At 43.2% G+C, this 121896-nt stretch overlaps 6 protein-coding genes, 2 long non-coding RNA genes and 1 pseudogene across 16 annotated transcripts; 5 read left to right on the forward strand and 4 right to left on the reverse strand.

Annotated features, from left to right (window-relative positions):
- Positions 1-316: 316 nt before the first annotated feature.
- Positions 317-28936, reverse strand: LOC112221907 (PDZ domain-containing protein 4-like). The gene is made up of 8 exons (XM_024384336.2): positions 25742-28936; positions 13131-13184; positions 11987-12303; positions 11761-11851; positions 11527-11625; positions 11377-11439; positions 11186-11287; positions 317-3234 (listed from the first exon to the last, which is right to left on the reverse strand). Exons 1-8 carry the CDS (start codon positions 25799-25801, stop codon positions 1240-1242), a joined length of 2781 nt encoding a protein of 926 aa, XP_024240104.1. The 5' UTR covers positions 25802-28936; the 3' UTR covers positions 317-1239.
- Positions 28937-49790: 20854 nt separating this feature from the next.
- On the forward strand, positions 49791-53742 carry LOC112247167 (zinc finger protein 260). Of its 3 annotated transcripts, XM_024415871.2 has the most exons (3): positions 50482-50619; positions 51709-51789; positions 52077-53742. In XM_024415871.2, the coding sequence occupies exon 3, from the start codon at positions 52096-52098 to the stop codon at positions 52954-52956; it is 861 nt and encodes a 286-aa protein (XP_024271639.1). In that variant the 5' UTR covers positions 50482-50619; positions 51709-51789; positions 52077-52095; the 3' UTR covers positions 52957-53742. The 3 variants fall into 3 exon arrangements, with proteins under 3 accessions (XP_024271637.1, XP_024271639.1, XP_024271638.1); XM_024415869.2 differs by lacking the exons at positions 50482-50619; positions 51709-51789 and adding an exon at positions 49791-49895; XM_024415870.2 differs by lacking the exon at positions 51709-51789 and having other exon boundaries at positions 50484-50619.
- Positions 53743-54942: 1200 nt separating this feature from the next.
- LOC112221910 (protein-serine O-palmitoleoyltransferase porcupine-like) lies at positions 54943-68441 on the forward strand. 3 transcript variants are annotated; one of them, XM_024384340.2, is made up of 15 exons: positions 54943-55373; positions 56203-56355; positions 56575-56767; positions 56906-56949; positions 59979-60160; positions 60336-60466; positions 64752-64772; positions 65041-65055; positions 65175-65300; positions 65435-65535; positions 65730-65806; positions 66945-67008; positions 67265-67350; positions 67553-67666; positions 67814-68441. In XM_024384340.2, the coding sequence occupies exons 2-15, from the start codon at positions 56220-56222 to the stop codon at positions 67913-67915; spliced, it is 1392 nt and encodes a 463-aa protein (XP_024240108.1). In that variant the 5' UTR covers positions 54943-55373; positions 56203-56219; the 3' UTR covers positions 67916-68441. The 3 variants fall into 3 exon arrangements, with proteins under 3 accessions (XP_024240108.1, XP_024240109.1, XP_042159763.1); XM_024384341.2 differs by lacking the exon at positions 65041-65055; XM_042303829.1 differs by lacking the exons at positions 64752-64772; positions 65041-65055.
- A 1217-nt stretch (positions 68442-69658) lies between these two features.
- On the reverse strand, positions 69659-71046 carry LOC112247162. Its single transcript, XR_002953026.1, has 4 exons — positions 70968-71046; positions 70533-70564; positions 70365-70434; positions 69659-70140 (listed from the first exon to the last, which is right to left on the reverse strand). It is a non-coding gene; the product is annotated as an uncharacterized LOC112247162 (long non-coding RNA).
- A 1970-nt stretch (positions 71047-73016) lies between these two features.
- LOC112247151 (WD repeat-containing protein 13-like) lies at positions 73017-79385 on the forward strand. Its single transcript, XM_024415848.2, has 10 exons — positions 73017-73464; positions 75512-75606; positions 75986-76217; positions 76466-76575; positions 76734-76864; positions 77162-77469; positions 77587-77767; positions 77918-78059; positions 78271-78389; positions 78645-79385. The coding sequence occupies exons 1-10, from the start codon at positions 73426-73428 to the stop codon at positions 78827-78829; spliced, it is 1542 nt and encodes a 513-aa protein (XP_024271616.1). The 5' UTR covers positions 73017-73425; the 3' UTR covers positions 78830-79385.
- An 806-nt stretch (positions 79386-80191) lies between these two features.
- On the forward strand, positions 80192-84790 carry LOC112221528 (annotated as a pseudogene).
- A 926-nt stretch (positions 84791-85716) lies between these two features.
- Positions 85717-92046, reverse strand: LOC112221912 (probable G-protein coupled receptor 173). The gene is made up of 2 exons (XM_024384343.2): positions 91767-92046; positions 85717-89495 (listed from the first exon to the last, which is right to left on the reverse strand). The coding sequence occupies exon 2, from the start codon at positions 89294-89296 to the stop codon at positions 88094-88096; it is 1203 nt and encodes a 400-aa protein (XP_024240111.1). The 5' UTR covers positions 89297-89495; positions 91767-92046; the 3' UTR covers positions 85717-88093.
- A 6431-nt stretch (positions 92047-98477) lies between these two features.
- On the reverse strand, positions 98478-100942 carry LOC112221428. Of its 3 annotated transcripts, none has more exons than XR_002949024.2 (4): positions 100597-100942; positions 100275-100318; positions 99938-100023; positions 98478-99489 (listed from the first exon to the last, which is right to left on the reverse strand). It is a non-coding gene; the product is annotated as an uncharacterized LOC112221428 (long non-coding RNA). The 3 variants fall into 3 exon arrangements; XR_002949022.2 differs by having other exon boundaries at positions 100464-100942; XR_002949023.2 differs by having other exon boundaries at positions 98478-99523; positions 100464-100942.
- Positions 100943-106550: 5608 nt separating this feature from the next.
- On the forward strand, positions 106551-118240 carry LOC112247142 (protein SET). 3 transcript variants are annotated; one of them, XR_006079630.1, is made up of 7 exons: positions 106551-107901; positions 108082-108159; positions 108261-108372; positions 113631-113785; positions 114075-114151; positions 115265-115645; positions 116189-116327. XR_006079630.1 is itself a non-coding variant. In XM_024415829.2 (7 exons), exons 1-7 carry the CDS (start codon positions 107017-107019, stop codon positions 116335-116337), a joined length of 1632 nt encoding a protein of 543 aa, XP_024271597.1. In that variant the 5' UTR covers positions 106554-107016; the 3' UTR covers positions 116338-118240. The 3 variants fall into 3 exon arrangements, 2 of the variants coding, with proteins under 2 accessions (XP_024271597.1, XP_024271598.1); XM_024415829.2 differs by having other exon boundaries at positions 106554-107901; positions 115265-115440; positions 116189-118240; XM_024415830.2 differs by lacking the exon at positions 108082-108159 and having other exon boundaries at positions 106561-106800; positions 115265-115440; positions 116189-118240.
- The last annotated feature ends 3656 nt before the right edge of the window (positions 118241-121896 follow it).

Raw genomic sequence — 121896 nt, forward strand, 5'->3', positions numbered from 1 at the left:
AATAATAATTATTATTGGTATTGATATTGCAGGCACACAGTTGTCGTGCATTTGTGTATAAACTTTTCATTTCAATGTTGCCTTTTTGTTTCTTTTCACTCTTGTTAGAAAATAAAAGTTTAGAATTGTTTTAGGAATCTTTTGACTCCTGTCCTTTTTTCCATCTGAATTTCTTTAAGTGGTTTGACAGAATAGTGAAGTTTGTGGTGCTGAATCGATCAGTACACTCCTTGTGTTGTGAACGTAAACCACAGGTGTAGTTGTTCCTGAGCTTCAGCAACTCCCTTGGGACAGTTTTGAGCATGGTGGTGTATGACAGAAAATATGGGAACAATTCAAAGGACGAAATCACTTCAACAAATGATATAGAAAAGGCTTTTATTGTAAAACGTTTATGGACCAGACATCACGGTATACTGAACAAACAGCCACATTGTTTTCTAGTCTAAGAATTCAACAAATTAAGAACATGTCACATCCACAATTTCACACCAACTTTTTGTCACGGTTTTTTTGAAGTATATGTTACTTTTTAACATTTATAGTCAACATGCAAGTAATCAAATGTCAAAGAACCACTTTCAACTCCTCAGATTGTGCTGTCATACTTTATAAGTAACTCCACCGCAGAATACGATCGTACCAGCCATCAGAAGACACGTTCAAGAAGATTTCCTCAACTCTCAACCACCAGAGATATAGTTGTCATGTTTCCTTTGCTGTGGGATTTGGTGTGGCTTTTTTTCCCCCTCACTGTGCTTCTCAATGTATTCATATTAAAACGTGCTCGTCAGATCTTACCACAATGTCCACGTTTCAGTCATGTTGTCCTTTACTTTATTCTTGTTGGCCAATGTGCTTTGTATACTCTGTTATATGCCATACACAAGCTTATTAGTGGGTGTTTGAGGCACTGTCCTTATAAGAATGGTATAGCAAAGAAACGCTGGTCAATAGCTACAGATTGGTTTATTTCACCAGCACTTTCTTTTCACTTCTGTTGTCTTGCCTACCTGCTTATGTTTATAATTCTTTCAGGCAGAAATGAGGGCTGTACAGACTCTTATCACCCAATCTCTCTCCAATATGCAATGGCAGATCAGTCGACAGTTGGTTTCTTTCCCTCTCCAAAGTAACCCACTTCCTCTGGACCATTTATTTCAATCACTCCTACACTTCCTCTCGATCTCACTTTGTTGGTCACCCTCTCTTTTCTTTCTCGGTCTTCCACCCTCTCCATTAGACAGTGGTGACTGACAGCAGAGGGTTGTAGACCTTCTTGCCGTCAGGGGACCTGGTTCCGTGGGCCAGTAGTTCCTGGATGGTGATCCAGTTGTCCAGGATCCTACGGCTCCGTTTCTTCTGGCTCCTCCTGTGGCTCAGCTCCAAGATGGTAGTGGGCTCCTGTCCCTGCGGAGCCCCCTGTTGTCCACCGCCACTAGACTCCCTATCCCTCTCCCTCAGGCAGTCCAGCCTGCTCTGCATCATAAACTCCCTGCGTCTGCGCTGTTCCCGGGCCCTGAGAAGCTGCTGCTTCCTTTCCTCCTTGGACCAATAGCGGCCCATCTTCATCTCGCTGACGGCATCGTCATCCGTGGTCATGCCGCTGCGCTCCTCCCGGATCTTAATGGCCCGGGCCTTCAGGAGGCGGTCCCTAACGGGCCGCTTGGCAACATAGCGAGATCCGTCGCTGCGTACTTTGACCTTCCACTCCATACGCGGCGAGGCCGGCGGAGGCAGGGGAGGGGGGATGGGTAAGGATGGCATGGACACAGGGCCCTGGGGGATGTCCTTGCATGTGCTCCCCAGGCTCATGGGACTCTCGCTGCCATCCCTGGGTCTCTCCAGGCCCTCGGATGTGGAGGGGGACCTCAGCTGCATGCAGCTCTGGTAGCGCAGGGGGATTCTGGAGCCAGAGTGGCGGCGGGACAGATAAGGACTGTTCTCAGCGCTACGCCCTTCCCTCCCCTCCACTGTCCCATTGGTTTTGGGGCATCTCACCCCTCCGTCTGACCCCCTCCTTGCCCCCCCGTCGCGGGACAAGGATCTGAACTTGGCCCCTCTCGGGCTAGAGGTCTTGACGTCCGCTCCCCTCCTGTGTGAGCTAGGGGAGTAGGGCTGGTTCAGGTTAGCCTGCCCCCTCTCACTCCTGCCTCCCCTCTCCCTGTGCCGGGTGGGGGTCCGCGACGGCAAAGAGGTAGAGTCTCCCCCCTCCAAGCTGCTGTGGCCATGTGCAGAGGGGGAGGGGTACTGTTCGCTGACCAGAGGGGTGCTCCTGCAGCTCTCCCCTCCTGTGTTGTAGGCGCTGGTGCTGTCCTTGTCGGAGCGTTCCCTCTCAGGGAGCTCATTAATGTCTGACAGCTCATGGTGACAGGACTCCTCGCTAACCAAAGGAGCCACCCATCCAGCCCCGGCCCCACTCTCCTCCTCCAGGGGCCATGCCTTCAGACAGCGCTCCCGGAGCTGCTGCATCTTCTGGGCCCTCAGGATGTTACGACACTTGAACTCCAGGTGGCGTAGCTCCTCTTCCACGAGGGCCATCTCATGCTGCATCAGGCTCTCATTCCTGTTCACATCCAGAGGAACCCCCCCATCGCCCCCCTGTCCCCCATGACCCCCATGCTCCCCCAGCAGCAGAAGAGCATTGCTGTTCTTCTCATAATAACACTTGATCTCCAATAGCTCCCTGTACCTCTCACACTCTTCTTCTGTCAGACCTGGCATCATCATCATCACTGGGTCAGCTGCGTAGACCCTCTCCCCTGCCAGGTCACCACCTCCTCCCCCACCCAGACAGTCCAGACCCAGTAGAGAGTCCGTGCTGAAGTGGAACTCTGTGGAGTGGCCATGTAGAAGGGGTGGGGTGTCCCTGTCCCCCTGGCCAGAGTGGAACCTGCGCATGCTGCCGGGGGTGTTGGTGGCGTTGGTGGTGGGGGCACTGGTCTGGTCGTCTCCTAGTAGGTCGTGTTCTGAGGACTCCTCATTGCGGGTACTCTCGTCTGTACGACCCACCCCGCTGTCCAGCTCCTGGCTGTTACTCAGCAACGTGTGGAGCAGGCCTGGAGAGTCACGGTGACCTCGCCCGCGGACCACCACCACACCACCCCCACCCACGACCCCTGGTCCTTCGCCCAGCATGGAGGCCCTGTTCCTCAGCTGATGGGGGCTGGGCAGGTGGACAGCGTTATCCAGAACCTCCAGGTCCAGTTCATCTGGGTCGAGCTGGTTGTCATTCTAAGTTGGAGAATGTGTTTCACGGATTGTGTTTATTTTGTTTGATTGCCGTTGTGGTTTCGTTATTGAGTTGAAGGTGTCATTGAGGCGGGAAAAGGGCAAAGGAGAAAGGAAAAGAAAGATTGAAATGATATGTTAGATTGAACAGTTTCTTGTACTCTTGGGAACCTCATACAACATGTTACAGAGGTATGTCTGTTAGCGTTTATCTCAGTCACTAGATGGCAGTAGGAGCCAAGGTAATGTGATTTCATTACCATTTTAAAGGCATTTTTACTGAGGGGTATTTTCCACTGAGCTGTCGGGATGAAAAGAAGGAAAATTGGACCCAAAGTTAAATGTATGCACATGCACACCCACCCACCCAACTATATGCACGCACGCACACACATGCACTTACAAGCGCGCACAAAAACACACACCACCACCACTCTGTGTGGTGTTTTTACCACCAGTGAATAGTACAGGAGAATTACAAATTGCTCGTTTTAATTTACTCCCTTTATCCAGATCCCCCTGAGATATTGATTAAATGTGTATGCTTTAATTCAGTAAACAAATCACCACTCAGAGTGGAGTTGATTACATTTAACCCTTAGAAACCTGGACCCAGTTTCCTTGCATAAACTAAATTGAAAGAAGTGTGAACAGGAGTGAAAGGAGACTCCAAATAACGTATTTCTGGAAAATAAATATAAAAACTGTTGGTATGCAAAGAATCTATGCAAATGTGTGGTTTGCATCACTTAATACCCTATTTTTCATATATATAAAACAAACTTTCAAGTGACTGAATATTTTTGCTCACAGTGTCATATTACAAAGATTGGCCACCAGATGGTGCCAAAAGTGTTTATTGCGATCACTTCAAGTTACTCTTTTTTATGTACTGATCGCGTGCAGACACTTTACCAGGTGTTTAAAGACAATGTTACATATATGTAACATTGGGTTTTAAAGGGTTAATTGATTTGGTTTACACTTGAATTGTTTAACTGTATTCAGGTTAAGAGATATTATTATTCAAAAAACCCTTAATTTCCTTATTTCTCTGTCGCTCTTTCCCGACCGTTGAATAAATCCTTAATATCTGCTCATATATACAGTCCTTGGATGATCCCCATCTCTTCTCCTCTCTTCACTCTGCGTTTTCAATGTGAGACTATACTTTATCGACAAATCTTATTATCATAGTTTTATTTTTTGTAAGATTACATTTGTTGCCCTTTTTTTAAACAATACTAAACATAGACAAACCATCAACAACATACAGACGCACACAAACATTCATAACATCACCCCTGCTCACACCCCTATCTCTCCCTGCCACATGGCCTCAAACTGCACTATTTTGTTTCTCTCTGTCTCCCACACAGTTTCAACATTTAGATAATAAAGCATTAGGCCTTTCCATTGTGTTAACGATAGAGGATTGGTTGATTTCCATTTTTGAAGTATATGTTGTTTCAAGATGATCGACTAGAAAAGTATCTTCCACTGAAGCCTCAAATGCCATGTCTTGGAATAGGTAGACAGACAGAGTAAAAATGCATTTACATTGTAATACTTCTGACAGACAACTCCACCCACAACTCATGGGCTTCATTTGTGAATTGTGTCCCTTGTGTAATTCATTTGAAACATTGGTTTATTCTGGATTAAGCACACATGTTTGTTACCTGTAATTTCGTTAGTTACAATATGTTCCAACATTCCCTCCATCTTGTGTCAATATCAGTTCCTTTTCATTCTTGGTTCCAATAGTTTATATTTCTTTCTAGGAGATTGTCAGGTAGACAGGTAAGATAAACAAAACCTTGCAGAAGGCCGATCATATGAACAGCATTTCCTGACTCAAATAGGATCGCTCTGACACCCAAACGACTTAAAATAGAAATATCTTGATAGGAAACATTTAAGTTGTGTGTATTTGAAAATATCTACATTTTGTCAGTCCAAAATAGCTTTTCAATGATTTAATGGAAATGCATTGATCTCCTTTTACCAAGCCATTTATGGTTCTATGCCTTTAGTTTTCCATGTGGACCAATTTATCTGTGAATTCTGAAAAGCTGTCCAATGATTGTTCCATAGGGTTGTGTTTTCAGGGAGTGATACTGGTTCTTGTAGAATACATTTCATTTTCTTCCATATTCGTATGGTGTTCCTAACCATGAAATTGTATTGTTATTCTAGCTGCAGTTTTAGTCTACCCTGCGTGTCACGTCTCTCTGCAGATTCGAGGGTGCCAGATGAATAAGGGGAATTTGAGGGTACTTGCAGTCGTGCCTTTGTCTGGGTAGCAGCCTACATTTAATGGCCCTCTCTTAAATCTGCCCTCTAGCTCATTCTGGGCTGAATGTGGACTGCATTCTGATGTCAACACTCTGAGTGTGTCTCAGAGCACACACACATTTGTTTTGCATGGCTGTGTGTGAGAAGGTATATTGGTGTGTGTCTATGCCTCGTGCATCACTCTCAGCATAAAAATGGTAAACTATGCCGTTCCATCTGGAGGTGTGTGTGGTCAGTGACTACCCATTTGCTGGGTGTGTGTATATACATTATGGGATGTCCTGGGACTGTGTCCTTATGTCTGTTGAGCTGTGACCTTGAGGGAAACAAAGCAATGCCACATTGGCACGTACTGAAAACAACCAGGCTCTCCCTCTCCTCGCTAGCTATCGCTCCCGTCCAGCTCCATTTCTCCCTGTCTCCCTGTCTCCCACGTCTCCTGTCTCCTTACATGGGTTAACAGGGTAGGTGGAGATTCATACCTCCAGTCTTATTTATTTTTTACACAAATGGTGTGTCTCTAGTGTAGAGGTTTCTATATGTCATTTTTTTATTTTATTTATTTATTTTACCTTTATTTAAACAGGTAGGCAAGTTGAGAACAAGTTCTCATTTACAATTGCGACCTGGCCAAGATAAAGCAAAGCAGTTCGACAGATACAACGACACAGAGTTACACATGGAGTAAAACAAACATACAGTCAATAATACAGTATAAACAAGTCTATATACAATGTGAGCAAATGAGGTGAGAAGGGAGGTAAAGGCAAAAAAGGCCATGGTGGCAAAGTAAATACAATATAGCAAGTAAAACACTAGAATGGTAGTTTTGCAATGGAAGAATGTGCAAAGTAGAAATAAAAATAATGGGGTGCAAAAGAGCAAAATAAATAAATAAATAAAAATTAAATACAGTTTGGAAAGAGGTAGTTGTTTGGGCTAAATTATAGGTGGGCTATGTACAGGTGCAGTAATCTGGAGCTGCTCTGACAGTTGGTGCTTAAAGCTAGTGAGGGAGATAAGTGTTTCCAGTTTCAGAGATTTTTGTAGTTTGTTCCAGTCATTGGCAGCAGAGAACTGGAAGGAGAGGCGGCCAAAGAAAGAATTGGTTTTGGGGGTGACTAGAGAGATATACCTGCTGGAGCGTGTGCTACAGGTGGGAGATGCTATGGTGACCAGCGAGCTGAGATAAGGGGGACTTTACCTAGCAGGGTCTTGTAGATGACATGGAGCCAGTGGGTTTGGCGACGAGTATGAAGCGAGGGCCAGCCAACGAGAGCGTACAGGTCACAATGGTGGGTAGTATATGGGGCTTTGGTGACAAAACGGATTGCACTGTGATAGACTGCATCCAATTTGTTGAGTAGGGTATTGGAGTCTATTTTGTAAATGACATCGCCAAAGTCGAGGATTGGTAGGATGGTCAGTTTTACAAGGGTATGTTTGGCAGCATGAGTGAAGGATGCTTTGTTGTGAAATAGGAAGCCAATTCTAGATTTAACTTTGGATTGGAGATGTTTGATATGGGTCTGGAAGGAGAGTTTACAGTCTAACCAGACACCTAAGTATTTGTAGTTGTCCACGTATTCTAAGTCAGAGCCGTCCAGAGTAGTGATGTTGGACAGGCGGTTAGGTGCAGGTAGCGATCGGTTGAAGAGCATGCATTTAGTTTTACTTGTATTTAAGAGCAATTGGAGGCCACGGAAGGAGAGTTGTATGGCATTGAAGCTTGCCTGGAGGGTTGTTAACACAGTGTCCAAAGAAGGGACGGAAGTATACAGAATGGTGTCGTCTGCGTAGAGGTGGATCAGAGACTCACCAGAAGCAAGAGCGACCTCATTGATGTATACAGAGAAGAGAGTCGGTCCAAGAATTGAACCCTGTGGCACCCCCATAGAGACTGCCAGAGGTCCGGACAGCAGACCCTCCGATTTGACACACTGAACTCTATCAGAGAAGTAGTTGGTGAACCAGGCGAGGCAATCATTTGAGAAACCAAGGCTGTCGAGTCTGCCGATGAGGATGTGGTGATTGACGGAGTCGAAAGCCTTGGCCAGATCAATGAATACGGCTGCACAGTAATGTTTCTTATCGATGGCGGTTAAGATATCGTTTAGGACCTTGAGCGTGGCTGAGGTGCACCCATGACCAGCTCTGAAACCAGATTGCATAGCAGAGAAGGTATGGTGAGATTCGAAATGGTCGGTAATCTGTTTGTTGACTTGGCTTTCGAAGACCTTAGAAAGGCACGGTAGGATAGATATAGGTCTGTAGCAGTTTGGGTCAAGAGTGTCCCCCTTTGAAAGGGGGATGACCGCAGCTGCTTTCCAATCTTTGGGAATCTCAGACAACACGAAAGAGAGGTTGAACAGGCTAGTAATAGGGGTGGCAACAATTTCGGCAGATAATTTTAGAAAGAAAGGGTCCAGATTGTCTAGCCCGGCTGATTTGTAGGGGTCCAGATTTTGCAGCTCTTTCAGAACATCAGCTGAATGGATTTGGGAGAAGGAGAAATGGGGAAGGCTTGGGTGAGTTGCTGTTGGGGGTGCAGTGCTGTTGACCGGGGTAGGAGTAGTCAGGTGGAAAGCATGGCCAGCCGTAGAAAAATGCTTATTGAAATTCTCAATTATGGTGGATTTATCAGTGGTGACAGTGTTTCCTATCTTCAGTGCAGTGGGCAGCTGGGAGGAGGTGTTCTTATTCTCCATGGACTTTACAGTGTCCCAGAACTTTTTGAGTTAGTGTTGCAGGAAGCAAATTTCTGCTTGAAAAAGCTAGCCTTGGCTTTTCTAACTGCCTGTGTATAATGGTTTCTAGCTTCCCTGAACAGCTGCATATCACGGGGCTGTTCGATGCTAATGCAGAACGCCATAGGATGTTTTTGTGTTGGTTAAGGGCAGTCAGGTCTGGGGAGAACCAAGGGCTATATCTGTTCCTGGTTCTAAATTTCTTGAATGGGGCATGTTTATTTAAGATGGTTAGGAAGGCATTTAAAAAAATATCCAGGCATCCTCTACTGACGGGATGAGATCAATATCCTTCCAGGATACCCCGGCCAGGTCGATTAGAAAGGCCTGCTCTCAGAAGTGTTTCAGGGAGCGTTTTACAGTGATGAGTGGAGGTCGTTTGACCGCTGACCCATTACAGATGCAGGCAATGAGGCAGTGATCGCTGAGATCTTGGTTGAAGACAGCAGAGGTGTATTTAGAGGGGAAGTTGGTTAGGATGATATCTATGAGGGTGCCCGTGTTTAAGGCTTTGGGGAGGTACCTGGTAGGTTCATTGATAATTTGTGTGAGATTGAGGGCATCAAGTTTAGATTGTAGGATGGCTGGGGTGTTAAGCATGTTCCAGTTTAGGTCGCCTAGCAGCACGAACTCTGAAGATAGATGGGGGGCAATCAGTTCACATATGGTGTCCAGAGCACAGCTGGGGGCAGAGGGTGGTCTATAGCAGGCGGCAACGGTGAGAGACTTGTTTTTAGAGAGGTGGATTTTTAAAAGTAGAAGTTCAAATTGTGTACAGACCTGGATAGTAGGACAGAACTCTGCAGGCTATCTTTGCAGTAGATTGCAACACCGCCCCCTTTGGCAGTTCTATCTTGTCTGAAAATGTTGTAGTTTGGAATTAAAATTTCTGAATTTTTGGTGGTCTTCCTAAGCCAGGATTCAGACACAGCTAGAACATCCGGGTTGGCAGAGTGTGCTAAAGCAGTGAATAGAACAAACTTAGGGAGGAGGCTTCTAATGTTAACATGCATGAAACCAAGGCTATTACGGTTACAGAAGTCGTCAAAAGAGAGCGCCTGGGGAATAGGAGTGGAGCTAGGCACTGCAGGGCCTGGATTCACCTCTACATCGCCAGAGGAACATAGGAGGAGTAGAATAAGGGTACGGCTAAAAGCTATGAGAATTGGTCGTCTAGAACGTCTGGAACAGAGAGTAAAAGGAGGTTTCTGGGGGCGGTAAAATAGCATCAAGGTATAATGTACAGACAAAGGTATGGTAGTATGTGAATACAGTGGAGGTAAACCTAGGTATTGAGTGATGAAGAGAGAGATATCTCTAGAAACATCATTGAAACCAGGAGATGTCATTGCATGTGTGGGTGGTGGAACTAATAGGTTGGATAAGGTATAGTGAGCAGGACTAGAGGCTCTACAGTGAAATAAGCCAATAAACACTAACCAGAACAGCAATGGACAAGGCATATTGACATTAAGGAGAGGCATGCTTAGTCGAGTGATCAAAAGGGTCCAGTGAGTAGTGAGGTTGGTTGGGGTCACGGCGATTCAGACAGCTAGCCGGGCCATCGGTAGCAAGCTAGCATAGGATGGAGGTCTGTTGTTAGCCACCTCTTGCGTTCCGTCAGTAGATTAGTGGGGTTCCGTGTGGTAGAGGGGATTAATCCAAATCACACAACAACAACAAAAATAAAAACAATAGATATAGTTATAGAGGCCCAAGAAGAAAACATAATAATAATAAAAATAAATAAATAGTCCGATTGTCTATTCAGATAGCAGCCGGTAAGACAGCTAACGGTTAGCAGGCCGCAGATGGGCGTTCAGGTAACGTCGCGACGGAGGAGCCAGCCGGATCTCCTTCGGGTAGATAACGTCGGCAGGCCAGCCGTGAAGGCCCGGTGGGGCTCCGCGTAGGCAGTAAAACGGGTCCGGATAGGTGACTGCAGCCCAGGAGTGATTGATGGAACTCAGGAGTGATTGACGGAGCTGGCTAGCTCCGGAATAATTGATGTTTGCTCCGGAATCGACGAAAGCCGATAGTCACACGGATAGCAGCTAGCTAGCTGTGAGATCCGGGTATGAATGTCCAGAGAGCAGTCGAAATCCAGGGACATGGAGAGAAAAATTGGTCCGGTATGTTCCGTTCCGAGCCGAGCCGCGCCGTACAAAACTGGCGATAGATTTTCGAGCTAAAGGATAGCTGATGACCACAAACCGTGGTTAGCTGAATACTAACAATTTGCCAGTAAAGAAGCTAACTAGCTTCTGGATTAGCTTCTGGCTAGTTTCAGGCTAGCTTCTTGGAGTTTCTGGCTAGCTTCTTGGAGGATTACAGATTTGAGGTAAATAATACTTTTTTATAAATATAAATTGGTGAGGCGGGTTGCAGGAGAGTGTTTTGAAGATGAGTTGATGGAAAATAAAAATAAAATGTATGTGAAAAAAGTTGTAAATATATATAGTTATATATATATATATATATATATATATATATCGGACACGACAAGACGAGAACAAAAGACTTCTGAACTGCTATGCCACCTTGGAGAGATTTCTTATGTCATTTTGTTAAGAAACTAGTTGACTTGAATTTGAATGAATTTTGGTGTGAAGAATGAAGCAACTTTGATGGTTATATGGTATTTACTGTGGTGTAGTTATCATGGTCTTGGTTAGTTTGTTTATATGGTATTTACTGTAGTGTAGTTATCATGGTCGGTTTGTTTATATGGTATTTACTGTAGTGTAGTTATCATGGTCGGTTTGTTTATATGGTATTTACTGAAGTGTAGTTATCATGGTCTTGGTTGGTTTGTTTATATGGTATTTACTGTAGTGTAGTTATCATGGTCTTGGTTGGTTTGTTTATATGGTATATCAGATAGTAAACCAGTTCAGAGGGTCTCTCACCTCTATTTCAGGCCGGGCCAGGAGCAGGGAGATGTTGGTGCTGTCCTCCTGGGTCAGAATGGCCACCGCCTCCTCTCTGTTCTGGATGTCCACCCCGTTTATCTGAGACACATCAGAAATGTTCTGGTCTGACCCTGCTTTCTGCCATAAAGGATAACCGAACGTTACCGAACGTTGTCTAACAACCCTACCTGTAAGATTCTATCCCCCTCTCGGATACGGCCATCCATAGCAGCTATACTATTGGGGTTGACCTGGAGAGAGAGACAGAGGATTAGGTTAGCTGGCAAACAGGCGATCAGAGCGAGTATAACCCTCATCCTCACTCCCATCCTCCTCACCTCGCCCACATAGATCCCCAGGTCCTCCTCATCGTCTGTCCGGTAGCACACCGTTAACCCCAGTTTGTCCTGCTGACGAGACTTATAGAGCTCCACCTCCTATTGAAATGCCAGACAAAACACACGTGTTAAACACATGAACACGGGTAATGGAGATGCAGAGGGCATGAAGAATGGGATTGCTGTTGAATTACACGGTAGGCAATTGGATCTGACAGGAAATTGTAGCCTCACCTCGTACTCCAACTCATCCTGCCTGAGATCCGCCTCATGCTGAGTGATATCAAAGTAGTCATTGGGGTCATAATATTCCGGCTCTAAAAGGCTGAGAAGAAGACAGAGAATATGTCAGTGTATCAAAATTTAAGCAGAGCCACAAACGGCAGAGCTTTCAAACATCTTATGGAATTTGAAAAGTAAATTGAATTATCTCTCTCACACACACGCACACTCCACTCACAGCTCGTTGAGCAGGTTGGGTTCCAGGATGGGTGGCAGTGGAGGGGAGGGGGGCGGGTGAGGGGGTGGGGCTCCACCTGGGTGGTGGGCGGTCCTTCCCAGAGTCAACATGTGTTGGAAGCTGATGTCAGTCTGAGTGCCGCTGTCCACACAGTCAGTCAGCCCCCCTGGAACTGCTACTGTCCCGTCCAGCCCCGCTAGTCGCCCTGCCAGTCCCGCCCGCCGCCGGGCCCCCCTCTTCAACACGTGAGACAGCAGGGGGTCTCGCACATCCAGGGTGGGGTCCCGTGAGAGACAGGACAGCTCCTTACCATTCACCTAGAGGAGGGGAGCAAGACCAGAGGTCAGAGTGGAGAAGGTAGTGGAAAAGGAGAAGAAAGGAAGAGTAGGTGAGTGCTGTCTAGAACCCAAAACCGTTCCTCGAATATCCCCATAGTAGAACCCTTTGAAGAACCCTTTTGGGTTCCATGTAAAACCCTTTACAAAGAGGGTTCTAGATGGAACCCAAAAGAGTGCTACCTGGAACCAAAACGGGTTCTACCTGAAACCAAAAATGGTTCTCCTATGGGGACAGCCAAAGAACCCTTTTGGAACCCTTTTTTCTAAGTGTGGTGAAGAATGATTAAACACAAAGGAGTACCAGGGCACCTACAGAGGGAGACGTGGAGAAATTGAGAGAGAGTAACACAAAGATGGAAAATAAACAGTTTATAGAGAGAAAGGGCAATGAGTGGAGAGAGTGTGTGATGACAAAACAGGTGCACCAAACAGGAGTATAGATAGCAGACTTTGAGCCACACTAGCGGATCTCTCGCCAGACATACAGACAGACCAAGGTTAGCTCACTGCGTGTTAGACTGAACCACAACACAAGGACTGAGGAGGAGAATACATGAACGCAACACACACACAGACAGGCCTAAGACACAGAACTAGGGTTAGACAGCAAACAGATAGCCATTGAAGATAAGAGAATAACACAGTACACCTCAACACATAGAGAAATGTGTAGGTTTAGTGTATGTTAATAATACACACATCACATGTAAGGTTACAAAGACACATCACAGTACGTGGTACATTTCTCTCAATTTAAAAGGTTTTGACATCACACAGCGGGGAGAAGAAAAACGTTATACTGAGACCTTCAGTCGACCTTCTCCATCAAAAGGACACAGCGTGTTACTTATTTGACCCTTCTGTTGAGAGAGGGAGAGCAATGGAATCATTAGAGAAGAGAAGGCTTACGTTAATAGGGTAGGCTCTGAGGAAAAGGTGAAAGTGCAATGTTTGTTGTAAGGAAATGGGTTATTACTGGTTGAGAGAAATGCTGCCTGTTGGTAGACTAATCTCTGTATTAGTCCTAAATCCCTCTGCATGTGTCCAACCATGCTGTACACGATCCTCTCTAGCCTCATTTATACCTTGCGCTAACATTTGTCCTTTGTCCTGATCTTGTCCACATTCTGATTGTTTTTTCATTCTCAGAAATATGTCTACACATGGTATTAAAATTGTGACCACATTTCCTGTTCCCTCCCTGTATGCAAATTATTTGACAGCTGTTCTTTCAAAATAATATTTATTTTCCCAATTTTAATACACACTTTGATGCCATAAGTCAATGATGCCACCTGCCAATGATTTTAGAAGCTGGGATAACGATGATTTAAATGGTTTCACTGTCCAGATCCCTCTAGACTTGCTGACATGTGCCTGACTGCCTCCGTAGGTAGTCACAATGCGTCTTTTCTTCATCTACACCTGTCTGGAAATGTGGGCACAATCAGAATGTGGACGAGATCAGGACAAAGGATGCATGTCAGAACCAGGTATAAACTGGGCTTCTGTGAACCAACACAACTCAGTCACATAGAATACATCTAACCAACACAACTCAGTCACATAGAATACCTCTCTGTAAATCAATGTGTGCCAACCCAGCCTAATAGATAAACCCTCTCTAGTTTCCTATATCTACATGTCTGTGAAGCCAGTTTCATAGTGCTCTCGATCTCTCTCTCTGTATCTCCGTATCTCCATATCTATGATGTTTGCCCCCTGCCAGTTGCTACAGAGAGAGGCAGATAGAGGAGGCTTTATGGGTGTAGATCTGCTGGGGTAATCCGATTTAAATAGCTGGGATGTTGATTTGGAGGTGACTGAACTTTCTCCATGAGAGAAGCAGTGATCCTGGTAACATCAAACATTACACCCCAACATTACGTTTGTTAAGAGGTGAAACATCAAACCACCATTTATACCCCTCTGACCAAATGGTAATGTGCTTTTTGGTGTGTATAGAACCTGCTGGTTGAAGTCATGAGCATATTGCACACAGCTGGGTGAATGTGCGTGAGGGTGTGCGTGTGTGTGTCACAAGTGCGCCTCCATATGTTTTAATGGAGACCTGTAGACAGTATCGAGGTGCTCTGAGTGACAGAAGACAGACACCTAGGCATACAGACATTGTGTTAGTGCATTCATGGTCACACACCGACCTTGGCTGTCTGGGGATTTCCACATCTTTATACCCTGCTTCCATGCCTCCATCGTTCCCCTCTCTTTTCTTGTCCCCTTCAAATAATTGCAATTCAAATCGATGTTCTTCTGTGCAGTCAACCACATAAACGTTCTTGCCACATTCGCTCTCTATTCTTTTCCATTTGGTTCTGGCCCCCCATGACTTTCTGCACCTCCTCTCTCCCTCCCCATGCCTTTCTGCACCTCCTCTCTCCCTCTCCATGCCTTTCTGCACCTCCTCTCTTCCTCTCCATGCCTTTCTGCACCTCCTCTCTCCCTCTCCATGACTTTCTGCACCTCCTCTCTCCCTCTCCATGCCTTTCTGCACCTCCTCTCTCCCTCTCCATGCCTTTCTGCACCTCCTCTCTCCCTCTCCATGCCTTTCTGCACCTCCTCTCTCCCTCCCCATGCCTTTCTGCACCTCCTCTCTCCCTCTCCATGCCTTTCTGCACCTCCTCTCTCCCTCTCCATGCCTTTCTGCACCTCCTCTCTCCCTCTCCATGCCTTTCTGTACCTCCTCTCTCCCTCTCCATGCCTTTCTGTACCTCCTCTCTCCCTCTCCATGCCTTTCTGCACCTCCTCTCTCCCTCTCCATGCCTTTCTGCACCTCCTCTCTCCCTCTCCATGCCTTTCTGCACCTCCTCTCTCCCTCTCCATGCCTTTCTGCACCTCCCTCTCTCCCCCTCCATGCCTTTCTGCACTTCCTCTCTCCCTCTCCATGCCTTTCTGCACCTCCTCTCCTCTCTCCATGCCTTTCTGCACCTCCTCTCTCCCTCTCCATGCCTTTCTGCACCTCTCTCCATGCCTTTCTGCACCTCCTCTCTCCTTCTCCATGCCTTTCTGCACCTCCTCTCTCCCTCTCCATGCCTTTCTGCACCTCCTCTCTCCCTCTCCATGCCTTTCTGCACCTCCTCTCTCCCTCCCCATGCCTTTCTGCACCTCCTCTCTCCACTCCCCATGCCTTTCTGCACCTCCTCTCTCCCTCTCCATGGCTTTCTGCACCTCCTCTCTCCCTCTCCATGCCTTTCTGCAACTCCTCTCTCCCTCCCCATGCCTTTCTGCACCTCCTCTCTGCCTCTCCATGCCTTTCTGCACCTCCTCTCTCCCTCTCCATGCCTTTCTGCACCTCCTCTCTCCAGGCCTTTCTGTACCTCCTCTCCATGCCTTTCTGCACCACCTCCCTCCCCATGCCTTTCTGCACCTCCTCTCTCCATGCCTTTCTGCACCTCCTCTCTCCCTCCCCATGCCTTTCTGCACCTCCTCTCTCCATGCCTTTCTGCACTCTCCATGCCTTTCTGTACCTCCTCTCCATGCCTTTCTGCACCTCCTCTCTCCCTCCCCATGCCTTTCTGCACCTCCTCTCCCCATGCCTTTCTGCACCTCCTCTCTCCATGCCTTTCTGCACCTCCTCTATCCATGCCTTTCTGCACCTCCTCTCTGCCTCTCCATGCCTTTCTGCACCTCCTCTCTCCCTCTCCATGCCTTTCTGCACCTCCTCTCTCCCTCTCCATGCCTTTCTGCACCTCCTCTCTCCATGCCTTTCTGTACCTCCTCTCCATGCCTTTCTGCACCTCCTCTCTCCCTCTACATGCCTTTCTGTACCTCCTCTCTCCCTCTACATGCCTTTCTGTACCTCCTCTACATGCCTTTCTGTACCTCCTCTCCATGCCTTTCTGTACCTCCTCTCCATGCCTTTCTGCACCTCCTCTCTCCATGCCTTTCTGTACCTCCTCTCCATGCCTTTCTGTACTTCCTCTCTCCCTCTACATGCCTTTCTGTACCTCCTCTCTCCCTCTACATGCCTTTCTGTACCTCCTCTCCATGCCTTTCTGCACCTCCTCTCTCCATGCCTTTCTGTACCTCCTCTCTCCATGCCTTTCTGTACCTCCTCTCTCCATGCCTTTCTGCACCTCCTCTCTCCATGCCTTTCTGTACCTCCTCTCCATGCCTTTCTGCACCTCCTCTCTCCATGCCTTTCTGCACCTCCTCTCTCCATGCCTTTCTGTACCTCCTCTCCATGCCTTTCTGCACCTCCTCTCTCCATGCCTTTCTGCACCTCCTCTCTCCATGCCTTTCTGTACCTCCTCTCCATGCCTTTCTGCACCTCCTCTCTCCATGCCTTTCTGCACCTCCTCTCTCCATGCCTTTCTGCACCTCCTCTCCATGCCTTTCTGCACCTCCTCTCCATGCCTTTCTGCACCTCCGCTCTCCATGCCTTTCTGTACCTCCTCTCCATGCCTTTCTGCACCTCCTCTCTCCATGCCTTTCTGTACCTCCTCTCCATGCCTTTCTGCACCTCCTCTCTCCCTCTCTGTGTTTTCTTTGCTCACACCTCTTTCCAAACCCCACTCCCCTGCCATTGTCTCCCTCTTCCTCTTTCCCTTCTGTCGCTCTTTGCCTCTCTCACTCTCTCTCTTTACCCCCCCCCCATCTCTCTCTATATCACTCACTCACTCCCTATATCGCTCTCTCCTCATGCTGCCTCAGCACTCTTCTTTCTCCAGCCCCTCCCTAGAGGATACAAAACATGCTCTTATATCTGTGCTGTTTCCTTCCCTTGCCCGTTTGTCCTTCCTATACTAATGACCCTCCATACATCTCTGTCGCTCTCACCCTCTTAATGAGTTCTTTCACTTGAAGACAAACTAAGAAACCTAATTTCTTTGCATGGCATCTTCCGCCACGCCAAATGGAGTTAACAGTGTGAAGCCTGACTGTATTTTTTTATTTGCCAAGTCTAATGAAATTGTCCCTTTACAAAAGCTTGTCCTGCAACTTGCATTTTTTTCCTCTCTCTTCTTTTGTCTACACATGACAGGAACCAAGTGAGATGGAGCATTTGAGACAGTGAGTTGTTTTTCTCCTGTAACACCATCATTAGGACCAATGAGGGATAGGGTATATAGAAGACCAGCTCTTTGGCCATTGCTGACAGTCTGAGAACACAGAGAGAGGATGGAGGGGGACGCCCGTTGCATTCATTATCAATGAGAGGCAGTGAGATTGCTTTGAGGATGGCTTCGTACAGGTTCACGGTTGTTGTGCATTAGATTGGAAGGATAACTCATCTTGACGTGTTGCGCAATGCATTATACATCCACTGGTCCATTATGTCAGCTGATTTCATGACCTAAAACCTCTGACCTTTGCAGAGTCTCATATTATCCAATGACAGTCGAGACGAATTGCCAATGAGAGCGAGCGAGCAGGGTGTGTATTGCTCATTCTTCCACTAAAGTTATATTAAATAACAGGCGTGAATTGAGACCGAGTTCCGTGCCGTTACATATTCCTGTCATTGTCTACGTTATTCGGAGTAGCACAGCAGGGGGGTGGTTGGGAGAGGCTGTCGAACGAGTGGTGGGGGTGAAAGAGAGAGGGCGATGAAAGAGAAGCAGGTAGTTCAAAGGGATGAGAGGAAAAAGCGAGGGAGAGGCGCTGATGGAGAGCAGCACCGGGGGAGGGGGAGGTAAAATGATGACGGGGGGGTGAAAGAGGAGTGAAATACAGCACAAAGAAAGAGGGAAGGAGCTTTCAGGGACTCGTAGATTGTAAGTTTATAATACAAGTTGACTCATTTTGGGTGTGACTGTCTCATGGCTCCATGCTCGTTGGTGAAGTAAATAGTGGAAACACACAGAGGAACCTCCAGGGACATGTAGAGGCTTAATGAGGCTTTATCTCCTAACTTTTAGCTGCAGTTTGATGGAATATCTACAGTACACCAGACTCTGGGAGAGGGAAAGACCGAGAATGGGTGGTGTACTGTACACCCACCCAAACATATGAGCAGTAAAGGAGGATTTGACAAATGTATCGACTCAAACTCTATACTGACTCGTATTCTTCCCTGTGAATAATTTAGCTTATCACTCAAACAATTTGCATAAAAATGAATAATAAACAATCCAAATGGTTTCCCTCCTTCTTTTGTAACGGCTGTGTGCTGACCGTGCCCTGCTGCCCTTCACATATTCAATTCTACTTGTTGGGTAATTGATTTTTCTCATCTCTCATGCTTTGAAGGGTCTAGTCCCCTCTTCACAAAATCAATTATATCTGGAGACATGCTCAGTGCCGTCTGGTTCTAACCCCAGCTGTTTGATATCACAGGGGGACATTTACACAGGCCAGTGGGAAGTGGTTGAGCTCAGACATAGACAAAGATGAGCTGCTATTGACTTGGGGACTACTCAAACATTCAGGGAAATTGGGAAACTAATAAACTAACAAGCATATTTGGGGTTAATAGATTGATTCTCAGAAACGCCATTGTCAATAGAGCTATCAATAACTACAGTCTGAGAAAAAAAGGTTTAAATAGAGGTCTTCGGCTGTCTCGATAGGAGAACCCTTTTTGGTTCCAGGCAGAACCCTTTTGGGTTCCATGTAGAACCCTCTGTAGAAAGAGCTCTACAGAGAATCGAGAGGGTTCTACCTGGAACCAGAAAGTGTTCTTCAAATGGTTCTCAAAAGGGCCGAAGAACCGTAGATAGATAGCGTAGGCTAGAGTGTAAGCAGATTTGTTTTTCTCCTATTTTTTAAAACTCATTTTGGAGCTGTATGTATTTGTTATTGTCTAAGAAAGTGGTCATGTATTTCCACACACACACACACGACCAGAAATACAACCCATAAACCCCCTCTCCTCCCTTTATGACCTCCAACCTAATCACATACACACACACACACACACTTAATCATACAAATACAAATTTACCAGAGAGAGGTGTTCCCAAGGGAAAAGATACAGGCACCATGATAAAGAGGCAGATGAGTTGAATAAAAGAAGCCTGCTTTGAGGTGAGTACCAAGCCAATTAGTGAGAGTCAACAGATATTTCCATTGACAGATAATTCTCTACGGAAGGCCCATAGACCGTGAACCCTCACTGAAAAAGTGTGTGACTGTCTGAATGTGACTGTCTTTTCGCTTAGTTTTTCAGAGCAAGAGAGTGATGGAAGACAGGAGACAGAAGGTGGAAGCGGAATCTCTGTGGGTGTGACTGTGGGGAGCCGTTTAGATATTTGTAGCCAGAGAGGAAGTCAATCAATACACAGATGCTGAGAGGAAGAGAAGAAGAGGAGAAAAGGGGCAGATGGGATTCAATCTAAGACAGGTGAAGGAGACAATGAGAGAGACAGATATTGGTTTGGATACAGAAACATTATGTCTGAGGGCAAAGTCAATCTCAATGTCAGGTTGTCATATCACGGCACTCATCATTGGGATATGTCTATATAATAAAATTGGTGCTTTTATGTGCATTGATATGAGTGAGTGAGTGTGTGTGTGTGTGTGTGTATGTGCGTGTCATCTGTGTATGTTTGTCTGTGTACTCTATACACATGTTAGTAGGTTATCTAGATGACCTGTACTCCACACACAGAGACGCTTACAAAGCTCTCCCTCGCCCTCCATTTGATAAATCTGACCACAACTCGATCCTCCGGATTCCTGCTAACAAGCAAAAATTAAAGCAGGAAGCACCAGTGACTCAGTCTATAAAAAAAGTGGTCAGATGAAGCAAATGCTAAACTACAGGACTGTTTTGCTATCACAGACTGGAACATGTTCCGGGATTCTTCCGATGACATTGAGGAATACACCACATCAGTCACTGGCTTTATCAATAAGTGCATTGAGGACGTCATCCCCACAGTGACTGTACGTACATACACCAACCAGAAGCCATGGATTACAGGCAACATTCGCACTGAGCTAAAGGGTAGAGCTGCCGCTTTCAAGGTGCGGGACTCTAACCCGGAAGCTTACAAGAAATCTATGCCCTGCGACGAACCATCAAACAGGCAAGCGTCAATACAAGACTAAGATCGAATCCTACTACACCGGCTCTGACGCTCGTCGGATGTGGCAAGGCTTGCAAACTATTACAGACTACAAAGGGAAGCACAGCCGCGAGCTGCCCAGTGACACAAGCCTACCAGACGAGCTAAATCACTTCTATGCTCGCTTCGAGGCAAGCAACACTGAGGCATGCATGAGAGCATCAGCTGTTTCGGACGACTGTGTGATCACGTTCTCCGTAGCAGACTTGAGTAAGACCTTTAAACAGGTCAACATACACAAGGCTGCGGGGCCAGACGGATTACCAGGACGTGTGCTCCGGGCCTGTGCTGACCAACTGGCAGGTGTCTTCACTGACTTTTTCAACATGTTCCTGATTGAGTCTGTAATACCAACATGCTTCAAGCAGACCACCATAGTCCCTGTGCCCAAGAACACAAAGGCAACCTACCTAAATGACTACAGACCCGTAGCACTCACGTCCGTAGCCATGAAGTGCTTTGAAAGTTACCTGGACTATTTGCATTGTGTGCTCCCCCCCTCCCAACCCCTCTTTTACACTGCTGCTATGTACATACTACCTAAATTGGCCTGACCAACCAGTGCTCCCGCACATTGGCTAACCGGGCTATCTGCATTGTGTCCCACCACCCGCCAACCCCTCTTTTTATGCTTCTGCTACTCTCTGTTCATCATATATGCATAGTCACTTTAACCATATCTACATGTACATACTACCTCAATCAGCCTGACTAACCGGTGTCTGTATATAGCCTTGATACTCTTTTTTCAAATGTCTTTTTACTGTTGTTTTATGTCTTTACTTACCTACACACACACACATACCTTTTTTTCACACCATTGGTTAGAGCCTGTAAGTAAGCATTTCACTGTAAGGTCTACACCTATTGTATTCGGCGCACGTGACAAATAATCTTTGATTTGATTTATCAATGAGTGGCCATGCGTTTGCACAGTGTGTATGTCAGAACTTTTCAGTACGAAAAAGGCACATTAGGCTTGTTTAATGACTTCAGTTGCCGTGGCAACGGCCTCGCATTGCAACCCATGCTACAGAGAGGGAGAGAGAGACTGGAGGCGGTAGAGACTGAGGGGCGGAGGGGGAGACCGAAGAGGGGTGGGTGGTGCAGCACAAAATGGATACTGTACTCACTGTGTGGTGTAGATACATGAATGTTCTGGTTAGTTTGCTATGCATTACACATAAACTCAACTAATGCTTATTGTAAATACATAGACTCATGTAGGCTGTAGACACTGATATAGGAGGTGACCTTCACCACTTTCACCTGGGGAGTGACAGGAGGCAGAATGTAAAATATGGGTGTGTACATTAATATGTTCCTCTGGGCTTGTAGATTGTATTCAGGCAGACAGAACTAGCCTTTCAGTTGACCGTTATGTTTGCATTATATCAAGAGTCTAAATTTGAACGTGTAATTACACGTTTGTGAACAGCCCAGAACTGAGCACCAAAACCTCAAACATGCAGTGTTTTAGAAAGCAATGCAAATATGCAAATGCAATTGTGCAATGTGATGTTTTTTTTGTCTTCCATGATGACACATTTTAATTGTTGGTATTTTATTTGGCATCGTGGAGTTTTAAAACCAATCAACCTTCTGTCCTGTTAGAAATTCTGTATTTACAACATTGCCTAGAGTTCTTTCAATTCAATAAATGTAATTACATGGAAATACAAAGTGCCTTTGGATGGATAGCATATTTTATGTAACATTCAGAAGCTTCATCTTCTGCAATCAAACCATCAGTGTATTCTGTCTGGAATGCTGATGGTCCGTCAAAATGCCTGCCTGCTTCTCTTGGCACACCCTTTGCCATCTGGCCTTCCCAAGTTGGGAACACCGATCACCCTATATTTCTGCCAATAGAAGGGGTGTCGGTGTCTCAGTTCTGTGTCTCCTATGTCTATCTCTAACCTCTGGTCTTTGTAAGAATTGGGTGCACGCTTAGAAAAATAAAAAGGTGCTATCTAGAACCTAAAAGGGTTCTTCGGCTGTCCCCACTGGAGAACCCGTTTTTGCTTCCCTTTAGAACCTTTTTTTGTTCTAGATAGAGTTCTACCAGGAACCAAAAAGGGTTCTACCTGGAACCAAAAAGGTCTATGGGGACATCCAAAGAACCCTCTTTTATTAGAATGTACAGACTGATTGGACCACAGAGCAAACAGACACGCTCCTTGCTACATCACCCAGATGGGATAGAGAACAGCTCTCTGCTGCTATGGCAGAGGAATCAGTGATAAACCACCAGTCTTACTCCCTACCACTCCCTGTCTGGATCTCACACAGGGGACTCAGTCTGCCAGTCTGTGGATTTTGTTGTCTGTAAAAGCTGAGCACATTTTTGTATTACTTGAGCTCGCTTCCCTGGGCATACCTTTATGCACAGCTTATTACACAATTGTCTGAATGCTTGATCAGTGAAGTGATATAATCTTCCACTTTATCTAAACACTGACCCCACATGTGGTCTCTGTCATCATGGCTGACCTCTGTATTGGGGTCACTGAATTTACTGCCATTCTCCCTTACATGCTCCAGACTACACACACACACACACAGACACAGACAAGAGGGATCAGCAAAGTCACACAAGCCTACCTATTCATCCCAGTTCTGTGAAGCGTTCAAATCAATTACTCCTGTCACCTGAGGGCAATCAACAGAAACAAAGTCCTCTCCTCCCTCCCCCTTTCTTTTTTCCATCTTGTCCTCTCCTTTCTTTGACTCATTACTCTACCACTGGCAGTGCTCATGTTATCCCCCTCCCTCCCTCCCTTGTTCGCTGCTTTGGCTTTGCCTTGGGCCCCAAGTGCAGTTCTGATGACCGGTACAGACTCACATGTCCGGACTATTTGTCAAAAAAACATAAAAATAGAACACATACAGTATATATCACTATTTATTTGACAGATCATGTTGTGATTCTGCTGATACAAGAGAATATGGATATGGAGGCTGATTCCTGGGTATTATATTTTTATGTTTCATTTTTATGGTCTCACAGGCATTACCGCTAATCAAAACCAGCCCTTAAAGTTGATTGACAAGGCTGCACATCACACGGGGACGTCATTTTGAATACTGAACATCTTGCTAGAGACCATTTCTTCAAGTGGCTGCAGCTCATGCTGCATTCAAAGTCTCTGACTTCCAACTCCAGTGCGTTTAAGACAACTGGGAACTTGGGGAAAAACAAGTTCCGACTGGGATTTTTTTTTTTTTAATGGTTGTCCAACTCGGAATTCCAAGTTGGAAACTCGGGCATCTTTCTAGAGCACAGTCTAAGCTCCCCCAGAGTTCTCAGTTGTCTTTAACACACTGAAGTTGGAAGTCGAAGATTTCCGAGTTCCCAGTTGTTTTGAAGCTAGCCAACATCGCCATGACATTGCCTACAAGTGGGATCGGGGATTTTTATTTGAGAAGCAGTTTGTGCCCATCTGCGTACTGTACTGTCTTTGACATGAGTGTCATTTGTTTTGCTTACCGACATCCACACTGTGGATTCAATAAGCTTTTCGGCAGTTGTCTGAAGATAAATGGCACAGTGAGCATAGGGGGTAAAAAAAATGCCATGAATAAAGTGACCAAAAATGGGTAAAATATGTATTTTTTAAATCCTGAGTTTTCTTATCTCTCAGATATAGGACAGACAATTCAAAACCTTATTCCTTATGATTTATTTTTTGACTGTCTGTTTTGCTATGTACAAATGTGTTAATCAATGCGTTTACATGGGCTATTCTAAAGCCAAATATCAAACACATTTTTTTATTTAAAAAATGATACCTACAGGGGTCCTAAAATCAAATGGCTAAACTATACATTTTATTACCATCTTAAAACAATCCAATATGATAGCTTAGTAGATATTGCGATCGAAGGGCTTAGACCTACCAGGGTTAAACCTAAGTAGGCTTTGGAACGCACTCCATTTAATATGATATGTTACAAATGGAATAATGGTGTGGTTACCTAACACAAAAACGAAAGTAGGGAGGATGGGTGGGGGATACCGTGACAGTCTAGCAATCCAAAGGTTGTGTGTTCGAGTCGGTGACAACTGTAGCAATTTAGCTAACCCTTCCCATAACCCTTTTCCTAACCTTAACCTAATTCTCCTAATCTTCTACGTAAATGATCCTAACCTTTCTCGTTGGTTCTCCTAACCTGCAATGTCAATTCTCCTAACTTTTGTCATTGTGACACAACAAGCAGCATGGTCTCAGAGCAAGACGTATAATACTATACGTCTTTGAAGACGTATGAAACCTCCAATTCGTAAAATATTGTACAACCGCTATTCCATTTGTAACATACATAACATATCATACTAAATGGAGGGATACCAATTTACATCCCAAATCCTAAAAATTAAAATGCCCAAGAGGCCAGCTTGGCAAAACCTACATAAGACTGCACACCTAGATGTGCTTGCACATGTACCATCTCAGTTGCTAAATGCTGCTGTTGCTTAGGCTGTAACCATGGCAACCCTTCAGCGCAACCCCTTGACAATAACTATTTTGGCGTTGAGCTAAAACCAAAGCATCTTACACTATTCCCAGTGAAAATCTGGCCCCTCAGTGTCTCCCTCTCAGATGTAATTGGGCTCTACAGGGCTTTTCACAATAATTACAATAATTATAACAGAGTATGATAATAGTTATGATTATTAAAATGACATGATTGCTGCAACTGCGAGAGAGTGGTTGTGGTTGCACAAGTAAAAATTGATTACTGATCTTATTCTATGCGTAGCCTATGCCTTATTTAATCACGTAAACGCCTGTGTTAAATGAATCATGAATCATGAAGTAAATAATATAAGAATGAATATGCCTGCATGATGAATTTTGTCACAATAATAATCATATTCTGTAGATTGATGATCTGTTATTTTTCTCATATGTTTTGTTCCTCCAAAAATCTGTCATCATTATGGCTGTTGTAATGACATTGTTCATAATCATTTCACTGTGAGCCCCTCTGTAAAAGCACTGCTTGTTCATGTGGATGGAGTGTTAAAGTCATCGTTGTGAACATGATCTGTCAGTTGGTCGTGATGGATGATGGACATTAGACCGACATAACGTCAGCATATTGACGCCTGTCTCCGTTTCTACAGTTCTGGTGCTACCAGAACATTTCGACTGACAACGCAAACTGTAACCAGACCTCAGGCAGACAGCCACTAAACCAGAGAGGTGTCAATATGGAGAGGCTGTGTCAGTGTCAAGACAGCAAGAGAGGAGGAGAGAGGAGGAGAGAGGATGAGAGAGGAGGAGAGAGGATGAGAGAAGAGTGTTAATAGAGTTGGTACTACTGTAAGCTAGATGGAAGAGAGAGCGAGAGCGCGAGAGCAAGAGAGAATCACTCACCTGGAACATGACCCTGTACTGTTCCTCAGGCTTCTGAACCACACACATGTTGCACCCCATGGTGACCTGGACTCAGGCCGGGTGGGGCCAAACCAGTCCAGGAGGTCAGTACCTAAAAATACCCCTCTTTCCCTTTGGGTGTGGCAGTCAGAGAGAGCTTCCCACCGACCTACAGGTGTCGACCCCTCTTATACTAGGACACTATGGATTATGAAACCCAGAGGTTCTCTGTCCCCAAAAACAGTCTGTGTCCCTGTCGCTGTGTCCTGTTCCTCTTCTTTTTAGTCAGATTTCAAGTTCTACCATCCTGTAGTGATCCATACATTTACAAAATGGTTTTGAATGTCTTCCCGTCTGTTTCTGTCCCCATCACAGAGTACAACAATCTCTTTTTGTCTTCATAAGCGTGGAGTGGTTAGGTTCAGGTTAGGTTTTGCATGACTCCATCGTGGTCTTTGGATTGGTCAGAAGGAGTAGAAAGGGGAGTGAGGAATGACTAAGGTGACAAGGGAGCTGCTGATGGGTTGGAAAGAACGACTGACAGACGATCTCTGCTATTGTGTTGTAATGTATCTAAGACAGTCTATCATGACTATATAATGATGATTCAATAACCTAATAACCACTTCTCATTTCTGTGGAACAGTCTCACCATGTGAGCTGTCTCTCTGAACTAGCTGAGGTTTTTCCCAATGGAACTCGAAGTAAACTCACCCATGTTTTTCCCCTGGTCCCAGCACTCTATCAAAGAAACACTTTCAAAGTTTCAGATGCAAACAGGCACCGATATCAAAGTACTTTTCACCTTCTTTTTCCCTTCCCACCTTCTTTGCTTTCCAGGTTTAGAAGGATTGCTTCAGTCTTTTCCCAGGTTCCGCTCCTCTTTTGCTCTGGTACTTTCACCTCTTCAGGGTAAATGGACACGTCAGAACCTTTTCATTGGTGCTTATGATCGTTGACATTTCCTGGTTTGCCTCCATTGAAACTGACGAAGAGGAGAGAGAAAGAACCTACCCACTGAACCATCTAGCCTACGGCCTGAAGCTCAAGCCCTGGTCGTCGGGCTAAGATAAGCGGTGTGTATCGGGTGCACGGAACCCAATAACACATCCACTTGCACAAGCATCACAGTGAGGGAACAACACACCAGGAAGTCGCTGTTGTCCAAACTACACCTCTTTGCCTGATGGTCTGTATCTGTCAGAATAACAACTGCTAAGAACCACTTTCAGGATGAAGCTGTTTCAGTGAACACGTCCGCATACAAAATATATGTCATTTAAAAATGTGGAGTATTTGAGGGAAATAGGTTACAGTTGTCGGCTGAAGGGTGTTTGAGACAGACTGGTTGGTTCAGCTAGGTGTTTTGTCAGGTTTCCAGCCAGCACTTTTGACGTTATGGTTCATGTATTAACTAATCGAAAGTGTTTCCAATCCACTGGAATACTGGAGGCTACTGCTCCAGGGTGTCACTGAAGAGAAGATTAGAATTCAATTACAGGCCTGTTAGGCAGAGAACAGGAACCATCCTACCTGGTCATGTTTTAAAATCAATATCACATGCACTACGGGATTCAATTGGATGTTGTGTTTGCAGGACTATTATTGGGAGATTCAGGACTCATTACCATCAAAACCACCAATGATAAGCCATGTGTAAAATACTGTGCTTTTTATTTGAAAGATTGAGGTTTAGCAATCTCTCTTTTCCTTTTCATTGAAATGTGTTAATTGATAGTCTTTCACTTTGTCTCTTCTCCTCTCATGTGTATCTCTCATTCAACCCGTGCTTCCACTGTTAAAGTGGGATAAATCAGTGTATTGACTTCAACCCTGCACTCATTCTTTAATTACCCTCTGTCTTTCTCTCTCCATCTCTAACTTAAACCATGCTCAAGTAGAAAGGTACCCCATTATACTGTACCCTCGTAACCATTTCTTCATGAGTGTGTATATCTCCCGGTCCTCTCCCCTCTCTGTCTGTCTCATCACCTGGGTTAAACCTTTATGTCTTATCTGCACCTCCTCCAGGAGCCCCTGCAGTCTGATCACCGTTCAACACGGTACGTTTTTAAACCTCTGTCCAGCCACCCTTCTGGCAGCAACAAGGCGTTAGCTTCTGTAATCCTTCCTCAAAGCCTTGCTGACTGCACCTGTAATCTCTCCAGACACTCAGTGTAATCCTTCCTCAAAGCCTTGCTGACTGCACCTGTAATCTCTCCAGACACTCAGTGTAATCCTTAACACGGACAATATATAACCAACTCCAATATAAAAGACCCACACACACGGAGAGAGACACGCACACACGCTTGAAAAACCCCTCCCAGTCTGCTAGGCTAGGCAGTAAGCACTAGAGAGATGCCATTAGCCAGTCTAGTTGTAGAACTGTGGCAGACAGTCACAGCAGGTGCTGAAAGCCAAACAGGCGTGTCAAATGTCCCGACGGTTCCTGCTCTCTCTCCATCTCCAGCTCCACATAGAGCCTACCATCGCATGAGGATGTGAATTCTAATCTTACCTGGCTACTACTGTAAAAGCGCCAGTTTGAAAGCCAGAGCCTGCCATGTGAATGATCTGAGTCAACAGGTATGGACTCACACAGGATGCAACAGACTCAGGGAGGATAGAAAGAGAGGATACGCAAATTGTAAGGATGAGGAAGGATACGAGAGTATTCCCTCTTCCAGATTACTGCAATAATCACTTCTGTCCCTCTGTGTCCTCACAGACCAAAACAAAGCTCAAACTAGAGCTCCGGGAAAGAGAAAGTTCATCCATCTTGTGCTGCAGGGAGGAAAGAGCATAAATTCATGAATGTGAGGCAGCAGCTCCGTAGTAATCCACCTTTTGTCTGTTGGTCATTCTTTTAAAAACCCACAATTAGGAACAAAAGCGTAGAGAGGATTCCATCCAGGTGGTGAGTAGTGTCAGAGTGCCTCTCTCAGGTTCAACATAAATCACCATCAGCGGACTCTACAAGATGATAGAAATCACTGACGGCTGATTGGAGGATACTCTTGGCTCCTTCCCTCAGGCGAGACGATAAATGCGCTCCCCCACTGCAGCGGGGAACACAAAGGCGGTTCTGCTGCACCATCAAGCATGCCTGCTGCTGCTACTGCTGCTGAATAAGATTCTACTAGATGCAACACTGTTCTCCCTCCTCTCTCTCTCTCTCTCTCTCTCTCTCTCTCTCTCTCTCTCTGGCCCCCTCCCCTAGTCCCCCATATTTTGCCCACACCTCATTTGCTACCCCTCCTTCCCCTCTTCCTCTTTCTATGTCTCTCTCTGTGGGAAACACAGGGCAGGCTCCAGACAGCCCGATGATCTGTTTGCACAATGCAGGTAGCCTATAACAGGAAGGAAGGAGAGAGAGTAAGCTACCACATTAAATAAATGCACAATCAAGGTGCACTATCAATTCATATTTGACAATATTCATATATCTGTGACATACTGTATGTATCTTGCGTTTCCTTCGGTCCTTGGGAGGATTGCAAGTATCAATTGCTTATATGATAAGGTACCAATAATTATATAGGATATAAACTGTACTAGACAAGCATAAAGGACATTAAAAAAAAGCCTCTGACCGCCTGTGAATTTAAATGAGTTGATGTCATGACTCCCAGAAAAGAGAGGAACACAGAGCAATTGGATAACAGGTGAGTGATGGGATGCATTAAAATAGGGGACACAGCCTAGGGATGTGATGTAAATGACTGTGTGGGGGAGGGGGGGGAGTGCAGAGAGGGGGTGGGGGTGGGGAGAGGGCTTTTGGCAATATAGCTTTCCTAAATGCTAACAATACAAACAATGCAAAAGCAGTTTGTGGATAACACAAAGGTTGAAATGCTGACAGATCTAGATATACACCTGTTTGGTCTGCACAATACTTGTGTATTACCTCAATTGGTATTTCTTCCTTGACCTCCCTTCACCCTCTCTGAATATCAAGCTACATTTTAGTACTGTTCATTGTCTAATTTCAATTTTAAAAACAGCTCTGTTGGCACATTTGCAACAGTCACACTGCCAATTAATTTAGAGCCAAGCTGAGCTATGAGACTAACCAGGGGACAGAGAGGATTAAAGTAGTGAATCACAGCAAACTGTACACTGTAGGAAATAACACGTTTTTAAATTAGAATGATAGCCTACAAACACACACACGGCCACACACAAGCACACACCGCAGTACTCTTCTTATAAAAGTACAGATTTGTCCATAACACCGCAAGACTGCCACAGGCATTGTCCCATACAGACCACGCATGCCGTAAACACACTCATTGACTGGCTATGTGTTTGGTACATGGAGCAATAGGCCCTCTGTCTGTCATAGCCAGTTTGAAACAGGATTTCACACTGTCTGACTGACCCAACAGGCTTACAGACGGTTCAGTTCAGCTCCTGCTCCTACACACAGACCTCAGACCCGGTTATCCTCATGCTTCACCCTCTCCAAAATGTTAGGCTGCTGAAGATCTTTATCTCGTCAGAAAAAAGGTCAAAATTGGCTAAAATATCAAGTGTCTATTCTGCAAGACGGAACAAAATCAGAGGGCATCTATTTTAGCATAGTGTATCCTTAGACTTTGATGGTCCCTCGTCTAGCCTAAATGTCATTTCACCATCCATCCGTCCACCTTCTTCCCTTCTGTTCTGCAGCTTTGTCTGTGGTTAATCTCGGACTCTATTCTGACTATGTATTCATAAGCAGGGTTCTTACTTTTCTGCTCTGGCGATGGTCTACACTCTATTGGTGTCGTTTCCACGTCCGCATTTTGTCAACATTACCTCTGTGTTCTGTATGTCTGTCACTATTCTGTCAACCAGTATGTTATGTTCCAAATGGGGGCACTTTACCAGTCCTCTCTGTGTCTATCTGCATTCTATAGGTCTGAAATTCCACTGTGGTGTATTGACATTGCTGTGTATTGTGCCATACACTCTGAAAATAGGCACTGAAATGGAACCAACTACAATGGAACCATTTATGAATTTGCAGTACTGGTGTACGGTTTTAAAGAGTTTGGTTCCAAAACGCCATATCCACCAATTTTTCACATCTGTGTTTTTTCAGCAGAAATGTGTTTTCATATTTGTGTTAACATGGGTTTTGTTGCAACACACTATATATCCATTGTTCCAAGAAAGCGAAGGTAACCTGCCTAAATGATTACCGCCTTGTAGCACTCACGTCGGTAGCCATGAAGTACTGTGAAAGGCTGGTCATAGCTCACATCAACACCATCCTCCTGGACACTCTAGACCCACTCCAATTCACATACCGCCTCAACAGATCCACAGATGACGCAATCTCAATCACACTCCACACCGCCCTTTCTCACCTGGACAAAAGGAAAACCTGTGAGAATGCTGTTCATTGACTACAGCTCAGCGTTCAACACCATAGTACCCACGAAGCTCATCACTAAGCTAAGGACTCTGGGACTAAACACTTCCCTCTGCAACTGGATCCTGGACTTTCGGACGGGCCGCCCCCAGGTGGTAAGAGTAGGCAACAACACGCCTGACCACGCTGATACTTAACACAGGGGCCCCTCAGGGGTGTGTACTTAGTCCCCTCCTGTATTCCCTATTCACCCACGACTGCGTGGCCAAACACGACTCCAACACCATCATTAAGTTTGCTGACGACACAACAGTGGTAGGCCTGATCACCGACAACGATGAGATGGCCTATAGGGAGGAGGTCAGAGACCTGGCAGTGCGGTGCCTTTGTTTTGCTCACAACATCAATGTGAGCAAGACAAAGGAGCTGATTTTGGACTACAGGAAAAGGCGGGCCGAACAGGCCCCCATTAACATCGATGGGGCTGTAGTGGAACGGGTCGAGAGTTTCAAGTTCCTTGGTGTCCACATCACCAACAAACTATCATGGTCCAAACATACATGGGGTAGCAGGGTAGCCTATTGGTTAGAGTGTTGAACTAGTAACCGAAAGGTTGCAAGTTCAAATCCCCGAGCTGACAAATCCCCAAGCTGTCGTTCTGCCCCTGAACAGGCAGTTAACCCACTGTTCCTAGGCAGTCATTGAAAATAAGAATTTGTTCTTAACTGACTTGCCTAGTTAAATAAAGATAAAAAAATACAGTTGTGAAGAGGGCACGACAAAAGCTTTTCCCTCTCAGGAGATTTGGCATGGGCCCCCAGATCCTCAAAAGGTTCTACAGCTGCACCATTGAGAGCATCCTGACCGGTTGCATCACCGCCTGGTATGGCAACTGCTCTGCTTGATTTGTTTAGCTGGAATGGAATGTTCTTATGCTGTGTATTTTTGACTGACGTGGTTCTCTCACCCAGATCTCTTAAAATGAATGCACTAACTAAGTTGCTCTGGATAAGATAATCTGCTAAATGACACGTAAATAGTTTACATACAAATGTCATATTACTGTATTGATTCATTTAAAAAACCTTTTTTTTTTTACTGATGTCACAAATGTATCATTGGTACAGTTCTTTATTAAAAATGTAGTTATTTGTCACATTTGACTGTGTAAAATCTAGCAGTGCGAATATATAGCGTTTTGCAACAAAACATGATTATTTGTCTCTCAGAAATGAAACCATCAAGTGATAGATTTTAAACAAATACATGTCTGTCATTTACCAACATTCCTGAAAATGGATATATAGTGTTTTGGAATGAAACTCTTCATATACAGACCAAATATAGTGTGTACATATAGACCAAAAGTCTCAATGTTGAATAGGTATGTCACGATGGTCGTAAGGAGCGGACCAAAATGCAGCGTGGTATGTGTTCATGATGATTTTTTAATTAAAGAAAGCACTGAACACTGAATACAAACTATAAACGAATGTGACGCTATAATGAGAACTGTGCCGACACAAGCAACTAACATAGACAATCACCCACAACCCACAATTACAAAACAGGCTACCTAAATATGGCTCCCAATCAGAGACAATGACTAACACCTGCCTCTGATTGAGAACCATATCAGGCCAAACACAGAAACAGAAAAACTAGACATCCAATATAGAATGCCCACTCAGATCACACCCTGACCAAGCAAAACATAGAAACATACAAAGCAAACTATGGTCAGGGCGTGACAAGGTAAGATATAACGCATGCTAATATTGGGAAATGGAAATAGCTGAAGGTTCTTCCAACACTTTTCAAATTTCCACTGACAATATGAGGTGTGTACTGACTAAAAACCAGAATGAGAATTGTTATCATGCCCATTACTGTAATGCATTATTTGAAGAAGCAAGGACTCATAAGCGCTTGACTTGGAAAATGCTAATTGAAATCATTATGTATGCATGAGTGGTAAATGAAAAGCTGAACGAGAACAGTATTCGACAGAGATTCAAACAGAGAAGGTTTCTGTGTTGCCGTGTAGGTCAGGGATAAAAGGTCTGAGGAGCATGATTGAAGGGATGTAGTATGGGCGGAGAGAGGAATATGTTAAGGAGAGATTCCTACCTTTCTAGTAGACGTTGCTTTCGCATTTGTGAGAGGAGCAAAAGAGAGGGTTGGGAGGTAGAGCGATGGAATACCAGCAGAATTTTAACAATGTTCTCATTACTTATTTACTGCTTGGAAGGAAGTGCTGCCAGTAAATAACTGGGAACCATGATGTGTGTGTGTGTGTGTGTGTGTGTGTGTGTGTGTGTGTGTGTGTGTGTGTGTGTGTGTGTGTGTGTGTGTGTGTGTGTAATAATAAAAACAGATTATAGGGACTAAAGGGAATACAAAAAGATAAGTAGAGGTCAGATGTTATTCGGTCTCTAAGGAAGTGATTGTGTCTATGTGCAATTAGAGTCTATGTGTGCCTGTGTGTGTGTGTGCCTGTGTGCCTGTGTGTGTGTGAAGTGACCAGTCATCTGAGATCCCAGTCATAGGGCCTGGTTAAGGGGTGTAAGAGTAGTGAGAGGTGCCTGAGCTTCTGTTCCCTTGAAGCTGGCTTAGTTACATTCTGAGGGAGCTGCTTAAAGAGAGAGACTTCAGAGGAAAGAAGGAGATGAGGGGAAGAGAGCTCTATGACCAGCCAGGAACAGATAGAGAGATAGAGGCAGAGAGATAGAGGCAGAGAGATAGATGGAGAGAGCGAGGCAGAGAGACACAGCCAGACAGACAGCCAGACAGCGACCTGTCAAATGTACGAACATATTAAAGACACATATATCCCCTATATAGATTACACAGAGCCCCAAAGAATTTGAAAACAAATCCAATTTTGATAAACTCCCATATCTATTGGGTGAAATACCACAGTGAGCCATCATAGCAGCAAGATTGGTGACCTGTTGCCACAAGAAGGACAAACACCATTGTAAATACAGCCTATACTTATGTTTATTTATTTTTTGTACTTTAACTATTTGCACATCATTACAACACTGTATATAGACAGAATATCACATTTGAAATGTCTTTATTCTTGTGAGTGTAATGTTTACTGTTAATTTTTTATTGTTTATTTCACTTTTGTTTATTCTCTATTTCACTTGCTTTGGCAGTGTAAAAATATGTTTCCCACACCAATAAAGCCCTTTTTTGTAGGTAAGCATTTCACGGTGAGGTCTACACCTGTTTGTATTTTGGTGTATGTGACAAATACTATTTGATTTGATTTGAGTTGAGTTGATGCAAGACACAAAAACGACAGTCTGTCAAACCTGGAGGATTTATATAAAAAATGTTCAACTTGAGGTAAGTACGAAAAGCATTTTAATATGTCATGTATGTTAGCTGAAACACTGTTTTGTCAAATATGAAGAAATATGTTGATGACATCTTGTTTTAGCACTACCAAATTTGATATTATGCCGACTCTGGTTAGCTAGCTAGCTAACAACTGTCATTAGCTAGCTAGCAAGTAGCTATAACATAGAAACAATGTACTGTAGTTAAATCTTCAAATGCATGTTGTTACTTTTTTTTCAGTTTCCCATGTAGTCCATGGAGGATCGGAAAAGGGGACGGGATCATGTCAAATGTCTCAACCTCGATGCTAGCTCAGCCATCACCACCGATCATCTTAAGATGTCTCAACCTCGATGCTAGCTCAGCCATCACCACCGATCATCTTAAGATGTCTCAACCTCGATGCTAGCTCAGCCATCACCACCGATCATCTTAAGATGTCTCAACCTCGATGCTAGCTCAGCCATCACCACCGATCATCTTAAGATGTCTCAAGGCATAAAGTTGATCTATTCTTGCTAACAAGTGACTGCAATTTTTGTATTTTCTGTGCAGTTTTATTAAAAAGCGAATACATCTAAATGTTACATCACAAATATTCTCAAAATAAATTTGAGATAAATCCGTAATTTCGATGAAGACATTAGTGAGACAGCTAGAATGGACGTAGTCAATATAACCATTTGTTCAGCACTTTTGAAATGTACAGCGACAGAATTCAGAACATGGGCTGTTTTTACAGTGTTCTCCCTGTACACCAAATCAGAACCGTAGGATAAGTAAAGGAGGCATATAAGCAGACAATGAAAGCTCTAACAATAATTATAGGCTACATGTGCACCATCAAGTCAGAACAGTAGGTGAAAATAGACCAAACTATTAGGGTGAGGCACATGGGCTACTAACAGCTTACTACACAACATACACTTAGTATTACTTTCTTAGCTACAGTATACATATCTCCCTGCCATATTACATAATTTATGCAGCAGCATACAATACATTTTTGGACTCACCTTGTTTTGCTGTGCTCACTTGAACAGGAAGGTTGCCTGACGGTCCTTTGTGGGCAAATTTGTCATCAAACTCTGTCATCAAAGTCTGGCATTTATGGTTCTTTCAAGACATCTGGGAACATGATGGTAGAATCATGATGACGTCAGTGATCCTCAGGTCGTAGCTCTAGAAAGAGGCCCGAGTTCCGGATTTAATATTCTGAGTTGGATGAAAGTTCAAAGCGTATTTTCCCAGTCGTAGCTCATTTTTCCCGAGTTCGTAGTAGTCTTGAACACTCATGTGTTGTCTTGGCTGTGTGCTTAGGGTAATTGTCCTGTTTGAAGGTGAACATTCGACCCTAGTCTGAGGTCCTGAATACTCTGGAGCAGGTTTTCATCAAGGATATACTTCCGGCGCCGACAGAGATGGCCGCCTCGATGCTAGGAAACTATGCAGTTTTTTGTTTTTTTACGTGTTATTTCTTACACTAGTACCCCAGGTCATCTTAGGTTTCTTTACATACAGCCGAGAAGAACTACTGAATATAAGATCAGCGTCAACTCTCAGTACGACCAAGAATATGTTTTTCGACGCGGATCCTGTGTTCTGCCTTACAACCAGTGTCAGTGGATCCATGCAGCGACCAAAAAAAACGACTCATCGGTCTTCTGGTCAGACTCCGGAGAGATGTCTCCCTAGCATTCTTCTTGCCAATGTCCAGTCTCTTAAAGTTGATGAAATCAAGGGTAGCATTCCAGAGGGACATCAGAGACTGTAACGTTCTTTGCTTCACGGAAACATGGCTAACTGGAGAGACGACTGCGGTGCAGCCATTTTCTCCACGCATCGCGCCGACAGAAACAAACATCTTTCTGGTAAGAAGACGGGCGGGGGCGTATGTCTTATGGCCAACGTGACATGGTGTGATGAAAGAAACATACAGGAACTCAAATCCTTCTGTTCACCTGATTTAGAATTCCTCACAATCAAATGTAGACCGCATTATCTACCAAGAGAATTCTCTTCGATTATAATCACAGCCGTATATATCCCCCCCAAGCAGACACATCGATGGCTCTGAAAACTTTATTTAACTCTCTGCAAACTGAAACGATTTATCCGGAGGCTGCATTCATTGTAGCTGGGGATTTTAACAAGGCTAATCTGAAAACAAGACTCCCTAAATTTTATCAGCATATCGAGACCAGGGGTGGAAAGACCCTGGATCATTGTTACTCTAACTTGCGACGCATATAAGGCCCTGCCCCGCCCCCTTTCGGAAAAGCTGACCACGACTCCATTTTGTTGATCCCTGCCTACAGACAGAAACTAAAACAAGAAGCTCCCACGCTGAGGTCTGTCCAACGCTGGTCCGACCAAGCTGACTCCACACTCCAAGACTGCTTCCATCACGTGGACTGGGAGATGTTTCGTATTTCAGACAACAACATTGACGAATACGCTGATTGTGCGAGTTCATTAGAACGTGCGTTGAAGATGTCGTTCCCATAGCAACGATTAAAACATTCCCTAACCAGAAACCGTGGATTGATGGCAGCATTCGTGTGAAACTGAAGGCACGAACCACTGCTTTTAATCAGGGCAAGGATAACATGACTGAATACAAACAGTGCAGCTATTCCTCCGCAAGGCTATCAAACAAGCTAAGCGCCAGTACAGAGACAAAGTAGAATCTCAACACGGCTCAGACATTATGTGGCAGGTCTACAGTCAATCACGGACTACAGGAAGAAACCCAGCCCAGTCACGGACCAGGATGTCTTGCTCCCAGGCAGACTAAATAACTTTTTGCCCGCTTTGAGGACAATACAGTGCCACTGACAGCCTGCAACGGAAACATGCGGTCTCTCCTTCACTGCAGGAAGTGAGTAAGACATTTAAACGTGTTAACCCTCGCAAGGCTGCAGGCCCAGACGGCATCCCCAGCCGCGCCCTCAGCATGCGCAGACCAGCTGGCCGGTGTGTTTACGGTCATATTCAATCAATCCCTATACCAGTCTGCTGTTCCCACATGCTTCAAGAGGGCCACCATTGTTCCTGTTCCCAAGAAAGCTAAGGTAACTGAGCTAAACGACTACCGCCCGTAGCACTCACATCCGTCATCATGAAGTGCTTTGAGAGACTAGTCAAGGACCATATCACCTCCACCCTACCTGACACCCTTGACCCATCCAATTTGCTTACCGCCCAAATAGGTCCACAGATGATGCAATCTCAACCACACTGCACACTGCCCTAACCCATCTGGACAAGAGGAATACCTATGTGAGAATGCTGTTCATCGACTACAGCTCGGCATTCAACACCATAGTACCCTCCAAGCTCGTCATCAAGCTCGAGACCCTGGGTCTCGACCCCGCCCTGTGCAACTGGGTACTGGACTTCCTGACGGGCCGCCCCCAGGTGGTGAGGGTAGGCAACAACATCTCCTCCCGCTGATCCTCAACACTGGGGCCCCACAAGGGTGCGTTCTGAGCCCTCTCCTGTACTCCCTGTTCACCCACGACTGCGTGGCCATGCACGCCTCCAACTCAATCATCAAGTTTGCGGACGACACAACAGTGGTAGGCTTGATCACCAACAACGACGAGACGGCCTACAGGGAGGAGGTGAGGGCCCTCGGAGTGTGGTGTCAGGAAAATAACCTCACACTCAACGTCAACAAAACTAAGGAGATGATTGTGGACTTCAGGAAACAGCAGAGGGAACACCCCCCATCCACATCGATGGAACAGTAGTGGAGAGGGTAGCAAGTTAAGTTCCTCGGCATACACATCACAGACAAACTGAATTGGTCCACTCACACAGACAGCATTGTGAGGAAGGCGCAGCAGCGCCTCTTCAACCTCAGGAGGCTGAAGAAATTCGGCTTGTCACCAAAAGCACTCACAAACTTCTACAGATGCACAATCGAGAGCATCCTGGCGGGCTGTATCACCGCCTGGTATGGCAACTGCACCGCCCTCAACCGTAAGGCTCTCCAGAGGGTAGTGAGGTCTGCACAACGCATCACCGGGGGCAAACTACCTGCCCTCCAGGACACCTACACCACCCGATGCTACAGGAAGGCCATAAAGATCATCAAGGACATCAACCACCCGAGCCACTGCCTGTTCACCCCGCTGCCATCCAGAAGGCGAGGTCAGTACAGGTGCATCAAAGCTGGGACCGAGAGACTGAAAAACAGCTTCTATCTCAAGGCCATCAGACTGTTAAACAGCCACCACTAACATTGAGTGGCTACTGCCAACACACTGTCAATGACACTGACTCTACTCCAGCCACTTTAATCATGGGAATTGATGGGAAATGATGTAAATATATCACTAGCCACTTTAAACAATGCTACCTTATATAATGTTACTTACCCTACATTGTTCATCTCATATGCATACGTTGATACTGTACTCTATATCATCGACTGCATCCTTATGTAATACATGTATCACTTGCCACTTTAACTATGCCACTTGGTTTACATACTTATCTCATATGTATATACTGTACTCGATATCATCTACTGTATCTTGCCTATGCTGCTCTGTACCATCACTCATTCATATATCCTTATGTACATATTCTTTATCCCCTTACACTGTGTATGACAGTAGTTTTTTTTGGAATTGTTAGTTAGATTACTTTCGTTATTACTGCATTGTCGGAACTAGAAGCACAAGCATTTCGCTACACTCGCATTAACATCTGCTAACCATGTGTATGTGACAAATAAAATTTGATTTGATTTGATTTGATTTGATCTCTCTGTACTTTGCTCTGTTCATCTTTCCCTCGATCCTGACTAGTCTCCCAGTCCCTGCCGCTGAAAAACATCCACACAGCATGATGCTGCCACCACCATGCTTCACTGTAGGGAGGGTGCCAGGTTTCCTCCCGACATGATGCTTGGCATTCAGGCCAAATAGTTCCATCTTGGTTTCATCAAAGTCTGAGAGTCTTTAGGTGACTTTTGGCAAACTCCAAGCGGGCTGTCGTGTGCCTTTTACTGAGGAGTGGCTTCCGTCTGGCCACTCTACCATAAAGGCCTGATTGGTGGAGTGCTGCAGAAATGGTTGTCCTTCTGGAAGGTTCTCCCATCTCCACAGAGAAACTCTAGAGCTCTGTCAGAGTGACCATCGGGTTATTGGTCACCTCCCTGACCAAGGCCCTTCTCCCTCGATTGTATCAGTTTGGCCTAGCAGCCAGCTCTAGGAAGAGTGTTGGTGGTTTCAAACTATTTCCCTTTAAGAATGATGGAGGCCATGGTGTTCTTGGGGACCTTCAATGCTGCAGAAATGTTTTGGTACCCTTCCCTAGATCTGTGCATCGACACAATCCTGTCTCGATGATCTATGGACAATTCCTTCGACCTCATGACTTGGTTTTTGCTCTGACATGCACTGTCAACTGTGGGACCTTAAACAGACAGGTGTGTGCCTTTCCAAATCATGTCCAATCAATTGAATTTACCACAGGTGGACTCCAATCAAGTTGTAGAAACATATCAAGGATGATCAATGGAAACAGGAAACACCTGAGCTCAATTTCGAGTCTTATAGCAAAGGGTCTGAATTCTTATGTAAGTAACAAATATATATTTATTAAGATTTATATATATATATATATATATATATATATATATATTACATTTGCAAAAATTTCTAACAACCTGTTTTCGCTTTGTTATTATGGGGTATTGTGTGTAGATTGCTGAGATTTAAACAAATATTTAATCAATTTTAGAATAAGGCTGTAACGTAACGAAACATAGAAAAAGTCAAGGGGTCTGAATACTTTCCGAAGGCACTGTACATCACAGAATACTGAAATATAGCAAAACTGTTTGACATAAAAACACCAGATTTTCTGCATTTGTTTGGTTAAATCATGTTTATTAATTATGAAATCATAAACATTTTGAATAGCATTCCACCCATGAGGCCACTAGGTCATTTGGCTGCATGAAAGGCGTACGGTACAGGAAAATAGCATGGTAGAGGGGGTATTGTTATTGATGTTGCTGTTTTTATGATAGGATACCTAATGACATGTTATATTCCTGCAGATTAAGGAAGAGCCGCTCTAAGAACTGAGATCCCCAAACAACGATAACCATCTGGCTGTAAAGACTTGAAGATAGGCATTGTTTGGAGGTCTATACCACCTTTACCAAAAGTTATTTTATTGCATCTGAAATTGTAATTTTGGTTAGTAAATCTTGATTACTTGGATTTGGTATGCATTACAGTTTGTAATATGAATGTGCAATGAGAGTTCTAGAGTGAGTGATTAGGATTTATAACTAATAAAACATGAAAACAACAATAAACTATAAAATGTTGCCAGACGTCTTGAGACGGATGTCTTAAAGGAGTCTTCATTTTCAAAAAAATCTTAAGACTCGGTCTCTACACGTCTCAGGATGTATTCATTTATATGTCTCAAGATGTCTCCATACATGGTGATGGCTGGGTATGATGCTAAAGCAATTCAATCACATTCAGTTCAATGGTTATAGATTTTACATTCATTTCTAAGAGGGCCTAGGAGAGGTCTAAGAACACTTCCCTGATTCCTCTCTAGAGAGAGACAGAGCTCTTCTTTCAGAGTCACATAGTGGTTAGAGAAAAGAGGACAGATGATACCATATTGTAGAGACTGTGTGGGTGCGAGAAAGCAGAGTAAAGTGGCATTAGACAGAGAGAAATTAATTAATTGTTTGGGTCATGCAATTGCTTTTGCACCACTTAATAGCCAAAATAGTCTATTCCCTACTGTCTACCCATCACTATTCTCCATTCCTCATTCATCACTACTCTACCCTATCCCCTATTCCCCTATTCCCATCTCATGTTAATATTTTGTCACAACAGACGTAACATGGTTACAGGACAGGATGGAGGAGGGGGGAGGAGGGGAGAGGAGGAGAGAGGAGGGAGGGGGAGACAGGAGAAATTAGGGATGAGGGATGGAAGAGTATTTTATGATTTTATCAAGAATCTGAGAGAGAGAGAGAGAGAGAGAGAGATTCAATCCCTTTTAGACAATTTCCTGGGTAAAACGTTCCACTGTAATAGTGAAGGTGTAAACTTGGCAGTAGAAAATCTTAACAGTATATTTGACCTCTCAGCTTCCCTATCAAATCTAAAAATCTCAAATAGAAAACCGAAGAAGATTAACAATAATGACAAATGGTTTGATGAAGAATGCAAAAATCTAAGAAAGAAATTGAGAAACCTGTCCAACCAAAAACATAGAGACCCGGAAAACCTGAGACGCCTTCACTATGGTGAATCACTAAAACAATACAGAAATACACTACGGAAAAAGAAGGAACAGCATGTCAGAAATCAGCTCAATGTAATTGAAGAATTCATAGACTCTAACCACTTCTGGGAAAATTGGAAAACACTAAACAAACAACAACACAAAGAATTATCTATCCAAAATGGAGATGTGTGGGTAAACCACTTCTCCAATCTTTTTGGCTCTATAACAAAGAATAAAGAGCAAAAACATATACATGATCAAATACAGATCTTAGAATCAACTATTAAAGACTACCCGAACCCACTGGATTCTCCAATTACATTGAATGAGTTACAGGACAAAATAAAAACCCTCCAACCCAAAAAGGCCTGTGGTGTTGATGGTATCCTCAATGAAATTATCAAATATACAGACAACAAATTCCAATTGGCTATACTAAAACTCTTTAACATCATCCTTAGCTCTGGCATCTTCCCCAATATTTGGAACCAAGGACTGATCAGCCCAATCCACAAAAGTGGAGACAAATTTGACCCCAATAACTACCGTGGAATATGCGTCAACAGTCACCTTGGGAAAATCCTCTGCATTATCATTAACAGCAGACTCGTACATTTCCTCAATGAAAACAATGTACTGAGCAAAAGTCAAATTGGCTTTTTACCAAATTACCGTACAACAGACCATGTATTCACCCTGCACACCCTAATTGACAACCAAACAAACCAAAACAAAGGCAAAGTCTTCTCATGCTTTGTTGATTTCAAAAAAGCCTTTGACTCAATTTGGCATGAGGGTCTGCTATACAAACTGATGGAAAGTGGTGTTGGGGGTAAAACATACGACATTATAAAATCCATGTACACAAACAACAAGTGTGCGGTTAAAATGGGCAAAAAACACACACATTTCTTCACACAGGGTCGTGGGATGAGACAGGGATGCTGCTTAAGCCCCACCCTCTTCAACATATATATCAACGAATTGGCGCGAGCACTAGAAAAGTCTGCAGCACCCGGCCTCACCCTACTAGAATCCGAAGTCAAATGTCTGCTGTTTGCTGATGATCTGGTGCTTCTGTCACCAACTAAGGAGGGCCTACAGCAGCACCTAGATCTTAAGCACAGATTCTGTCAGACCTGGGCCCTAACAGTAAATCTCAGTAAGACCAAAATAATGGTGTTCCAAAAAAGGTCCAGTCACCAGGACCACAAATACAAATTCCATCTAGACACTGTTGCCCTAGAGCACACAAAAAACTATATATACCTTGGCCTAAACATCAGCGCCACAGGGAACTTCCACAAAGCTGTGAATGATCTGAGAGACAAGGCAAGAAGGGCCTTCTATGCCATCAAAAGGAACATAAACGTCAACATACCAATTAGGATCTGGCTAAAAATACTTGAATCAGTCATAGAGCCCATTGCCCTTTATGGTTGTGAGGTCTGGGGTCCGCTCACCAACCAAGACTTCACAAAATGGGACAAACACCAAAATTGAGACTCTGCACGCAGAATTCTGCAAAAATATCCTCCGTGTACAACGTAGAACACCAAATAATGCATGCAGAGCAGAATTAGGCCGATACCCACTAATTATCAAAATCCAGAAAAGAGCCGTTAAATTCTATAACCACTTAAAAGGAAGCGATTCCCAAACCTTCCACAACAAAGCCATCACCTACAGAGAGATGAACCTGGAGAAGAGTCCCTAAGCAAGCTGGTCCTGGGGCTCTGTTCACAAACACAAACACACCCTACAGAGCCCCAGGACAGCAGCACAATTAGACCCAACCAAATCATGAGAAAACAAAAAGATAATTACTTGACACATTGGAAAGAATTAACAAAAAAACAGAGCAAACTAGAATGCTATTTGGCCCTACACAGAGAGTACACAGCGGCAGAATACCTGACCACTGTGACTGACCCAAAATTAAGGAAAGCTTTGACTATGTACAGACTCAGTGAGCATAGCCTTGCTATTGAGAAAGGCCGCCGTAGGCAGACATGGCTCTCAAGAGAAGACAGGCTATGTGCTCACTGCCCACAAAATGAGGTGGAAACTGAGCTGCACTTCCTAACCTCCTGCCCAATGTATGACCATATTAGAGAGACATATTTCCCTCAGATTACACAGATCCACAAAGAATTCGAAAACAAATCCAATTTTGATAAACTCCCATATCTACTGGATGAAATTCCACAGTGTGCCATCACAGCAGCAAGATTTGTGACCTGTTGCCACGAGAAAAGGGCAACCTGTGAAGAACACACACCATTGTAAATACAACACATATTTATGCTTATTTATTTTATCTTGTGTCCTTTACCATTTGTACATTGTTAAAACACTGTATATATATAATATGACATTTGTAATGTCTTTATTGTTTTGAAACTTCTGTATGTGTAATGTTTACTGTTAATTTTTATTGTTTATTTCACTTTATATATTCACTTTATATATTATCTACCTCACTTGCTTTGGCAATGTTAACACATGTTTCCCATGCCAATAAAGCCCTTGAATTGAATTGAATTGAATTGGGAGAGAGAGAAAGAGAGAGAGAGAGAGAGAAAGAAAGAGAGCGAAAGAGAGAGAGAGAGAGAGAGAGAGAACGAGAGAGAGAGAGAGAGAGAGAGAGAGAGAGAGATGGTCTTCAGAGTTTTTATATTATTAATATCCGATATGCCGCTGCACTACATTTGACTACATTTCCTTAAATTAGAACCCAGCTGTGAACACTGCTAGTGGCATCTTGGCACCGGGGGTGAACGAGAGTGGAAAGGAAAGAGAGGAAGAAGAAGTGGGAGAAGACATGAGCGAGGGAAATTGAGAGGGTGGAGAGGGATACCATGAGAGAAGGGAAGAGAGGTGGGTAACCGGGAGCTGGGAGAGATTGAAATAGCGGGGTGAGAGAATGTGGAGGGCAAAGACTGCACAGCATGAGAAACAAAGAGATGAGAGAGGAAAGTAAGAAAGTAGGGGGGTGGCAGCTGTAGAGTTGTCCCTCCAGTGGGGATAGAGATTACTAGTAGCAGGCAGGAGGATAAAGGCTTAGAGCGGATTGACTAATTCATTCAAGTGCTAAGAGAGGGACCACAACATGGTGATTCTTACAATATTAATTTGGTCGGTGCTTATATTTGTTGTGTCTCACACATTTACAAGCGTGTATTATACGCCTATGTGAAATAGTAACTTTTTGTTGTTGTTGTCATATCCCAACTCGCCAGGGTCACAGCCAGGGTTGGCCATCACCAACAGCGACCCTGGAGCTCAAGGGCACATCGACAGATATTTTACCTTGTCGGCTCGGGAATTTGAACTAGTGACGCTCTAACCACTCGGCTACCTGTCTTCTGTTTCTTTTTCTTTTACTGGGCAAGTCAGTTAACAAATTCTTATTTACAATGACAGCCTAGGGACAGTGGGTTAACTGCCTTTGCTCAGGGGCAGAACAACAGATTTTTATCTTGTCAGCTCGGTGATTCGATCCAGCAACCTTTCACTTACTGGCCCAACTCTCTAGCCTGCCGCCCCGCATATGCCAAGCATAACTCCTATGCTTGGATTAATCATCCACTATGACCCCTGTCCAGTGTCCAGATCAATAGATATCCACATGGTCTATACAACAGCTCTGGAGGCCTGGACCCAATGGGAGGATAGAAGGGAATCATTACATGAAATGAAATACAGCCATTACCTAGAAGGGGGCACATCCACTTCATTTTACAACAGAAACACAATACACCTCTATTTAAATGAATACCTCATTATGTATCCATGGTGGAATATTGAAATCCTGTACCTGAACAGGCCTTAAACTCCAGGAACTCCCCAGACATCTTCTCTTAATGAGACTCTCTCTATATCACCTGTATAGATGTATCTATTTTTCCAATCTGTTTGTTTCATTTGTATTACAGTAAAGTGTTGCAGAATCAATACTCTGAATGCAACACCTCTGCTGGTGAATACATTGAATCTCACTAACTCTCTCTCTCTCTCACACACACACACACACACACACACACACACACACACGCACATGCATACATACATACATACACACATACAAGCACACACGTACACACACCTCGACACCATTAATCCCTCCCTCCCTCCTCGGTGATCTCACCATAATGTTCTCCCCAGTGACTCCTGATGTCTTGCAGGGAGTCGATCTGATATTACTGATATTGAACAGAGACCTGGCCCCCGAACTCATTTCAATTCCCTGCAACATATGCCAAACACACACATACATGTACAGTACACCTACGTTGTGTCGTTTTCAATAGACACACACCTCAAGTAATATTTCACTGGAATTTTAAAAGCTCTACTATCAGCTTGATAGGGGTGGAGACTGAGGAGCACTTGCTTAGGCGACAAATGGGTCTTGTCACCCACTCACTGTCAAACTGAGGATCTATAACATTAGTACGGATTGCTAGAGTAACATAAGAGCTACTGGAGCTCTTGACAGCGTGATAACACAATGCCAGTGTAATTCAGCTCTCAGTCAAACAGCAGGGTGTTAACAACCCAATGGGTGTTTTAATGTTTGACAGGATAGGTACAGATAAAATACTTAGCTCTATTATCTTCATATTTCTTCTATCTAGCTCACACAGAATAAAACAATGTACCATTCTGTTTAATCTTGGTCAATTTAATCCAACCACGATCAGACTCTCTCTCTCTCTCTCTCTCTCTTTATCTCTTTATCTCTCTCTCTAGTACCAGTCACACAGTCAGAGTTATGTGCCCTCAGGCTGTGTCAGATCAATATAACATTAGAGCCAGTCTCTGCATCACCCTCCATTCCTCATTCAGGGGTCCCCAGCTAGCTCAGCAATCTACAACCAACCCCCTTCCTCCCTCTTTCCTCGTTCTTCCAGTCTCTCCTCCCTTCGTGGTTCATGTTAATTCCGATTCCTTTCTTTTCATTGCTCCCCCTTTCCTATGTCATCTCCTACGTTCCTCTCTGCATGCTCTACCTGTCCTCTTTTGGCCTTTGTTCTGCATTTGTCTGAACCTACAGCTGACGGGGGATTGGGTGAGAAGACAGGGAACATTAGAGAGGAGGGAGCAGAGGGTAAAAGAGGGGATTTGAGCCAGATCAAGGAGAGATGGAAGGGGATGAAGGGGCAGAAAGAGAGCAAGAGAATATGGAGAGGATTTTTGTGTGCAGTCGAGGAAGACAGAAGGAGCCAGAGAAGGAAGGAAGGGAGGGATGGATAGAGGGGGAGGGGAGACTGCCTTGCCTGGCCTGGACTGGGTGAAATGAATGTGTAATTGCGTTGTAGTGGCTCAACCCTTCAGCACACGGCTGATGGATCGAGTGGCAGACAGCTCAGTCTCTCTCGGCAGGGCGGACATGGCTGAGGCTGAGCCTGTGGGCTGTGTGGGGCTGCTTGTGTAAACACAACAGCCTGTCAACAATACCTTAACATAGCAACAAACAGCGGCAGGTAATAACAACACATCCAGACTGGATGTCAGACATGTAACGGGAGAATAAGCACAAAGGTCATTGATGGCTAATAAGCAGAGGTGTAATTTAAATTGGTGTCCTTTCGGTCGTTGACCGGAAAGAGAAAGGTTGTTGTAGTCAACTGTAAAGCACAGAAAGAAGGAAAATATGACTTAATCAACAAGGCGAGTGAGGAGTGAACAATATCATGGAGTAGATGATCCTCCTCTTTACCTTACACATTACCACACACACAGACGTCACACACACGCACAGTGACACACACACACACACACACACACACAAAACACACCCATTCCCTCTTTTTCCCGTGTCTACCCATCCCTCCATTCCTCCACCCCTAAGCCATCCTCTCTATCCCCCTATGGGATGAGGCAAGGAGGGGAGAGGATGAGGGGAATTCAATTGGGGATGCTGTGTGGTGAGAGATGGACGCAATGGTGGGATACACCACATATGAAGGATCTCACTTGGCTGTGAATGATGCCACAGTAAAAAGACAGACTCAGAGTACCATCTGGCCAGACGGGGATGGAGATAAAACATATATGTTTATGTGAACTGTCTCTACCTCTATCTCCCTCCAGTATACACACACACAAATACACAGGCTACTGTGACAACTTGCCCCCTCAATAAAGACAAATAACTGTCAACCTCAAAACACAGTATGCTTGAGCAAAACAGGTGAGATATTGAGGGACAGAGTATGAAGGGGGGGTTTAAATGAAGAGATAGAGATTGGCAAGAAGAGGAAGGGGCAGATGGAAGAGTGTCACCTTGAGAGAGAGGGGGAGGGAAGGAGGAATAGACGGATGGAGGGAAGGGGCCAACGCTGCCAAGTTGTTTCTCTTCAGACACAAGCTGATTCAACCGTCTGGTTTGGATTGTTATGTAAACACAATGAAATACATACAATAAATGACCAAAAGTATGTGGACACCGGCTTGTCGAACATCTCATTCCAAAGGTCAGGGCTCTGTGCAGACCAGTCAAGTTTTTCCACACCGATCTCTACAAACCATTTCTGTATGGACCTCGCTTTGTGCATAGGGGCATTGTCATGCTGAAACAGGAAAGGGCCTTCCCCAAACTGTTGCCACAAAGTTGGAAGCACAGAATCGTTTAGAATGCCATTGTATGCTGTAGCGTTAAGATTTCCCTTCCCTGGAACTAAGGGGCCTAGCCCGAACTATGAAAAACAGCCCCAGACCATTATTCCTCCTCTCACCAAACTTTACAGTTGGCACTATGCATTGGGGAAGGTAGCGTTCTCCTCGCATCTGCCAAACACCGATTCGTCTGTCAGACTGCCAGATGGTGACAATTTTTACGCATTACGCTCTTCAGTACTTGGCAGTCCCGTTATGTGAGCTTGTGTGGCCTAACACTTCGCAGGCTGAGCCATTGTTGCTCTGAGACATTTCCACTTCACAATAACAGCACTTACAGCTGACCAGGGCAGCTCTAGCAGTGCAGAAATTTGACAAACTTACTTGTCGGAAAGGTGGCATCCTATGACGATGCCACGTTTAAAGTCACTGAGCTCTTCAGAGAGGCCGTTCTACTGCCAATGTTTGTCTATGGAGATTGCATGGCGGTGGGCTCGATTTTATACACCTGTCAGCAACGGTTGTAACTGAACTAGCTAAATCCACTAATTTTAAGGTGTGTACTTTTGTATATAGTGTATTTAAATAGCCAATTCAGAAACACACACACACACCATACTCTACAAGTCTCTCCACAGCGAACACATCCAGTAGATAATATCTTACAGAGAATGGTACAGTAGAGTAAAATACAGGTTTGTACTAGACTAGTGTCAACGGGGGTCTGCTGTTTCTCTCAGCACTGCAATGAGAAAAAAAATGAAGCAGATATTGATTTAACTCTCAGAAGCAGCATGATAGATCAATTTCCACACTTGTGTCTGGAGTGCAGTCTATCACCCGGGGCATAGGTGGAGAGGGGTGGTGTTAACCTACCCCTATCATTCATCATTGACCTCTCTCCTTCTCGCATAAAATAGCAATGGCCACCAAAAACTGGATCTCTATATAATGGCACTGTGTCTTTCTCTCTCATTCAAACACACCTGCACCAAGCATATGCACATACACCATCTGAAATACCCATTATATACACTGAGTGTACAAAACATCAGGAACACCTGCTCTTTCCATGACATAAACTGGCCAGGTGAATCCAGGTGAAAGCAATGATCCCTTGTACATGTCACATGTTAAATCCACTTCAATCAGTGTAGATGAAGGGGAGGAGACAGGTTAAAGAAGGATTGTTAAGCCTTGAGACAATTGAGACATGGATTGTGTGTGTGTGCCATTCACATGGTGAATGGGCAAGACAAAATATTTTGGCGCCTTTGAACGGGGTATGGTAGTAGGTGCCAGGTGCACCGGTTTGAGTGAGTCAAGAACTGTAATGCTGCTGGGTTTTTCACGCTCAACAGTTTTATGTGTGTATCAAGAATGGTCTACCACCTACAGGACATCCAGCCAACTTGATACAACTTTGGGAAGCATTGGATTCAACATGGGACAGCATCCCTGTGGAATGCTTTCGACACCTTGTAGAGTCCATGCTCCGAGGAATTGAGGCTGATCTGAAGGCAAAATGAGGTGCAACTCACTATTAGGGTTTTGTAACTTAGTGTATGTCTATGTTTATACACAAACGTATTAGTGCCAACCACTGCTTCCTCTATTTACACCACTGTTTAATCTGGGTCGTAAGTAAATGATGTGTCATCCTAAATTATTTGGAGTAAATTAATGATTTATTATTTTCCGAATCGCTTGTAGGCTATTCTGCAGACAATAGTGACACCTGGTAGAATTTCTGAAGAACTTCATCAAGCACCTAACTTTTGAGTGAGAGACTTTTTAAGAAGATTGAACATTTTGATTAATTTCTATTTTCTACCAAAATCCTTGTCTATGCGTTTTCACGGATTTAATTTCAGAACATCCTGGCGATAGTTAGGCTACTCAAATCCATCCTTACTTCAGCAACTGCGCAGAATTGATGATCTCAAACACATTTCGTAATGACAAAGTACACTTTCACGGCAAGGTTGCAGGTGTTTACATATATATAATTATTTATTTTTAAAACCTTATAGATCCACTTCAAGATAGATGTATTTGCTAGGATTTATAATTGTTACAGAGTTGCATGTACAGTAATGTAGGAACTAAATTGGGTGCTTATGTTTCCAGCGGGATGTGTTGATGTTGCACTTTACATGCAAAAAGCGCTCAAGAAGACTGCCATGAAATTCGACTAGTTTGACTATTTGTGCAATTTCATCCGAGAACTTTATACATTTAAACGTTATTTTCCGTAAGTAGTTTTCTATTTACTGCCACCCTTTGTATACTATTTGCGTAACGCTATATGAATGGCAAACGTTCAAGTATTGATTGTCCAGTAATTATCTTTTGAAAAAGTCGCATGAGCTAACGTTAGCTATTATTAGCAGAACGAGCCATCATGAATGTTAACTATCCTAACTAGCCACTTTCCACATTATTTTACTAGATAGCCGGATACAACCCATTTGCAGTGTCTTTATGTAGTTGGCAAGTATGCGAGTTTACTGAAGGTTAGCCCAGGCCAGCAGATGGCGATATTGAGTCGTTTCATCTAACCGTCCAAAGGGACTGCATGCAGCTGGCTATACACTCATATCCCCTGTGGACCAGTTTGTAGATAAAACATTCTTCATTCAGGGTGAAAATGCGTCGACTTACACCTTAAAAATATTTTAATGGCAAAGGCGGAAAGAAATAGCTGGCTAACTAGTTTTATATTTCAGTAATATATTCCAATAAATTTCAGAATTCCCCAAAAATGTTTATGAAGCTAGCTAGCTACATTTTATAGGCTCCCCACTGAGTCGGTTGAACATCATATTCCCATTGGCCACCGCTAAAATCTGTCATTGATAATATTATATCACTTTTTTGCTTGCAAGATAGCATTGTAATTTTTTCTCGCGTGCTGAAAAATGCAGCGCTGATTACATTTGACACTTCACGGCCACTGACGTTTGACACGTCACTTACTGTTTGCATTGAATTGTGGGACATAACAACCCCACAAGTGATCAAAGTTGCTCCCTCAAGCTAAATCAAGGGCTGAGGGGGCGACTTTTGTGAATTGGACTGCCACTTAAGATGGCGACCAAATTGCATCCGGTTTCAACGGGGATTTCCCAGAGGGAAAGTAGTTAGTGCAAGAGTTGAGGGGTAAAAATAACAAAATTGGACCACAGCCCAAGAGTAAACAGACTGCTACAACCTGATTGGCAGAACGTGATATGCAACATCCAGGACTAGCATTTAAACTCTAGCATGGTGGTGTAAAATGGTGTTTCATAAAGAAATTATGCACATATTTCCCACCTTCTTGCCATTAAATCCTTTGCAGCCTGAATGGAGAAAGTTTTATGTACGAACCGGTCCACGGGGATACAAGTTTATAGCCTGCTGCATGCAGTCCCTTTGGACGGTAAGATCAAACGATTCAATATTGCCATCTACTGGCCTTTGGGCTATCTGGAGGTAAGAAGATGCACTGGGTAGCTAGCCAGGTAAACAATGGCTCAATGCTAGCTAGCTAGCTACATTGAACTATTACAAATTGTAAAGAAAATGATATTTGCTATAGTATGGGCACTTGTGTTTCTCTGCTAACATCAAGCCAATCAATGCTTTTTTTACTGTACTTCAGAGGTTTCTGTCCCTAATGATTTTTATTGACCTCTGATCTATATTTCTGACTCATTGCTTTGCCAGGGTCCTGAGTGGAGTAGACATGGCTGACCAGGAAACTGGGCCCAATGGGCTGGCTAAGAGGGCTGCAGCAGGTGCTGCGGTTTTCAAAGTGCGTGAGGCTGCAATGGCTATTCTTCAAAACGAATCTACTGGTAACCTGAAAGTACAAAAACGGATTGCCCCATCGACTCCTTTAATTGTACCAAAACCTTCCCTGAAGCCGTACAAGCGGCCCCCCACTCTGCTATTGCCACCTTCATACAGCGCCAACCCAGTTGGAGGATTTACCTGTGAGGTGTGCGGCCAGAACTTCTTCTCTTTTCCTCAGGTGGTGAGACACAAACAGTTCCACGACGAAGAAAGGCCCTTTCCCTGTGGTGTGTGTGGGAAACGTTTCCTGAGCCGCAGCCACTACACTGAGCACCAGCGGGTTCACACTGGGGAGCGGCCCTTTCCCTGCGACCAGTGTGAGCGCTCGTTCACCACACACCACAACCTGAAGCGTCACCAAACCATCCATGCCAAAGAAGAGGCGTATCGCTGCCGGAAATGTGGCGTGCTTTTCTGCCAGCGTCACGAGTACCCCGGGGGCATACCCAGACCCGACCTCGAGCTTCGACCTGGGTTTGAGTCCACATCCACGATGCAACCAACACCTCCCATTCAGGTCACACTCACACCCAAGCAGCTTAAGAAGCTTAACAAGAAGCTTAATAAGAAGAGCCATAATCTCTCAACGAAACATGATCATTCTAAAATGAAGAAAAAGAGGAGTAGAGTCAAACATCCAGGCCCAGCAGAGAAAGTGAATTATGTGCGTCAAGAGGAACTTTGGCCTGTGTTGTTAACTAAAGGAGAGAAATTGCAAAAAGTTGCTTATGACATTGAGGTTATTATATGATCCCACATGATGATAAAACAAAATGGGATAATTAGTCCGATCATGATTAAAAAAATAAATTTGTTTTGTTTAATCTCCACCGATGTGGACGCTGTTTCAGAAAGGAGTTATACCTTGAATCACTTGTTTTGCCTCGCATCATGATTTTGGTATTTATTCCTTCATGAGTTTGAGAAAATAACTTTCCACAATTGATCATGATTTGGAAACATTCTGTCAAGCATTTCAAATGATTAACTGTCCTCTGAAATGTTATGGTTTCGCTTTTGAGATCTTGACCATTTTTGTTGTTGTATTAGAATAGAATATAGACACTTTTGAGTTATGATTCATTCAGTTGTTTTGATCCATTGCCATGCAAGGGCTAGTGTCCATGCATTATTAAATGACATGCTATTAAACTAGTTAACTCCTCTGATGTGGCACATCAAAATGTATTTCCATATCAAATGATGTTCATCTGCTTTTCAGATTATGTTCATAAAGGCCTGTATAGGGTTTCTCTCTGGGCCTTAACCATTGAGTTGTCCAGAAATTGCCTTCACCAATTTATGTAAGCAAAAATAATCATGATGCATTGTTGTTGATTAATTACTAAATGTACCTGTCATAAGAACAAGTGAATCCCGATATCTGTACTCTGTGTAATGTGGACAGTGTTGTTAAATTTGGGTAACAGAGTCTATGTATGTCGAAATGATACGTCTCCAGTTGAATTCTGCATAACTACCTCAGGCTGATTGCAAAACGTATTTTTAAAATTGATAATGGGATTACTTACACATGTATTGCCTTTGTCTTTATTATTGACACTTTCCAGGTATTTGTTTTTCATGTCACAAGAAACTCATTTTAAAGTGAATGTAAGCATGCATAGAAATATATTGATTCACTTGGCTTTAAGTTTTGCAGCTAACATCCAAATACCTAACCTAACTGGTGTGATGAATACTAGAAAGTCATTTTGTGTCCGGCTCTGTAATACAGCAGCCGTGTATCGCTTATCTTCACTGTAACAATATGTTAAAGGTAGAATCTGAAATGAAGTAGGTGCAGAACTTAAACCCCAATTTCCGCAACAACTAAGAGCTTTGAAGCGCACGGCTCAACTTCTCCCCTGTTTGGTCCAGTAACAGCGTGACGCGAACCCCTGCCCATGCTGTGTGTGACTGAGAACGAAGTCTTGTATCTCGCACAATATCTGCGTGGCAGCGTCATTTCGCTGAGTCTATTTTTAAAGAGGCACGCGTCTGCTCCATATGTCATCCTTGTTTTACAACAAGAGGTAAACACTCAAATCTGCTTGTGTAAACATGACAATCTAGGGCCATATGTTGACTCCTATCTCCGATGTAAATATTGGTTAGATTGAATTTAGATTGTCGTTATAGTTACCTTCAGAAACCGCATATATTGTCATTCTAATCTGATATTCCCTGGTCTACCACCGCCACAGTAGAGTTATTACTTTACTCACTTAGATTTTTTGCTAATCCATTTTGATCTGTCTATAAACTATGTTCTGTAAGGATTATCTGGAACAAAGCCTTTGCCCCTTGAAAGCGTTTGCAAACTACGTGATATTGAGGGAGTTCTATTAATATGAGTCGCAGTGCACCGGTCTATGTCCCTCGACGTGAACGGGCAAAAGCGGTGAGGGAGGGGCAACCTTTGAAATCTAACAGTAATTGCGTCTCATGGTCATGACGTCAACTAGGCGGAACGTTACATAGGTCAGAAACATACTTCTATTTTCCATAAAATATGTTAGAATTTTCGAACTAATTTTCATTTGGAAGACAGATAAAGCGTTTTTATCAAAAGTAACCACGTTTGCATGTGAACACGGAATCCTCATTACTCCACGTGCTTATTAATCTTGCCTAGGTTTCGCTGTGGGTTTTGAAAGGGCACCTAAACTGGCTCACGCCCGGGTGGTAAAACCCGGTTCCAAAACGAATGCTATTACTTTTCACCAATGCCATTTCCACCGGGGTAACCGGGGCCAGATAATCGAATCCTGTCATTGGCAGGCACCGCACATTTTTCGGCGTTTCCATCCCATTGGTCGCATAATAGCGGTAACATTATGTACTCTTTTTGATTGGGTATAGACAAGAGTCAGCCACCTCTGAACAATTGCAGTTGATTTGTTAGCTATCTGAATCGGAGCAATCGACTACAATCATTGGCTGATTCCTCCAAAACGACGCCGTTGATTGGTTAATCTATTCGTAGAGAATCATTGACTGCATGCATGGCTGAAGCGACTGCTGCTGATGCTGTGACCTGGAGTTTGGTGTCAGCATCAGGACCGACAGTGCGTGAAGTACATTATAGTGTCAAGTGGCTACAGAGAGAATAAACAGACGCGTAGACTCATTTACACAACAGCTAGTTGAAGGGTTGGTTTGAAGGTAAGACCCATTATTTTCCTCAAAACAAATTCAAGCAAGTGAAGTGTGGAATAATGAGTCTCGTTGAACCAGTGGCTGTCGCCCGCTGGCGAAGTAGAGCGTGGGGGTCGGCTGGCTATCTAGCCACTAGCTATTTTATTATCTGGTCATGTCTGATGATTGATGGGGAAAGCATAGTCAGTGAATTAATTTAATAGCAAATAGATAATGTTTTCAACTAAGCACAATAGTGGAGGTCTATAGTTACGAGCTTTGCAAATACTAAGCGTAGTGTGAAAACTGCACTGCGGATCAGGACGAGCAGGATTTGTAACGCACTGCTAGCCTTGCTAGCTAGCTACATGCGAGTTGGTCCTTGTAAACTAGCATTCAAGTAGTTTTTTTAAATTGCGAAATTACATAAACATGTCAGTTTGTAGTAGATTATTTGGGCGAATTTATGATTTAGCCAACATTGATTTAGCAGATTGCCTGGTACACACTCCACGATGCACACATCTGCACCAGTGCCACTCACTGTCCTATCACTCAATACACCACCTTTTACACGTTTAATTGGAACCAGTCTACTTGCTCCTATAATGGAATAAAGCTGCTTATCGCGAATCTTCCTTATCAAGGTCTGGTAATGCCTCATTAAGCCCCTGCAGCAGGTTGCACAGATGTGTCAATCGTGATGCATGGTGAATCACTGCCATTGTCGGCATGCACAAAGAAAGAAGAGTGGTGGTCACGTGTGTTATTTCCATTGGAACTTATACATTTTAATGTGTAATGTTGCCTATTAGAACATACTTCCTCGTTATTATTTCCCCCCTCTCTTTCTAAGGTCTTGTGCATGGCGTGATGGGGTCCTTCAGCCGACAGGAGTTCTTCCATGATCTTGCGGAGGGCTGCCTTCTGCCCACCGCTCAGCAGGGCCTGGAGCAGGTGTGGCAGCTTCTGGTCATCTGCCTTCTATGCCGACTTCTCTGGATTCTGGGTGACATTTTGCATTCCTTTGCGTGAAATGTGACTTTTGGAATATAACAGAGCTCCTGGTAACGACAGAACATGATGAGTCATAGGAGAGTGATTTTGACATTTGAGAAATGATGTAGAACTGAATAATTAGATGCATGTTCTACTAATGTCTACTACTACATGTTCTCATTCTCTTCTGTGTGCGTTGTTGTTTTTGTTGTCTTGTTCCCCTGGTCAGGCCTCCCCTCTTATGTGAAACACTTGAGCACCGTGGCAGGAGGGTTCTACGCCCTGTACCTGTTCTTTGAGCTCCACATGGTGTGGGTGGTGCTGCTCAGTCTACTATGCTACCTCATCCTCTTCCTCTGTCGGCACTCCAGTAACCGGGCCACCTTCCTCTCCATCACTGTCCTCATCTACCTGCTCATGGGGTAGGTAGATCTGTTACCAGGTAACATCCGATGCCTGTTTGAGTAAAGAGAATGGATGATAAACAGCCAGTGATCAAATCCCTCAAAGTGCATTGAAAATGGTTGTCTAATCAGTCTACTCTCCCCTTTTCCTTCCAGAGAGTTGCATATGATGGACACCACCACCTGGCACAAAATGAGAGGTTGGTACCTACTCTCAGCGTGAATATACACTACAAACCAGGAGTTGCAAACAGTTTATATTTTTTTCAAGGAACAGAATCAGAACCAGGAACGAAAGTGATTTATACTGTTCCAGCACAAACTATTATTTTAAAAGCATTGGAACCAGTTAACGCTCTTTTACATTCTGGGAATTTTTTCCCAGTCCCACAAAAAAACGCAACAAGGCACCTATGCATAGTCCCCCTCTGACAATCAGAAAATTCTTCCAGTGTGCCTGCCAGCTGAAACTCTTTGCCAGTGTGTGTAGGCTAACTGCCCCTCCCCCTCCAAAGCATAGCTAGCCTACAGATATTACAAGCGAGATTCAGGAGGAGAGAGATTTTCAATTAGAGAAGAATTTATTAACTTGTTCTAGTGCTAGTTAGGAATACTATAGTTATCACATTGGCTTTATTAACTACAAAAAGGTGAGACGTGTTTTTAATTCTGGTGCCGCTTTGCACATACAAGCTTGTTCGCTAGCTAACATCTCTTGTCCAACATTAGGCCAACTCTGAAGTTCAAAGACATTCAAAGTTCCTCCATAGAAGTCACTCCTTTGTAGGTATAATTCTGTGGGCCTAATTCAGATAATGCATGTCATTACAAGATGCCCAGCGCTTCGAGCCAAGCTTCCTCCTCCACCCTCTCGCTCTTTCCCCACCCGCAAAATGTAAGTTGCATTTTGCACCCTACACTTGTCTTTCTATCATGCATATAAAACAACTCACTGAGCTATATCTTGCTCGCATGATTGGTGAAGAAATTATAGTTGAGCTAAATGAAAAAAATAAAAAGATTTCATAGGTTTAAAAAGTAACAAAGGAACGATATAAACCAGTACTTTTTTGGTTCGAACCGGTTCAGATCTTTATTTTGCTGGTCGGAATGAGATACATTTTTTTATCCTGTTCAGAACGAAACGATATAAAAAATATTTTGGTTTCAACCCCTGCTACAACCAATGTTTTCACCGTATTAATGAAAACATTTACAGTTGAAGTCGGAAGTTTACATGCACCTTAGCCAAATACATTTCTGACATTTAATCCTAGTAAAAAATTCCCTGTCTTAGGTCAGTTAGGATCACCACTTTATTTTAAGAATGTGAAATGTCAGAATAATAGTAGAGAGAATGATTTATTTCAGCTTTTATTTCTTTCATCACATTCCCAGTGGGTCAGAAGTTTACATACACTCAATTAGTATTTGGTAGCATTGCCTTTAAATTGTTTGACTTGGGTCAAACGTTTTGGGTAGCTTTCCACAAGCTTCCCACAATAAGTTGGGTGAGGCCTCCCGGGTGGCGCAGTGGTTAAGGGCGCTGTACTGCAGCGCCAGCTGTGCCACCAGAGACTCTGGGTTCGTGCCCAGGCTCTGTCTTAACCGGCCGCGACCGGGAGGTCCGTGGGGCGACGCACAATTGGCCTAGCGTTGTCCGGGTTAGGGAGGGTTTGGCCGGTAGGGAAATCCTTGTCTCATCGCGCACCAGTGACTCCTGTGGCGGGCCGGGCGCAGTGTGCGCTAACCAAGGTTGCCAGGTGCACGGTGTTTCCTCCGACACATTGGTACGGCTGGTTTCCGGGTTGGATGGCGCTGTGTTAAGAAGCAGTGCGGCTTGGTTGGGTTGTGTATCGGAGGACGCATGACTTTCAACCTTCGTCTCTCTCGAGCCCGTACGGGAGTTGTAGCGATTCCTCCTGACAAAGCTGGTGTAACTGAGTCAGGTTTGTAGGCCTCCTTGCTCGCACACACTTTTTCAGTTCTGCCCACAAACTTTGAGGTCAGGGCTTTGTGATGGCCACTCCCAATACCTTGATTTTGTTGTCTTTAAGCCATTTTGCCACAACTTTGGAAGTATGCTTGGGGTCATTGTCCATTTTGAAGACCCATTTGCAACCAAACTTTAACTTCCTGACTGATGTCTTGAGATGTTGCTTCAATATATCCACATAATTGTTCCTCCTCATTATCTATTTTGTGAAGTCACCAGTCCCTCCTGCAGCAAAGCACCCCCACAACATGATGCTGCCACCCCTGTGCTTCACGGTTGGGATGGTGTTCTTCGGCTTGCAAGCCTCCCCCTTTTTCCTCCAAACATAACAATGGTCATTATGGCCAAACAGTTGTATTTTTGTTTCATCAGACCAGAGGACATTTCTCCAAAAAGTTCGATCTTTGTCCCCATGTGCAGTTGCAAACCGTAGTCTGGCTTTTTTATGGCGGACTTGGAGCAGTGGCTTTTTCTTTGCTGAGCGGTATAGGACTCATTTTACTGTGGATATAGATACTTTTGGACCCGTTTCCTCCAGCATCTTCACAAGTTCCTTTGCTGTTGTTCTGGGATTGATTTGCACCAAGGTACATTTATCTCTAGGAGACAGAATGCGTCTCCTTCCTGAGCGGTATGACGGCTGCGTGGTCCCATGGTATTTATACTTGCGTACTATTGTTTGTACAGATGAACGTGGTACCTTCAGGCATTTGGAAATTGCTCCCAAGGATGACCCAGACTTGTGGAGGTCTACAATTATTTATCTGAGGTCTTGGCTGATTCCTTTAGATTTTCCCATGATGTCAAGCAAAGAGGCAGTGAGTTGGAAGGTAGGCCTTGAAATACATCCACAGGTACACCTTCAATTACATCCACAGGTACACCTCAATAGAATCAAATGATGTCAATTAGCCTATCAGAAGCTTCTAAAGCCATAACATAATTTTCTGGACATTTCCAAGCTGTTTAAAGGCACAGTCAACTTATTGTATGTAAACTTCTGACCCACTGGAATTGTGATACAGTGAATTATAAGTGAAATAACCTGTCTGTAGACAATTGTTGGAAAATTGTGTCACGCACAAAGTAGACTTGCCAAAACTATAGTTTGTTAACAAGAAATTTGTGGAGTGGTTGAAAAACGAGTTTTAAGGACTCCAACCTAAGTGTATGTAAACTTCCCACTTCAACTGTAATTAATATTTGAAGACTCACTGCGGTATGTATCTGCAGGTTCCCAGATGGTGGTGGCTATGAAGGCCATTTCTCTGGCCTTTGACCTGGACCGTGGTGTGGTGACCAACGTGCCCTCTCCTGTGGAGTTCATGGGCTACATCTACTTCGTGGGAACGGTCATTTTCGGACCCTGGATCAGCTTCAACAGCTACAGAGAGGCTATAGAGGGCCGCAAGCTGGTGAGTTCAGCACTAAGTCTTGTCTTGGTATAGAGATAAGGGTAGCCTGGTTAAACCAGACTAAATGCTGCACTTGCTAGTCTGGTTTAACCATGCTAGGATAAAGGGGGGGGGGTACATGGGTGGAGGGAATAGAGAGAGAAAGATGGTATATAGATGTTCTCTTCTTCCTCAGAGCCTCTCCTGGATATGGAAAGTGTGTGTCAGCTGGGTGAAGAGCCAACTGTGTCTGGTCATCTCGAATTGTGTTGCTCCCTACCTCTTCCCTTACTTCATCCCCATCTATGGGGACAAGCTGCTACACAAGTAAGTGGATTAGCTAACCTCTTAGTGCTGTTGTCATGATTTACTGTAGGTCAGAAAAAGCATCCACAGACATTGATGTTTGTGATCGTCCAAAAAAAGTGCAATATAGGGGAGGGTGTGCTAAGTCGAGCCATTTTAGTAATATAGCAGACGCTCCTAGGGACTTAGGGGGGTCAAGGTGAGGAGGAGCATTATTTTATTGAAATGCTGTTTGAAGAGGTAGGGTTTCAGAGGATGGGCAGAGACTCTGCTGTCCTAGCTTCAGGGGGAAGCTGGTTCCACCATTGAGGTGCCAGGACAGAGCTTGGACTGGGCTGTGCGGGAGCCAAGAGACCTGAGGTGGCAGAGTCCTCGGGTTTGGGCGTAGGGTTTGAGCATAGCCTGAAGGTAGGGAGGGGCAGTTCCTCTTGCTGCTCCGTAGGCAAACACCATGGTCTTGTAATGGATGTGAGCTTCACCTGGAAGCCAGTGGAGTGTGCGGAGGAGCAGGGTAACATGAGAGAAATTGGAAAGGTTGAACACCAGGCGGGCTGCTGCGTTCTGGATAAGTTGCAGGGGTTTGATGGCACAAGCGGGGAGCCCAGTCAACAGCGAGTTGCAGTAGTCCAGACGGAAGAGGACAAGTGCCTGGATTAGGACCTGCATCACTTCCTGTGTGAGATAGGGTCATACTCTACGGATGTTGTAGAGCATGAACCTGCAGGCGCTTGTCACTGCTTTGATGTTTGAAGCGAACTACAGGGTGTTGTCCAGGTCACACCAAGGTTCTTTGCACTCTGGGAAGGTGCCACTGGAGTTGTCAACCATGATGGAGAGGTCTTTGAGCAGGCAGGCATTCCCTGGAAGGATGAGCAGCTCCGTCTTGTCGAGGTTGAGCTTGAGGTACGACATCCAAGTGGAGATGTCTGTCAGGCACACAGAGATGCGTGTCGCCACCTGGGTGTCAGAAGGGGGGAAGGAGAAAAGTAGTTGAGTGTGTCCGCATAGGAATGATAGGAGAGACCATGTGAGGATATGATGGAGATGAGTAACTTGGTGTATAGTGAGAAGAGTAGAGGGCCTAGAACCGAGCCCTGGGGGACACCAGTAGTGAGAGTATGTGGTGCAGACACAGATCCTCTCCACATCACCTGGTAGAGTGGCCTGCCAGGTAGGATGCAATCAAAGAGTGTGCAGAGCCTGAGATGCCCAACCCTGAGAGGAGGATCTGATGGTTCAAGGGGACAGGCTGCTACGCAAGTGAGTGGATTAGCTAACCTCTTAGTGCTGTTGTAATGATTTTCAGTAGGTCAGAAAAAGCATCCACAGAAATGGATGTTTGTGATTGTCCAAAAAAAGTGTAATATAGGGGATGGTGGGCTAAGTTGAGCCATTTTAGTCATTTAGCTAGTAAGATCAGAGGAGAGAGAGTCAGCTTTGGCAGAGCAGAGAGCCTCCGGGACACAGAGGAGAGCAGTCTTGGTTAAGTGACCCGTCTTGAAGCCTGACAGGTTAGGGTCAAGAGGATCGCTCTGAGAGAGATAGCAAGAATGTTGATCAGAGACAGCACACTCAAGTATTTTGGAAAGAAAAGAAAGGGATACAGGTCTATAGTTTTTGATGGCAGATATGTTGTGTTGGTTTCTTGAGGTGTGGAGCAACTCAGGCCATTTTTAAGTCAGAGGGGACATAGCCAGTGCTCAGGGATGAGTTGATGAGGGAAGTGAGGAATGGGAGAAGATCTCCAGAGATGGTCTGGAGAAGGGAGGAGGGGATGGGGTCGAGCGGGCAGGTTGTCGGGCAGCCAGAGCTCACTAGTCGCAGAATGTGATCTGGAGAGGGAGGGGAGAAAGAGGTCAAGGCATAGGGTAGTTCTGTGTGAGTGAGACCAGTGGACTCAATAGGCTGAGTGAATGAGTAGCGGATGTCGTCAACCATTCTTTCAAAATGATTGACAAAGTCGTCCGCTGAGAGGGGGTGGAGGATTCAGAAGGGAGGAGAAGGTGGAAAAAAGTTTCCTGGGGTTGGAGGCAGAAGCTTGAAATGTATAGTGGTAGAAAGTGGCTTTAGCAGCAGATACAGAGGAAGAGAAGGTGGAGAGGAGAGAGTGAAAGGATGATAGGTCCTCACAGCTGCCTTCAGTCCATTCTGTAAGCTCGCAATGAGCCACTCAGTAACGGAGCAGGAGGGGAAGGCTGAGCCGGGCCGGGAGGAAAGGGGACAGTGTGAGTCATAGGACGCGGAAAGGGTGTAGAGTAGGGTCGAAGAGGCAGAATCAGGAGACAGGAGGTAGACGGATTTAGCAGAAGGGAGAGATGATAGGATAGAAGAGGCCAGAACAGTGGGGGAGAGAGAGAGAGAAGATTGCAACGGCGCATTACCATCTGGGTAGGGGCTGAGTGGTTAGGGTTGGAGGAGAGGGGGACAGAACAGGAAACAAAGTAGTGATCAGAGACCTGGAGGGGGGTTGCAGTGTGATTAGTAGGCGAGTAGCCTCTAGTAAAGATGAGGTCAAGCGTATTGCCTGCCTTGTGAGTTGGAAGGGGTTTGGGAAAGGTTGAGGGGAAAGAGAGAGTTGGAAAGAAATGAATCAAAAGGCTCACGTCGGGAGGTTGAAGTTGCCAAGCACGAAGAGGGGTGAGCCATCGTCAGGAAATCAGCTAATCAAGGTGTCAAGCTCACTGAGAATCTCTCCAAGGGCACCTGGTGGGTGATAGATGACAATAATGTTAAGCTTGAGTGGACAATTGACAGTGACAATTAGAAATGTTGCAGCCAAGGGGTGGGGAGCGTCTGTAACGCCTACAGGGAGAGGTGCGAACAGGTATAGAAAACACACACAGTTGAGCAACATTTGATCATCTGTAAATAATGAGGTAAGATACTCCGGTGCGAGAGTGGTGTGGAGCCTTCCTCTTTTTCCTTTCTCGAATAACTCCACAGAACAACTCGGCAAAACAGTCTTTGTTTCAGCGACGGTCTTAGTTTTGTGACAAAACCGCCACTTCCAGCTGCCGCTGAGAAACCAGGGTATTTTATTAGGATCCCCATTAGCTGTTGCAAAAGAGGCAGCTACTCTTCCTGGGGTCCACAGGAAACATGAAATAACTCAGAACCTTATTAGACAATAACAGCTCAAGGCCAGAACTACATCAATTTAAAAAAGGGAGACTGAATAACTAACAATAATTGCGAAGAGCACGCCTGTACTGATTGCTGATTGCCTAGGAGAGGCGAAACCACTCCCTCTCCAATACAGCCACTGATTACCGAAACAAGTCACAAATTGCCCTGCCTCTTGACCCTGGTTGATGTGTCAACAACAATCTGCAAATGATGCGCAGTCAGCAGTTCACACACCAAGTAGGCTACTGGGAAAACAGACAGCACTTAAGGGAGATGGCCCTAGCTAGCAAAAAGACCGTACTAGACCACAACAGACAACGACAAAAAATATATATACTCATCACTACTGGCGATATCAGGAGTCTTCTAGCTGTAGAATGAAGTGTATACCTGGAAATAATCCGAATACATGTAAACATTACAGTTTTGAAGCATAGCTTGTCCAAAAAAAGTGTTCTCATGGCACAATTTAGGAGGGAAAGAGAAGATGTATCAGTGTGTGGGGAGGGTTGGGATTTGGATACTCCGTTTAGGGTAAGGGTTTGGGTTAGGTGCTGCTCAGGCATAACACCTAACAAATACTTTTTAACATTTTTTTAAACACTTTTATCATAGGTCAGGCCCTGTTGTTACCTCATGTGCCAATGATAATGCCTTGCATTATGCCTGGGAAGAAAACACTTCAATTTGCTCAACCCCAAGGAAAACATTTTGACTACATTATCCCACACAGCTACAAGAATGCACTTTCATGCTAGGTTTAGGACCTGCTATTGAAGCTTTTAGAGACCCCAACAGATTTATCGAATCATCTTAAAAACATCTACTTTGGTTTAGATAGAAACATCATAAAACCTCTTAACACAATACATTCATTTGACTTGGTGAAAATCTGTTTTTTGGACCCGACTTTGCTAACCACTTTTTCCATGTGGTTTCTTCCTTTACAGACTCCATAAAATGGTGACCTCTTCCTAAATACTTGGTTTGTGTATGGTTTCCTAGAAATAAAGGTGGCTCAATTTACCCCTTTGGCTCAACTAACCTAACTCTCCCCTAAATGTTTTTGTAGGAAAGCTATTTGAGTAATGTGTCTCAGTAGTGTAACGGTCCCATTCTTATTTGTTTCTTTCTCTCCCATTCAATAAATGGTCTCGTCTTGCCTGGGCTTTATCCCCAGCAAAACAAAACGGAAGATCGGGTAATTATTTATCTGATATTATGACGATAGAATGTCCCCCGCCTGTCCCTGTAATTAATGCTGCATGTCCATTTCTAACTCAGCAGCTGTGCCACCTCCCTGTCACCTGCACGTCTGTACACCAATCATTCCCCCAACCTTGTCTGTCTCTGCCCTGCCCACTCATGCCATGAGACTTAAAAATGTGAGTCTGTGTCAGTTAAATGTATTAAATCAAATGTAATGGTGATAAATGATTACAATTTTCCTTCAATTGTTTGCTGCACAGAGGTGCTGTGGCAAGGTACTGTATGTTTTGGCAATTTATATTAAAATAGAGAAGTTGTATTGTTGTTAAGTGTGATTTGAGGCTTTAATTGTGCCAAGTGTCTTCTAAACGAACCTTCTTTCATTGACCTTTAGCTGGCTCCTAGCCTACGAGAATGCACTCTCCTTCCACTTCAGCAACTACTTTGTGGGTTACCTGAGTGAGACCAGCACCACTCTGGCTGGAGCAGGCTTCACTGAAGAGAAAGACAACCTCAAATGGTCAGTGCACTGAAGCATCATGGTGACTAGGCTTGACATAGACTTGCCATAAGTTAAATCGTTTGTTTGCCCCCCCCCAGTTCTCTTTTACCCCTCAAACAGCCCAACTGAAATGCCTGTGTTTTCTTCTCCAGGGATATGACTGTAGCTAGGCCCCTTCATGTGGAGTTTCCCAGATCTATGGTGGAGGTGGCCACCTTGTGGAATCTGCCCATGTCCCGATGGCTCAGCACCTGTAAGCTTTCTGTGAAATAGAACATATAGAATAGAACAACTTTCTGTGAAATAGAACCCCCCCCCTCCTATTTTCACAGTTGTCCTCCTACAATGACATTTAAAGCAGTAAACATTCCAACTCAATTGCTCTTTTTTTTTTGAACCGGAATACAAAGTTGATCCCCTGACAACTGTTTCTGTCTGATCACCCAGATGTTTTTGCCCGTGCTCGCAACCTTGGAACCTTCCCAGCCATCCTAGTGACTTACGCAGCCAGTGCACTTCTACATGTGAGTATGTGCGAGCAGGTGTGGGTGTGAGTATGAGTGTGTAGATGCGGGTGTGAGTATGAGCGAGCAGGTGTGAGTATGAGTGTGTAGGAGCGGGTGTGAGTATGAGTGTGTAGGTGTGGGTGTGAGTATGAGCGAGCAGGTGTGGGTGTGAGTATGAGCGAGCAGGTGTGGGTGTGAGTATGAGTGTGTAGGTGCGGGTGTGGGTGTGAGTATGAGCGAGCAGGTGTGGGTGTGAGTATGAGCGAGCAGGTGTGGGTGTGAGTATGAGTGTGTAGGTGTGGGTGTGAGTATGAGCGAGCAGGTGTGGGTGTGAGTATGAGCGAGCAGGTGTGGGTGTGAGTATGAGTGTGTAGGTGCGGGTGTGAGTATGAGCGAGCAGGTGTGAGTATGAGTGTGTAGGAGCGGGTGTGAGTATGAGCGAGCAGGTGTGGGTGTGAGTATGAGTGTGTAGGTGCGGGTGTGAGTATGAGCGAGCAGGTGTGGGTGTGAGTATGAGCGAGCAGGTCTGGGTGTGAGTATGAGCGAGCAGGTGTGGGTGTAAGTATGAGTGTGTAGGTGCGGGTGTGAGTATGAGCGAGCAGGTGCGGGTGTGAGTATGAGTGTGTAGGTGTGGGTGTGAGTATGAGTGTGTAGGTGTGGGTGGGTGTGAGTATGAGCGAGCAGGTGTGGGTGTGAGTATGAGCGAACAGGTGTGAGTATGAGTGTGTAGGTGTGGGTGTGAGTATGAGCGAGCAGGTGTGGGTGTGAGTATGAGCGAGCAGGTGTGGGTGTGAGTATGAGTGTGTAGGTGCGGGTGTGAGTATGAGCGAGCAGGTGTGGGTGTGAGTATGAGTGTGTAGGTGCGGGTGTGAGTATGAGCGAGCAGGTGTGAGTATGAGCGAGCAGGTGTGGGTGTGAGTATGAGCGAGCAGGTGTGGGTGTGAGTATGAGTGTGTAGGTGCGGGTGTGAGTATGAGCGAGCAGGTGTGGGTGTGAGTATGAGTGTGTAGGTGCGGGTGTGAGTATGAGCGAGCAGGTGTGGGTGTGAGTATGAGTGTGTAGGTGCGGGTGTGAGTATGAGCGAGCAGGTGTGGGTGTGAGTATGAGTGCGTATAAGAGATTGTTTCGTTATACCGTCGTCTCCTTTGGCCTTTAGGGTCTGAGCTTCCACCTGGGTGCAGTGCTACTGTCTCTCGCCTTCATCACATATGTTGAGCATGGTAAGTCTGTAAAAGATGTGGCTAGCTATAAAAAAAATTGAATTAAAATAAACGTTCAAATTTTATTTCAGTTCCACGTTACCTTTCAGGGATAACATTGTTTACACCTGGAGAATAACTTTAGGTGACATGCAAGGTTTGTTTATTACTAATCAAACAATCGACTTGGCTGTGGCGCAATGCACAGCAAATGCTGAGTAGGCGTGATAGGATAAATCATTGTGACCTCTATTTGATTGCGTACCCTCTGTTCCAGTTTTGCGGAGGAGACTGGCAGACATTTTAAACGCGTGTATTCTGTCAAAGAAATGTCAGCCAAACTGCACTCACAAGAACAAAAAGGTATGGTTCAATAAGAAATAAAAGTGATATTTATGCATAATGATATTTTCATGTGTAAAGTCTAAAGATTTTTCAGTGTTGGTCACATGCAAATGACCCATGCAACATTGCGCAATAACTCTTATATTGATGCCAAAAAAATCCTCAATAAGAATGTTTGCATTACAGCATGACCTTTCTTCTCCTTCTCCCAACCACACAGGCCCCGTGGGTGTACATTATTAATATAGGCTTCAGTGCCTTGGCAGTCTTCCACCTGGCATACCTGGGCTCTCTGTTCAACTCCAGTGTGGACTACATGGATGATGATGAGGAGGTAACTGTTTACTGAATGCTTTTCAGCTATAAGATGGCCAAACTCTCATACATTACTCTGATTATGCAATGTCACGTAGCATCGTCAGATCTTTCAGAACAAAGCGTTTGTGTATTTCAAACCCATGTCTGTTTTCTCCCGCTACAGAGTGGCGTGGCCAACCACACCATTCAGAAGTGGTCGGAGCTGAGCTGGGCCAGCCACTGGGTGACGTTTGGCTGCTGGGTGCTCTACCGCATCATCCTCTAGATGTGTGAGGGAGAGGGAGCGAGAGAGAGCTGGGGACAGAGAGACATAGAGAAGGGAAGCAATAACAAGAGGGAATTTACGTGAGCCTGTTAAGGAAAGACCGGCTCTCTACTCCTGCACTGTGAAGTTGTATTGGACTGAAGAGTACACACAACCACCCTATGGACAGTATATTAACTATTTTCTCAATACCAACATACAGTGCTCAGGACACCGCCTAAGAGACGAGGTAATCTACTTACTGTAACCTGCTGGCGACAAACTATTTTTGATACTCTTGAAATAATGCCCCAATCTTCCTTAATCACATCGTTTCGTTTGAGCTGCTGCATTTGTCTACCCCTTGTGGCGAGATAGATCAACAGCAGATGTGGATCAGACATCTCCATGCGATTCTCAATCAATACTCATCCTGTTAGCATGACAGTGGTCAATCATTCACTCTCTTTGATGAACAACTAAGAACCCGTTGTCTAGTTTTCAGAAGTGATTCCGTAATACGCCATTAAAGTAATATTTCCCTTTTCCTCCGTATTCGAAAGCTACATTTTGTTATTTCACCCTACTTAGTTGTTACATTTGTAGAGCATGTAAAACCCCTGTTTTTATGACCACACAAACCAGCATTATAAGAGCATATTTCCTTTGTCGATTTTAATAGAAAATGTATGTATTTTTAATTTATAGAAATAAGTGTACATTGGTGTTTGCATTTTATACTATGTTTTTCATCCTAGTGTAATTTGAGACATTTTTTCCATTTTCCTGTTAATAACTATGTAACTGATATCTCTACCACATTATTGTAGTTCAGTCCAAAATACAAAAGTATTTAATTGCTCAGTAAGGGTTTTTCATGTTGCTTTAAAGCTGATTATGAAAATGATTAAGATGAAGTTGCATCTGTAACCAAAGCCGTTAGTCATTTTCGACATGCTGCTCTTTTTAACATGCTTTTTAAGGAAATGAATAATTCATGATGGAATACTTACTGCTCCTGAACACACTGGACATTGAAACCTACTGCTCATTTGGTTCATGTGATGAGGGCCAGTCCAGAAACGACCCTTAAGGACTTTTGTTTCCAGTTGGTTTCTGTTACACAACGGTGACTGGGAAACGTACACAAACATATACTGTAATTTACTAGGCTTCCCCTTAGAATACAAGGTTCATGCGATGCACATGTGCACAGTCTTAGCAAACCACCTTTCAACACTGTCCCTTTGTCAAACTTTGACCTATCTGTGTGATGCTACTGAGAGACGTCTGTGATATTTTTTAATACATTTTCTATCAAACGGTAATCACTGTCTATCGTCAAATCCCATCAAATGTTATTAGTCACATGCGCCGAATACAACAGGTACCTTAAGGTGAAATGCTTACTTCACGAGCCCCTAACCAACAATGCAGTTTTTTTTTTTTTCCCTATCCATGATATAAACATTTTTAACCTTGTTTTGGGGCTATAAAGTGTTTGTTGTTTACAAACATTGGAGTTAAACAAGCTTATATGTTGGGTTCTCGTGGAGTGTGACAGTTGCACTAAGCTCATGAGGCATTTATAAGTTATATTCTTCAAGAATCAATGGGTACAGTATATATCATTAATTTATAAGTCCAAAAATGGATTTAGCAACTAAGGATTCTAGCTTAAAGTAAACCATTTCTGCCAAGCAGACCTGTTCTTACATGGCATTCGAAAATATTGTGTGAACATGTAACAACAAGAAACTGCTGAACTGTTTTAGGAAAAAATGATTTATTTGCTTATTTACAAGAATGGTTTGGACATTTGATCAAAATAAGGAACTTTGGTTGGGAAGAGGGAAAGATTGGGAGTGGTCAAGGTTTCAGTTTCTGGGGACGCTCGGAACATTGGCTGGGTTTGACCTTGTGTCTGTCCATTTCTAACAGTTCTACAATCCAGAGCAAACAATGAGCGAGGAGAAACAGGGTGGGAAGAAAGGTCACACACATTGGGTCACTGATGGATGGAAATCTGGGTCACTTTCTGCCCTTGTGAGAGCAAGTAGGCACAGTTGTGTATCAAGATGGGGCCTGTATGCAGTTCCAAGGGAGATGGGGAGAGGATGGGAGGCTGCTTTTCAGCCTTGCCTGCCCCAAGGACCCCCATGTTTGCGACGGCAGGATCCCAGCAGAGTCTCCAGAGCCATCTTCACAAATGCCTGGAAATTATTGCTTCTCTCCCTTCGGCTGTCCTGCGAGGGGACGGAACACAGAAATAGACAGAGGCCATGCTTCTCACATAACAATGGGTAGTGATAGCCAACTGTAATTCATTTGGTCCAGCTCTCTCCAATCATTTTGAGAGCAAGGACTGGATTGAGTTCATTTAAACTTAGAAAATGAAACCTTGTACACGAGGCTGTTAAAAAGACCATGATCCTCCTACCCTCGGTCCTAGATTAGTCTAATGCTTTACCTCCTTGCTTTTTGTTATCGTCTCCTTTCTGATCAGCTTTCTTCGGTTGCTCCTTAGGACTCTGAGGTTGCTGTGGAGATGAAATGGGGGGAAATTACATTTAGAGAAACTCAAACTTGAATGTTTAACTTACAATGAATGAGGACTGTACTGGTTTCTTGTTCTTACCTTGGTAGCTGATTTCTTGTCAGATTTGTTACCTGCAAATGATGAAAGAATGTTGATATATTAGTCTTTAGAGTAACTGTCCCCTTCATGATGATCCGGGTAAGAAGAGGGTGCATTTTCTTTTCAATTTTGCAATAACGTTCATATAATCAAGTCAATTGATGACTGTAGGGGAGACTTAGGGAATTTAACACTTTTTATCTTTTACTTTATTACTGAGTTCAATTTATCTAGATGGATAGTCCCAAATTCAACATTTAGCTTGAATAGAATAAAACACAAATATAGCATTGGCCTAAATTCACTACATTACACACTGCCTTGAGAAAAGCCTTTATATATAATAATTTATTTTCTATAAAATAATAATAATATGCTATAGCCTAATACAAATATATAGGCTACATGAAAGCATAAAAACGACTTTAGAAATACCTTTTGTTCCGGGCATTTTGGCTGTGGTCCAAAGTCTGTGTGTTATTTAGAAAACGCAGTGCTTATGTGGCGTCCAGATCGCTCATTTATGGCTCCAGCACCTGAATGCTCCCTTCACCGGGGCCCCTTCGGGAAAGAGCGCAGGGAAAATGCAAAGAGCCCCGTCAGCCGCTCGAGAGGCACACTGTCCTGCGGGCCTTTGCTGAGCTCAGGCGAAACGTCTGAGCGCGCGACCCAAACTCATAATCCCAACATTGTATGGACGATGAGCTGTGCCATTGTCCTCAAATTCAACAACAAATTGTTTTGTCCTAGGCTATTATTTTAGGCATACTGGCCTACATAGAGATAATAGTATGTACATGTATTATTTATGTTTCTGCTTTTGAAGCACTTTTAGATTGTTATGAAAAGCGCTGAAGTCGAATAAAAAGCAACCAGATAAATTGCTTTGTGTAGAGGTGCTGACTAACGGTGAATAAACTGTAAGCTATCAAAATAAATAAAGAGAGTCCACATTCTATATATAAACTCCCAGTAATTTATTGGGTAAACCACCAATGTTTCGGCATCACCGCCTTCTTCAGTGTAATGTCATGAATGCTTGAACCAGGTTATATAGACAAAACAGTGCTATCTGTGCCACCAATGTCAATAGTGAGGGTTGTGCCATAATTATTAAGTTGATGAGAATGAATTGAGGGAAACTTAAAAGACAAAAGTTTACAGCATGTTGTGTATACTAGGCTATTATTATCATATGGCAACATAATGAGATATTTGACATATTTCAATTCCGATGTAATTTTGGATCTCGATGTTACCTCCTCTCCTTGGTAGAGTAACATGCTCAATACCTGTGTATTTGAGGGAGGAGATGGCTAGCTTCAACAAAGTGAGCTGCTACGGAATAGTTTGTGTTCTTACATCTGATTGAGCTGCGGTGTTCAGCTATGTGTTGTTTAATTTGTCTTTTTGTTTGTCCCACATAGGCTTTTCCACATGAACAGGTTATGAGATAGATTACTCACTTTGTCTGGCATGAGATGATACTCCTAACAGGGAGTTGTTGTTGTTTTTTACCTGTATGTGGGTGTCTGAAGAAGGATGTTTTTATAGTGCTATTGCACTGTGCACATGAGCCACATTTGTAATTCCCATTTGGAATGGGTGTCAAGCACAGGAGGTTGGTGGCACCTTAATTTGTGAGGACAGGCTCGTGGTAATGGGTGGAGCAGAATTGGTGGAATGGTATCAAATACATTAAACACATGGTTTCCATGGTTTCCACATGTTTGATGTCATTCAATTTGCTCCATTCCAGACGTTATTATGAGCCGTCCTCCCCTCAGCAGCCTCCACTAGTGTAGAGTGTCTGAGTGGGCAGGTCAGATCTCACTAAGCTATCCCCAATATTGTTTTTCTTCTGAATATTTACAAAGGAAATGGACGAGTTCATTTAGGGCTTGGGGAAGACAATTAGGGAGAAAACTCTCTTCAGATGGTGGTGCTAATGAGAGACCATACAGGCTGGTACTCAGGGTGTGGTGTGTTGCGGTCAAGGTCTCCACCTAGTGATGAAATACAGAAGTGGAACCAGGAAAACTGGGAAAGCTTTTTTCAACTACAGTAGGTGTAATTGATATACAACCATTACTATATAATACATGTTGAATATGTTGGGTATTGGAAAATAAACTACAGCGCTAAGCAAAACTTGGAATAACAAAAAAAAAAACACAAAACGCTTAGGCATTTCTTTGTGAAATGCCCTAATTGCCATGGTTTCCTGGTTTATTAAAGACTGTACGAACTCTGCGTACAAACATTTTGGCGTACAGACGTATTATTTGATTTGTAAATCATATTGATTGCGTTTAAACAATGCTGCGTCAGCCACATGTTTTACAAGTCAGCGCAGCTGCGCACGTGGGCAGGATCAATGGTGCCACAATTTGACACTGACAGCGAAACGCTAAGGAAGGAAGGTGAGCCATCTGTGATGTTTTCTTTATATGTCGACCGTCATTTTTTATGGAATAGGATGTAGTTTAAATTGCTTTTGAAGAAATAAACAAAATCAGTCTGCTAAGTGGCATTTGAGGACAGGGGCGTCCAGTTATTGATCAGACATGGCTAGCAAGCAACTGTAGCTAGCCCAATATTTGACTAAAGGAGCCGAACATTAACGTACGTGTTCTTTTTAAAGGGCAAATTGGCTTTCTCAATTGCGGTACGGTTCTAGAAACATAACCCTCTACTTTCATATCACATCAAAATAATTTCACAAATGCAAAAGACACACTTCCTGTACAGTGTTTCAACGCAGTGACGGTATTTTTCAGTGACAACACATTTGTGGTGTCTGTCTTCCCTTTACACACAGGTGTTCTGAGACCTAGATAACTAATTAGCACAGGTAGTCCACTCTGTCTTTCATCTTTACAAGCACTCAAACATGGAAATATGGCCATGTGGGAACCCTAACCCTATAAAGGTGTGTATCAATTTAACCTTTTGTTTTTTGAAAACAATTTCTTGCTGATATGAAAGATAAGGTCCTTATGCTTCAAAAACTTAAGGCAAGCAATGCATGTTAATGTTCAGACCAATCGTTGTGGCTCTAGTCTTTAAAAAACTTCCCCCTACAGAAGACCCCTTCTTCAATGACTTACACTAGAAGTGTGGACACCAAAAGTGTGGACACCTGCTCGTCGATTATCTCATTCCAAAATCATGGGCATTAATATGGAGTTGGTCACCCCTTTTCTGCTATAACAGCCTCCACTCTTCTGGGAAGGCTTTCCACTATATGTTTGAATATTGCTGCGGGGACTTGCTTCCATTCAGCCACAAGAGCATTAGTGAGGTCGGGCACTGATGTTTGGCGATATACCTGGCTCACAGTCAGCGTTCCAATTCATCCCAAAGGTGTTTGAGGTCAGGGCTCTGTGCAGGCCAGTCAAGTTCTTCCACACCGATCTCTACAAACCATTTCTGTATGGACCTCACTTTGTGAATTGGGGCATTATCATGCTGAAACAGGAAAGGGCCTTCCCTAAACTGTTGCCACAAAGTTGGAAGCACAGAATCGTCTAGATCTAAAATGTAATTGTATGCTGTACCGTTAAGATGTCCCTTCTCTGCAACTAAGGGGCCTAGCCCAAACCCTGACTTTACAGTTGGCACTATGCATTGGGGCGATCTCCTAGCATCCATCAAGTCCAGACTTGTCTTATGGACTGTCAGATAGTAAAAAGTGATTCATCACTCCAGCGACTGCGTTTCCAATGCTCCAGAGTCCAATGGCAGTGAGCTTTACACTCCAGCCACCGCTTGGCATTGCACATGGTGATCTTAGGCTTTTGTGCAGCTGCTCGGCCATGGAAACCCATTTCATGAAGCTCCCGATGAACAGTTCTTGTGCTGACGTTGCTTCCAGAGGCAGTTTGGAACTCCGTAGTGAGTGTTGCAACAGAGGGCAGACATTTTTACATGCTTCAGCACTCGGTGTTCCCGTTCTGTTAGTTTGTGTGGCCTACTACTTCGCGGCTGAGCCGTTGTTGCTCTGAGACGTTTCCACTTCACAATAACAGCACTTACAACTGACCAGGGGATCTCTAGCAGGGAAGAAATATGATGAACTGACTTGTTGGAAAGGTGGCACCCTATGGCGGTGCCACGTTGAAAGTCACTGACATCTTCAGTAAGGCCATTCTACTTCCAATGTTTGTCTATGGAGATTGCAAGGCTGTGTGCTCGATTTTATACACCTGTCAGCAATGGGTGTGTCTGAAATAGCCGAATCCACTAATTTGAAGGGGTGTTCACATACTTTTGTATATGTAATGGAACTGAGTCATGATTCAGGGCTAGCTTAGCTGTTTTCACATAGTATAAGCACTTTGAAGCCGACGTTCGTGAGACGTCATAGACTAACTGGGTCGGTTAGCAAGTTAGTTTTGTGGCATCTGCATAAAACATTTCGGCCCCGTTTCTGTCTTTTGTCATTGATATTCTGTGACTAGCAATGTAGCTGTCGTTATAATAGGGCAACCCTTTAATGTCAAGAAGTCAATCGCTGGATCGTGTCTGTTTCTACCTGTCCTGTTATGACAGAGTAGCTACCATCTGGAACACAAATGACATTACACTGTGCCCAATGCTGGCTTTCTTTGCCTCTGTAGCTAGATCCAGTGATCAATGCCGCTGTAGCTAGATCCAGTGATCAATGCCGATGTAGCTAGATCCCGTGATCAATGCCGATGTAGCTAGATCCCGTGATCAATGCCGCTGTAGCTAGATCCCGCGATCAATGCCGCTGTAGCTAGATCCCGTGATCAATGCCGCTGTAGCTAGATCCCGTGATCAATGCCGCTGTAGCTAGATCTCGGGATCAATGCCGCTGTAGCTAGATCCCGTGATCAATGCCGCTGTAGCTGGCAGTGTTCTGTACCACACACTCTGGAGGCTAAATTGAATTAGCCTTCATGTAGCTTACTCCCCTACCATTCTCTAATTAGCTGTGCTGTTTGTGTTGATAGGGATCTGATATCTGCCCTGGCCGTGGCGTCCTCTCTACCTTGAATGTTTGTGGAATGGCTGCAGTTTGGCAGCAGGTGTTGGCAGTGGACGCAAGGTAGGTCTCTAATATAAAGAACTGGTGGCACGACATGACCTCAGAGTACTGATACAAACAAGTCTACTGATACAAATCTTGCATGGATTGCTGTCTAGGGATAGCCTGGTTAAACTAGACTGACCGCTGCTGAAACAATGGTGAGCGCAGTCGTTAGTCTGGTTAAACCAGGCTAGCCAAGGGCCTTGATTGTAGTAAAACTGCTGTCAGCATGTTTGTATTAGTGAATAGTATACCTAATACTTATACATCAGTCCTCAGTTCAAGCAAAATGATCAAAAGGTACAAAGTGAGAAATTACCATTCCAAGATCCTACTGTTGCTAATAACTGTTGTCTGTCTCTCTCTCTCACTACCCCTTCCTGTGATCCCTTCACAGATACAATGCTTACCGCACACCTACATTCCCACAGTTCCGCACGCAATACATCCGCCGGCGCAGCCAGCTGCTCAGGGAGAACGCCAAGTGTGGCTTTGAGCCGGGGCTGCGCAGGCGTTACGTGAGGCTGCGCAGCCAGCTGCTGGGCCTGCGCTACGGAACCCTGTCTGAGCAGAGCAGCTTCAGGGCCAGCAGTGTGCGCAGCTCCCGCACCACACTGGACCGCATGGAGGTTAGACTGAGACAAGGGCAGAGTGAGAATACTGTCAATAAGCAGCTTGAACAGTCAAGATTAGACTGAGATGAGATGCCGACAAGGTAAATTGAGATGGAGGGAGAAAGACAAACGTAGGCAGTTTGGTGATGTAGGCAGGTTGAGAAGATGATTGTTTTTATATGGCCTGTAAGTCTCTCACTGCATGCACTTGCACTCACGCCATTAGGTCTGCTTGCTCTTTCTCCCACCCTCTTTCTTGACAGGACTTTGAGGAGGACCCCCGTGCTCAGGGGGCTCATGGTCACCGTCGATCGGTGAGCAGAGGCTCCTACCAGTTACAGGCCCAGATGAACAGGGCAGTCTACGATGAGAGGTAACCCCAGCCACTCCTTACTGACCATTCATCCTTTAGTCTCTTTTCTTTTGAAACACTGTTTCATGTTTATAAGCACAGCATTTCATTGGGTGATGGTCAAATGTGTAATAAATGATTCTTCCTGATTGGAAATGTTGGTTTGTTTGTGCCTACAGGCCCTCGGGTGCCTTGGTGCCAACCTCTGTGGCAGAGGCTAGCCGTGCCATGGCCGGGGACACCACTCTAAGCGAGAACTATGCTTTTGCTGGCATGCACCACATATTTGACCAACACGTGGATGCTGCAGGTGAGTGGAAATGGCAGTATGTAATGGAAAGAGATATATATATTTTTTTAACCTTTTTTTTAAACTAGGCAAGTCAGTTAAGAACAAATTCTTATTTACAATGACGGCCTAGGAACAATGGGTTAACTGCCTGTTCAGGGGCAGAACGACAGATTTGTACCTTGTCAGCTCGGGGGTTTGAACTTGCAGCCTTCCGGTTACTAGTCCAACGCTCTAACCACTAGGCTACCCTGCCGCTCAATGCAAGTACCGACATATTTCTGTGTCTTATGTTTTGTTGTGTTCCTTCTTCTCTAGTTCCACGGCTGCAGTTTGCTAACGATGACAAGCACCTCCTAGCCTGCTGCTCATTGGACAGCACCCTGTCCATCATGACCCTGTTCTCGTCCCCGCCCAGTGTGAAGGTGATCCTGAAGGGTCACGCAGGTCCCGTCACCGACTTCGCTTGGTCCCTTAGCAACGATGTCATTGTGTCGACGTCAAAGGATGGGACGCTGCGTATTTGGAACACGGAGGACGGGAGGTGTATCCGTGAGGTCAGAGACCCAGAAGCCAGCGAACTGCTCTGCTGCACCTTCCAGCCCATGAACAACAACCTCACAGTGGTGAGTCATAGTAAAAGCGTTGTCTCTACAATGGTCAAACTCTCTTCCTTACGCTTCCTTCCTTACGACCTTTACCAATGCTCCCCCTGACCCCATGACCTCTGCTCTGTTCTCCAGGTGGGGAACAGTAAGCACCACCTGCAGGTGGTAAACATCTCCACAGGGAAGAAGGTGAAGGGAGGTTCTAGTAAGCTGACAGGACGGGTGCTGTCTATGTCCTTTGATGCCCCTGGGAGGATCCTGTGGGCCGGGGATGACAGGGGCAGCATATTCTCCTTCCTGTTTGACATGGCCACAGGTAGACTGAGGAAAAACCTCCCTGCTTTTTATGAATAATTTGTATGAATTCATATTATTTATAAAGCGCTTTATCAAAAACCCAAAGTACTAGGCCACAAGCATAGGAAAGTGTTGTGTGTGTCTAACAACTCTGAATTTCAACCCACAGGGAAGCTGACCAAAGCCAAGCGGCTGGTGGTGAGTGAGGGCAGTTCCATCTGCAGCATCTCTGCCCGCTCCTGGATCAGCAGAGAGGCCCGAGACCCATCCCTGCTTATCAATGCCTGTGTCAACAAACTGCTACTCTACAGGTCTCACACACACAGAGAGAGGCTCCATTAGTTATAATACAAACACTATGTAACTGTCGTAGTTTCATTAACTGCTGCATTTTGCATTGGAACGTGTATGTAATATCAGTGATACGTACATGTATGCTATCGCAGAAACAAGGAAGGCGTGATCCACTCTGTGCACTGCATGCAGAGTTTGACTGGTTCTGTGACCCTCTCATCTTTACAGGGTGGTGGATAATGAAGGTACTCTGCAGCTGAAGACGAGCTTCCCCATCGAGCACGGCTCCCAGCCCCTCCACAGCATCTTCTGCCCTCTCATGTCGTTCAGACAGGGTGCCTGTGTTGGTATGAGCCTCACTCACACTGCCTTACTCTCTGGTATAGATATTAGAGACAAAAGTGCACCACACTTGGGGACATCAATTGTGTACTGGTTGTCAGTACATCAGCTCACTGAAGCCAAAGATGAAAACATTCATAGGTCATAACATTCAGTTATAACATAGTTATAGCATAGGACCGTTCACACCAGTATTCTCTCTCACTTGTCCCTCTTTGTTTCTCTTTTTCCTCCCCCTTTTCTCCTACCTTTTATTACAGTGACTGGCAGTGAGGACGCCTGTGTCTACTTCTTCGATGTGGAGCGCAACACTAAGGCCATAGTCAACAAGCTGCAGGGTCACGGTGGCCCAGTGCTGGACGTCAGCTTCAACTGTGACGAGAGTTTACTGGCCTCTGCTGATTCTACAGGCATGGTCATCATCTGGAGGCGGGAGCAGAAGTGATCAACCAATCACATCCTCTACTGTCCAACCATAAGCCAATGTAACTTTACTTCTAGAATGTTAAACACAGTACAAAATGAAATGAACACTGACAATGTGCAATGAGGTCGTCAAGGAATATGTGTGTTGTTTAGGTTTTAGTGGAGTTTTTAGGTTTTCAACGTAGAAAAGAGAGCACTGCTTCTCACTGAAGGACCTGAGAGGCTTGCACGAGTCAAGATTAGGACACCTTAGTATAGAGCAGTAATGAAGCAGAATAAGGAAATATTCTAATTTACAGCCTTATTTATTCCTAATAAGTTCTGCATTTGCCTTCAAGCATTTCCCATGTTTATTGTTTGACTCTGATGTGTCAATAACCCATCCTAGAAATCAGTATTGACATTTTAGAATAACTACTGCATCAACAAAGACTGATCAATGATGAGACCTCAACATTTTGTGAGCGTTTTGTATTTGCATTAGCCTGTGTTTGTCATTGAAGTCTTGCTGGTTGCAAATTGCTATAATATATTTATGATATGCACATGCTGAATAAAATAACCACTGTACATCACACAGAGAGTTGCTTGTTTTGTTGAATTGCTAGTGTTTATTACAATGTAGCAATGTGTCAAATGTTTTTGTTTTCCACGCTTGAGCTACAGTAGAAGTCTATTGGTCATTTGGGCTTTCAATCTAAAATCGGATCCACCCAACCATTGGCTAGCGAGAGCTCCTTGGATTTTGGCGATGAAGTAAAGATGGAAGAATATTTAAAAGGTAAGCTCCCAAATTCTAAATAAAAAGTTGGATTTGGTTTACTTTTCGTCTGCAACAACTATGCTGTGATAAGCATGCATTTTTAAATACATTTCATTAAATTGATTAGCAAAATGGTGATACAACACAGTTTATGATATATTTTAAATTAGCCTAGCTAGCTTGTTAGCCGTACCTTGTTTGATTTTCATTAAACAGTAATGAATATAACTACCATCGCATTTAAATAGTTAGCAACCTAGCTATGCACATACAGATTGAAAACATAACTAAATGGACTCGTAATGATAGTTCCTGATCGGAGCGAGCAACTTGTTGCTTTTTGTGTAACTGCAGAGTGCCAAGTTGCATGTAAAAGTGATTACGAGCCAGTTGGAGACACTCTGTCGTTAAGCAGGGATTGTGTGATTGGATCTGGGGGTCAACAAGAGACAAGCGCACGACTTCGAAGTGTAGTACCCGTGTGACTACAAGAGAACACTTGTTCCTGGAAGGAAGAGAGCCAATCCAACGGGAGGTTAGAACAAATTCTAACTATCAGTGGTGGGAAAAGTACCCAATTGTCAGACTTGAGTAAAAGTAAAGATACCTTAATAGATAATGACTCAAGTAAAAGTGAAAGTAACCTAGTAAATTACGACTTGGGAAAGTCAAAAAGTATTTGGTTTGAAATATATTTAAGTATCAAAATTAAATGTAATTGCTCAAATATACTTAAGTATTAAAAGTAAAATTATATATAATTTCAAATGTGTTATATTAAGCAAACCAGACGATTTTAATATATATATATATATATATATATTTGTTTTTTTTGCACATAGCCAAGGAGCACACTCCCAACACTCAGACATAATTTACAAACAAACCATTTGTGTTTAGTGAGTCTGCCAGATCAGAGGCAGTAGGGATGACCAGGGATGTTCTCTTGATACGTGTGTGAATTTGACCATTTTCCTGACCTGCTAATCATTCAAAATGTAACAAGTACTTTTGGGTATCAGGGTAAATGTATGGAGTAAAAATTATATTATTTTCTTTAGGAATGTAGTAGAGTAAAAGTTGTCAAAAATATAAATAGAGTAAAGTACATTTACCTCAAAAAACGACTTAAGTAGTACTTTAAAGTATTTTTACTTTACACCACTGCTAGCTATGCTATGGTTTGATTTTAGTAGTTGGAGATTATATTGATCCAGCTTTAATTGATGTAATTTACAGTGCTGGTAATGTCTGACTGCCACTGAAAGCATCCATCTGTAATTGAGCGAGAACTGCTTCCCTGTTCCAACCTCCCAGGCCTGTATATGTTTATGTGTCTTCCAGAGGGGTTGGGATAAATAGAAGTCACATTTCCGTTGGACCTTGTGTACAATTGGCCAAATAAAGTGATCTTAGGAGATGTCTACTTTGTCATAGGGGCACCAGAGTTCAGTCTGACTCCTTGTCAGCGGCTGTTTTTTTTCCTAGGAGAGGGTGTTCTACCTGGTTAAATGGAAGGGTTACCCAGATCACATGAACACCTGGGAGACGAGAAAAAAACCTGTGGTGTGTAGAGCTCCTACGTCAGTTCTGGGACGATGTCTTCCTGGAGCTGCAGAGACAGAAAAAGACTGTGGTCCCCGACCGGTTTGAACCAGAGCTCTCCTCTTACCTGGAGCACAGAGCCAGGCATAGGCAGACCCTGCAGAGGTGGGAGGCCCAGATCAACAGTGTCGGGGGCCTCACCAAACGCATCCTGGTCCTCAACCGTGTGGACCTGGAGGGCCCTCCAAAGAACTTTACCTACATCAACGGATACAAGGTGTGTAAGGACTCGTGTTTCACCAGTACTTTGTATCCACGACATGTTTCAACTGTAGGGATGCTACCCTCTTTATCACTCAGTCTAGTATGTAGCAATACAGTACAAATATAAATATGTAGAATGAAATCAAAGATTTTCTCTCCTAAGTGAGTGAGGGCATTTCGGTGGCACTGGGGTGCGAGTGCACCAGCTGTTTGGAGAACCCTGTGGGCGGTTGCTGCCCAGGGGTATCGGGCCATGCCTTTTCCGACGACGAGTATGGGCAGGGGAAGGTTAAGCCTGGGGAGCCCATCTTTGAGTGCAACCAGACTGTCCCAACAGAGTGGTACAGAAAGAGATCCAGCATACCCTCTGCATCTTCAAACCAGACAACGGGCGTGGGTGGGGCGTACGCACCTCTGAGCATATCAAAAGGCATTCCTTCATCATAGAGTATGTCGCAGAGGTAAGAAAAACAACTTGGATTATAGAGATTATTTGGTGCACAGTTTATAATATCACTGGCAGCTGTCACAGTTGACAATCAAACAACATACTACTAGTGGTTTTCATTATCTCATGCAGCACTGTGTGTATCCTGGCTGTATCACACTGCATGGTTGTTCTCTGTTGTGATTGGCTGTGTTGTGTTCCATCTAGATCATCACTACAGAGGAGGCAGAGAGGCGGGGTCAGGTCTATGACAAACAGGGAGCAACGTACCTATTTGACCTGGACTATGTTGAGGATGAGTACACTGTTGACGCTGCTCGCTACGGAAACCTCTCTCACATTAATGAATACAGTGCCTTGCGAAAGTATTCGGCCCCCTTGAACTTTGCGACCTTTTGCCACATTTCAGGCTTCAAACATAAAGATATAAAACTGTATTTTTTTGTGAAGAATCAACAACAAGTGGGACACAATCATGAAGTGGAACGACATTTATTGGATATTTCAAACTTTTTTAACAAATCAAAAACTGAAGAATTGGGCGTGTAAAATTATTCAGCCCCCTTAAGTTAAAATACTTTGTAGCGCCACCTTTTGCTGCGATTACAGCTGTAAGTTGCTTGGGGTATGTCTCTATCAGTTTTGCACATCGAGAGACTGAAGTTTTTTCCCATTCCTCCTTGCAAAACAGCTCGAGCTCAGTGAGGTTGGATGGAGAGCATTTGTGAACAGCAGTTTTCAGTTCTTTCCACAGATTCTCGATTGGATTCAGGTCTGGACTTTGACTTGTCCATTCTAACACCTGGATATGTTTATTTTTGAACCATTCCATTGTAGATTTTGCTTTATGTTTTGGATCATTGTCTTTTTGGAAGACAAATCTCCGTCCCAGTCTCAGGTCTTTTGCAGACTCCATCAGGTTTTCTTCCAGAATGGTCCTGTATTTGGCTCCATCCATCTTCCCATCAATTTTAACCATCTTCCCTGTCCCTGCTGAAGAAAAGCAGGCCCAAACCATGATGCTGCCACCACCATGTTTGACAGTTGGAATGGTGTGTTCAGGGTGATGAGCTGTGTTGCTTTTGCGCCAAACATAACGTTTTGCATTGTTGCCAAAAAGTTCAATTTTCGTTTCATCTGACCAGAGCACCTTCTTCCACATGTTTGGTGTGTCTCCCAGGTGGCTTGTGGCAAACTTTAAACAACACTTTTTATGGATATCTTTAAGAAATGGCTTTCTTCTTGCCACTCTTCCATAAAGGCCAGATTTGTGCAATATACGACTGATTGTTGTCCTATGGACAGTCTCCCACCTCAGCTGTAGATCTCTGCAGTTCATCCAGAGTGATCATGGGCCTCTTGGCTGCATCTCTGATCAGTCTTCTCCTTGTATGAGCTGAAAGTTTAGAGGGACGGCCAGGTCTTGGTGGATTTGCAGTGGTCTGATACTCCTTCCATTTCAATATTATCGCTTGCACAGTGCTCCTTGGGATGTTTAAAGCTTGGGAAATCTTTTTGTATCCAAATCCGGCTTTAAACTTCTTCACAACAGTATCTTGGACCTGCCTGGTGTGTTCCTTGTTCTTCATGATGCTCTCTGCGCTTTTAACAGACCTCTGAGACTATCACAGTGCAGGTGCATTTATACGGAGACTTGATTACACACAGGTGGATTGTATTTATCATCATTAGTCATTTAGGTCAACATTGGATCATTCAGAGATCCTCACTGAACTTCTGGAGAGAGTTTGCTGCACTGAAAGTAAAGGGGCTGAACACGCCCAATTTTTCAGTTTTTGATTTGTTAAAAAAGTTTGAAATATCCAATAAATGTCATTCCACTTCATGATTGTGTCCCACTTGTTGTTGATTCTTCACAAAAAAAATACAGTTTTATATCTTTATGTTTGAAGCCTGAAATGTGGCAAAAGGTCGCAAAGTTTAAGGGGGCCGAATACTTTCGCAAGGCACTGTATGTCTGAATAGAGCTGGTGATAAGGTTAATGTAAGATTCAGAATACATTTAGGTTGTAGATATGTGATATCTTTAAACGGGTTGCTTTGGGCTTCCCGAGTGGCACAGCAGTCTAAGGCACTGCATCGCAGTGTTAGAGGCGTTACTACAGACCCGGGTTTATTCCCGGGCTGTGCCACAACCGTCCATGGCCGGGAGTCCCATAGGGCAGTGCACAATTAGCCCAGCGTCGTCCAGGTTAGGGAGGGGTTTGGCCGGGGGGATTACTTGGCTCATCACGCTCTAGCGACTCCTTGTGGCGGGCCGGGCGCCTGCAGGCTGACCCCGGTCGCTAGTTGAACAGTGTTTCCTCCGACACATTGATGCGGCTGGCTTTCGGGTTAAGCTGGCGGGTGTTAAGGAGTGAGGTTAGGCATGTTTCGGAGGACGCATGACTCCACCTTCGCCTCTCCTGAGCCCATTGGGGAGTTGCAGCGATAAGACAAGATCGAAATTGGGGAGAGGGGGGGTTGATCCAATAGATGTGGAGAGAACTAAGATGGACTCCAATTTCAGTATGACTGAATCACCTAAAAAGGGCCACTTGTCTGGATCACCGAAAAAGGCCCACATGTCTGGATCACCTAAAAAGGCCCACATGTCTGGATCACCTAAAAAGGCCCGCATGTCTGAATCACCTAAAAAGGCCCACATGTCTGGATCACCTAAAAAGGCCCACATGTCTGGATCACCTAAAAAGGCCCACATGTCTGGATCACCTAAAAAGGCCCACATGTCTGGATCACCTAAAAAGGCCCACATGTCTGGATCACCTAAAAAGGCCCACATGTCTGGATCACCTAAAAAGGCCCACATGTCAGGATCACTTAAAAAGGCCCACATGTCTGGATCACCTAAAAAGGCCCACATGTCTGCATCACCTAAAAAGCGTGTGCGCATAGAGTGCAAGTGTGAGAAGGACAATTGCAGGGGGTACTTGTTTTAGGGGCGCGACAAAGACTAATAATAAACTTGATTTTGTTCCACTAGTGCCATCATGACAATTAAACTTTATTTCTGGCATTTTAAATGGACAATGTAAATATTTGGTGTGTTTTAATATTCAACCCTATTTCATCAAACACTATTCATTCAGGTTGGGACATTAAGTTTAATTTGTTTGTAACCTGTTTGCAGTTTATTTGGTTTTAATATACAACACTAGAATCAAATTGTGTGCCATATTTAAATAACATAAACACTGTCTCCCATGAGTGTACAGCGCCTTGCAAAAGTATTCATCCCCCTTGGCATTTTCCCTATTTTGTTGCATTACAACCTGTAATTTAAACGGATTTCTATTTTTATTTCATGTAATGGACAGACACAAAATAGTCTAAATTGGTGAAGTGAAATAGAAGGAATTATCAATGGCGCTAAATACAGGGAAATTCTTGAGGGAAACCCGTTTCAGTCTTCCAGAGATTTGAGACTCTGGACGGAGGTTCACCTTCCAGCAGGACAATGACACTAAGCATACTGCTAAAGCAACACTTAAGTGGTTTAAAGGGGGAACTTTTAAATGTCTTGGAATAGTCAAAGCCCAGACCTCAATCCAATTGAGAATCTGTGGTATGACTTAAAGATTGCTGTACACCAGCGGAACCAATCCAACTTGAAAGAACTGGAGCAGTTTGGCTTGAAGAATGGGCAAAAATCCCAGTGGCTAGATGTGCCAAGCTTATAGAGACAAACCCCAAGAGACTTGCAGCTGTAATTGCTGCAAAAGGTGGTTCTACAAAGCATTGACTTTGGGGGGGGTGAATAGTTATGCACTATTCTGTTATCTGTCTGTTTTTTTTAGTTCTATTTCTTGTTTGTTTCACAATAAAAAATATTTTGCTTCTTCAAAGTGGTAGACATGTTGTGTAAATCAAATGATTACAACCCCCCCCAAAAAATCTATTTTATTACCAGGTTGTAAAGGCAACAAAATAGGAAAAATGTCAAGGGGGTGAATACTTTCACAAGCCACTGTAAACTTTTCATTTGATGTAATTGTTTGCTGTACAATTTGTCTGTACAAAACTGGCATGTGTTGAAAGTTGAAAGGTGTGTTTTTAATATGTATGAAAATGCAGACTCTTCCATGAATTTTTGGATTAGGAGCCATTGATTAGTGATGGGGGTGGATCGATAGTTCCATATTGGGATATTATTTTTGCCGATATAAATCGTATCGTTTTGATAATATTGCAATATTTTTTGCCCTAGTTGGCTGTACCTGTACCAAAATGCTAGCAGTTTCCCATCATAGCTTGTTCTCCCATCTTCTTTTTAGATAGGGAGCTAAAATGTTTTCAGCACTTTTATTTCCATGACTGATCAAAACTCGTTTTGCAATAAAATCACATCAAATCGAAATACATATAGAATCGTGAGAATCTCAATATCGTATTGGCATCTAAGTATATCGTATCGTGAGGTCCCTGGCAATTCCCAGCCCTACCGTTGACAGATACATTTTAAAGAGCTTTCTTGTGACTGCAATTCAATAGGCTGGTTAAAACCATGAATTACACAGTTGTAGGACTGTCAGTCATGTGTGAAGCCTCACATTCATTGTTGGATGGAGCTACTGTCCCCTCATAGAGGTTGCGCTGGGTTGTTTAGGTCAGACTGACAAAATTGTAGGACCTCTTCCCAGTGTGAGATCTTATGTCATTTGACCAGGGGCCGTAATCCATATGTATCACGCGACTCAGAGTAGGAGTGCTGATTTAGGATCAGTTTCGCCTTTTAGATCACAATTAATAAGATTACATGGAGGAAGGGGGGGCCTGATCTTAGATCAGCACTTCTACTCTGAGATACTTTGTACATACTGCCCCAGACTTTCCCTACAGGATGTCATTCAGTGGCCAAAGCTACACTGTGTATTGAGCATTACTAGGTCATCTTGGTTCAAATTTTTCTGTAAATAAAACATGCCTTTTTCTTATGAATGTACAACTGGCAAAATAAAATGAATATTGTATTATACCAACTGCATGTTGAGCTCAATTTGTGTTGTGTTTCTCAAATTGCTAAGAATATGGATCCCATAGCAACTGACGTCAGCAGCCAGATCAAAATGCATCAAAAGTAGACTTTATTGGTGAGTTGGGGGGGAACAATCCCTTTAAATACTGTACAACAGGATATCTTAGAAAACAAAGCCATACCCCTCTAATATTTTTAAACCCCATTTCACTTCTCAGTTGTGTTTTCAATGTCAAACATTTGCAAACTTCAGTCTGGGAACCATAAAAAAATGTTGGAAAGCATGCTACTTTGTTGCTCTCTACCTTGAGAAAGTGTTGTCTTTGAACAAGGGAATGTTCCGACATATTTAAGTCAAATCATTGGCACTGAATTCCAAACATTACTCTTGTTTAAGTTAGTGAATGTCATTAGATTTGTATGATCATTTGGAATATAGAAGGCACAAACTTGTGCCCAGGTTATATTGGTGGTTCCCTGATGGTTAAAGAAAATACAAAAAATTATATGGGTCCTATTCAATTTCACATGAGATTCTCTCCAATCTAGATGCATTATCCATATGCAGCTGATGATAACCTACGCTTTGCTTTTTTTGGTGACCGTTGCAACCCCCTCCATTGAACTAGAGAAAATCACTGTTAATAGTTTTGACATTTTCAGCCATATAAATGCGAATCTATGGATAATGTTAATGACCAAGTATTACTACAAACCTGCTTCTCATACTGCATGTACACACGATATGTACATTACATATGAAACAAAGTCATAATTCATTTGCAAAAATAGTAGCATCTGATAAACATTATCTTTACAACAAAAAAAAAGTCAGATAGCCATTTCAGTATAATACAAACAAAACACACCGATCCCACCACCATCACTCGATGCAGTAGAGTAGGGGTGTCAAACTCATTTTGCCCCAGGGGCCGCATTCGGTCTTCAACGAGGTACAGAGGGCCGCACTGAAAATTGTTTATATTTCCTCTGCGTCAAAATAGTCTATCCATATTTTTTATTTTCTTCCCGATGCTCCCTGACTGTCTAGCTTTCATTTCGGTGATAACTGGACCCAGTCAAGAAACCCTATGAATGTAGGTCCATTATCATTTCTACACAGTTTCGAAATGGTTTTAGTCATTTTAAAGTATATTGAGTTTGTTTCCCCTCAAAAAAATGTTTTTCTAAAAATACATTGTACATTGGAATTGGATTGGACCCACCCCCCCACGGGCCGTATGTTTGACACCCCTGCAGTAGTGCATCATGTGATGGTGAACACCAACAGCTCATGGCGGTGCAGCTGTTGGTGTTGTCTAGTCCTGCTGTAGGTGGGCAGGTGGGCCCTCAGCACTTTCCTCAAGTCCTCATTAAGTAGGAGGCAGATGATAGGGTTGACCCCTGCCTGGGCGAAGCTCATCCACACTGTTATGGAGAGGTACCTGTGTGGGATGGAGCAGGACTTGACAAACACCCTCCAGAAGCAGGCCATTATGTAGGGAGCCCAGAGCACCAAGAACAACAGGGTGATGATGTAAAACATCCTGCCCAGCCTCCTTTCCGTCCTCACCTCCTCCATGCCCATCAGACGCCGGTGCTGCTGGTTGTGCAAAGTCTGCCTGATCCCAAGCAGGGTGGGGGGCATTGGGCCCCGGCCGAAGCCTGCGATCCAGTTGGCTGCTGCCTGGCCCGTGGCTCCTGGTCCATGAAAGGTCCAGTTCTGGCTGATGGCCGGCACTAGCTGGACAGGCTTCATCTTGCGGTGCTTGTATTCAAACAGCAGGAGTTTGGCGTAGAAACCGTGAGTGGCCAGGACCACGACGGCCAGCATGAGCATGAAGCCCAGAGTGTCATTGGTCTTAAGGTAGCGGTGCTCGAAAATGCACTGGTCCTCATCTTGAATGAACTTGTACGTCCCCACGTCAAAGACGGGTGGTGATGCCATGGCGATGGCCAGAGTCCACACCATGCAGATGATGGCAGCGCAGGTCCAGACTGTCATGCGCTTGGTATAAAAACGGTGATGGGCGATGGCCAGGTAGCGAGTCACAGCCACACAGAACAGCATGAAGGCAGCGTGAAAACAGAAGAGCACAGCCAGGAAAGCCACCACCTTGCAGCTGAAGGTGCTGTAGGTCCACGTGGAGCTGTTGTGGACAGACACCAGGACGAAGGGGAAGCAGGCGGCAGAGCGGACAACATCAGCCAGGCACAGGTCCAGCAGGAAGAAGTAGGGGGCCTTGTGGAGGGCCCGGTCTCGGAGGACCAGCAGAGACACCAGCAGGTTGCCCACCAGGCTAACACAGAGGATCAGGCCCAGGAACACCAGCTTGATGTAGGCGGACACAGCTGCAGCCGAGATTCCTTCACTGCTGCTGGTGCTGATGCTGCTGGCTCTCTGTGAAGCCAACACTGCCAACAGGCTGCCTGGTCCATCAATGCCAAAGATCTGGGTCTGGTTAGACATGCCTCCAGCTCTGGGATTCTAGGGGCGGGGTGCTAGGGTGATTCTACCCCTTCTCTCTCTCTGACCGACGCCACTCTTCCGCCTCAGGCAGCCCTCCTCTCGTCCGTCCTGGTGGATGTCTCTGTCCCACTTACAGGGAGCTCTGAGGATCCTTTCTACATAACAGACTCATTTGTCCTTTCTCCATTACATTCAGCACCTGTGAACAACGAAACAGACAGACAAAATAAGACAGTGCATTAACACTCACTCCAGGAGGGCACATTTATCCATTTACCAGAGAGCAATGATCTGCATAACAGGCCGTCTTATATGTTTTTCAGACCGATTCAGATGCATAAAAACAACAAAGAAAATAAAAACATGGCTTCTCAGAAGCGTGTGTTGGGCAACAGTGAAGATATCTCCGCCTTACTGTCTTTCTATGGCTGGGATCAGATCAGCAGTTCTCCAGCATGCCAGCTCCTTGGCTCGCTCAGTAATTACCTTGCCCGTTGCTAAGATACAACAGCTCACATACTTTGTGCAAGTGTGGGTGTTTGAGTGCATGCATGGGGGTGTATAGGGGATGGAGCAGAGCAGAGCACAACCAAGCAGATCAAATAAGACAGACAGCATTAGCTTCCAACTAAATCACATTCTAGATGTGAAAATAGTGTTTGTGCCAAAAAAAAAGTGTGATTAAAAGGACACCGTAAATGGAAATTAAGTTATCATTATAGCTGAACAAAGGAGTTGGGAGGCAGATGCGGGTTTCTGAGCGTGTCTGAGAGTGAGGGATTCACCTGTTGACTTCAAGGAATATAAATTATTCCCTAATATTTGAATACACAGACCTCCCTGTGGAGGCCTTAACATAATAATAATATAACAAGGAAATGTCTACATAGCATGCAGAGAATTTTCTACACATTAGAATACCCTGACTCAAGCATGTTTCAACTTAATTGTAGAAGGAGCAGGTACTATAAAGAAATGTAACTAACTAGGCCGCGGAAATTAATTGTTGTGCCCAGCGAGGAAATATTCAGCACAATGGACAGCGCCACATCAGCGCGAACTAAAACAAAGGATTGATCGCAGATTTCAGCACCACTGTCACTGTACAGCGCCATGCCCAGGAAACTCATGATAACAACGCACCTGTTCTTGGGGCTGGGCCTGCATGGAGGCACTAAATACATTGAAGATTATTGCAATACTGCTCTCGTCACAATTAAGACTGTGTAGATGCATGTCATCTTAATCACAGGCATTGGCTACTAATGACTAGCTTTGATAAGAAACATATTTCTGCATGAACACACATTTCATCACTGGATTGACTCTTGACATGTGAACGTCCAGCATGGGAAAGAGATATAAGGTGCATCGTAATGTCACATTTAGATTATTTGCTTCATATACAGAAAAAACTTACCTTCGATTTCTGGGATACAGTTTTGGAGAAGCTACAATGTTTCACACCGGAAGAAAATTAAGAAATGAAGCTACACGAAAGCTACCGTAATGAAAAATAATATAACTAAATAAAGTTCATGTTCATGACAGCCAAACTACAAAAAAAATTATGTCTAAATCTGAAATGTCATAGACTACAAATTGCAAGACAGATCACTCTGGAGTCAGATGTTAACAGGATGTGTGATTTAGCCTTAAAACTATGTTTTAAGTGAGAAGTAGGCAGGTCTAATGCTGAAAAATAAAGTAAATTATTGCCTACTTCATCCATATTTTCTTGTTTTTTATTGCAAAAAATGTAGTGTGTAGTTCCAGTAGTTAGCTGCACCGCTACATGGCAAAAAAAAATACTACTGAAAACACTACCAAGATTTTTATTTAGTTCAACTACCACCAAGTTACTGCAAAATGTAGTTAAACTAGTTGAATTACGTGTAGGCTTTAGTTCACTACCCCCCAACACTGCTAGGATATGTAAAGATGCGGGAATCATCCTTCATAGAAGCGTCACTGACATTGTATGAACACATTCTCCAGTCAATATTGAAACCACCACACTCAAGATAGGCTATGTCTGTCCTCTCTGAGCGATTACACAATTGGGTTGGGCCACAGGTAGCATAACGTTTACTGGGCCTCTTAAGCATAAGTTTCACACAGACACAGACCAAAGGATGTGTCAAATTTTCGTTTCCACAATTTCATGTCATTTGCACTATCATCGGGTAGGCTATTGTTGCGTCAGGTCCGAGGTAAATATAGTCTAAAGACAATTTAGGTGAGGTAACAGTAACAGCACGTAGGCTAACCTCTATAGCCTGCAATACAATCTTCCTCTACATCGTCAGATCCAAATCTTACATTTTCATACCCATAAACATAAATTGAAATATCGAGTTTCCCTCGACTAACGTCTTGACGCCCCTTGACGCATATCCACAGTCTTCAAAATAACCTCGATGAATCTCTATTTTCACGATGTAGAAGCAAACGCTGTGCATTTATTTACCCAGTAATTTGCAGCCAGTCTGTGTTGTTGTCCGGTGAAGGTCCACATTGCATGTGTCTGCCTGGCGGACGATGGGAGCGCATTTGATTTGTCATAGGCTATTGAAAATGACAAAAATGTATATTCATATCGCATGTCTAGTCGACAAAACGTCAAAATAAAAACGTTTGGATGTTTAAATGAATGATTTTAAAGTAATCCCAATGAAATGGCTGCGTCTGCCTTCGTGGATGCTGTTCGCCTGTTCGCGGGGTTCATCAGTTCTATTCCACTCGGTACCCTTGCTCCTTTTACATAGCCTCGTTATTGTTATTTTATTGTGTTACTATTTCCTTTATATTTAGCAAATATCTTTCTTACTTTTAACTGTGCATTGTTGGGAATGGGCTCGTAAGTAAGCATTTCACGGTAAAGTCAACACCTGTTGTATTCGGCGAATGTGACCAATACATTTGGATTTGAATTTGATTTGAATCACCTATCAGAATCATAATGATCTTTATTTGCCAAGAAGCCACATTTGCATGTACCAGGAATTCCCACTATATGTAAAAGGTCAAATGTCATGAAGTCGGAATGGCAATGCACTGTGACCTTAAACAACCTGGTCTCTATTCTGTACACCATTTAGTACGATATGTTACATTTTGTATGGTATGTATTCATTTGTGATTACAATTCGTATGATATGTTAAGTATTGCAATTTGTACAATACCGTGAAACTTATATTAATAGCCTTGGCATTCATTTGCTTAAATCACTGAACACAACAGGTGCTTATTAGAGACAAGCTTCTGTTTGAGCCAGGCGGTCTATTTCCTATTTGAGGCAGGTGTCGGTACTCCCGAAGTTGTTGACTGTTGTTGTGCTTGCCAGTTAGCTAGCAGTTCTCAGCTTTTAGCAGCCAATGGCTAGCAGTTTCCTACTGACAATAAAAACAGATGATTGTCATCATTTTTTTGAGTCATTACTGAATTATTTAATGTAACAAATCAAACATTAAACCTTGAACAATTAATTTAGACCTGCCATTTATTTGAAACTGTTTTTTATTTGTTGAAATGTGTGCAGTTGCCTAGCTATTAAAATGGACAAATGTAATTTAAGTTTTACGGTATGTTACGGATTGCAATTTGTATTATATGTTACGAATTTTCAATATGCACAATATGTTACAAATTTGCTAAATATATGTTACGAATTCCAATTTGTTGTTGCTAATGTTATCTAGATGGCTAATGCTAACGTTAGCTAGCTGGTTAATGTTAGCTAGTCTAGGGGTTAGGGTTAGGTTATGAGTTAAGTTAAAGGGTTAAGGTTAGGTTTAGGGGAGGGTTAGCTAAAATGGTTATGGTTATCTAAAAGGGTTAAGGTTAGGGTTAGCTAACATGCTAAGTAGTTGCAAAGTAGCTAAAAAGTAGTAAATTATATAAAGTGTGACATGATGATAAAATTCATCCATACTGAATAATACCTATGTAATTTGGCCCAACAGTAATTATAAAACACATGAATAAGAGTTGCTTTATGACAATTAAAATGTCATAAAAATTAGATCCTTTATAGGTGCACAAAAATATTGTAAGTTAACAAGCATTATCCAAAGAGTGTGTTGCTCTCTGTGTAGTTAACCACAACATTCGCTGGGGGGCAGACCTGTCCTGTTTTTTGTATTTTTCAGCTGTTAAATGAATTACTATTTTGCAGAGGGGGCAGAGCAGCAGGAAGTAGGGGTGCTGAGGGTACTGTAGCAAAAAATAAATAAATAAATAGTAATATACATTAACAAAAATATAACTTATTTTTGGAAAAAAAAAAAAATTCTTCACAAATGTAGTGCAGTGGGCCTTTACTAGTATTATCGGAGGATATAGACATCTGTAGCATGGACAAAACAAAACATTTTTTCAGCAACTCTTAGGCAAAAATAGGTTGTTATATAATTAAGAACAGTATCTTGAGGGATTCAATAGTTGGAATTGTTAAGAGTTGACCTGTCCCTTCCTCTGGGATTGTCATTCTAATGGAATCCAGACAGAACAAAACCCTGTCCTCTAACATTTACACCAAAAGGTGCAAAGTTATGGGCAAAGACTCAAAAACATCCACATCAAATTAAATATATTTCTTGATCAAATAACATGGAAAACAACCACTTTTTGTGCAGTATTAATTTACCATCCTTACAAACCCCTTAATGCAAATATGCATTACTGTCATGCACATAGCCAGGTCATCTAGGTTTGTACCTATAGACTTTCCATCACCATGATGAAAAACTATGCACAATGCAGTAATTGAGTACATTGAGACATCAAGTGGTTTGTAATGATGTGATGTGGCTCAGATGGTAGAACGTGACACTTGCAATGCTAAGGATGTGGGTTCAATTCACATGGGGGGATCAGTACAAAAATGTATGCACTCACTATTGTAAGTTGCTCTGGATAAGAGATATTACATAAAAAAGTTATGAATTGACCATTTCAGTTTTCACGAACAGTAAAATAAGTTGCATTTGCAAAGTATTTTAAGAAACTGAAAAACATACAGTACCAGTCAAACGTTTGGAAACACCTTTTCTTTATTTGTACTTTTTTTTTCATTGTAAAATAATAGTGAAGACATCAAAACTATGAAATAACACATATGGAATCATGTAGTAACCAAAAAAGTGTTAAACAAATCAAAATGTATTTTATATTTGAGATTCTTCAAAGTAGCCACCCTTTGCGTTGATGACAGCTTTGCACACTCTTGGCATTCTCTCAACCAGCTTCATGAGGTAGTCATCTGGAATGCATTTCAATTAACAGGTGTGGCTTGTTAAAAGTTCATTTGTGGAATTTCTTTCCTTCTTAATGCGTTTGAGCCAATTCGTTGTGTTGTGACAAGGTAGGGGTGGTATGCAGAAGATAACCCTATTTGGTAAAATACCAAGTCCATATTATGTCAAGAACAGCTCAAATAAGCAAAGCCCTATTATTTCATAGTTTTGATGTCTCCACTATTATTCTACAATGTAAAAAAATAATAATAATTAAGAAAAACCCTGGAATGAGTAGGTGTGTCCAAGCTTTTGACTGGTACTGTCTATCAAACAGGTATTTTTATATTCCACAAATATTATCAGATTAACTGTTTTGTACAGATAATTATCAGACACAAGTTACAAATGCTGGTAAACACTAATATATATTTTTTCTTTTTTTTCATAAAAGTAGTGCACTGGGCCCTAATTTGTCTTATATTAGCAGACACATTTTTTTTTTTGTTTCTCAGTAGCCACCTAGCAATTTTATGAATTTTACCTTTAGCTATGTAGGTTCACATTCTCCCAACCTCAACTAGGTACCTAGCCATTTCAGGCGAAAATCAAGTTAGATTAGCTTGTCTAACTATTTTAACTGAAATGCCTACTGGCAAGGTTCCTAGACTTTAGAAAATACTAAAATTGCTTTATTTATTGAGTTATGATACAATTTACCAGTGATGCAGTTGTACTAGACTCCTAAGAATCAATTCAATATGCATAATTAAAGAGGTATGTTTCGATAATTATTATTTATTTTTTTACATCAAATTAGGTGTAATTATTATGGCTTTAGATTGAAGGAAAAAGCTGTTTCAGGTGTTTAAAAAATGCTACATTTTCCGACCACCAACCCTCCACGTACTTTGTGCCCCCTCTAAAATAATGGGTGCATGACACCCCTGAGTACAGCTGGGATTATGTGTATGTCAGTATTTACAGTGCCTTCAGAAAGTGTTCACACCGCCGCTGGACTTTTTCTACATTTTGTTGCTGTAACGTGTACACTGGGAGTCAGGAAACAAGTACAGGGAGTCACTAAATAAATAAATAACAAACAAACAAACAAACAAACAAACAAACAGTACAGAAATGGAACCACTTAAACAGAAACAATAACACCCAGGGAAAGAACCAAAGGGAGTGACATATATAGGGAAGGTAATCAGGCAGGTGATGGAGTCCAGGTGAGTCTGATGAGGCGCTGGTGCGCGTACCCATAGTGACAGGTGTGTGTAATAATGAGCAACCTGGTGACCCCACGACAAGGCCGATGGCCACAGTCATGGGTCGGCTCAGCCTGGGGGGTTAGGGGCTTGGTGATCTGAGCCTCTGATGATCTGCTTGATAGACCTCCCACTGTTTTTGAGGAAATCTGAAACTACGACGACGACTCATCCACCGTAGTAGCGTCTTCCTCATTTGAACTGCTAGTACCTTCTTGGGTCAGGGTCATCGACAGGGTTGCAAAGGGTCGGAAACTTTCAGGTACATTTTCAGAATTTTTCTGGACATTTTCCATGGGAAATTAAGCCTGGGAATTTTGCTTAAATTCATTAAAAAAATAGCTTATAACAGTGAGCCTTTTTTGTGGGGTACACATAAGGCAATTCTAGGTCTTGTGGAATATTTTGGTTAAACTATCCCCAATTCAATGGAATTGCAACCCTCTGCATGCACAGTGCATTCTTCCATCACATGTACAGCTGATTCTCAAGATCTTGCACACTAATGAGATGCTATTTAGCCCACACTACTACATTGACTGAGCCAAGGACTACATGCTTTCTGGTAAGTTTTGATTACAATACTGGGTGGGGTGAATATTTTATATGACAAACATTTTTTTGTAAACTAGTAAATAGCCTACAGCAAAGTATGTTTAAATCATTTCTAACTTGACAATTTCTGCTAGTTAGTTTTTGATACCATGTGGGTTTTAGCTTGCTTGAGCCTGCTAACGGAGTGTTAATTCACCTGTTTTCATACATGTTCCATTTTTAAAAAATCTTACAAAGGGGCTGTTTAAATCTAACTGCTTAACTATTTACCGGTACATGGAATTGTATTGGTTGTTTTTTAAACTATTTTTTCCCCCCTAATGTTTACAGGAAATGTGTGGAGATATTTCACTGCAGCTAATGTAGAATGAAAAGCTGTGTACATTTTCAAATACTGTGCAAGAATCATCTGGCCAAGTGCATAAAGTTCCCTCAGCATTCACAACAAGCAACCTCTGACAAAAGACCCTCTACTTCTATTCGAGGTGAAAATGATGAATCAGACACCTTATTGATAGAAACAGCTCATGGTCCTCCTGGAATCAGAAGTTTGACTCAATGGAGGAACGTAGTCAGAGAAATACTGATGAATGTCTTTCTCAAGCTGTGTATGCAACTGGTTCACCTCTGATGCTCACAGGCAGTGTGTATTGGAAGAGATTTTTGAATGTTCTTCGCCGAGCATACACCCCTCCTACCAGACATGCTTTATGTACTAATTTGCTGGATGCAGAGTTCAGAGTTCAAGTGAAGGTCAAGCAAAGCAGAGAAAGCAGATTATTGCAATCATCTCTGATGGGTGGTCAACTGTTCGTGGGCAAGGAATAATTAACCCCATCATCTCCACCCCTCAACCAGTATTCTACAAGAGCACAGACAAGGGACAACAGACACACCGGTCTCTACATTGTAGATGAGCTGAAGGCAGTCATCAATGACCTTGGACCACAGAAGGTATTTGCACTGATGACAGACAATGCTGCGAACATGAAGGCTGCTTGGTCTAAAGTGGAGGAGTCCTACCCTCACATCACACCCATTGGCTGTGCTGCTCATGCATGGAATCTGCTCCTCAAGGACATCATGGCACTGAAAACAATGGATACTGTTGGGTGGTCCTTTGCATGTGGTGATGTAAGTTTCCTTTAACAATCAGTCTTCCAGATAAGACACAGACACCTTGGTATAAAACGCTTTAGTAGTAAAATGCAATTGCAGACAGATTCACATACAGAGTACCTCAGTGGTCTATGGAGACAATCTGATAGGAGACAATGCCATCCTGTCTGATGTTCAGACTCTGCTTGCAGATGTAAGAGGAACTCCGTACTGCCCTGTCCACTTCACTGTTGCTCCAAGCACAGGAAACTGCAGTTCTGAAATAAATCAAAGTGTGAAGGCTTCTGCCTGAAGCCCATACACGCCACAACGTACACGTTGGACCCCAAGTATGCTGGCAAGAGCATCCTGTCTGGTGCAGAGATCAACAAGGCCTATGGTGTTATCACTACCGTGTCTCGCCACCTTGGACTGGATGAGGGCAAGGTTCTTGGCAGTCTGGCGAAGTACACTTCCAAGCAAGGGCTTTGGGATGGAGATGCAATATGGCAGTGGTGCCAACAGATCTCATCAGCCACCTGGTGGAAGGGACTTTGTGGGTCTGAGGCTCTTTCCCTGTTGCCTCCATCCTCCAAATCCCACCAACATCAGCCGCCTCAGAGCCTAACTGGTCCTTGTTTGGGAACACAACAGGCTGACCAATACAAGGGTTGAAAAATTGGTGGCCATCTGGGCAAATTTTAGGCTTTTTGAGCCTGACAACGAGCCATCCTCAACAAGGTTGGAAAGTGACAGTGAAGATGAGGCCCCAGAGTCTGATGTTCAAGAGGTGGACATTGAGGAGGTCCAGGGAGGAGACATGGAAGCCTGAGGAAGACAACCAAAGCTTTAGTTTCTAGACTATCATTTTACAGATGTATGTTGAGAACGTTTTTGGGAGATGCGATGGATCATTAGATATTCCCTTTTGTTGTTCAGTGAAATCATCCCATGTGAAGAGTCAGCTAATTTAATTTAAGTTCAATTCGTAACTAAAGTTTTTTTTTTCTATTGGAAGGATTTAATAATTTGCAATTATGTCTCCATATATGGTAAATATATCCAATGCAAAAAACATCTATATTTAATTGGTATTGATATTAATTCCCATATTTCCATTAGTTCACATATTCCCAAGGAAAGTTTCCACCTCTGAATATTCCCCAAAATGTGCAACCCTAGTCATGGATGAAGCTGAGGTGTTGTCTGTGACTTCAAAAGACAGCAAGTGGCCACTACACCGGGAAACTCTTCCCAATCTGCCTGGGAGCGCTTGAGCCTGGGCCCTGTATCCTCCATAATCAAGACTCAAACTTCTCTGGCCATGCCATCATCCATTTACGTCAGCTGCTTAGCATCACTTCTGGGAGAGATGGGGAGGCCTCAAGGGAAACCTCTATCTGGGAGTTGCTACCTTCTGTTCTACTGAACTCAATAATTGGTGGGATCTGAGGGATGTTCTAGGAGACTTGGGAAGTTGGTGCTTGGCTCCTGAATTCTGAAGGACTTTGTTGTCCTCTGTCTCGTTCTCTGCTTCCTGCCTTGGATCCTCCGCCTCCACCTTCGACCCCTGCTGAGGCACCTCCTCTACATCTTCCTCCTCCGCCACTACTTCTGGTGTTGCGGGATGCACACTGATATGAAACATCTTCCAGTGAAGGCATGTTGGCTTGGATCTCTGTGTGAGGTGGGTCAGGTTCAATGTGTGGTTCTGAGTCAGGGTGGAGGTTCCTCCCTCCTGCTTCTCCTCGGCCTCTAAGGTTTCAGCCATGCTGCTGTGGAGTGATGTTGGAGACCAGCTCAGAGGTGTGGCGGTACTTCTATCTTTGGGCTCCTCCTGGGGTTGGTCGTTGAGTTTCGCTATTTCACAGTCCAGTTCCGGTGAAAGTTCAGTTGTCAGTTGGTTGACTTGGGATGCTACAGGTATGGATAGCACTTCATTGATTTGTGCTGTGGAAGGCACATGAGGTTATTGTTCACCCAGGGATACAGTGGTACTGGACAGTGTTCCATCTGCTGATGGAAGGTTGGCTAGGAGAGGAGAAATAGGTCTGTCATTGGCAGTCTGTAGGAATAACAAAGAGAAATAAGTGACAGTGACAGGCTTTGAGGTAGCATGGTCCCAGATCTGTTTGGGGTGTACAGGCAACTCCTATGGTCATTGTTTGGTATGAAAATGACTATAGGAGTTGGCTATACAGCAGAAATAGATCTGGGACCAGAATGGCTTCGAGGTACAGGGACTAGTCATAAAGTATGACGATGTATGCATTCACTACTGTATGTTGCTCTGGGTAAGAATGTTTGCTAAATGACTAAAATGTAAATAATTCCTGTAACTGTTCTCAAAGTGAAAGGCAGCGTGTCATTCCTAAATGGGTCAGGGTGAAATTTAAAACAGAGAATCTAGTATATTCTAAAGATATGTACACAAGTTCAAAGATAACTGGTAAATACTGATGAGTTATTCCACCGTTACCTCTAAGTCGAGCTCTCGTTGAAGAATGACTGGGCACACAGGAGTGGGCTTCACCATCTCTGGCACCGGCGTAGTCGACGCTTCATCTGCAAAATCAAAGGTCAAAAGTCAATCACACTAACCATTATTCTAAATGTACACTTGTGTTTCATGTGCAATTATATTCAAGTACATTGGATGTATTGGACTGGCCTGAGATGTAACTGTACGATTGAAACAGTGAATATAGCAAGATAAGCAAAATAAGGATCTGAAAATGTCTCCTTATTCTTTTATGTTTCATCCTTTTACAACTATGTAAAAACTCTGATAGTCACATGCAGCAGTCCTGCTTTACCTTCATCCTCTGGGAACTGCTCAAAGTAGTCCGAATCCTCCATACTGAAAGGAAAGACATTCTGTTAAGCAATGGCACTGCAATGAAGACACTCACAATACTAGTTTAAAGATAAAGACCTTTAAATAAATTACACATTAATGGCACTAGAACGGTGACAAATGGTGCCCACAAACTGTTAGGGCCTACATAAAGCTGTCCCAACAGCAGAACTTTCTTTACAGCACCATGGTGTCACGTTGTATAATGAGCGGAGACAGGTGCAGGAATAAGAAAGTGTTTTTTTATTTTCTCCACCCAAACAAAAGCGTAAGGTGTAAACCTCAAAATAATACACGGGCCGTAAACCAATAACACGTAGCATGTAAGCCAATACGACAGCACAGGTGCTAACAAGACCAACAGACATGGTAACAGAGGGCACACATATACACATTCTAATCAGGGGGAATGGGAACCAGGTGTGTGTAATGAGACAAGACAGTCCAGTGTTGGTGGTAATGAGTCCGTTCAGTGACACCTAGAAGACCGGTGACATAGACCTCTGGAGCTGGTGAAAGGAATGAGCAGCAGTACTGGGGGGATCCGTGACACATGGAGTGAATCCTCCACACCTGGCTATCAGCGTAGCATTATATGGCATTGAAACTTTTCATTCAGCCTCATTTACTTTCTTTTAAAAAACATAGCTGATATGGCTGTCTTGCTTAAACAAATGTGGTTTCTACTGACAATTGAGATGTACAAACTATGGCATAAGGGGAAGATGAGCGGATAAGATGCAATCCGTAATTTTGATTAAGACGTTAATGAGTGAGCTAGGACGGACGTAGTCAATATAACTATTTGTTCAGGACTTTGAAATGGACAGCGACAGAATCCAGACCATGGGCCGTTCTTACAGTATGCTCCCTGTATACCAATTCAGAACCCAGAATAAATAAGGGGGGCATATAATCACACAATGAAAGCTCTTACAATATTTGATGATGACATTTCTCTAAAACAGACTATAAGCTACATGTGCACCACCATCTCAGAATGGTAGGTTTAAATTATGTGGTGGAAAGGGACCAAATTATTAGGGTGAGACACATGGGCTACTAACAGCTTACTACACAACATACACTTAGTATTACTTGCTTAGCAACAGTATACATATCTCCCTGGCATATTACGTCATTTATGAAGCAGCATATAAGACATTTTTGAACATACCTTGTTGTGCTGTGCTTACTTGAACAGGAAGGTGACGCAGCAGTCCTTCGTGGGCAAATTTTGTCATCACACTTTGTCATCAAAGTCTGGCATTCTCAGCATCTGTGATGCTTTAAAGACAACTGGGAACTCAGAAAAAAGGTTGAATCATGACATCAGTGATAATCAGGTCGGAGCTCTAGAAAGAGGCTGTCACTCCCTGACCTTAGTTATATTTGTTTTCTTTATTATTTTGGCTAGGTCAGGGTGTAACGAGGGTGGTATGTGTGTTTTTGTCCTGTCTAGTGTTTTTTTGTATATCTATGGGGTTTTGGTATGTCTAGGTAAATGTAGGTCTATGGTGGCCTGAATTGGTTCCAATCAAAGACAGCTGTTTATGGTTGTCTCTGATTGGGGATCCTATTTAGGTTGCCATTTCCCATGTTGGTTTTTGTGGGTTATTGTCTATGTGTAGTTGTCTGTGTCAGCGGTTGGGTTTTTATAGCGGCAGGTTTGTTTTGTAAGTGTACTGGTTTTGTTTTATTAAAGAGTATGTATTTGTATCATGCTGCGCCTTGGTCTCCTTCCGATGAATGTGACAGAGGCATGAGTTCCCAACTTGGAATTCTGAGTTGACCTTTCAAAACGTATTTTCCCAGTCGAAGCTTGTTTTTTTCCCCGAGTTCCCAGTTGTCTTGAACTCACTGAAGTCTGAGATTTCAGTTCCAAGTTTCCAGTTGTTTTGATCGTGGCAGAAGTCATGCTGGATTCACAGCATGGCCAATGTCGAATGTTTATCCTTTTAATCTTGGAAAAGAGACCCTTAAACCCGGACTTGGACCACACACCCACTCCACTGAATAGCATTCTGGTGATTGCTTTTCAATGTTCAGTTATCCACTGATTCCTTCCAAACCAGTCATTGTTGAATTTGTGATTTCCAACTTGGTGAGTAATGTTTTTGGCCGATGAGCACCGATATAATTTCTCTTCATTATTTAACTTCATATGACAAGGACTGAATACGATTTGCCAGTAGATTGACGACTTGATTCGTGATGACTGCAAGCTTGCTAGCTAAGATTTGAAAGTATGATGTTGACATGGTCAGTCCAATCAAAGCTACTCTAGAAGTAATGTGATTTGATGGCCACAGATAAAATGACAATGACCTTGAGCCTTCTTGGATGGGCACTTCTAATGTAACTCTATGGCAGCACCCAAGGGGCTTGAATTTTCGAGTTCTACCCATAGATTTTGCGGTGACTTAGTGTCCCCATGAGTGACAACACTGCATATCAGAGTAAAAACGAAGCTATTAAGTCGAAGGAAGTGTCTGCAGAGCTCCGAGACAGGATTGTTTCGAGGCACAGATCTGGGGAAGGGTACCAAAACATTTCTGCAGCATTGAAGGTTCCCAAGAACACAGTGGCCTCCATTCTTAAATGGAAGTTGGTAGTAGGTGCCAGGCGCACTGGTTTGTGTCAAGAACTGCAACACTGCTGGGTTTTTCACGTTCAACAGTTTCCCATGTATCTCAAGAATGGTCCACCACCCAAAGCACAAATCCAACTCCATCTTTCATTGAATCAGATGGCTTATTCATCACAACCATTTGATGCTGCCAATTATTTTTATGCTTTTTTCATTGGCAAAGTGGGCAAATCTAGGCAGGAAATGCCCACCATGAACAGTGAGCAATTGTATTCATGCATAAAAAAAAAAACTAATAATGAAGGAAAAGCAGTGCATGTTTGAATCTTGTAAAGTTAGTGGGAGAGATGTAAACATTAATGTTATCATCAATAATGACAAACCTCCTGGCATTGGCAATTTAGATGAAAAGCTACTGAGGATGGTAGCTGACTCTGTAGCCACTCCTATCTGTCATATTTTTAATCTGAGCCTAGAGGAAAGTCTTTGTCCTCAGGTCTGGAGGGAAGCCAAAGTAATTATGCTACCCAAGAGTGGTAAAGCAGCCTTTACTGGTTCTAACAGCAGACCTAAAAGCATGCTGTCAGCAGGCTTAGCAAACTGTTGGGAAAAAATGGTGTTTGCCCAAATACAATGCTATTTCTCTGTAAACAAATTAACACTTTCAGCATGCTTATAGAGAAGGGCACTCAACATGTACTGCACTGACACAAATGACTGATGATTGGTTGAAAGAAATTGATAATAACATGATTGTGGGAGCTGTGCTATTAGATTTCAGTGCAGCCTTTAATGTTATTGATCATAACCTGTTGAAAAAACATGTAAAGTGTGGGGTTCCACCAGGCAGCTCTCTAGGCCCTCTACTCTTCTATTTATTTTTACCAATGACCTGCCATTGGCATTAAACAAAGCATGTGTGTCCATGTATGCTGATGATTCAACCATATACGCATCAGCAACCACAGCTAATGAAGTCACTGACACCCTTAACAAAGCGTTGCAGTCTGTTTTGGAATGGATGGCCAGTAATAATCTGGTCCTGAACATCTCTAAAACTAAGAGCATTGTATTTGGTACAAATTATTCCTTAAGTGCTAGACCTCAGCTGAATCTGGTAATGTATGGTGTGGCTGTTGAACAAGTTGAGGAGACTAAATTACTTGGCGTTACCTTAGATTGTAAATTGTCATGGTCAAAACGTATAGATTCAATGGTTGTAAAGATGAGGAGAGGTCTAGCTGTAATAAAGAGATGCTCTGCTTTTTTTAATACCACACTCCAAAAAGCAAGTTCTGCAGGCTCTAGTTTTGTCTAATCTTAATTATTGTTCAGTAGTGTGGTCCAGTGCTGCAAGGAAAGAGCTAGTTAAGCTGCAGGTGGCCCAGAACAGAGTGGCATGTTTTGCTCTTAATTGTAATCAGAGGGCTGATATAAATACTATGCATGCCAGTCTCTCTTGGCTAAGAGTCGAGTGCATCACTTTTATAATAAATGTGAATGTGTAAACAATTTGGGATTTAACATGGTCAACTTACACACAGCTCTGACACACACACTTATCCCACCAGACATGCCACCAGGGGTCTTTTCACAGTCCCCAAATCCAGAACAAATTCAAGAAAGTGTACAGTATTATATAGAGCCCTTATTGAATGGAACTTCCATCTCATATTGCTCAAAATAACACACAACCTGGTTTCAAAAAGCAGAAACTCCTCGCAGCACAACGCATCTCCCCTATTTGACCTAGATAGTTCAAGGTTCAATTATTTGAGTTTCTTCAAAATATAAGGCTGGTTAAAAGCATTACTTTTCCCATACTTCTCAGTAATGATGCCAGTCAGATTTGCTTTGGCATGGTAAAGTTAGGGAAAATTTGTTTCAGATTTTGGATATTCAGTTCTCTCTTATCAATAGCTATTGAACCAAGCATGCCACGACAATGAACATACAATTTAATGAATGGTGGGATGTGTGTGAATTTGTTTTATTCGGATTTCAATCTTTCAAAAACGTAATATTGGAATAGTGGAATCTGTGATACTGCTAAAGGACAAAGACTGGAAAAGAGAGAGGGAGAAACTTAGTGTGTCAGACACATACTCACAACCGTTCTTGTTCCCAGTCTCACTCACATACAAGTATGTGCAACAGTCCAGTGTTTAAGCTCACCCGGTCTATTTTGGCCACTTTGTGCCTCTGTCTGCGGCGTTTTGTATTTGCGCATTAGCTGAGAAGACGAGCTCTGCTCTGGGGAGCTGCTGAGTCTGAGACACAATACAATGTAATCTTTAATGGTCCACTATACAGAGACAATGGAAATTTGGTGACTTTTGCTGTCACAGTACCCAGCCCAACACAACATACACGACTGGGGAACAGCACAGGGTCAGCCACAAAACATCCAATGGAAGATATTGGCCGCGTTCGAGAGGATCAAAACCACAATGTATCGAGGGGAAATTGTGACTGACTGATCTGCAAACAATAATGAGTGATGTGATATGATGAAAGATGATTTGTAGATCAGAGAGTCGGCACATGGATTGGGTTCGAGAGCATCAAGCAACATTTTATAGTCATCCAATGTCTGCCATGTTTTTGGATGACATGTCACTACTGCTTGCTTTACACTAGTTGCCACAGCCACCAAGTCATAATTGTGGTTAAACCCTACCTATTCCTCTTCTTAAAATCTGATTTTAAACCTTGACTCTAATCTTTACCACACTGCTAACCTTAAATTAAGACTAAAAATATGTTTGTTTATATACATTTTTTTCTATACTGCCAGGGTCTGCCTGTGGTTACTAGTGACAACTAGACCCCAGGTAACTAGACCCAGAGTCGCGCAGCAGTTTAAGGCACTGCTAGAGGCTTCACTACTGACCCGGGTTCGATCCTGGGCTGTATCACAACTGGCCGTGATCGGGAGTCCCATAGGGCGGAGCACAATTGGCCCAGCGTCGTCTGGGTTAGGGGAGGGTTTGGCCAGGGGGGCTTTACAAGTAGGCTGTCATTGTTTATAAGAATTTGTTCTTAAATTACTTGCCTAGTTAAAGGTTAAAATAAAAACAACCTTGCTGCTCCCTAGTTGCCATAAATAAATGCTGCCTATTTCCACAATTTCTCAAAATTAGATTTTAAATATAACCTTAACCACACTGCTAAATTAAGACCAAGAAGCTAGTTTATGTTTTCATACATTTTTATAATATTTCCACTTTGACTCGTTGAAACCCTGCTCCCTGTGCGCACTGAGTGCTAGTGCGCATGTGATGTTGGTCCATAGAAGGGCCATGAATTGGCATATGCTAACGTGAGTAGATTACCTTGAAAACAACAGTAGAATATCGCAGTCCAGGTTTTACGTTAGACCTCAACATATAAAGAAGTTGTATTATATATTCAAAATGCATATTTAGCAAAGTACATAACCAATCCCACGAGTTCAAGAAAAAACAAAGAAAAAAACAAAGCGGACTCGGGTGTCCGTGCTATCTAGCATCCTTGGGACTAGTTGAAATGTAAAATTGTTAAGGCTTATGATATGGATATCCCAAGGACCCCGAATAGCACTGGTCTTATTATACCTCAGTGGGCTCCAAACACTTAAACATTATCCCCGTTGTATCATTGGTGGAAAGCATTCGGCGCGGCGACCTCTAACCAATCAGCGAATTGTTTTCCTGTCCCGGAATGTAATAAATATAGCGGACGAAGAAATAGTGAGGGAAAGGACAAATAAGTAATTTCAGGACTGTGTGATTTATAAACCAATACATTATTCAATATAAAGTTGATACTTTATTATTATGCACAACTATTGCTAAATTGTTATCTGGCTTTTAAGAGAATGGGGCCGTGTTGTGATACGAAGGACACACGTAAGGTAAGCTAGCTCGCTTTAGGCCTCTAGCTAAATTTACGCGGAAAAGGAGGGCAAGTAGCTAGCCAAACTAGCTTGCTAACTGTTTATAGGAAATACTAGCTAGTAATTTGTGCAACGAACAAGTTAGCCAGTTACATCTAAGCAAGCAATTCCAATACCCCCTAACTCATTTGTGGTGTATTGCTTTAGCTAGTAAGCTAAGGTTAATTGGCAAAAATGAGCGAAAAAAAGAGCTTTAGCAAAAAGTCTGCAGTCTCCGCACTGAAGAAACGATGTCCGTCCCCTGAACAGGCTGGTGAGGCCCCGCTTCCTAGTAAGTTAGCCAGAGTGGGCGACGACGTGTCCAGTGAATTAACATCGAATTCTCATGGAAACAAAAATAGGGAAGATGGCGATAAAGTATCAGCCAAGGAAGAGAAGAATGGAAATGACGAGAGTGGACTAGACGCTGATGCACAGGTCAGCGCCGCGGAGAGTGCACCAGTCTCTCGCGATCCAAAGAAAGACACAGAGGAAAGTGCTGGAGATTGCCGACCCTCAACTTCAATGGACCAGTCTGATTCGGCCGCAATAGCAGCCGCCAAGGCACTCGCTAGTTCCACAAGAGCAACAACAGATGAGGCGAAACAAACCTCCTGCACCTCCAAAAAAGTTGTACATCATGAGAGACTGGGACACAAAGTTAAGCGTGGTGACCATGAGTCCTCAAACGAACGGGCAAAACCCGAAAGGGGTCTTCACACGCAGGCAGCAGCGGCAGACAGCTCTACCTCACTGTGTGGAGTTGACAGGGACGATGCTGAGGACATGCCTGATGAGGATGACGACTCAATACCTGGATCATCCTCCACACCGAGTTCCTCATTCCCATCGGATAATGACGATGACGGGGAGTGCGCCATAGTATCAGTGAAGATGGCCCCAGAGATCCGACAATCATTGTCCCTTCTAGCACAGGTACAGATGAGGCTGGATACTCTGGAGAAGAAAGGTGCGTGGCTCCACCAGCGGTTAGAGCTGAAGATGAGCTGCCAGCGCCGTCCACACCTGGACCAGCGCAGCTCAATCACACAAGCCATCCCCGACTTCTGGGTCACGGCAGTATCCTTTTGAATACTCTTACAAATGCACACAGTGACACGCACACACTTTTCCAGATGGCAACAAATTACTTCATGATCCCAATTCATGTGCCTGTGAATTATGTGCATAGACGCTGTATATGTTGGTGAGTGTGTAGGTATGTCACATTTATTTTTCTCTTGACTCAAAGCTCAACAGTTGTTGAACCACCCTCATCTCTCTGCTCACATCGATGAAACCGATGAAGACGCTCTCAGTTACATGACCAACCTTGAAGTAATTAAATATTCCCAGTGAAAATGTAATGAATCTTTATATTCTTCAGAATAAATAACCTATTGCTCCCCTGAATTTAAAATGTCTTGTCTCCTACGTAGATTGAATCCTTCAAAAACAACAAGCTTGGCTACAGAATCGGGTTCCACTTCAGGCAGAACCCTTACTTCCAAAACGTCATCATAGTGAAGGAGCTCCACCTTGGAATGGGAGGTGAGTGACAGATCCAGTTCATATCTATCTTGCTTGTCCTCTCTTACGTAAACGGACCCTGCTGGTGCACAACAATTGAATATAAGGGCAAATTAAGTCATCTCTAAACAATAGACTTTAGGATGCAACATTTAGACATTGGACAGGTTAACACAGGAACAGGACTACCGTGGGATTCTGGCAGGAATGGGGGTCGAGTTTGGGACAGGACCGAGCAGGATCGATAGTCCACAGGGACTGGCAATGCAGGAATTATTTACAGTTGAGGAAGAAACAGTTATTTTTGTGTTGTAAGCAGTTTTAGGATGACATCGTTTTGAGTTTTTTTTTTTTCTACCCCTCCTCACTATAGTAACACGTGTTCTTCAATCCTCAATCACTTTTTAAAATGTACAATTTTGGTATTTGTGACCGACTGGCTCGATTTTGGTCTTGTGTAGCAAAATTTGAAATTGTATTTTTTACATTGGATAAAAGTAGAGACTCAGAGCTAGAAAATGGTATCATACACTACAGTTGAGGAATAATGGGAAAGTAATTATGCTTTGAAAGTTGATAAACTTGTAACCTCACTTTTGAGAAAATGGCCTTTGAATGTTTTGGTACACCTACTGGAGAGCTCTTTGTCTACAACCATTCAGCATCGTTCACACACTCTTAAGCTTTAGCCACACCCATCTCTTTAAGGGTTGAGCCGTGCTTTGTGTACTAACAGCAGTCAAGCGCCCAACCTAACTGGTTAACTTTGGCTAGCTTGCTAGCTACTTCCAGACACACATGCAAGACCAGCTCACTCTGACCGTTTTACTAGCCCTTGCGGGGCTGGATATGCTGTGTTTGTTATCCAGAGTTTTGGTGACTGCAACTGTGCTTCTGGCATCAATACTTTTTTCATTTTTTTCAAACGTTTACTGACACCGGCCATTTAAAAGGGTGTTGAGCGTTTGTAAATTTGTCTGTTATTCTGCGCTCTGGCACACTCCGATGAGTGCTTGAAATCGGAGTAGATAACCAGAGTGAATTTACCAGCTACGTCTATCAACGGCTGTCGTGAACATTCTATTGAAGGACCAAAAAAGCAGATGCTAATTAATCAGATGATTTTTATATATGTATTTGTAATAATGACATTTACAACACTGAATGAACACTTTTTTTAAAATTATAACTTAACATAATATATAAATAAAATCCATTTAGTCTCAAATAAAATAATGAAACATGTTCAATTTGGTTTAAATAATGCAAAAACAGTGTTGGAGAAGTAAAAGTGCCATGTAATAAAGCTAATGTTTAAGTTCCTTGCTCAGAACATGAGACCATATGAAAGCTGGTGGTTCAAGATTCCCAGTTAAGGAGTTTTAGGTTGTGGTTATTATAGGAATTATGATGCGTCGACTTTCTCTCTACTATTTGTATTTCATATACCTTTGGCTATTGGATGTTCTTATAGGCACTTTAGTATTGCCAGTCTAATCTCGGAAGTTGATAGGCTTGAAGTCATAAACAGCGCTGTGCTTCAACCATTGCTAAGAACTGCTGGCAAACGCAGTAAAGTGCTGTTTGAATGAATGCTTAGGAGCCTGCTACTTCCTACCACCGCTCAGACTGTGCTAACAAATCATAGACATATAATAAACACAGCAATACGAGCCTTTGCTTATTAATATGGTCAAATCCGGAAACTATCATTTCGAAAACAAAATATTTCTTTCAGTGAAATACGGAACCGTTCCATATTTTATCAAACGGGTGGCAACCCTAAGTCTAAATATTGCTCTACATTGCACAACCTTCAATGTTATGTCATAATTATGTAAAATTCTGGCAAATTAGTTCATCGGGCCAGGCAGCCCAAACTGTTGCATATACCCTAGTTAATATTTCCTGCTAACATTAATTTCTTAACTAAATATGCAGATTAAAAAATATGTACTTCTGTGTATTGATTTTTAAGAAGGGCATTGATGTTTATGGCTAGGTTTGTGCTTTTCTTTCCCGCCGAATGCGCCTTTGTTAAAGCATCATCTATTTGGCGACGTTGAAGTAGGCTGTGAATCGATGATAAATTAACAGGATCCTCATTGATTATATGCAACGCAGGACAAGCTAGTTAACCTAGTAATATCATCAAACACACATTGTTTTTTTATAGGATAAGTTTAACGCTAGCTAGCAACTTATCTTGGCTCCTTGCAGCCACAAGGTCCTTTTGATGCTGCACTCGTGTAACAGGTGGTCAGCCTGCCACGCAGTTTCCTCGTGGATTGCAATGTAACCGGCGTCCAAAAAGCAGATTACCGATTGTTATGAAAACTTGAAATCGGCCCTAATTAAATCGGTCGACCTCTAGTTACTACCCAGCATGAATCTGCAGGTAGCTAACCAACCAGGTTAAATGTTAGCTGGCATAACTAGCAAAGCAAAGGCTCTGAGATACAAATAATATTACTACACAGATCATACACACAATGTGTAGCTAACAGTACACTAACTTGAAATTAAAATTACTTTGACAAAATTAGGAATGTGTAATATCTGAAAATGTAGCTAGCTAGACTATCTTACCCGTATACATGGACAAATTCTTCTCCCGCTCTCTTGCGGATGCCATGGTTCTCCTTAGTTTGTAATCCGGAGACAACTGTGTTCTCCATCTCCTTAGCTTTCATACTCTAATTCCACTGATTTCAAAACTTGGTCCTCCAGAAAGTGGAGAGAAACTCTAATGAAGTTCTACTATGCGAAAGAAGGAAAAAAGCTGTGTTAGACAGGATTACCCACACATAAGTTTAATGCTAGCTAGCAAAGGTAAAAATCTGTCCTTCTGCCCCTGAACAAGGCAGTTAACCCATTGTTCCTAGGCCGTCATTGAAAATAAGAATTTGTTCTTAACTGACTTGCCTAGTTAAATAAAAAACATACTGACCAGCTCAAATAGACAAAAGCGTGCTACATGGCAGACCAATCTAAACTCCTCTCTCAGCATGTCCAGCCCACTCATTATCTCAGCCAATCATGGCTAGTGGGAAGGTTGCTGTCTTTCTGTGGCTAAATCAACTAGGCTCGTAATTAAAATATATATTTGTATTTGCACATGAAAGTTCACATGTTCCAGAAGGCATTTCTGCCAAAAAATGCATTTTGATAAATAAATAAAAATGTACGTTCAAATGGCTCTCCTGTGAAGTATAGACTCGTGACATATGCCTAATATACTGAAACGAGAACCAATAGTGATGCAGTCACTCTCTTCAACTTTGAGCCAGGCGAGACTGGTATGCATGTTACTGACACTTTCCCTCCATGTACATCTAAGTGCTGCATTGTACTGGACCAACTGACATTCATCGATGTCTTTTGCCGCACATTTCCTTTGAATTACACAGCTGGGCAGTAGTCCAGGTTAGATGAAACTAGGGCCCGTACGACCTGTCTGGTCGACTAAGATGTCAAGAAGGCAGAGCGACGCCCTATCATGGACAGACCTCTTCCCATTTTAGCAACCATTTGAATCTATATGTTTTGACCATGACAGCTTGCTATCTAGGGTTACACCCAGTAGTTTAGTCTCAACTTGCCTAATAGCCACATTATTCAATAATAGATCTAAATGAGGTTGCGTGAGTGATTTGTCCCAAATATTATGCTTTAAGTTAAGATATTTAGCACCAGCCTATTGCTAGTTACCCATTCTAAAATTGACTAGAGCTCTATGTTAAGTGTGTATTTAATTTACTGTTGCTGCCAATGTGTTTTCGTTAAGTCATCAGCGTACATAGGCACACAGGCTTTATTCAAGGTCAGTGGAAGGTCATTTGTTAAAACAAAACAATAATGGCCCTAGACCAGTGGTGGAAAAAGTATCACATTTTCATACTTGAGTAGAAGTAAAGATGCCTTTAAAAGAAAATAACTCCAGTAAAAGTGAGTCACCCAGTAAAATACTACTTCAGTAAAAGTCTAAAAGTATTTGGTTTTAAATGTACCTAAATATCAAAAGAAAGTATATCATTTAAAGTGTCTTATATTATGCAAACCAGACACAATTCTTGTTTTTTTAAATTTATAGATAGTCAGGGGCACAGTTTAATATTCAGACATAATATACAAACAAAGCATTTGTGTTTTGAGTCTGCCAGATCAGAGGCAGTAGGGATGACCAGGGATGTTCTCTTGCTAAGTGTGTGAATTAGACAATTTTCCTGTCCTGCTAAGCATTCAAAGTGTAACGAGTTCTTTTGGGTGTCGGGAAAAATGTTAGGCATAAAACGTATATTATTTTCTATATGAATGTAGTAAAGTAAAAGTTGTCAAACATGTATAAATAGTAAAGTATATATTCCCCAAAAAACGACTTAAGTAGTACTTTAAAGTGTTTTTACTTTAGTACTTTACACCACTGCCCTAGCCGGCTGCAGTGCGGTACACCACACAACTGATTTTGCATGAGAGAGGCTTCCATTAACAATAACCCTCTGTTCTATTCGAGGGGTAACTCTCAAACCATAGTAAGGCAGAGGATGCAAATCCATAACACCAACATTTTTTCAGCAATGGGTTATGATCAAAAGCTGCATGGAGTCTTACTATCAATTTCTTTCAGTCAATCAGTCATCTGTGTCAGTCCCGAGCATGTAGTGCCCTTCGCCAAAAGCGTGCTGAAAGTCTATTTGTTTTCTGTAAAATAACTTTATTTGATCAAACACCATTTTTGATTGGTCGGCTGTTTGAACCATTAAAGGGCGCTCTGCTATTTTTGGGTAGTGAAATGATCTTTGCCTTGTTCCATGGCACACACCATCTTCTAGGCTGAAATTGAAGATGTCAGTATTCACAATGTATTCTGCTACCAACCTCAGCAATTGACCATCCAGGTTGTCGGTACCAAGTGGTTTGTCCTTATTTATAGATAGCAACACACAAAAAATCAGCTTGGCAAGCAATGGAAAGTAGCTACCAGCGAGCGAACAGCTCTCGTGTCTTGTGAGGGGCCATTGCTATGAAAACACACTCAGCAGGGAGTGACAGACGAGCAGCTAACGGAAGTTATTTCTGCATGTTAAAAGGAGCACGGGACTAGAGTAATTTTATATTGGGACAGGAAAGTTGTCGAGGTCATGGAACTGTTGTGGGACACCGACAGTATGGGGAAAATATTGACAGGACAAGACTCCCATGTCAATGCAGGTGTAATCTGGGTTTAGGTGTAAATGAGGCCAATAATGATAATATTCTTCCCCTGTGTCATCTTACAGGAACTCCAGTGTCTTTCTCCGACCCCATCCTGTGGTACCGCGGGCAGAATCTGACGCTCCACAGTGAACCCAGGAGATCGGGACGTGGCATCTACCAGACCTTCTTCAGCTGGTTCAGCGACCACACCAGCCCTGGCCGGGACGATATAGCACAGGTAACAGCATGCTCACTGCTTGGCACAGGTTGTGAGCTGGTGCACAGTCTGACATGCATGAAGTAATCCAGCACACACATTCAACATTTTAGTCAACAGATTTTTCACCTAGTCGGCTCAGTGAATCCAACCAGCAAACTTTCGGTTACTGGCCCAACGCTCTTAGCCGCTAGGCTATTTGCCACCCATTGCACAGTTCCACTGGTGACCACACGACTGCCATTATTTTAGGCTCGAACACTCAACGTTACTCCACTATTCCAACACACTGTTCTGTGTGAATCTATAGATACTGAAGGATGACCTTTTCAGAAACCCTCTGAGATACTACCTGACTCCACTGTGGGAACCCAGGCAGAATGGCAGGTAAAGCTTCCCAACAAAACCTCTTCTTGTGGAACTAAGTTCAATAAGGACTGTTCCATCTCCATGATACTATTACCATGCTATTGCCACTTTAAAATGTGCCGTAATGTAGCCTAAAATGATACCAAACACTTATTAGAAAGCATTTTGTGTATAAACAAAAACAGGACATGTCAGGTCTCTTGATTGTCCTAACTATCACAACTAGGGATGCAAATGTCAGTCAATTTTGCTGCCGACTAACCAATCCCCATTATCTGGTCAACAAACTGTTACATTTTTTCCAAACAGTAAATTACTGACCAACATAAAATACTATGCATGCATACCACTGGGCTAGATTCATAGAAGGAACAGGCATTTTTCATTAAGAGCTTGATCATCTTCGTCAAAAGGCTATAGCCTATTATTGAACATGCACTTCCTGTAATGAAGCAGCTAATAAAACACAATTTTCAAACATTCACCAGAATGTAAGTCGCAGTCAAACACAGTTCTTAACAGCACGTCTGATGTGAGCGGTTCCATATGACAGAGATCAACATCTCTGTTAAACATGGAAAGAGAGGGAATCCAATAGCAACAACTATGATGGGTTGCTAATATGACTGGGATGGTGCCTTTGGCTTCTGGACAATGAAAGAAAGTTGACATGAGAACCAATAGAACAGGAGAGAAATGCTGGTTAATGGCATGAGGAAATCTTAATAGAAGAATTGCCTCCATGTTTCTGTGGATGGATTTTGGCAAGGCTTCTTTGAAGCAAATTAAGACATGCCTCATTATTTGACGTAAAGTCATATTTTCAGGTTTCAAACAATTATACTGCATCAAGCTCATATTGCAAAGTGGTGGGTGAAGCACTGATAGGCTGCCTACCGTTTGCTTTATATGCACTCGAATGGCGAATGAGGCAAACTTGTTGAGATTGAGAAATAATAGTGGCTATTTTTCATCGTGGTGATCAAAACGGTTTAACAGGCAAATTCTTTTAGAATTGTTATTTGTTGCGCAATGACTGGGCTGACAAAAGCACTTCACTCCAGTAGCAGCTTTTTGTAGAGCTACTCTCGCACTGTTAACATCCCTGACCACAACATCTGGTTCCAACAGCACCAGTGGGCCCAAGCCAGCTGGCAACAGCAACAGGGATGATTGTGTGGTGATCTCCGACTCGGATGATGACGAAGACCAGGCTGAAGAGCAGGCTAAGCCTGGACGAGGTCATAGCAGGGAAGAGGAGGATGAAGATGAAGATGAGGACGAGGTGCATGGGGGCCAAGATGCAGGTTAGAGAAGACTAATGGACCTGATTCTAGTGCTTTAGGGCCACACTGTCTGCTGGTTTACCTCTACCTCCTGAGAATTGTGTATAAGTGTATAGCAAGATGTCCCTGTAAGAGTAAGCAGGTGAAACTGAATAGACAGCGGATATGTCCTGAGAATCAGATGAAAAAGCCCACAGGAGGATGGTGACGGAGAGGTGGTGAGACGGTAAGACATTTTCCACAAGCAGAAATGTTATGAGAACCACATAGCATGTGGAAGTTTGTTGGCTCTGCTGGTCAGCTTTGCAGCTCAGTTCAGAACATGAAGTCATTGTTTGGATGAAAGTCTATTTATTCCAATGGTTCAGGAAGACTGATTTTTACATGCAAACTCAGCAGCTTATTCACACTGATCTGCCAAATCCAGTAGACCCAAAGACTTTGTACAAATACCCCTTATTTAAATGTACGGTCATTGGAAGTTATTTTTTAAAAATGTTTACTGTGTTATGGTGTGCTTTGTTTATACATTTTGGGTACCTGATACTTCAATCCACCACATACTGTTTTTACCATTCTCACACATTTTATTGCCGGGGGAACCAAAATCAACAGTTTTGACCAATTGTATCACACAATTATATTCCTACTCCTTCTCAACATTCACCATAATCCATTGTTAAATCCCTGTTTATATCCCGTGCCAATCACTCCATTTGCTCAAAGTGGGAAACCCATTATAAAAGGTCTGATCATCTCCATTCTCCAGTGTCTGATGACAGCGGCCAGGAGGCCAGAGAGGATGAGGACTCGTACGGAGAGAAGGATGAAGAGGTGGATGAATCACGAGGTCGCGAGGTTCGAGACCAAGATGACGAGGAGGATATTGAGGTGGACGAAGAAGCGGACGAGTGCTAGATTGTTCATTTTTCCCAGTTTCCTTTTTTCTTATTAGGCACAAAATCAAAATGATTAATCCATTCTAAGTTCCTCATTGCCTTTTTAATAATCAGGGCAAATTAAAAAAGTAGAGACAATGTTTTGACCTCCTGGTCAGTCCACCTTTTTTGAGTACTTTAACTTGGTGAAAAAAATACTTTGTTTCACCTTTAACATTCTGTCATAAAGAGCACATGTTAAAAAAAAAACATGTTTTCCCATTTCAAGACTATAGCAGGTGCCTGTTAAGTGACAAGTAAAGTGGGTTGACGATTTTCTTCGATTAGCCATAAAATCCCTGTTAACAGGGAGAATGGAAGCTTGTCTTGTGCAACAGGGAGGGGCAATTTGAATGCGAGCTTCACCTCAAATAAAATTGTTAAAACATTTCTAGTGTCAACCCTGTTACCCATAGACATGTTATGCTCAACCCGTATAGTTTTCCACCACAAAACTCTAGAAAATTGCCAAAAAGAATCGAACCAGCTCACCTGCATTTGTGCACAATTTCTACTTAAAGTATCAAAGGGATGCAAAAGGCACTCATTTCGTCGAACAACCCGTATGTTTTGATTTTTGTTTAAAATTTAGATCCCAGTAATAAAGAAGATAGGCATGGCTCCTTAGATATCTTAATTCTGCATTGTAAAAGGTATTCGTTCTTGAGTCATTCACTCTTGTTGATAGGGCTACTCAACACAAAATGGAAAGAAAACCAATACAATCATATTAAATGAGGTTTGAGACTGCGAAAATTTGAGAGCATCTCTTGTTGCAAGTAATTCTATAAAACAATCCTAGATATTTTACTGACTGGTATCAGTAATCATGTCTTGAACTTTTCCTATTGTAAATCTGATCTTTTGCATCCGAAACATTGTCTCGGATGCACTTCGTACTGAACCAAATCTTGTTCTCAGGGATGACCTAGTCGTGGGTGTTTTCATGGAAGGAAACTGATTTATTTTAGGGACCGTATAAGGTTCTTACACACCTGGCATTGTTTGGGTGTATCTGTGTAAATAAGTTTATTCTACAGTAGTTTGTTAGTTTAAGGTAAATATAGGTAATGTGTCACCAGTGTTTTGCCTTTTCTATCATAAACTTAGTGTGTAGCTCTACACCCATATTTTCTAGTCAGTGAATTAATTTAAATCATTTTAAAGCTGGAATCCTCCATGGCGACACGGCCACGTCCGTTTGCGATATTACAACAAAGAAGTTACTGCAAATTACACTTTTCCCCCTCTGATGTCATTGCAAAGCCCGATTGAAGAGCACAATATGTACTGCAATGCTTTACTGCTCCTCAGCCAGTGGCGCTGTTTCCCGCTACTCCGGATTCCATCTTTAAATATATTTTAACAAATTGATTGAGATGTGTGAAATCCAACATTTTTGTCATGAATTGTAATATTTTGAGCTTGTTGCAATGTTTTTGTCTTTTAGAAACTGGCATCATCACAAGTTTTTTTTTTTTTTTTTTTTTTTTTTTTTTTTGCATTAAGTAAAGTTAAGTCACGATGTTTGAATGGTGTGCTGTCCAGAGCGAATATTTGCATTGATGAGTGGTCTGACGAAGTAGCATAACTGTAGCCATGGGTTGCTCTTAAACTACTGTAACAATACTAGTGCTTTTGTTATTTCTTTTCCACACAAACTGATGGCATTGGCATGTACATATTTAAAGTTATCCTTTTGTGCGGAGTTCAGATCTGTTAAGCTTAAATCGTTATCTGGAATTTGAAATATAGTGTACATTAACAGAAAGTTATATTTTGTGTGCTGAATTTTATAGTATGCTGTAGTTTTGAAAAAAATGTGTTAGTTTTTTAAGATGTCCACATTTTGAATCAGACTTAATTAAATAGCAAGTTATTTATTTTTGTTTACTGTTTTTAATTGTTTAAATGTTGATATTAGAAATTGTTAGTGTGACACAATCATAGCCTGTACTAGCCATACTTAACTGGCAGACTGTGATATGGGTCCCAACTTTTTAGGAACTCAGTCCAGTTCCACTTACTGCTGTTGAGAGTTATAATAGAATGCACACGGTGCAATTTCAGAATTTGTTATTGTAATGGCAGTTTTCCTCTTATGCCATTCACTGATAGACCTTTAGAGCTATTTATGAGTCAGAAAATTCCAGTTTATCATGGAGCTGATTCCAGTCTGGTAGGTAAGTTACGTTGTAGTTATCATGGCCATTGTGCCCAGGGGCCTCGACCCTCCCCAATTTGATTTTGTTGAGTCACTCCGGTATCATATGAACACACAAGACATGGCAATGTGTAGAATTGCAGGAATTTAGCTAAAATTGTCATTTGTTATATCTGCCAACAAGTAGGGTTTGAACGGTTTGGGTTAAATAGGTTGCACGGTGGGTGTTACTATGATGATAAATTACAATATTCCTCTGGACCTTTGCCACCTAGGAACTTTGACCAGACCTCAAATAGTTGACTACCTATGATAGTTGTTTGGGAAATGCAAAGTTCTGGATGGAATATATTGCCAAACCAGAAGATGGCAGTATACAAAAGCAAGGATACTTGGTATCGCTACTCTGAACTGCTTTTGTAACCCGAATGATGGGTACAGTTAATTTGGTACAAATTATTGAACAAATGGTACTTTGACTTGGAAACAAAGGCCTACTGTGTATCCAAGGTAACTGCATCCCTGAGCTTAACTTTCTTTGCCCAATGATTTAAGTATGTTTAATACAGTGGATCTCAGCATGAAAGAGGTTGATACGCAAGATGAGATTCCCAAATGACAACTGACTTTGACATTATGACAGCAAAGACATTGTATTCACAATATGTTTGTTGGCCAATTCCTATGCGAACAGGCAAAGGGGCTTGGAAGACAGCAAACATTATCGGTGTATAATTTATGGTTTAGATGTCAACCTGTATCCCAGTTCAGATATGACGCAGGTGCCAGTATGTGATATAATTTAGAAATGTGGATTCACATGCTAGCTCTTGGCTCTGAAAATAGCCTCAAGGTGGACATTTTTGGACAGGCCCGGACAAAGGAGCAGCGGCAATAGTACACTTAAACCCTTGATTCCTTTTTTTAATGCACAATTATAAATATTCAACTAGCAAAAACCTGTCCTGTTAGCTCCAGAACATACGAGACATGCCGTCTAGGAGGGGCACTTACAAATAGCTCTGGGAAAAACAGCATACAGACGCCATCAAATGATCACACAACGACAAACACTTTCTCAGCCTCATCTTGTTTCAGCTCTGCCCACTTGTATTCAGACCAGTGGATTACTGTACCACCTCATGGGCTCTAGTGCAAAAGCCACATGCTTTTCTGTGTACGAATTCATTATGGAGGTGGTTTCCACAATATTGATCATGGTAAACAGACATACGGAATGCAGACAACCATGTTATCCAGAGACGTGTTGGAGCTTGTGGTTGCAGCACCATAGGTTAAGACTGTTTCATAATGAGTGACAGAAGATAAAGCTTTGTTAGATTCCAGCTGGGGTCAAGTCAATGTGATTACACACATCTCCCTGTTAGATACAGTAAGTCTGACGTCTATCTTCTCTGGTTTTATCAGGAATGTTACTGAACTCATCAGGCACTTGTAGTGAGCCTTGTCCAAAGACGACCCCCAGCATGTGTGACGGGATAGGCTCATCCATGAGCCGTAAATCATCTTTGCATCTTAGTACAACATGGTGCCCGGGAAATACCAGCTACTTGACAATGTGTATGCATGTTTGTGTGTGTGCATGTGTGTCACCACCTGTCATAGTATGTACTATGCTTGTGGTGAGTAAGATAAGTTACGAGAAGTTCCACGGAGCAAGAGAAGGCGTGGAGGGAGTGAGAATAGAGAGCAAGAAGGAGCGTGGGAGACGAAGAGTGGAGAGAGATAGATGATTGGACTGATTAGCCTCAGCCTGGCCTCCCAGGTCCTGACAGATATGCACATCAGATGGATGACTGTTATCTGAAAGATCCTAGAGAGCATGGTGACTCTCTTTGACGAGGCAGAGCTGAGTAGAGGGAGGCATGATCTCACTAGAATGATGTGTGAGCACCCCCACCACACATATGCTTGTACAGTCATGGCCAAAAGTTTTGAGAATGACACAAATATTAATTTTCACAAAGTCTGCTGCCTCAGTTTGTATGATGGCAATTTGCATATACTCCAGAATGTTATGAAGAGTGATCAGATTAATTGCAAAGTCCCTCTTTGCCATGCAAATGAACTGAATCCCCAGAAAACATTTCCACTGCATTTCACAGCCCTGCCACAAAAGGACCAGCTGACATTATGTCAGTGATTCTCTCATTAACACAGGTGTGAGTGTTGACAAGGACAAGGCTGGAGATCACTCTGTCATGCTGATTGAGTTCGAATAACAGACTGGAAGCTTCAAAAGGAAAGTGGTGCTTGGAATCATAGTTGTTCTTCTTTCAACCATGGTTACTTGCAAGGAAACACGTGCCGTCATCATTTCTTTGCACAAAAAGGGCTTCACAGGCAAGGATATTGCTGCCAGTAAGATTGCACCTAAATCAACCATTTATCGGATCATCAAGAACTTCAAGGAGAGTTGTTCAATTGTTGTGAAGACGACTTCACGGTGCCCAAGAAAGTACAGCAAGCGCCAGGACCGTCTCCTAAAGTTAATTCAGCTGCGGGATCGGGGCACCACCAGTACAGAGCTTGCTCAGGAATGGCAGCAGGCAGGTGTGAGTGCGGAAAAAAGCTTGTCCGGAAAAGACAAGGTGAGCGCTACCATCAGTCCTATGTCATGCCAACAGTAAAGCATCCTAAGACCATTCTTGTGTGGGGTTGCTTCTCAGCCAAGGGAGTGGGCTCACTCACAATTTTGCCTAAGAACACAGCCATGAATAAAGAATGATACCAAAACATCCTCCGAGAGCAACTTCTCCCAACCATCCAGGAACAGTTTGGTGACGAACAATGCCTTTTCCAGCATGATGGAGCACCTTGCCATAAGGCAAAAGTGATAACTAAGTGGCTCGGGGAACAAAACATCAATATTAGGGACCATGGCCAGGAAACTCCCCTGACCTTAATCCCATTGAGAACTTGTGGTCAATCCTCAAGAGGCAGGTAGACCAACAAAACCCCACAAATTCTGACAAACTCCAAGCATTGATTATGCAAGAATGGGCTGCCATCAGTCAGGATGTGGCCCAGAAGTTAATTGACAGCATGCCAGGGCGGATTGCAGAGGTCTTGAAAAAGAACGGTCAACACTGCAAATATTGACTCTTTGCATCAACTTCATGTAATTGTCAATAAAATCCATTGACATGTATGAAATGCTTGTAATTATACTTCAGTATTCCATAGTAACATCTGCCAAAAATATCTAAAGACACTGAAGCAGCAAACTTTGTGGCAATTAATATTTGTGTCATTCTCAAAACTTGTGGCCACGACTGTACACACACACACACACGCCTGCACACTCGCTTACATGCATGCATACACAGTGGTGCAGTGGTCAAAGGCACTGCA

This window comes from Oncorhynchus tshawytscha, linkage group LG22, assembly GCF_018296145.1.
Source record: "Oncorhynchus tshawytscha isolate Ot180627B linkage group LG22, Otsh_v2.0, whole genome shotgun sequence".
Taxonomy (NCBI): domain Eukaryota; kingdom Metazoa; phylum Chordata; class Actinopteri; order Salmoniformes; family Salmonidae; genus Oncorhynchus; species Oncorhynchus tshawytscha.

Coding starts and splice junctions, on each gene's coding strand:
- LOC112221907 (XM_024384336.2), bottom strand. CDS start 25,801: ATGGGGTGCAACATGTGTGTGGTTCAGAAGCCTGAGGAACAGTACAGG. Junction 11,852..11,986: donor CCCAACCTGCTCAACGAGCT/GTGAGTGGAGTG, acceptor TCTTCTTCTCAG/CCTTTTAGAGCCGGAATATT. Junction 11,626..11,760: donor AGGATGAGTTGGAGTACGAG/GTGAGGCTACAA, acceptor GCATTTCAATAG/GAGGTGGAGCTCTATAAGTC.
- LOC112221910 (XM_024384340.2), top strand. CDS start 56,220: ATGGGGTCCTTCAGCCGACAGGAGTTCTTCCATGATCTTGCGGAGGGC. Junction 56,356..56,574: donor CCGACTTCTCTGGATTCTGG/GTGACATTTTGC, acceptor TCCCCTGGTCAG/GCCTCCCCTCTTATGTGAAA. Junction 56,768..56,905: donor CTCATCTACCTGCTCATGGG/GTAGGTAGATCT, acceptor TTTTCCTTCCAG/AGAGTTGCATATGATGGACA.
- LOC112247151 (XM_024415848.2), top strand. CDS start 73,426: ATGGAAATATGGCCATGTGGGAACCCTAACCCTATAAAG. Junction 73,465..75,511: donor GGAACCCTAACCCTATAAAG/GTGTGTATCAAT, acceptor TTGTGTTGATAG/GGATCTGATATCTGCCCTGG. Junction 78,060..78,270: donor AACAAACTGCTACTCTACAG/GTCTCACACACA, acceptor TCATCTTTACAG/GGTGGTGGATAATGAAGGTA.
- LOC112221912 (XM_024384343.2), bottom strand. CDS start 89,296: ATGTCTAACCAGACCCAGATCTTTGGCATTGATGGACCAGGCAGCCTG.
- LOC112247142 (XM_024415829.2), top strand. CDS start 107,017: ATGAGCGAAAAAAAGAGCTTTAGCAAAAAGTCTGCAGTCTCCGCACTG. Junction 108,160..108,260: donor GTTACATGACCAACCTTGAA/GTAATTAAATAT, acceptor TCTCCTACGTAG/ATTGAATCCTTCAAAAACAA. Junction 115,441..116,188: donor GCATGGGGGCCAAGATGCAG/GTTAGAGAAGAC, acceptor TCCATTCTCCAG/TGTCTGATGACAGCGGCCAG.